This window comes from Armigeres subalbatus, chromosome 2 (assembly GCF_024139115.2).
Source record: "Armigeres subalbatus isolate Guangzhou_Male chromosome 2, GZ_Asu_2, whole genome shotgun sequence".
NCBI lineage: Eukaryota > Metazoa > Arthropoda > Insecta > Diptera > Culicidae > Armigeres > Armigeres subalbatus.
The window spans coordinates 216,293,006-216,409,188 of NC_085140.1; the positions used below are offsets into that span (position 1 = coordinate 216,293,006).

The 116,183-nt window shown below is 40.0% G+C and overlaps 2 protein-coding genes across 8 annotated transcripts; both read left to right on the forward strand.

Moving 5' to 3' along the window:
• The first annotated feature begins 4,188 nt into the window (after positions 1-4,188).
• Positions 4,189-40,531, forward strand: LOC134211647 (JNK-interacting protein 3). Of its 5 annotated transcripts, XR_009979061.1 has the most exons (13): positions 4,189-4,480; positions 7,626-8,559; positions 22,766-22,783; positions 23,063-23,120; positions 23,194-23,467; positions 23,533-24,442; positions 24,501-24,655; positions 24,794-25,353; positions 25,417-25,577; positions 29,800-30,036; positions 30,311-30,507; positions 30,714-30,815; positions 39,343-39,379. XR_009979061.1 is itself a non-coding variant. In XM_062688732.1 (12 exons), the coding sequence occupies exons 1-11, from the start codon at positions 4,406-4,408 to the stop codon at positions 30,806-30,808; spliced, it is 3,477 nt and encodes a 1,158-aa protein (XP_062544716.1). In that variant the 5' UTR covers positions 4,189-4,405; the 3' UTR covers positions 30,809-30,815; positions 39,343-40,531. The 5 variants fall into 5 exon arrangements, 3 of the variants coding, with proteins under 3 accessions (XP_062544716.1, XP_062544715.1, XP_062544717.1); XR_009979062.1 differs by lacking the exon at positions 30,714-30,815 and having other exon boundaries at positions 39,343-40,531; XM_062688732.1 differs by lacking the exon at positions 30,311-30,507 and having other exon boundaries at positions 39,343-40,531.
• A 10,401-nt stretch (positions 40,532-50,932) lies between these two features.
• On the forward strand, positions 50,933-110,858 carry LOC134211648 (dipeptidyl peptidase 4). Of its 3 annotated transcripts, none has more exons than XM_062688735.1 (17): positions 50,936-51,398; positions 71,134-71,351; positions 71,505-71,608; positions 71,695-71,893; positions 71,960-72,034; positions 77,576-77,628; positions 77,904-78,118; positions 78,186-78,480; positions 78,557-78,686; positions 83,519-83,707; positions 83,775-83,899; positions 85,469-85,644; positions 97,062-97,272; positions 97,340-97,525; positions 97,747-97,904; positions 98,170-98,375; positions 110,198-110,858. In XM_062688735.1, the coding sequence occupies exons 2-17, from the start codon at positions 71,244-71,246 to the stop codon at positions 110,333-110,335; spliced, it is 2,568 nt and encodes an 855-aa protein (XP_062544719.1). In that variant the 5' UTR covers positions 50,936-51,398; positions 71,134-71,243; the 3' UTR covers positions 110,336-110,858. The 3 variants fall into 3 exon arrangements, with proteins under 3 accessions (XP_062544721.1, XP_062544719.1, XP_062544720.1); XM_062688736.1 differs by lacking the exon at positions 50,936-51,398 and adding an exon at positions 62,308-62,579; XM_062688737.1 differs by lacking the exons at positions 98,170-98,375; positions 110,198-110,858 and having other exon boundaries at positions 50,933-51,398; positions 97,747-97,912.
• Positions 110,859-116,183: the final 5,325 nt, after the last annotated feature.

The window sequence follows — 116,183 nt, forward strand, 5'->3', positions numbered from 1 at the left end:
CGTTTATATACGTACGTTTATATAAATCCCAATAAGTTCTATGATAATTAAAAGTTCAGATTAGATTGTTAATGGCTTCTTGTGAGATTTCAAACGTCACAGGAAGGTGATAAGAGTCAAAGACAGCATGAGTTACCAATTGGCCACACAGCTGACTTGAATCTGTTAAAACCAAATCAATTATCGAAGGATTTCGAGTGGATGAAAAACATGTTGTGCCATTGGGATATTGAATAGTATAATATCCCGCAGAACAATCTTCAAATAAAAATTTACCATTGGAATTGCTTTGAGCATTATTCCATGAACGGTCTTTGGCGCTGAAGTCACCAATTATGAAAAATTTGGATTTGTTGCGAGTCAGAATTTGAAGATCAGCTCTAAACAAATTCCTTTGCTGCCCATTGCATTGGAAAGGCAAGTAGGCAGCAATAAAAGATAATAATTATTGTCCAAAATTTGTTTCAACAGAAACTCCCAAGGTTTCGAAAACTTTGGTTGCAAACAAAGAATATAATTTATGTTTGATACGTCTATTAATGATAATGGCGACCCACCACAGGCGCAGTCAAGACGATCATTTCGGTAAAGTAAATAATTTTGATCTCTTTCGATTAAAAGACCAGGTTTTAAATATGTTTCAGTTATAATGGCAATGTGCACATTATGAACTGATAGGAAGTTGAATAATTCATCTTCCTTACCCTTTAAAGAGCGGGCATTCCAATTTAAAACTTTCAAAGAATTATTTGGATCCATTAAAACGAAGTCCAATAACAATTCTTTGAGTAAATTTGATACCAACCTGAACAACTTCAGTTTTGGTATTTGCTTTGAACATTGCATCAATCATGTGATGCAATTGTTCATTTAGAAAACCAAAGTCGGAAGCAGACATGCTACCTGAGTCGTTAGAACGAACGTTATTTTCCGTTGAAGAATGGGTATGAATATGGCGATGGCGTTAGCTTACACTACGTTAACAAGCTTAAATTGTATGTTGGGTGGTCATCCGGGAAGACGAGGAGTGTTTCGAGCTACGTGGCACCAGAGGAGCCGTCGAACGCATGTTGCCAGATGGCAGCGCGAGTGGGATAACTCTTCTAAAGGTAGGTGAACCCACCGGCTGATACCTAACCTAACAACAGAGATGCATCTGAACACGAGAACGCGTGTTCGTGTTCAACACGCTCTGAACACAGCACACTGTTCAAGATTTCAAAAACAAATTCATGCGACGGCATGCTACACATTTTTCGTCTAGTAATGGATCACGTGGGCATCTAATGGATAGCAATAAGCATGCTCGTATGTTTTGCATAGTTTCAATACTAAGAAATCTTAGTTTCCATGATGCTTTGCTTGCGTACCATTGAGATTTCTAGATCCCCCTCCCTCCTCTTTTTTTTTATTCCCAAGCAATGGAGGGGGAATCTGCTCAAAAAAACATCCTGGGTTGTCCAGGAAGAGCGGGGTTAGGGACTACCTCCAACAGCAAACGAGGGAGGCAGGACTACATCCCCGACCCGCTAAACCGTTTCCATTGCCGCCAAGCCCATCGTCCCTTCGGTACAACCAGAAAGTAATGCTTCAAAGGGGTGCCAGTGCACAACGCACCCTCGAGGTTAGCTGCGTGTCCTTGCAGCATCGAACATCGTGACTCGCTTTTTTTAGAAGAACACCATGGTATCGTGCCAGCGCATTGCCGGCTTTCCAGATGGCCTTACCACGCCCTATGTCCTCGGAAGGTGGGAAGGGTCGACTTCGCGCCTGCTTCCCTCTGCACGACTGGTATCAAGAATGATGATGCCGCGTGTACCCCAAATTGACCTCTCTGCGATAGGGTCTATTCGCCAACACACAGAGGGACTTTCCGGCGCGGTGCCTACGCCTGCCCCAGCCTTGACGAGGAGCCCTTTCCGTTCTCGGGCTCGGAACCCGCCCGGTTGACCGTCGCCGCGAAAGCGACGATACCATATACCATATTGTTCTTCGCGCGGCCACTTGATCGATAAAAGGATCGAGTTCGACCACAGGGCATGACCACAGGTATGACCCATGAAGCCGACTCCGATCCCTTGGACCACCTCTTATTTGCGCCTGAACTAGCCATCCTTGTGTCCACGCGCCACTTTCTGTGTAGCTCCGAGACGATTTGGACGATAGCCGATAAAACGGCGTTCCAGCCAACTTCATCTTTACACATCCTCCGAACTAGGTTGTCCGGGGTAGTGTCCAGACCACATGTGGCAAACATGTGGTCACGCATTGCGCGAAAACGTGGGCACACGAACAACACGTGTTCCGCCGTTTCCTCTAAACCTGCGCACACCAAACACTCGGGCGAGGCCGAGCAAGCCAGCTGCGTTACCTGATTTAGATCCCCTATCCTCGCCTATCCTCCTATCCTCCCCTATCCTCGCCAGCAAAAGATGTTCCGGACAGCGACGACAGTGACAATCTTTATCTAGTAACTAAAATATCTTTTTTTTTTTCCTGCGTTGACATTTAGCGCCCTATCATTGCCAGCAACAGATGTTTTGCCAGTGACGACAGCGTCAACCTTCCTCTATAGATTATTACCTCTTGTTCAAACAAAAGATATTTTAGTTACCAGATAAACATTGTCGCTGTCGTCGCTGTCCGGAACATCTTTTGCTGGCGAGGATAGGGGATCTAAATGTCAATGAAGGAAAAATATATACGATTTGACAGTTAGGTACCACACATGTTTCGGACAGCAGAATAAAGGGAACCGAAGCGGCAATCTTTATCTTGTAACTAAAATATCTTTTGTCAGAATGCTCCGAGCGGTGGGTGCAGTGGACCTCCATAAACGTCAAATCAGAGACTGACCCGCAGGGAAGCATGACGGCTATGTGAATGAATCGCCTACTTTGAACTTGCTTACAGCGGCATACTAGGAGTTAACTATCTGAAATCAGTATGGCGAAAGGTATCTAAGGTTCGATTGCTCAAAATGAATTATTGGCAGTGGCTGATTTTCTACCCGCCGCTGTCACATCCAGGCGCTATAGTATATGCGCAAAATAGCCAGCAAGAGTTAACCGCCAGAAATTTGTATGGCGAAAGACATCTAACGCGGGTTTTCTCTAAATTAGGGACTTTTCATGAAAAACTATTTGGTACCGGTTATGAAGGATGGTGTTCGCTACTACGCCTACCAAATATTTTTTTCGATTAAAGTGCTTAATTTTGAGAAATCGAACCTTAGATGCCTTTCGCCAATGGCCAATGGCCAATGGTGAATCACCATACTGATTTCAGAAAGTTAACTCCTAGTGTGCCGCTGTAAGCACGCTCAAAGCAGGCGATTCATTGAGCACCTTCATCGAAAAAATATTTGGTAGGCGTATAGTAGCGGACACATTCTTCAGTAACCGGTACCAAATAGTTTTTTTTATAAAAAGTTCCTAATTTTGAAAAAAAAAACGCTTTAGATGTCTTTCGACTTACAAATTTCTGGCGGTTAACTCATGCTGGCTATTTGCGCATATATCGCCTGGATGTGGCAGTGGTGGGTAGAAAATCAGCCACTGCCAAAAAATCATTCGCACATAACCTTTATTAACTAAAACCATCATGTGGAGTGGATTTTGCTATATCGGCTGGTTGTTAACGCACACATAAAATTTGTTTGTAAATTTCTTTAGATTTTTGCCAATAAAAATGTGTGGATTTTTATTAGTGGCGAATAAGCAGAAACTACATATTATAAATTCAGTAGAAAATCGAATTATAGCCGCTATTGAAATTGGATTTTTCTCACAATCCATACGTTAAACCTAATATCGGAAGTAGTGCGCTGTATAGGGCACTGCACGGAAACATCTCTTTCTCTTTCGTTCCTCATAAATTTTGACGTTTACTGGCCTTGTTGTTTTCAAATTTCTTTGCAGCGAGAAAGAGACGAAGCAGTCCGTGCAGTGCCCTATAGCACATCACAAAATGAAAACAGCGCACCACTTCCGAAGTTGGGTTTAACGTATGAATTGTGAAAAAAATCCAACTTTGTTAGCGGCTATAATTCGGATTTGCACTGAATTGATAATAAATATTTGCAACTTGTGCCACTGTGTTTTTCATGGTTTTGGATAACTAGGCCCCTAGCAAAAATATTGCATGATGTCAGCTTAGAAATTTACCTTTTATTTTGATTCGCTTCATTCAGCGTGCATATCAGTGACTTTTTCGTGTGCATGGTTGATGAGTGATTGAAGAAAATCGAAATAATAATATTGTCGACGGATTCCAACAACTGATTAGAATTATGTAAAAAATATGCATTGTTTGTAGTTTGTACGTGTTGTGAAGTGTTGTTTCGATCAAAAAAAGTGAATACATTTCCTGAAGTGCGTAAATTCAAAATTCTAGTCAACTCAACATGGAAGCAGAAGGCGGAGATTCGGAAATTGTTTACGGAACGCACGATGACGCTGCAATGGTGATGTCTGAAAAAGTAAGTTTTCCAAGGCTATTCCTTGTTCTCGGAACATTTGCTTAGTGCAGGTTCTGCAAACGTTATATTTTAATGTTCATACTGCTTGAAGGATGAATGCAAGAGTATTTTGAAAAGTTTTATTTTTTCTCAGGTCTCTTAATTGGAAAATTTTGACAACCTGCTGCCAAAATTTTTCCTGCGAAGATCATTGTTATGATGGTTGTGTGTCGAGTCATATGTTGTATTACTACATCTTTACATGGTGCTACATTTTTGTGTTGCATGACGAGGTTCGTCCTGGCATCTTTTCTCACGTTCCAAAGGACGTGCCAGATGAAAATTACATGACTAGAAACGTGCGGGGTTCTATAAGCCACTGTGGTCTCTGCAGATCATTAATGGAAAAGATTTTTAATAATTTAGCATTGTGGTATGAAGTGTCACTGCATTGTCCCATACCGTTTAGTGGATGAAATTTGATACTGTAGTTGATATCCCAGGTTGATACTATTCGACACGATTTCTTACATTAGCCTTCCCAATATATTCTTATACCTACTATGCTTGTTTTGGTGCGAAAGCTGGTGTCTGATTCATATCGCCCGAAATCCACTTCACTCCTAACAAGACGCTGGCATTGCTCCTAATGTAACAATAACAATAATACTATCATAATAATTATTTAATAACCACAGAATACTTTGAGTTTAGGATACCTCTCATGAGTTTTGCAAATTACATTTTATGATACACGAGATAAAGAATATCACCGCTAGGTGTATTATTGTTTTTTAGGATGTTCATCGGTATGAGCTTGACCAATCCTTCCTTAAATTTATCTACCATGCCAATTGTCGTTTGTTTTCATAGGCATCCTTCAAGATATTGCACGTAGTGGCATAATTACTTTACTTTTACTTTCTGTCCCTTTGTCTGGCTGGTGCTGGATCTTCAAGGCATCGAATCTGTTTGCATAACTAGCTTTAGTCCTGTCTAATGAGCAAGTTGAAGTCACTCGAAGTTATTCCCATCCCACTCGAGTCCACTGGCTAACATTAGCAGGATGGGAAAAACTATTGTATTGCAAATTGGAAGTTAAGAAATATGCGCATCAAGCACGCTGACGTAAAGACTGCATTTTTACATGAATACCGGAAGAATGTTCGGAAGAATAGCAAGAAGTCTACTTACTTAGTCGTATACGCAGATGATCTTGTGATGTGATGCAGAAAAAACTAATACGAAGATTGATTGCGCTATTCAAATTAATTCATGAAAAAAATGTTACTTAGGTCCTTTTGAGTATCGAGATTTCGTTTTGCCGGAGGATCAATAAATTGTGGCCAATTTGATTAATCATATACGGAATTCTCTCACCAAATTTATCTGTTATTCCTGGATTGGCAAGATATTTTCTTCAACACCAGTTGTAGGTGTGTTTTGAAATGAATTGTTGTTTTCAGATATGGAAACACCAATTGTCCGATTGTCCTTTTGATTGCAGATTCATAAATAGAAATCTTGAATCTCTTCGGAGACGAGCCAGCCTTGGGTTAAAAGTTTCCTTAACAGAGATTTAAAAAAAATCTTGGATTTTTTATTGGTGTACTTTTCTTCTCATTTCATTTTTTCATTCATTTATTTAGTTAACATCTAAACAGATAACACTGAATCAACAATTTGACGCCACAATGCACGGTTCGAGGCCGCATCTCTCCATCCTCGGATACGCCCCACGCTCGCCAAGTCGTTCTGCACCTGGTCTGCCCATCTCGCTCGCTGCGCTCCACGCCGTCTCGTACCTGCCGGATCGGAAGCGAACACCATCTTTGCAGGGTTGCTGTCCGGCATTCTTGCAACATGTCCTGCCCATCGTACCCTTCCGGCTTTAGCTACCTTCTGGATACTGGGTTCGCCGTAGAGTTGGGCGAGCTCATGGTTCATTCTTCGCCGCCACACACCGTCTTCTTGCACACCGCCAAAGATGGTCCTAAGCACCCGTCTCTCGAATACTCCGAGTGCTTGCAAGTCCTCCTCGAGCATTGTCCATGTTTCATGTCCGTAGAGGACTACCGGTCTTATTAACGTCTTGTACATGACACATTTGGTGCGGTGGCGAATCTTTTTCGACCGCAGTTTCTTCTGGAGCCCGTAGTAGGCCCGACTTCCACAGATGATGCGCCTTCGTATTTCACGACTAACGTTGTTGTCAGCCGTTAGCAAGGATCCGAGGTAGACGAATTCCTCGACCACCTCGAAGGTATCCCCGTCTATCGTAACACTGCTTCCCAGGCGGGCCCTGTCGCGCTCGGTTCCGCCCACAAGCATGTACTTTGTCTTTGACGCATTCACCACCAGTCCAACTTTTGTTGCTTCACGTTTCAGGCGGGTGTACAGTTCTGCCACCTTTGCAAATGTTCGGCCGACAATGTCCATGTCATCCGCGAAGCAAACAAATTGACTGGATCTGTTGAAAATCGTACCCCGGCTGTTACACCCGGCTCTCCGCATGACACCTTCTAGCGCAATGTTGAACAACAGGCACGAAAGTCCATCACCTTGTCTTAGTCCCCGGCGCGATTCGAACGAACTGGAGTGTTCGCCCGAAATCTTCACACAGTTTTGCACACCATCCACCGTTGCTTTGATCAGTCTGGTAAGCTTCCCAGGGAAGCTGTTCTCGTCCATAATTTTTCTTCTCATACAAATTGAAAAAAAAAAACAACCATGACTTCCTGCATATGAACCTAAGGCGGTAGTCATAAAACCACCAGGTTGTTATTAAACTTAATTGTTGTGCCGGTTCTATGACACTACCCTGAATGTCTTTGCCCTGAACGTTAGTATCCCGAAAGGTTGTTCTACTACTCTAAATGGCCACTACCCTGTCAAAGAATCGTTCTGCTGGGATTCCTATGTACATGCGATAGTTATACGTAGAACGGCAGTAGATATAGTGCGTGCGCATTTTCGAGTCATAAATATAAGTTGAACGGAGGTGAAGAGAATGGCCGTAAGACAATTTACTAACTAACAATTTACTAAACACGTCAGTTCAGAGTTTGGCTGGACAATTAAAGCAAAGCCTTCTAGTACAGTAGAGTACAGTAGTCAAATTAAATACAGTTACTACTTTATGCTAATGTATTACTTTTATTTGTAGGTGCAATCACTAGCCGGTTCAATTTATCAGGAGTTCGAACGCATGATATCGCGTTACGATGAAGACGTCGTAAAATCACTCATGCCGTTGCTGGTTAATGTTCTGGAGTGTTTGGATTCTGCATACCAAAACAACCAGGAGCAAGATGTTGAACTCGAGCTGCTCCGAGAAGATAATGAACAGCTGGTCACGCAATATGAGCGAGAGAAAAATGCTCGGAAACAGGCCGAGCAAAAGCTCCTGGAGACGGAAGATCTGGCCGAACAGGAGAACAAAGAGCTGGCAAGTCGATTGGAATCTTTGGAGAGTATCGTTCGTATGCTGGAGTTGAAGCATAAAAATAGTATGGATCATTCTAGTCGATTGGAGGAACGTGAAGGTGAACTCAAGAAGGAGTATAACAAACTACACGAGCGTTATACAGAGTTGTTCAAAACGCATGTCGACTATATGGAACGTGCGAAGATCATGATGGGAAATTCTAACCATTCCCAAGTAAGTGGTGCATCAGAACGGATGAATCTTCACGCATCGCGGTTGATGCCCATTGCCCGTTCGTCTGGTCCCGTATCCTATGGGTTTACCTCGCTGGAAAACTCCACCTTGCTCGACTCGGATGTCGTGTGCAGCGGAGAGAGTAGCAATGGCTCAGGGCCTCCTTCATTACATAATGAACTAGACCAGGTTGTTACCGCCGAGAAGTCTTCCGAAACGGAGAAAATGCAACAAGTAAATCAGGCAACGTCTCCCGAAAGCGAGGCATCCAAACCGCCGGTTATGACCAACTCGATTGGTGGTAAAACGACCACCAAAAAGGAGCAAAGGTCTGGTAATACTCTCTACCAAGAACTGTCATTCCAGGACGACACAGTTGAGAGTGAGGAAGCAGAGATAACTGGCGGATGGGTGCACCCAGGAGATTATGCTTCGTCAGGTAGGGGGTATTGTTATTTTAATAATGTTACTCGTTTAATATTGCAACTCACATAGCTGGAGATAAAACAATGAGACATCATATAGGGACCACCCAAATATATCCTCTAACAATATTTCAATTGTACAGGCACGTTTTTATTTCCTCGTGTACTGCCATCGATCGCATACATATTTGTTACATTTCAAGACAAAATTTTCAAAACGACTTATCTGCTTTTGTAAACAAAGATTCAATCGACGATTTGACGAATCTGATAGCTCTCCCACGCAAACCAACACCATCAATAGGTAGGTGAAGGTTTCCGCTTCCTGTTGATGGTGTTGGTTTGCGTGGGAGAGCTATCAGATTCGTCAAATCGTCGTTTGAATCTTTGTTTACAAAAGCAGATAAGTCGTTTTGAAAATTTTGTCTTGATTTGCAGTTTTTTGCCTATTTCGAACAACAATGTTGTACCGGAAGGTTATCATTTCCCTTCAAAAACGAGCTTTTTATTATCAGATAAACATTTTGATTCCAAACGATGAAACTCGGTAGGTAATTTCATTAGGGGGATCTCCGGTAAACGGACATTTGAAGAATAATAAATTTTCCGCATTTTTTTAATTTTTTCTTCAATTTTATTTGTTACTACATTTAATTCTCATTTCTACTTGAATACTCATTAATTTGTAAACTTAGTCAAAGACTTTTGGGTCTTCATCTGAGTTGGAATATTTTTAGCCAGGATTTTTTTATGAGCGATTGGTATAAAAGAATGATGCTTTTGTGTGCCAACTATAGTTTTTGCTTTTTTGAAAAGTTCATCAAACTCTTGTTGAGTACCGTCGTCGGGGTGACAATGGGTCAAATTGGGGTGAGAATGGGTCACTGTTTCAACTACTTAGAATGCTTGTAGAATGGATGTATCTGAGGGCAAGAAGACAAAAATAAGAGACCTTTTGAACGATTTTGCTCTACGCCCTCCATGCTCGCGGTGAGAGCGCTGTGCCATTCTCACCCCCAGACCCTTTGCCACCCCTGATGGCGGTATTGCTCATTCGTGATCTAACAGAAATGTAATATAGCGATATTTTTGTTTGATTGAAAACGTGCCCATTCGCTTATTCGTACAACTCCCGAGGAGTCTTGATAGTATTTCCATAATCTTTAGCAAGACTTGCTAGTTTTGCCATCCGTTTCATAGTGCCATCAATAGGGCCTTTTCCGTGCGATGTTTCAAAAAGGTGCCATTCTGCTTCTAAGCCATGTTTTAAATTAAAATTACACAGACTTGCAAAGTTCTTTTTATTTTTATAATGTGCTGCAGATCCTCCAGGCACAAAAGAATGTTTTGTAAAACCGATCGACTGTTTCAAAAAGTCAATTGATTTTGAAATGAATAAGTGAAGAGCTTTTATGTCATGGGTCATTACTTCTGATTAATAAAGCTAACGTTTTCCAATTAACCGTATCTTTAAAAGTAAACTTCGAATGGATGTATTGTTGCCTGGGAATCATTCCAACCTTGAGCAGCATTTTGGATAATGAATGAATAATTTTCAAAGAAATCTGACAGTACAAGTGTATTGCTGTTTGCAAATAATGTCATAAGTTAAAAGTTTATCAATTTTTTCAATAAAACTCGATACAAATTCATCTACTCTAAAGGTTTTTAACGGTTTCTAAATTACACCGTTCAGTGGTTAGCCTTTGCTGAAAAACAACATCTTCTTTTCCACTATTACAATTAAATATCACTTCAGTTTCGTTTCGGCAACATTGCCCGTTTTCAAAGTAACTATTTTTTGTAATTGTTTTAAGTTACTTCGATACAAAAGTCAAATAAAACATAAACCCTTTTCAAATGTTGGTCCACAATTATGTTAGATTATGCTAAATTGCTTCCCAAACAAATTTTTATACGTCCAAAATGTGTCGTTGGTTGATGATAGGCTGCTGAACCTATAATTGGCGCTGAAGGCATAAAACACGCTGATAAATTTTCACTCAATATGGACATGAAAAAGTTTTGTTAGAAAAACTTTTTTCCTTAAATATGTCACAGGAACATTATTCCCAGAAAAGTTAGATAATTAAAATACCTATATGCAGAAAAAATTTGATCGATTTCTGAGATGAGATTTTTTTATAATATCGATTTTAATTTTTAAAACTATTTTTTTTTTCAGTGTAGAAATAGTTTTTTAGTTTTTGAATATTTTTCCAAAAAACTTCTGGGAATTTCACGACAGTCCGCCATACAACACTTTTTTGTAGGTCTTGTCATTTTAGAGTTACATGGATTTATAAAAAATCCATGAAAAAAAATTAGGCCCTCATCAAATGTTACTCTTGACAATTTTTGAAAAACTAAGTATGCAGAGTGGCTTAGAAATACCATATATTTATGCCCACCAAGTTTCATTCGATTCTGAGATGGTGCTGCCAGCCCCATAGAAGGGTTGGCGCGAAATTCGTCACTAACTGGTTTCGGTTCGGTTCAAAAATTAGAACCGTGTGTCGTGTACACGGAGCTCCGGCTCACGTGTAGTTTTGCTACAGCAGTGCACGGAGTTTTGGAAGTTTAGGTTGTAAACAGACCTCAACACCGTTATGTCGCGGTTGTGTGCGCATATTGATATAATGCTGTCATATGAGCAGCTCGAAGTTATTCCCATCCCTCTCATATCCATTTTTTTTTTACAAAAGGCAAGCAATGGGTAATTCATGTTTTAAACATAACCGCGAGTAGACGTAGGACTTGTATACACGAAATGTATTTACATTTGACTTTTGAATTTATGGGGTTTGATTATAAGTATTGATATTGGAAACGACAACTTCCATACGGTGTAGAATTATTAGCAATTTGTTTTTTCAAAACTTCTGGAAATACAACTAATAATTAAATACATAATCAAATTGCTCTGTTTCTAACTATTAAGCCCTTATTTACTCAAGCAAATACAGGGCCTTTTCAGATTTCTTATTGATGATAGTATTTGAAATTTAAACATTCTATTAATAACATTTTAAGATTTGGGCAAAATGTGCTACTTTAAAGGAACTGTGCCGTTTCATTGAACATATATTCATCGTATCATCAAACAAATAAATACAGCACCAATTTCGTTGCTTCTTATTAGTAACATGCGTGCTTACTGCTGAAAAAATCACAAAAATAAGAAACAAGTCATGGAGCAAGCAACCCTACTAAAATAGAGAAGGTTCGGCCAATATGTCAACGAAATATTATTTAATGTTGTGGCTCCAAACTGCCGTAATCTGAAAAAGTGACGTATGTGCCATTTTACAACATACATGTTTTCCATTTTTTCTGTTAAAGAGTACGATGAGTGCTACTCGTTAACACCATTTTTGGAAAATGGCGTATACGTCATTTTGCCAGATTACGGCAGCAAACTCCGAGTCAGTCAAGTTTAATAATATAATTTCTCACAAAATGAAAACTAAAGTATAAAATAATGTTTACCGTGACATGCCCTAATACTGTGGGGTTAAGAGCATGTTCAACTTAAGATGGTACCCGGGTAGAAGAAAATAGCAAATAACAAGTTTTACCATTAATATATGAATAACAGAATAGCAAAATCTGATGCTAGTTTGTTTGATATAAACTACAATAATAGCAAAAGTTGTTCGAGCGAATAGCTAAAAAATAACTCATTTTGCTATTATAAGAGCAAACCAATAGCAAAATATTTATAGAAAGGAAAATATCAAAATCAGTAATTATTGATATGTTGAAAATGCAAATGATAAATGAATAACAAACTTTGTTATGATTGCAACATATGTTCTTCATTTGTTGTTCTGTTCTAGCTGTTTTAGCTTCCATACAATAACATAATAACAAATTTTACTATTATAACAAAATTTGCTGTTAGGATGTTATTTTATGTTATTCATGAACAACATAGGAATAACAAAATCTGATATCACAGCAAAAATTTTTATTATTATGTTATTTGTTTGTTATTCACCTCTACCCGGGTAATAAAAAAATGAATATGCGATAATCGTAATTGATCAACGCGTTGTTTCATTCAATATTTCATATTCTTTATGGAAAAAAAAATAATTTGTACTAATGAATTGACAAAACACGCGAAAATGATAATATTTGTCGACATACACATACGCCTAATACCGTGCTTTTTTTAGGTGTGATTCCAAATACCGCGCAGAAAAGTTCCTAATTCCGTGTGTTGTTTAATAGACTTGTTCAATACAATATACAATACATTTCAAACTAATACTCACTGAGCAACAATTATATAACTTTATTTCCAATTTATCATTATTAAAAATCATATATAATCACTTTTGCTTCTTCTTTTTCTTATTCTTCAGTAATTCGGCCTTTTTGTCTGCGTCTGCTAGTAGTTTTCCTCTTCTCTTGCCGTTCCATTTTTTCCTCATACAGTAGTTTGGTGGTCTTGATGTTCTCGACATTTTCCAAATACATTTCATAAGCATCGCTAGTTGCGACCGAGGGGGGATATTGGTTTAGACATTGTGTTTGGAGTCTGTTTCTTTTCAATTGTAGGGATATAAAAAAAATACTTCAGTGCATCTCTAGAACGTTCGGATGGGCATGTCTAATGGTGCGTTTCGCTTTGGTGAACCCATAGTAAAATGATCAATTCAGCAAATTGTAAAAAATATCATTATATCTAATACCTAAAGATTCCCCGAAGCCACTGAGTGATGGTTCTGCGTCCAGCGATGTCCTCACCTGTACATGTACTGGCATTTCTGTTGGGGTAGAACTATGTTGATCCTTTTTTTTTGCTAGACGTGGAAAAGTGCAGTTTCTTCTGGGCAACCCAACCACTCATTGGAAGAATCACTTCGGTTGAATACATCAATTTGTTTCTGCGTCATGTAAGCCTGGACCTCAGCCAACAAGTTTGCATGGTTACCACTTGCTTGCGGTTCATTCGAAAATTCTTCATTTGCTCGATTCTTATGAGTAGCACCTTCTGTAGTAGATAGTCTATCCAACAGTGCCGAATAGTTAACCGCATTAACATCTTACTTACTTATGGATCCTGTACACCTCCGGTGGTGCAAAGGGCCGACTTGAAAGATCTCCATCCTGAGCGTTGCCCGGCTATCGCTTTAACCTGTTGCCAGGTTAGATTTCGGTCGACTTCTTTTATTTCTTTATTGAGGCTTCGCCGCCATGAGCCTCTGGGTCTGCCTCTGCTGCGATGTCTCGCTGGGTTCCAGTTTAATGCTTGTTTACAGATTTCGTTTCCGCCCCTACATAGAGTGTGGCCGACCCAGTCCCACTTCCGATCCCGAATTTCTGTTGCTATCGGCCTCTGGTGACAACGACGATGGAGCTCGTTGTTTAAGAACCAGTTGTGAGGCCACCAGGTCCGAATTATATACTGCAGGCATCTGCTAATGCCGTTGAGTGTTCTCCACTGATACACACCATGTTTCGCTAGCGATTTCACGTTAGAGTTGAAAATTCGTATTTTGGTGCGTTCACTTATCTGCCTGTTTTTCCAGATATTTCTTAAACTCGAAAAGGCAGCCCTTGCTTTCTTGATCCGTGCGCTTATGTCGATCTTGGTACCGCCGTCTGACGCCATTTGGCTACCAAGATATTGGAAGCTTTCAACATTCTCCATTGGTTGCCCGCCTACTGTGAAACTGGAAGGAGTCACCGTGTTTACATCCAACGATTTGGTTTTGTTGACGTTGATGACTAAACTTGCCGAAGAGGAGCGCTCGCAAGGTCGTTAAGCTTACTCTGCATATCAGAGCGCCGTTGCGCGAGGAGTGCAACGTCGTCCGCCAATTCGAAGTCGTTTAGGTGCTCCATGGTTATAGGCTGCCATAACAGCCCGCGGTTTGGCTCACGGTCAATCGCATCTACCAGAATCTCATCGATTACGATGAGGAACAGTAACGGTGATAGAATACATCCTTGCCTCACACCAGGTACGACCCGGATAGGGTCGGACAGGACCCCATTGTGCAGCACTCTACACGAAAAGGCCTCGTACTGTGCTTCGATGAGGCCGATGATTTTCTCAGGAACACCCTTGCGTCTCAGGGTATCCCACATGGTCTCGTGATTGAGACGGTCGAAAGCTTTTTCGTAGTCAATGAATACCAAGTAAAGGGACTCTTGGAATTCCGTTGACCTGCTCCAGAATTATGCGGAGCGTGACAATATGGTCCACACATGATCTTCGGGCACGGAATCCGGCCTGCTGCCACCGGAGAGTCGCATCGATCTTCTCCTGAATCAGGGCTAGAATAATTTTGCACAGAACTTTGAGAACGGTACACAGCAACATAATGCCTCGCCAGTTATCGCATACAGTCAGGTCACCCTTTTTGGGCACCTTCACTAAGATACCTTGCATCCAGTCGACCGAGAAAGTTGCGGTGTCCCAGATATTACGAAATAAACGATGCAGTAGTTGAGCGGATGTTATGGGGTCAGCTTTGAGCATCTCGGCTGATATGCGGTCGACCCCTGGGGCTTTATTCGATTTCATGCTTTGGATGGCTGTTTGAATCTCTAGCAATGATGGAGCTTCGGTATTGACGCGTGTTATGCGTCGGATCCTAAGCAGATCATGCCGAGGTGGCGATGGCCTGGCTGGCACTGGTCAGTCGGATCGGTCAATAACTGATCATTCGCGTCTTTCACAGGCATCGTTGCATTCATCTTCGCTCCGCTTGTGCGATATCGTAGAGGAGGCGAATGTCCCCGGTTGCAGCGGCTCTCTCTTCTTCGTCGTCCAGAGAGTCTGCCCACGCTCGCTTGTCCCGTCGACATGATCGTTTTACTTCCTTCTTAAGAGCCGCGTATCGTTGACGGGCTAAGACTTTGGCTCCACTGGTTTTCGATCGCTCTATCGCGGCTTTGGCTTCTCGGTGATCCATTGTTTTCTCTGGGTGTGTAGTTCGCCCAGATTGTTCTCGCTGGTGGTGATGAAGGCATTCTTGATGGCGGTCCATTGGTCTTCCACGCTGCCACCTTCCGGAATATCTGCAGCACGCGTCTCCAGTTCTTTAACGAAGAACCGTTTCACCGTAGCATCTTCCAGTCTGCGTGTGTTGAATCGTCGTCCAACTCTTTCCTCCTGCCGACGAATCCACGCAATACGCAGGCGTATTTCGCCGATGAGGAGGTGATGATCAGACGCGATATCGGCACTACGATTATTCCGTACATCAAGAAGGCTCCGTTTCCATTTTCGGCTGATGCAGATGTGGTCGATTTGATTTTCTGTAAAGCCGTCACGGGAGACCCACGTGACCTTGTGAACCGGTCGATGAGGGAAAAGCGATCCCCCGATCAACATGTCGTTATTACCACAAAATTCTGCGAACAGCTCTCCGTTTTCGCTCATTTCTCCGAGACCATGGCGTCCCATAATTGAAGTCGCTCAAACAGATCTTGATATCACCCTTCGGAATTCTATCTACGACGGCATTGAGTTCTCTTTGTCTTGCAGATCGGCAGCATCGGTTGGCGCATAACATTGGATTATAGTAAGGTTTCGGACCCGTGTTCTAAATCTGGCAACGATTATCCTTTCACTTATAGGTTCCCACTTCATAAGCGCAGAGTGTGCCTGAGCGCTTAGTAGGAAGCCAACTCCGCGATGTCGGGGAGCGTATTCACCTCGTGAACCAGAGTATAGCAGAACTTGTCCCGACGGCGTTCTGTGTTCTCCAAAGTTTGGCCAACGGACTTCACTCAGTCCCAGGATCTCGGCATGCCTCATTGGCAAGTTGTGCCAATTTACCCTGGGCTGGGCTAGGGTTAAAACGTTCCATGTTCCTATTCGTGTCCGTTGTTTCGCGCTAAGAGTCGTCGCCGTAAAACTAGTCCGTATTCTTTCATTATCGGATTCTCGAACAAATTGATGTTTCGGGAACAGTAGGTTGTTGGCCCAAGGTTCCCTATCCACCGGGATGGGGCAGCCATCTTAGGTATAGCTTCCGGGGAATAGCATTTCATACTCAGCCGCTGGATGCCAGAACAGACGCTGTTGGAGCCGCACCTCCTTGGTGGACAGACGCTCGATCAGTCGGGTCAAATTTGATTAAAGTCCCACCCAACACCAGGACTAGGCTAGTGCGCTTTGAGCGGCACTCGGTCGTTTTGATAGGACCTGCTTGGGGACACATGCAGCTTTTTATAGAAGTTCAACAGAGCCCACTGTCGAACCCCACCACATCCTAGGCAGACCCCACAGGACGCACCCTCTCACTCTAGCTGATGTCAGAAGGACAACAGTGCCCAGGCTGCACTACCAGCTAAGTACGCAACCCTTAGCTGGCGGTCAATTGTCATCGGAAGCGTGAGTATTGGAACTTGTGAGGACCAGAGCTATGTTAGGCGCCCCTTCCCGGATGTCAACTCACCATTTCGCAGCCTTAACATCCCACGGGTACAAACCAAATCGTTTAAAATCGTTCATCAGAATTGATACCAAGTTATCCATTCTTTTGACTGCTTTGTGGGGCAACGGCGCAATTGCACTGCGTGGTAGCAAGTCTCCTGCATTATCAATTCTCCATTCAACTAGAAGTTGATTCTAGTACTGTTTTAGTGGCCTAAAGAAACTGACGTCCAATGGTTGGGGTATCTGGGCCGTATTAGGCGGTAAACAAATAAGAACCATATTCTTAGCAATCGACTCTGCAGAAACGTGCGAAGAATGGCCGTCTACGAATATGACGACAGGGAATTCAATTTTCTCACGCAAAAGCCACAGACATCCCGCAAATAGAGGAAAAATGTATCACTTGTCATCCATCCGGAATCAGTTTTGCCAGCTGCCCATCCTTTCGGAAGTTTTCTATATATATCGCCAGGCACTCTTTGCTTATAAGGGAACAACATCAGCAACAGCCGGAGCAAGCATACCAGCAGCATTTCCGGAAAAAGAGCTGTATATGATTCCTTATCTGAATTGCCAACACGAGTATGCACTTGTTTTCCATTTGCTTTTGCCAACACTACGTCCCGTGTTGGAATAGTGCGCACAGCAGTTTCATCCATATTGAAAATTTGTTTGGGTTTTTTCATAGCTTCTTGTAGATTTCCCTCTTTAATGTAAGCTGAGATTTCTTCAAACCATAGCGTGATTTGCTCCGGGGAAAAATCAAAAATCCTGCCACCCATTTGGTTCCGGGAATTCCAGTTTTAAAAGGGGTTCTGGATCTTCGCTATTTTTATATATTTAGTGACAAAAGCACGGAGGCGTTGTGTGTTTATAGGAAGTGCAGCTTTAGCCATACCAATCAGCCAATCAACTATGCATTTTTTATCTTCATACTTGAGGATTGGTGGTGCCCCAGGCGAAGACTTTGAATATCGCAATTTTATCCTATCTCTAATGGTGCTTTCCGGGATCCCATACAAATGAGAGGCAAAGCGGATTGATGTACCGTTTCTCACACTGTCCAAGGCTTTGGCCATGTGATCCAAGGAGTACAGTATACATTTTTTTAGGAGTCATTTTACTGAAGAAATTCAACCGCGGTATTATGCACTACTGAGCGGGATGGTGGCCTAATATCGTGGAAATTGTTTTTTGAACTAAAAAACCAAAATTCATATTTTTTTGTAAAAACTTCATTGCCTAATTGAAAAACATATCTGGGGTGACGAATTACATACGAATGTTGCCATGAAACTTTTCAAAATACACAAGTAAAAAGGTTTTTTGCCTTTCTCGTACAACTAAGTTGTACCGAAAGGCTATCATTTCACTCCGAAAACGAACTTTTGATTGAAGCCTCTGAGACCCATAGTATTATATACCAATCGACTCAACTCGATGAGCTGAGCACATGTCTGTCTGTCCGTGTGTATGTATGTGTGTATGTGTGTGCGTATGTGTGTGCAAGCTATGAAAAACATTAGACAACTTTTCGTATAGTAATCCTTAACCGATTTTCTCGCAACAAGTTTCATTCGACAGGGGACAAAGCCTTGTTGATCACTATTGAATTTTATAACGATCGCTCATTGCGTTTGAAAGTTATGAAGAAAATGGTACATCGGACCATATATACTCCATATAAGGTTGGTGTCTCAACTAAATGCGAGAAAGGCACCACCAACGATAGGTGGATTAATCTGTTTTTTTTTTCTTTTTTTTGTTCGGGATGAACCACTGCGTCCATTTAATTGAACTTTTGTAGTATACCCGTGTCATTTGTAATAATAAATCGGGGGTTTAGTGTGGGAACTCAAAATTAAGTACTTTTTTCTTGAAATTAAGTAAAATTCACTTAATATTAAGTAACTTATACTTAATTTAAAATAGAAACTAACCAAAAGTTAGGTAAATTTCACTCAACTTTTGTAAACATGAGATTACTTAACGTTGGGTTCCCACACTTTACTGCCCTTGTTGAGTGGCTTTGCTCTTCAGTCTTCATTTTATGACAACAAAGGGAAGAGGGAGGTAGATGCAAGAGAAAAAAAGTACCTAAAATCAGGTACTTTTTTCTAACCGTGTACAACAAAGTTGTACCGAAAGGCTGTCATTTCACTCCGAAAACGAACTTTTTATAGATGCCTCGGAAACCCATAGTGTTATATACCAATCGACTCAGCTCAACGAGCTGAGCAAATGTCTGTCCGTCCGTGTGTATGTATGTGTGTATGTGTGTGTGTGTATGTGTGTGCACAAAAGCTAAGAAAAACATTAGACAACTTTTCATATAGTAATCTATAACCAAATTTTTCGCATTTAATTGCCAGTGCCTTTTGCGAATGTGCCTTCGACAATGACATTACACGATGAGGCCGCTTCAACTCCTAAGGACATTTGTCGTCTTTTTTCGTTGAAGTTCTCTGACGTTTTCATCGACGAACAGCTGTCCGACGCCGAAGTTACTCTCGCAGCGAATAACGTCCCACTGTTCGGCCAAGCACTGAGCAATATCGACATCGACGCCGAAATGATCTCGACTGCTGCTTCACGACTCAAGCTTTCATTTAACCCCGGCCCCGATGGTGTCCCCTCTGCATTCCTTAAGAAACACATTTCTAGTTTTGCTAACACCTCTGCTTGCGCTGTATAGGCTATCTATCTTCAATGGTCACTTTCCTTCATGCTGGAAGACTGCTAACATGTTTCCTTTTCACAAAAAGGGAAATAGATGAGACGTGGATAACTATAGAGGAATAACGTCTCTGAGCTCCATTTCAAAGCTGTTCGAACTTGTAATCATGGAACCTCTGCTTTCTCACCGCAAACATTATTTGTCCGAAGACCAACATGGGTTTAGGATCGGCCGCTTCACAACTTCTAACTTGTTGTGCCTCACTTCATATATTACAGAATGCATGAATGACAGGGCGCAAACGGACGTAATATATACCGACTTATCCGCCGCCTTCGACAAGCTGAACCACTCTATCGCTATAGCAAAACTCCAAAGGCTTGGAATATGTGGTTCTTTCTTAGAATGGCTCCGTACATACATGACTGGACGCCGGCTGTCGGTCTCCGTCGGCGAATGCACATCTGACGATTTCCCGGCTTCATCGGGAATACCACAAGGAAGCCACCTAGGACCGCTGATTTTCTTATTATACTTCAATGACGTGAACTTCATAATTAAATGTCCAAGGCTTTCATACGCTGACGATTTGAAGATGTTCCTCCGGATCAACTCGATAAACGATTGTCGCTTTTTGCAGAATCAACTACTATTATTTTCTGGCTGGTGTTCCATCAACCGAATGGTGGTCAACCCGATAAAATGCTCTGTGATTACGTTCTCCCGGAAAAAAGAACCAATTAATTTCGATTATAAGCTACTTGACTCCACGATCGAACGGAGGACTCAGGTGAAAGGTTTGGGGGTTAACCATCCCAGTAACATCATCCCATTGTACTCCTCGCTGGTACGTTCTATACTGGAATACGGCTCCGCAGTGTGGAACCCGAACTATAACAACGGTTCCGACAGAATCGAGTCGGTGCAACGCCGATTTTTACGTTTCGCACTACGTAAACTTCCATGGAGGGATCCACAACGTCTTCCAAGCTATGAATCGCGATGTCAGTTGATACATTTGGAACCGCTTCGACACCGTAGGGAGACAACTCGAGCTCTTCTAATTGCTGACATCTTGCAAGGCCGAATTGACTGTAGCTCTATCATGAATCAAATTAGCATCAACGTCCGTCCCAGAGCACTACGAATCGGCGCAATGCTAAGGGAAGATCCATAAAGTACGTCACGCAAAAATCGGTGATTTTCAACCCCCCTCCCCCCTTCGTCACACTTTTTGTATTGAAACTCTCAAATTTTTGTAAGAGTCGTCACGCTGCTCGGAACCCCCCCTCCCAGGAGCGTGACGTACTTTGTGGATGGCCCCTAAGAATGCCTTTCAGCCGAACTAACTACAGCATGAATGGTGCTATCAGCGGGTTGCAGAGAAAATTCAATCGTGTCTCAGCTTTGTTCGACTTTAACATTCCCCGACAGACGCTGCGCCGCCGTTTCTACCAGTTCTTTTTAGCACAGTAGACTACGTAAAGACTGATATGTTTTTGTAAATTGTTTTAAATGTATAACTTTTAGTTTTGTTTTATATTCGCCCAAATTTTTTTTTATCACACCATCATTGGGACAAATTAGTCTGTTGATGTAGCAACAATAAATAAATAAAAAAAAGATGATTGGTGCGTTTTTCCGGTGATATGAAATGATGTTGCATTTTTCAATACTCAAGTACATGAGATTTCTTGAGCACCAGTCCGCAAAAATATACAACATATTTTGCAGTTCGTTGCAGTCTGTCAGGTTTTTTTTTTAACGTAATAGATTTTTGAATTGTCTGCGTAGAAGAGGCGGCAGCCTTGTGACAACAGCATGAAAATATCATTAATAAAGATCGAGAATAGTAGTGGGCCCAGATTGCTGCCTTGAGGTACTCCCGATTTGTTTGCGAAAACTTCTGATTCTGACGTGCCAATTTTTACACGCATCAAACGATTCTGCAAATATGACATATATGAAACGCCGAGTAACATCAGCTTAGCAACCAGAATTTCATGGTCCACCCACAGTATCGAAAGCGGCTTTCAGATCCATATATGCTGCATCAACCTGCCATCCGGAGTCCAAACAACGCAGGCAGCTGGACGTAAATTGAACCAAGTTCGTCGTAACCGACCGCTTCGGATAAAAACTGTGTTGATCGAAATCAATGTAGTTTTTAAAACACGCAAATAAAGCGTCATGCATAATAATTTCGAACGACTTCGAACAGGCAGGCATAGATGTGATTCTGCGGTAATTGAGCATGTTCCGCTTAACTCCCTTTTTGTGCACCGGAAATATATACGAATGTTTCCAGTTGGAAGGAAACTCCATTTGCAGTGCCGAAACCTGGAAAATTCTCGCAAGTGGGCGGCACTGATTTACAGCACAACGCTTCAAAACTGATGATGGAATCCCATCTGGCCCGGTTGTGAAGGAGAGTTTCAGTTTGCGCATTGCGGCTATCACCATATCTTCAGTAATGCGGGGAATTTCAAAATGCAGCACATCACGTGGCGTCCAGTCAATGGCACGTAACACTTGCACCGGCGAGGCAGTGAAATCGCGAAACACTTGCTTGAATTGTCGGGTGAACTCATTTCCAATAAACATAGCCCAGATTCCTTCCGTTTGGGATTAACAAACGACCTAAAGTTTTTTGGGTTCTTACGTAGGTTTGCTTCGGTTCGTCTTACGTGTCGATTATAGAGGAAATGGTTGTACTTGCGGTAACGATTGCTTTTTAATTTTAATAGTAGGCACAAAAACTCATAGTGTTATATACCAATCGTTACCATTGCTGTGGATTAATTAGGTATCTTTTACATGAGAAATAATAATTCCCCAGAAAGCAAATGGACATAGATATACTAAATAACTTCGGATACATATTTTGGTGAGCGTACAGCTTCAATCACGTAGCTGACTTCCCGGTTTTAGTGTCAGTACAATGCTGTTAAAGTTGTCTTTTTTTTCGAACTATAATGTAAAAGAATGGAAATTAACCAAAAATGATGTCTCTTTGTTCTTCAGAGAATGCTTTTCCATTTTCATCACCAATATTCCCATTCAACTAATATATTATTATCTAAATTAATCCATCGCGATTGAAATTACTAACTAAACTAGTTCATTTTTTGATTTTCAGTTAATGACAATTTCTTCGGTAAGTATGGTTTTTCAATTTGTATTTTGAACAATGACAAAACCGGCATGAAACGTTAAATTTGCTATGAGACAATGAAATTCGGTATTTTTTTCTTCACTCATTCTTTGGCAGCTCGGCCAAAGAAAATATCGAGAAGATAAAAATGTATATATTTTTACATCGAATCATTGTTATTGGAATGACTGACTAATTTGCTAAAATCCCCAATAATACATTTCTCAAATCATCTGCCAAGCACAGTTGAAATATCGCCCTAAATATGTGTCTTTATTTTAGGAATGGGAAAAGAAGTTGAAAACCTAATTATGGAAAACAATGAGCTGCTGGCTACCAAGTAAGTAATAACAATTTGCTCAGAAACACTTTTGTTATACAGAGTTAATCGAACGCTAATCATCCTATTTCAGAAATGCATTAAACATCGTCAAAGACGATCTTATAGTGAAGGTCGACGAACTGACTGGTGAAATAGAAATCCTGCGGGAAGAGTTGAACGCAGTGATTTTGGCAAGAAATAAACTGAAATCCAAAGTTACCGAGCTGGAGGAGGAGCTGAAGAAAACGAAAGCCCAGGTTAAACAAACCACGGTCGACCAAGAAGAGGAAGGTGACATTCCAATGGCTCAGAGGAAACGATTCACCAGAGTTGAGATGGCTCGTGTGCTAATGGAGAGGAATCAGGTTAAATGTTTATAATCAGTTTGTTTTGTGTAAGTTGTTAGTCTCTATTGTGTTTTACTTTGCAGTATAAAGAACGATTCATGGAATTACAAGATGCTGTACGCTGGACGGAAATGATGCGTGCCTCTAGGGTTGAAAACCTGGACAAAAAATCAAAGCAGAGCATCTGGAAGTTTTTTAGTAACCTTTTTAGTTCAGGCGATAGACCGCCGCCCGAATCTTCAGGGAGGTTACTTCGATATAGTACAAACCAAAGCCCTAGTATGCAGGGGATTCCCGAAGCCAGACTTTTCAATAGTCCCGCTCATTTTAGCTCTTTGAAATCTTCGAATGTGTTGATTCTTACTAAAGAACCGGAAATGGCCAATTCGGAACGGGCCAACCAAAGGAGGCGGGATCAATATAGGCAAGTAAGGGCCCACGTGCAAAAAGAAGACGGTCGATTGCAGGCATATGGATGGAGCTTACCTTCTACAAAACCTTTAGTTGGTGGAGGTTCTTCTAAAGTAAATAGCGGTGTTCCTGTCCCTGTTCCTGTCTATTGTAGACCACTGGCTGAAGCCAGCCCGCACATGAAAGTTTGGTGTGCCAGTGGCGTAAATCTCCACGGTGGTTACACCAGAGATGGTGGCTGTATGGTTGGTGCAAGCATATTCTATTCTAAGAAATCCGAAACAAAAATCACTGAAATTACTGAGGGAGTATCAGCAGAAATAAACGAACTAGAATCTCTTGAAAAACAACTGGTGTCTATCAATAACGCCTTGAACAGTGAAACAGAGCTGAGCTCATTCGTCTGGATCTGCACCAGCACGCACTCGGCGAGCACAGTTACCGTCATCGATGCCAAAAACCCTGCGGAAGTGCTCGACTCGTTTCCTGTCTGTCAAAACCATTTACTTTGTATATGCACCGTACAGGGTGCAGAGGAGAAGGATTATGCCCTTCTGGAAAATAGTGAAGTTACCAAAGCAGGTTTGTAATATTACCGTGGGTTGATTTTCTAGGACTTTCAATACAAATATGTTTTTAGGAGAAATGTTGGAAAATCCTGGTACTTCTCCGGATGATATTGGAAAGGTTACTTATGTAAGACAAGAGCCACTGGTGGCCCAAAATAAGAGCGAAAATATAGTCGAGAGTGTAGAAGTTCAACCTGTGAATTGTGATCAAAATCACAACAAAAAGGTATGTAATATTGTGTTGAAATATTAGCCGTACGGATTTCCTATACGATTTAAAATAAACACAGGATTACATAAATTGTAAAAATATCAAAATTTCGCATCTGGTAGAACTTACGCTCCTATTCATCCCGATTTTCAGGAATCTCCAATTGAAGATGCACTAGAACCAATAGAAAATTCATGTGAGGTCAATACTGATAAGAATGATAACATAACGGCTGCGAGTGAAGCGGACGCTGATAATAAACCGTCCGACGACGATGATCCGCCAGTGTCATCCGTTGGTCCAACAATGTGGATGGGCGCTCAAAATGGAATGCTGTATGTGCATAGTTCCATTGCCAGGTGGAACGTGTGTTTACATCGAATTAAACTGCCGGATTCTATTCTATCGATAGTGCATGTAGAGTCCCGAGTTGTTGTGGCATTAGCAAACGGGTCGCTCGTGGTGTTCAGGAGACAAATCTGTGGCGAATGGGACGCTAATAATTATCACATATTGACGCTAGGATCACCGAAGCACTCGATTCGATGCCTAACCATAGTCGGAGATAAAGTATGGGCTGCGCATCGAAACAGGATTCACGTTATAGACCCTATCACTTTAACCGTACTACATTCGTTCGAGGCGCACCCCCGGAAAGAAAGTCAAATACGTCAGATGGCAGCCACTGGCCTGGGCGTATGGATATCCATTAGGTATAAAGAGTAATGAAGTAGGCACAAAGATTAATTGATGCTATTATTTCGGTTTTGTTACAGATTGGATTCTACATTACGGCTTTTTTCATCAGAAACATATGGACATATACAGGATATCGATATTGAACCGTATGTTTCCAAAATGCTGGGAACAGGAAAGCTTGGATTTTCCTTTGTTCGAATAACGGCTCTCTTGGTGTCCTGTAATAGACTGTGGATTGGTGAGTATAAATTTTGGCAGCCGTGTGTCAGTGATTGTTAAACATTCCAATTCCAAAAACTGTACCCACCGTTTTCTCCGAGTCCATATGATTAATATGGTTCTATACTATTCCCCAGCGTAACATAACCCAGAATTCTATTACCAAGAATTCCATTCCCCAGAAAATCAATCCACAGAATGTGTACAGTTTTCCAGAAAAAAGAATCATATTGTATATAGGTATATTTAAACATTATTTCATTTTTCTGTTTTCTTCTGAAACATCATCACTTATGGTTAATGTGACCAGCAAGCGTCCTGCAAAATGCGGGACACCTATCTGGATTGCGTAACTGGCTTGAAGATGGATCCTCCAAAACTGCATTTCGCATAGATTTTGGCCCAAAAAAAAATGGAAAGACATTTGTAAGGCTGTATGAATTGTAATAAATTTGTAAAACAAAGTTGGAAAATGCAGCGTCCCGCGAAATGCGGATCGTCTGGTCACATTACCTATGGTTGTATTAATTTTTTTTCAAGCAAGGGGTAACGGAATTAGACCAGACCATCCGCGACATGCTGGTTACCGAGGTGAACAAGGTGTTCACAGCATCACTGGTACTGCAGCTGCTAGTTTTATTCAAAACGCCACCATCGCTGCAGTTTCGACATAATCTGTTGAGCTGCTGTGTTTACCGCATTCTAAATATCCTCGTCCCGGCACATCCTCTAGATGAGTTTGTCCTGGGTCAAATCCATGCCGGTCAAATCCAATCCGAGTCCACCTCACCTACGCATTCCGGGCAATCCGCATATTCTGCGAACCCGAATCTTTACCCGAAAAAATGCGATATCGTTGGTTTCGTTGTTAAGAAGTAGTGTACAGTTGATTTACCAAATGTGTATTTTACTTTCTGAAAATTATCTGCCTCATGGAACAGAGCAATGGGTATAACTATGCGAAATTTTCCGTTTACAGTACAAACAATCTATTTATTCTACAATAGATCAACAGGCTTTTTCTTGTGTTTTGTTATTTTTAAACATCGCATCAGATTAACAGTTTTTCAGATAAATAAAGTTCTTAAGACATAAATTGGCCATTTCGTTCTACACTCAACCCTCTTTTTACGTCACTTATTGGGGGCACTTAAACCGAATGTGACGTAAAAAGAATTTTTCCACTTAATTTATTGATCGTGAGGATACTTTAAAATACATTCACTTGCGTCTCACATGAGGTATTGTAAGATCTCTCCAAATCCAGGAAATGTTATAAGATCTCCAAATTGACCTGGAGTTTGAATCAAATGGTCCACCAAACAACCAAAGCCTTCGTGATGTCCCAAGCCGTGGTATCAACTCAATTATGTCCTACGAGGATTTGTCTTTCACTTGCGTATCAAAACAAAACATATGAGGTGTTGTAAGATCTCCAAATTGTCCTGAAGTATGAATCAAATGGTCTACCGAATCAACCAAGGCTTCCATGATGTCCCCAGTCTCGCTGTCAACCCAATTTTGTCTTCTGAGTATTGGTCTTTTACTAACGTCTCAAATACAGGCATATTCGATATTGTAAGATCTCCAAATTGTCCAGCAAGTGAAAGAAAAATATTTGGAGGACAGAATTGGGTGGTTACCATGGCTGGAAACATCTTGGAAGACTTGGTTGATTCGATGGACCATTTGATTCAAACTCCAGGACGATTTGGAGATCTTAGAACTACTCATATGCCCATATGCCTACATTTGAGACGCGAGTGAAAGACAAATACTCGGAGAATATAATTGGGATGAATCTGCGGCTGAGGAGTCTAGGGAATTCTTGGATGACCAGGAAAGGAACGGCTGCTTAAGGCATATTGAGTTTGGTTTAATAGATCATATAGAGCATGAACCATTTTAAAAAAGAGATAACAGCCCTTTGGTTACGCGGGTAGACCTCAAGACCTATTTTCCAGGAAATTCTTGTATGACATGGAACAGAATTTTGTTTAATATATCAAATAGGGCATAAACCATTTTTTACAATAGATAACAGCTCTTTCGCTACGCTTGTAGACCTTAGGTCCTTGGTTACGCGTGTCGACTCCAGGAAATTCTTGGATGACCTGGAACGGAACAATTGTTGAAGGCAAATGATGAATATACTTTGTTCTTTGAGTTTCTAAGAGTGCCTTCTTATAGGTTTACTTTTGGATGTCAATAATGTTTCAAATTCTTTTTACGTCACGTGCCGTAAAAAGGAGGCTGTAAAACGAAGTGACGTATAAAAAACTGCCGTAAAAAAGAGGGTTGAGTGTATTACAAATTTACAACACTGCGCATCGCCTGATTAAAAACGTTTCTTTTGAAGTTCTAATTCATGTAATGATTTGTGTTCTAAACAGAGAAACATTCATTCGAAAAGTGAACAAAGATTTGCTCATCTCTTCCATCTAACACATTTGGTAAGAAAGTAAGCAAATGGAAAGCCAGACAATAGCCAATTAAACAGTAAACCGGCTGTTGTCTTGTTTTTATATCTGCTAACATTGTAATCTCTTTCTTTTTGCAAAAACAAAAGTCTTACAAGCAATAAACCTCCATCCATGATCTGAAATACTACGAGTCATAAATATCATGAACATTATATCTACATTCTTCAAATTAGTTTCGTTCGACAGTATAAAGCAAAATAGGTCCCACTTGCCCCGTTTGAAGCGGTAAGTGGATTCCACAGGTTAATTTATTTATGTCACAACCAATATTTTTGTAGCTGAATAAATGGCTTACAACACGTCTACACTTCAACAACGGAAGCATATAATGATGTATCCGTGGTTAATGTCCTGAAATACCATGTTTTTGAAGTATGCGTTAATGATTTTGCTGAACTAGCATTTTTTAGGTCCCACTTGCCCCGGGGTACCTTAGATGTTTCTACTGTCGACGATTACAAACATACTTGGAATGTGGCAACCTGCGTTCAACCCTTCTTCAACCAAATAGCGATATCCTGGATTTCAACGCCACACTGATTTTTCAGTGCAGCCACCAAATCTGCGGCGTCTACTGGGTATAGAGTCTTAACATGCACCCCATTATTCAGCACTTTTTCTTTCAACTTTTTATACGCAGCACTATTCTGCGCAGCATCCCGCTTCAGGACGAGAATAATCTCACCCCTCTGCGTTCTGCGGATGCAATTGACATCATCACCCATGCCAGCGAGTTTTTCATCGCTTCTCAAGACCCTCAGCTTTGACAATAATTACCTCGCCTCTGTTCCTTTGACTACGACTCTCTCGCATGCGAGATTTACCTCTTTTGTTCATTTGACTCTTTCGCATACGAGCGTTACCTCTTCTGGCAACCGCTCCTTTCTTTCTCTCAGCGGTTTTCTTTGCGGCTTACTTTTTCGCTCGTTTCGCTTTTTTGGAGTCCACGACCTCCCTCCATAGAAGGTCTTCCTCCATGCAAACTTCAGCACCCTTTTTGGTGGGGACACTTGCCCCAGCCGTTCCTTAGGGTCAGCCGTTTTCCTGACCTTCTGCCGATGTTTGACCCTCTCCTGACGTTTGTTAAACTTCTTGACTTTTCCTATTTCGTGGAACACTTTGTTCCTGAGTGTTACCGAAGGGCTCCAAAAAAATCACTAAGTGTTTCGGTCATATTGACCCACTGTTATGTGCTAAAATTATATGGGGGGGTAATTTATAATTAACTAAATCGCACATTTTTTGAGCTATGTTTGTAGAGAAGAGTAGTGAAGGAGACATAGTGGATAGTTTTGACCGAGTGGCAATTGCGTGATTACTCAGCGAGAAGAAAAGAAGCCATTTTATGAATTGAATAAATTAAAGTTATCATTTAAATTCATTTGGATAACACGGTTTCATTTATTTCATATCGGTACAAAATTGTTAGCAACCCATCATGCCTCTTCGGGCCCTTAGAGGCCGTATGTATGATTTACGATTTAGATATGTTCAAACCGAATGCTCTAAGTCATCCTAATAACTCTGAAGTTTGGACCAATTGCTCAACCAGATCAACAAGGCTCGGTACAAAATCGATAGCAACTCATGATGTTCATACAAGCTCCTAGGGTATGGTATGGGTATGATAAACACAGCCAACATTAACTTCAGTTCAGTATATTGTGCTCGAAAAATAATTCCGAATAGTACAGTAATTTGATAAAATCAATACCGTATCTAAAAACCTTTGTTCAATTCCTTCTTTTATTACTACAGGTACAGGAAATGGTGTTGTGATATCAGTACCACTCAGCGACTCCAGTGGTGCTATGTCGAGTAATATGTTACCAAGGTGCTGCATGGCGAATGCCCAATTGTCTTTTCATGGTCACAGAGATGCGGTGAAGTTCTTCGTAGCAGTTCCAATGAACCCAGAAAATCAGAATCAGTTTCCATGCAAGAAGGACATGTTGGTTCTGTCAGGTGGAGAGGGATACATTGATTTCCGGCTAGGTAAGCATTGTTACTGACACTTTTATGTAGAATGTTTTTATTCGGAGAATTTTGAATATAGGTACCTATTACTAAATAATTCCCAAAGGCAGTAACTAAATTAATAAGAATTTGTATGTTCAAGTGTCCAGTAATATCATTTCAATCCCAAATCTTTACCTTACCATTTGTTCTTGGAATAGATCACGCACCACAAATAATGATTTTTTTAAATTATTAACTATTTAAAAATAAGTGGATGGACTTTATTCAACATTTTTTGGTTTTCTTGCAGATGTGTGGTTCTTGTGCAAACCATCGGTTATATTATGATGACATTGCTTTCAGTATTTGGAAGTTGGCCGATGGATGAACCTCAAAACTAAAGAAAGAAAAACTGAAAAAGAAATTTGAACGTACTCCGTACGTAGCTCCGGATGATGTATGCTGCTTATTGTTATTTCGGACCATTTACGTCATTTATATTTATCGGTAAGGTTCATTTTACATATCGATTACCTAGTCATTGATCGACCATACAAAAACGCAAATCTACTCAAGCTGGATCAATTATTATTATTATTATTATTCGCTTGATTTACGTATATGTTTAAACTTGCAATAAATGTGAGGTTTATGGGACATCAAATCAAGCAAGAAAATTTGAACTTGTGTTCTAATTTCGGTTTTTATTTTAGAAGAAAGTGTGGACGATGCATGCGACATTGCTTCTCACATATTAGTTTGGCGAGTAAACGCTTCCATTGATGATTTGTCAGTAGATCAGAGTTGACGTAAAGGTATGTTTCATCTATTTGTTTAACTTGCTTTTCTAATTTTTCTAATTTCTTTTCCATTATTAATTTTTATCAATTGTATATACAACACTAACCTATTCTCTTTTCAATAATAATTGATTTAAGCGGTTTTCTTTAACAATGATTAATATACCTTTTTTTTCTTGTTTTACATATCAGAAAGATCACATCAAGCATTATCTTCCTAGTAATCATAAAAGTAATAGGCTTTTTTCGGAAGTTAAATATGTTGAACGGAGCAAACGAACAGAGGAATATTCTCAAGAACATGAAAAACATAAAAAAATTAAACAGAATAAAAGAGTACACTTGGAGTTAATTTTTTGAAATCAGTATGACGCAAGGTATCTCAGGTTGATTTTTTAGAAATTAAACACCTTTATCAAAAACTATTTAGTAAGCGTAGTAGCAGACACCTTCCTGCCTAACTGATACCGAATAAATTTTCCTAAAAAGTTTCCACTTTCGAGAAACCGGCATTAGATGTCATTGACCATTAGAGTGGCTCAAAAAACACCTTTTCATTTTTTTTATAAGCCGCCCTCTGATTCGGTTCTATTTGATGCCCTGATGCTCTGGACAAAATTTCAGCCAAATCGGTCAACGTTTGGGCGGTGCTAAACTCGTTGGAAGTTTATATGGAAAAATGTATGCAGAAACATCCAAAAACAGTGATTTGTAGTTGGACGGTACAATTTACGATCAAGAACAATGGTACTCATTCAGTTCTTGTAGAATTAAATACAGAATGTTATGCTGAAAACCGCGAGAAGATTGGAGTTTATTAGGCAAAGATATTAGCATTTTACTGGAGTGTTGTAGGGGTGAATTTATTTCTTTTCAAAGGTAAAAGAAACGAAATTTGCTCAAACCTCACTTCAGAGAAATGGTAATAATTTATCCGGGCAAACTCTAATCTTCTCGCGGTTTTCTTCATAACATTCTGTATTAAATTCTTCAAGATCTGAATGAGTATCATAGTTCTTCATCGTAAGTTTTGCCGTCCAACTGCAATTTACTGTTTTTGGATGTTTCTACATACGTTTTTGCATATAAACTTTCAACGAAAAACGAAAAACGTTGACCGATTTGGCTGAAATTTTGTCCAAACCATCAGGGCTTCAAAAAGAACCGAATAAGAGGGCGGCTCATCAAAAAAATTGAAAAAAGTTTTTCCCATACTAATTTGAGCCACCCTATTGACCATACAAATTTCTGGCTGTAAACTTCATGCTATTGTTTGTTTATGCATTTACATTAGTACCAGGATGCTGGCAGCTAGATGCTAGTTTCCTACCCGCCGTTGTCAGCATCCAGGTACTAACGTATATGCGTAACCAGCAGCATGACCACCACACATCTGTATGGCGAAAGACATATAACGTGGGTTTTCTCGAGAGTAGGGACAATTTTCGAAAATATATTTGGTACCAGTTTTGAAGGAAGTGTCTGCTATTACGCCTACCACATATGTACTATTGTGATAAAGGTGTTTAATTTCGAGAAATTTACCCTCAGATGCTTTTCACCATACTGATTTCAGAAAGAACTCCTGTGCCGCTGTAAGCATGCTTAATGTGGGTATGAATTACCCACATGAAGCATGCTTACAGTTATTAAGGTGACTTTTAATAAAATTACTAGCATCCCCCTTAGGAAGGAAGTTCGTTCGATTTATGTATGTCGTCACCAAAATTGCCCACGCTCGCTTTTAAAAATCCAGTTTTACATAAGCCTAACTTTGAAAGAAGTTATTAGAATTTCCATATCATTGCAAAATAATCCTTTTACGGTCTTACAAATTTCCTTATCCACAAAGCACATTGCTATTACTGAAATTTCAAAACAAATCATGGGATTCCGAATATGTTTCAAAAATTGATTACTGATACTTTTTACCTTTCCTTTACTGCCCATAAATGCATAACAGTCCCATGTTTTCGTGATTTCCTATCTACATGGAACACAATGCATAAGCCTTTATGGGCAGTATTATATGCCTTCAAAGAAAAATATCATTTTGCTGGAAGGATCAAATAGTTTTTTTTTATTCTTTGCCGCTTTAAAAACAACAATGTTGGTGGTTGGTTGAAAAACTTTTGCTCGAATTCGGTCGAATTTAACTTGTACCCAAACATAAAATTGTATCGATAACAATGTAAACAAATCTGCCTAAGCCATATTTATACATTCCTATTCCTTTTATCTAAAATGCACACACTCTGCATATACACCATGATCTATCTATTTTCCAAGCGCCTAGTCTATCTTCTCCATACTATCAATTCCATTGTACTCAATGTAGCATACACAGGGTTTGCAAAAATTACTCTCATTAGATAACGAACAACGATGAAATAGAGGCAAAAATTGTTTCGAATTACTACAAGCCATGGGTGGGAAAAAATACAATAGTCAAAAAAACAAACAGATTTTCAAGTCAAGGTAACACAAATTAATGTAGCTAATTAGCTTGGCCTTTAAAAACCAATCTAATTTACGCCGGAGAACCTCTCGGGACAATTAGAAATCTAACACTGGGGAAACTAGATTAAATATCCGCTGCAAACCGCCTAAAGCTCTTTTCTGACCGTAATTTGTACGATGGTGTCTGGACCTCAATATTAAAGTGTTACGAAGAGCTCTCGGACGGGCGTTCAGGTTGATAAGCTCAAATAGAACCTGCGAATCAGCCTTGCATTGTAGGATATTAGCAATGGTCAATGCTTTGGTGACGTCATTTCTAACTCGCAAAGTGTCTAGGTTGATCAGGCGACAGTGGCTCTCGTAGCTTGGTTACCGGAAAGGGTCATTCCAGCGCAGCCTCCGAAGTGCGAATCGAAGAAAACGACGCTGAACGGATTCCAGTCGTTCCACGCCGTTGTTGTAGTGTGGGCACCAAACGGATGAGCAGTACTCAAGAGTGAGGCGCTCTGAAGAGCAATATAACGATGGGGGCGTGATGTGCGGTTCATTGCCATCTTGACGACCAGTTATTCATTTGTCATGATCGGTGTCTACGCGCTCTAGCTTTGAACGGTTGATCTAACTTATTGCGGCAAGAAGTTATCCTGCGGCTGTATGATTTCCAGTCTCCAGAAGAAAAAAACTGATGTATTGTACCTATATCTTATCATGGCGCATCTTCTGAAGAAATCAAATTGGCAAACTAAGCAACACTTGAATCTCGACTTGAACTTTGCTAAACATTTGAAGAAGGATAACAAGTTTTCGCTGGTGTCACTGTAAATTCTCCGGATAAAATGGATGGTGCGTAATTCTGTTATCACGTGAGTAAGTAAGAAATCCGAACCCTGAGAATGCATACTAAAGTGAGGACAAAAAATCTTATTCAAGCGTATCTGATGTGGTATCAGTGAATGATGCAAAATGCAAACAAGCATACATTAGAAGAACCGAATGAACTCTGCCATCGAAAGAAGCGGTTTCACGAAAAAAAATCCACAGTTAGATATAGGACGCAAATCTCCAAATAATTTTAAAAATTTCAAAATTATGTTTTTTTTTTTAAATTGAAAAGCACGAGGTGAGACTTTTGATTATCTACATCAGTGATGTTTAGCATTTTGGGCGGTGCTTGCAACAAGCTGAATTCGACGGAGATTCGTGTCCCATCGTTTTCTACTGAAAATTAGACAGATCAAACTATGGGCTTAAAAGTTATGGCCGAAATACATGTTTGCCTTTCTCGTAAGTTGTATCGAAATGTCATCATTTCACTCCTAAACGAGATTTTTATAGAAGGCTCTGAGACTCTTAGTGTTATGGGGAAGATCCATCCATTACGTAACGCAAAAAATGGACATTTTCAAACCCCCCCCTCCCTTCCCCATTGTCACATTTTTTTTAATGAAGCATCCACAAATTGTGTATGGACTGTCACACTTTGGGCTATTTCCCTCTCTAAGCGTGACGTAATTTATGGATGCCCCCATATACACTGCATACTCAGCTTTTATTTCTGCAGCTCGGTAAAATCTGCACAGCCGTGTGCCCAGCAAATTAAAAAACTGATATCCCGTCAAAAACAAGGTTTGTTAGCTTGGTTTCGGCAAATAATGTGTGCGAATCTCTGTAAAAGTTGAACTGAGATCCCAGTAAAACAGTGTGTGGAGTTGGTTTTTACGCGGGGGATACATACCGCATACAAAATGCGTGAATCCCAAAAAAGCGTAAAGCGAATTTTTTTCGAAAAATCCGTAAATCACGAAAACCGCGTGAATTCAAAAATGGCGTAGATTGTGACCCCAGTGTACCATTTAATTCAGCTCTGATGAACTGAGCAAATGTCTGCCTTTTTTACAAGGGAGAATGCATTTACAGTCACAGGCACTCATCCCGTATGAGGCTTACTTGGGTGCTCTCTCTGACACACCCTGACGCTGGCTCTCACACATCATATGAGTCCAACTTGGGTGCTCACTCTTTACGCGCCATGTGAGACTAACTTGGATGCTCACCCTGTCACCTGATTCACGTTCTAGCACACCAATTTGACTCTGACACACCGTGTAGGACTTACTTAGGTTCTCAATTCTGACATACCACGCGAGGAGCAAATTTCTATCTTTTTTTTCCTGAGCAATGAAGGGGGAATCTGCTCAACAGACATCCTGGGTTGTCCAGGAAGTGCGGGGTTAGGGACCACCTCCAACGAGGGAGGCAGGACTGCATCCCCGACCCGCTAAACCGTTTCCATTGCCGCCAAGCCCATCGTCCCTTCGGTACAACCAGAAAGTAATGCTTCAAAGGGGGGCCAGTGTATAACGTACCCTCGAGGTTAGCTGCGTGTCTTTGCAGCATCGAACATCGTGACTCGCTTTTTTAGAAGAACACCATGGTATCGTGCCAGCGCATTGCCGGCTTTCCAGGTGGCCTTACCACGCCCTATGTCCTCGGAAGGTGGGCAGGGTCGACTTCGCGCCTGATTCCCTCTGCACGACTAGTATCAAGAATGATGATGCCGCGTGCACCCCAAATTGACCTCTCTGCGATAGGGCCTATTCGCCAGCCCACAGAGGGACTTGCCGACGCGATGCCTACGCCTGCGACAGCCTTGACGAGGACCCCTTACCGTCCTCGGGCTCGGAACCCGCCCGGTTGACCGATGCCGCGAAAGCGACGATACCATGTTGTTCTTCACGCGGCCACTTGTTCGATAAAAGGATCGAGTTCGACCACAGGGCACCGGTATGACCCATGAAGCCTACTCCGAACCCTGTGTAGCTCCGAGACGATTTGGACGATAGCCGATAAAACGGCGTTCCAGCCAACTTCATCTTTACACATCCTCCGGACTAGGTTGTCCGGGGTAGTGTCCAGACCACATGTGGCAAGCATGTGGTCACGCATTGTGCGAAAACGCGGGCACACGAACAACACGTGTTCCGCCGTTTCCTCTAAAACTACGCACACCGGACACTCGGGCGAGGCCGAGTGTCCGAACCGGTGTAGGTACTGTCTGAAGCAACCATGGCCTGTAAGGACCTGGGTCAGGTGGAAAGTGATTTCCCCAAGGCGCCTCTTGACCCTTCGTACCTATCTCCGGTATCAACCTATGTGTCTATCTACCCTTAGTGGAACTGTCCCACGCACGATGCCATTTGACCATTGAGGCCAATCTGGCAGTCCTACGGATGCCTCTCGTGCCGCGTATTTCGAAGCACTCTATGTCTTCACCGATAACGATGTCAATAGGCATCATACCGGTGATGACGCAAAGTGCATCGTGCGACACGGTACGGTAAGCGCTCGCAACTCTTAGGCACATGAGCCTATACGTACTTTCTAACTTCGTTCTGTAGCAGTTAATACGCAGGGCCGTGCCCCAAGCTGGCCCCCATACCTCAGTATGGACAGAGCAACGCTAGCCAGAAGCTTGCGCTTGCTGGCATAAACCGCAGAGCTATTGGACATCATCCGGGACAATGCCACTATAGCTGTGGAGGCACGCTTGCAGGCGTAATTGACGTAGCTACCAAAGGTGAGCTTATCGTCGATCATTACCCCCAAGAGTTTGATGGAGCGTCCGAGGTGACCGTGCAGTTGCCTGCTTTTATCACCGCTTGTTGCTCCGACTTTCGGTTGTTAACAACAACCACCTCAGTCTGGTGGTGAGCCAGTTCTAACTTCCTGGAACTCATCCACTCCTCCACAATTCCGATCGAGTGGGCTGCAGTCAACTCCACCTCTTCGATCGATTCGCCGTAGACCTCCAGCGTTATATCGTCAGCGAAGCCGACGATTACCACGCCCACCGGGAACTTCAACCTCAAGACACCGTCGTACTTGACGTTCCATAACACCGGACCCAGTATGGAACCTTGCGGAACCCCTGAGGTTATGTCAACGCACTTCCGACCCGCCTCCGTGTCGTATACCAGTACTCGATTCTGGAAGTAGCTTCCGAGAATCTTGTACAGGTACTCGGGAATTCCAAGACGCAGGAGCGCATCTGCAATAGCTGCCCAACTGGCACTATTGAAAGCATTCCTCACGTCGAGAGTCACTACTGCACAATAGCGAACTCCCCTCCTCTTACGCTGGATAGCTATCTCCGCGGATTTGGTAACCGACAAGATAGCGTCTACGGTTTTCCCGCCTTTGGCAATAGGACCAAGCTCTGCCTTTTCCATGCTTCAGGGAAGACTCCCTCGTCCAGGCATCTCTGCATGACAGATCTGAACATCTCGGGAGCCTCAGCAATGGCCGCTTTGATGGCCACCCAGCAAACACAAGATCGTATATCATAGCGAATAAGTGTACAAAGTGGAGGCCATATACGTGCATTTTGCACGCAGTCAAATGGAGGAATGCGCCTATATCGCCTCCACCTTGTACACTTATTTGCTAGCATATGCGATTTTGTGTTGGCTGGGCAGGTTCGGAATACCATCCGGTCCTGGCGCCTTACCTACACTAAGGGACTGTGCAATCCCCGCAAGTTCCGCCACCGTTACTCTTCCCTCGTCGGCCACCCTGGCCCGTGGCAGCTCCACAAAGGGAGGCCAGGGACGTGACGTGGGAAGAGCCCCGCGATGATCCTCTCCAGCATCTCTGGAGACCGCTCTGTAGGGGCCATCGCCCCACGTGTCTTGGCCATTACGACCCTATAGGCGTCACCCCATGGATTCGCGTTGGCACTTTGACACAGGCCCTCGAAGCAGGCTTTTTTCCTTGATCTAATCTCAGTCTTCAGAGCGGCTCTAGCAGCCACGAACGCCACCCGTCGTTCAACACACTCCTTTTCTGTGGACTTGCTCCTCTTCTGTATAACTTGTCTAGAGAATCTACAATAAACTTTTTATTTTGCCATTTCCTTACAAAAAGTTAGATAATTTGTTGGTCTGGTGAACCGGATCTTTCAAAAAGTGAGCTTCGAATCATTCACTCACTTCAAAGATCCGGATCATTTGAACGGTTGCGGATCTGAACGCCCATCTCTAGTGTACACACGAAATAAGAAAAATATTAGCCAACTTTTCATATAGTAATCCTTGACCGAAATACGCGCAACAAACTGCTTTCGTCCCCTGTTGAAGCCTAGTAAATTTGATAACCACCGGTCAATTGTTTCATAAGTTATGAAGACAATGGTTAATTTTTCACTTAGTTACGCATATCATCATTGCTAAGTGGATTAATCTGTTTTTTTTTTAATATGGACATTGATTATTTTTGCAATCGATTGCATTCAACCGGTGACAAAACCATTGTTGATTCCAAATCGTATAAGCACAAGCACTTTTTTATATTATACACAGTTATACATTGCATTGGAACTGGTTTTTTTTACTGCTATAACAATATTTACATCATTTAGGTTTTTGCTTATAATGAATTAATAAACCATCTCGCTGAGCTTTTGGCGGTAGTCGCTTCGAATGAGTTTGTTAATCCAATAGTTATTTGCCTTATTTTACTTATAGTCTGTTCGGAATACGAGCTTCATTATTTGATATCATATTAAACGAAAATAAGATGTGTGAACTTTGATTCTAAAATATTGTCGCTATCAACTAATAAGGATTGTAGTCTGAATAAACTTTACGGTGGTGATGAAACTAATAATGATTTATGGTGGACGGCTTTTTCATTCATCTCAATTGTCTTGGAATAATCTCGAGCAACACATTTGTCACAGAAGAGTTTTTGTGACTTATGTACAACAAAATCTAGTGGTATTTCAGTTACTGCAACCAAATCTGTTTGAAATGTGTTACTTGGATAATTATGTACCACGCACTTTGATGGAAATTCATCTTTTTTGGTAGGAACTGAAGAAACGTTAGTAAAGGTGTTCTTGGTTTAGTGACAAATCATCAAAAGTGATTGAAAAAATAAGGTATACCAGGCGTGAAATTGTGTCTTATGTCAAGGGTATTTTTTTTTTTTGTAAAAAGTTAAAAAAAAGCTGTCTATAAGCATACCGTCAATTACAACCTAAATACAAAATATATAAATTTCACATGTTGTTCGGTATTTTCAGGTGACGGTGATATGGAGAACAGTGTCGAAATAGAAGCCGAACAATCTACCGGAAATCAAAACGAAAAAAGCTTTATTATAGTGTGGCAAGTAAACAATGCATAACGTGCTTTATAATACTGATACAGTCGATAAGAGATTGGATCAATGTTTTAAGTTATTACAAAAAAAGTTAAACTGACGGGAGGTTATGCATACAGAACATAAGAAGCGGTAGTGAGGTTTTAGTACTAATTTATTATTTTTATTCTTAAAGTGAAACCGCTGTTCTGAATAACTGTCCCTTTTGAGGGAATGTTTTATGTTATTTTTCTCAAACACAAGTTTTAAAAAAATATATTCCTGGTTTGAATATTAATATAGTGTACCTTCATAATACATTTTTTGATGTTTAAAAGTTAGAAAGTCTTGTTCCTCTTATGTACAACAGAGGTAAACAAAGAAAAAAATACTTGAGGTAAGGAATGGAAAATCTATTTATAATATGTGCTTGTTAACCAAACTATAGTTCGACAGAGGCTTAATATTAGGCGCAATGACTACTCTCAAGTAACCTCCAATATAAATTTTAACTAGAGCAGTCGTCTTTGATAAATTATTATTAATATACTTTTCAGTTCAGCAAGTGTAATCAAGCTGTATTGCTGAATAAAACCTATTTATTTATTTTTCCGTGTTAAACATCATGAAGTGTAAAATTGAGGTACAATAATGAGTTATTTTCGTTGTTCGTTAAAAGCCAGTTAAGTCACATTTGCAAGAGAATGCAGTAGTGGCCAAGGTAGTACAGGAAAAAAATCGAATAATTTAGCATTTGGGCATACCTCTGCATGCACACAAATAAAAAGTCATGTTTGTGTATTTTATTCTCATTATGACGATATTCCATGAAAATACGATTTTGCCATTGTCTTTTCATGCTAGAATAATTGGCAAGAGTGAGAATATCGACACAGAAAACAATAAACTGCTTCATACAAATTTGAATAAAAAAATAACTGTTGTACATATGAATCGTAGATGCTAGTCATATATCGTAAAATAGGAAGGTTCCAATATAATAAATGTAAATATTACGCAAAATTCTGCAACTCGACTTAAAGGTGTTATGAATTACTAAGAACAGCAGTTTTCTAATGATGCCGGATAATTCTGGCAGTAGGATCAAAATAAAGCGTATTCGATACCCATCTGATGCTTTGAATCAAATCTCTTATCCGAAAGTTCTTTCAATGCTTCAAAAAGTTTTCCTCCCCAAAAAACTAATGGTAATCGATAGCACGGCCACACTTGCCTCACAATCTCAGCAAGTCAACACCAACTGTCTGAGCCTCCCAGAGCATAGTTAATTTGTTAATATGCTTAATATCGCATACATTCAGAAAACGATTCCAAATACCGCGAAAGAAATTTTCCAATATCTATCTATATCCAATAAGCTCAAATGAGCACATTTACTATAATATGTAAATAATTGAATCATATATGTACAAATTTCAATTGAATTATTAGGCCTTGGGCGTAGCCAGGATTTCGAGCACTATTTCCTTCTAAGTTCCAAAAACTTTGAAACGAAATCCACAACCAACAGTAAAGGCTGGATCACAATAGCACGTTGCGCTGGGCGTTGAAGTCAGCGTTTTGTACTAGAACGCAACGCTAATAAACGTGACGGATTCATGCCCACAATGCAACGTTCGCGTTGTGCATTTATTTAACAACAATATTATTTTATTATTTAATCAGACTAAGGCCGAAGTGGCCTGTGCGGTATATAAGAGTCTTCTCCATTCGGCTCGGTCCATGGCTACCCTTCGCCAACCACGCAGTCTACGAAGTCATCTTCCACCTGATCGATCCACCTTGCCCGCTGCGCACCTCGCCTTCTTGTGCCCGTCGGATCGTTGTCGAGAACCATTTTCACCGGGTTACTGTCCGACATTCTGGCTACGTGCCCGGCCCATCGCAGTCGTCCGATTTTCGCGGTGTGAACGATGGATGGTTCTCCCAACAGCTGATGCAATTCGTGGTTCATTCGCCTCCTCCACGTACCGTCCGCCATCTGCACCCCACCATAGATGGCACGCAGCACTTTCCTTTCGAAAACTCCAAGTGCGCGTTGGTCCTCCACAAGCATCGTCCAGGTCTCGTGTCCGTAGAGGACTACCGGTCTAATGAGCGTTTTGTAGATTGTCAGTTTGGTACGGCGGCGAACTCTATTCGATCGGAGCGTCTTTATTGTCCAAAGTACGTACGATTTCCAGCCACTATGCGTCTCCGAATTTCTCTGCTGGTATCATTTTCGGCAGTCACCAGTGAGCCCAAGTACACAAATTCTTCTACCACCTCGATTTCGTCACCACCGATGCAAACTCGCGGTGGGTGGCTTACATTGTCTTCTCTTGAACCTCTTCCTATCATGTACTTCGTCTTCGACGTGTTGATGGCTAGTCCGATCCGCTTAGCTTCCCTCTTCAGTCTGATGTAGGCTTCCTCCATCTTCTCAAAGTTACGTGCCATAATATCTATGTCGTCGGCGAAACCAAATAGCTGGACGGACTTATTGAAAATTGTACCACTCGTGTTAATCCCTGCTCTTCGTATTACACCTTCCAAAGCGATGTTGAATAGCAAACACGAAAGACCATCACCTTGCCGTAACCCTCTGCGGGTTTCGAAGGGACTCGAGAATGCCCCTGAAACTCGAACTACGCACATCACCCGATCCATCGTCGCTTTGATCAACCGTGTCAGTTTATCCGGAAAACCGTGTTCGTGCATTAGCTGCCATAGCTGGTCCCGATCGATTGTATCATATGCGGCTTTGAAGTCGATGAATAGATGATGTGTGGGCACGTTGTATTCGCGGCACTTCTGCAGTACTTGGCGAATGGCGAACACCTGGTCCGTGGTGGAGCGTTCGCCCATAAAACCCGCCTGGTACTGCCCCACGAACTCCCTTGCAGTTGGTGCTAGTCGACGGCATAAAATTTGGGAGAGTACTTTGTAGGCGGCGTTCAGCAATGTGATTGCGCGGTAGTTGCTACAATCCAGCTTATCGCCCTTTTTGTAGATGGGACACGACACCTTCCATCCACTCCTGCGGCAAAACTTCAACAACAAACTAACTAACAACAATAATGATATTTGAATTTCTAAACAAATCCGCTCTGAAATAGTATTTATTATTAAATAGCAGAAAAAACAATACACAAGCTTCCTCCAGGAATTCCTTCGACAATTGCTCCAGTCATTCTATCCGAAGTTCTATCAGGAATTCTTTAAGAATGCCTTCAGCAACTTCTTCGGCAATGAATTTCACCATTCATTTCGCCGGCAATTAATCCAAAAATTTCACCATTATTTACTCCAAGAAATCTTCCACGAGCTCCTTTATAAGTTCTGCAGGAAATTCTTCCAATAATTCTTTGTGCTGTTTCTCATATTTTTTTTGAAAAATTGCACCGTGAAGTTCCTAAGAATATTCCGTGGAAATTCCGCAGAACTGCCAGTAAATAGTAAACATTTCGCAAAAAATCTTCGAATTTCTTGTGTAAATTCCATAAATTTTTTCCTGAAAGTTTCAAATAATTTCTTGTGAAAATTTCAAAGAATTTCTCCTGGAATTCCACCGAACATTTATACAGAAATTATACCGAAAATGAAATTTTTGGAGGAATTCCTAGATTAATTCCCAAAGTATTCCGGTGAAAACATCAAGATTTCCACTGGGAGATCCTCCAGGAGTTTCTCCAAAAACTCCTCCGGGAATTCTTCCAGGAGTTCCACCGGCAGTTCCTCCAAGAGTTCCTCCGATAATTATTCCAGTAGTTCTATCGGCAGTTCCTACGGGGGTTCCTCTGAAAATTCTTCCGGGAAATTCTCCAGAATTTCCTCTGGGAATTCATTCAGGCTTTCTTTATGGAATTTATTTAGTTTTTTCAGGAATTTATATAGAAATTCACCCAGAAGCTCCTCCGAGAATTTCTCTGGGAATTCTCTGGGATGTCCTCTGACGATGACGATGGTCCAGCTATATACCCCTACAAAGGTTTCAGCTAGACAATATTTGTCTATAAGATGAATTTTCCACGATTTTTTCCGAGGATTCTTCTGATAGTTTCACTGGCATTTCCTCCGGGGGTTCCTTTGAAAATTCTCCCGGGAGTTTCTTCAGAAATTCCTCCGGAAGTTCCTACGAGAATTCCTCCGAGAGCTCCTTCGGGAATTCCACCAGTAGCTCTGCCAGGAACTCATTCAGGCTTTTTTCAGGAAATCATTTAGGGTTTCTTCAGAAATTCAAATGGAAATTCCTCCTGAAGTTCTTCCGATAGTTTCTGTGGGAGTTCCTCCGGGAGGTCCTCTAGGCATTCTTCTAGGAGTTCCTCCTGAAATTCTTTCGAGAGTTCTTACGGGAGCTCCTCCGGCAGTTCCTTTGGGAACTCCTCCGGAAGATACACCTCAGAAGAGGAATTCCCAGAGAAATTTCCGGAGGAATTCCCATAGAAATTATCAGAAGAATTCTAAGTCGCTAAGTTAACTAAGTCCCGTTTTATTAGGAAATGCTAAGACAATGTAACAATAAAACCGGACTTAGTTAACTCCTTGATAAAGGTATAATATATGTAACAGAAATGTCGGATAAAAACGTAAAACCCGTTTTTGAGCATAAGAAGACTGAAAGCCATAACCTCAAATATTATTATTATCTTTATTTGGGAAGTTTTCAGTCCAAGGCTGGTTCACCTCGAATCCAGGAATTCCCTGTGAAGTTACATCTCAGAAGTTACACCCGGCTCTCCGCATGACACCTTCCAGCGCAATGTTTAACAACAGGCACGAAAGTCCATCACCTTGTCTTAGTCCCCGGCGCGATTCAAACGAACTGGAGTGTTCGCTCGAAATCTTCACACAGTTTTGCACACCATCCACCGTTGCTTTGATCAGTCTGGTAAGCTTCCCAGGGAAGCTGTTCTCGTCCATAATTTTCCATAGCTCTACGCGGTCTATACTGTCGTATGTCGCCTTGAAATCAACGAACAGATGATGCGTTGGGACCTGGTATTCACGGCATTTTTGAAGGATTTGCCGTACAGTAAAGATCTGGTCCGTTGTCGAGCGGCCGTCAACGAAGCCGGCTTGATAACTTCCCACGAACTCATTCACCAATGGTGACAGACGACGGAAGATGATCTGGGATATCACTTTGTAGGCGGCATTAAGGATGGTGATCGCTCGAAAGTTCTCACACTCCAGCTTGTCGCCTTTCTTGTAGAGGGGGCATATAACCCCTTCCTTCCACTCCTCCGGTAGCTGTTCAGTTTCCCAGATTCTGACTATCAATTTGTGCAGGCAAGTGGCTAGCTTTTCCTGGCCCATCTTGATGAGCTCAGCTCCGATACTATCCTTACCAGCTGCTTTATTGGTCTTTAGCTGTTGGATGGCATCCTTAACTTCCCTCAAGGTGGGGGCTGGTTGGCTTCCATCGTCCGCTGAACTGACGTAGTCATCTCCTCCGCTGCCTTGACTTTCACTGCCTGTACTCTCAGCGCCATTCAAATGTTCCTCGTAGTGCTGCTTCCACCTTTCGATCACCACACGTTCGTCCGTCAAGATGCTCCCATCCTTATCCCGGCACATTTCGGCTCGCGGCACGAAGCCTATGCGTGATACGTTGAGCTTCTGGTAGAACTTGCGTGTTTCTTGAGAACGGCGCAGTCGCCCCCCTCCCCTAAATAGTGGTAAGATTGAACGGGGACTGGAATGAATTCCCTTAACATGTGCACTTTACAATCCAATCATATTCAGAAATAGGTGGTTGAAATTCAAAAGATTTGGTTGACATTCAAAAGAGAAGAAAATTTATGACAGAAATTCTCCGATTTCGCTCCATAATTTCACTTGTAAATCTATAAGAAATTCCTTCGGAAATTCTTCAAGGAACTTCTTCAGGCATTTCTCCAGGAGCTCTTCCTTTAATTCCTCCGGGATAAAACCGCCATGAACTTAATAGCGAAATCCTCTAGGACTTCATTCTAGAATTCTTTTCGCAATTATTTCAGAATATCCTTCAAGAATTCCTCTACTCCAGTTCGTTCGAATCGCGCCGGGGACTAAGACAAGGTGATGGACTTCCGTACCTGTTGTTCAACATTGCGCTGGAAGGTGTCATGCGGAGAGCCGGGGTACGATTTTCAACAGATCCAGTCAATTTATTTGTTTCGCTGATGACATGGACATTGTCGGCCGAACATTTACGAAGGTGGCAGAACTGTAAACCTGCCTGAAACGTGAAGCAACAAAAGTTGGACTGGTGGTGAATGCGTCAAAGACAAAGTACATGCTTGTGGGCGAAACCGAGCGCGACAGGGCCTGCCTGGGAAGCAGTGTTACGATAGACGGGGATACCTTCGAGGTGGTCGAGGAATTCGTCTACCTCGGATCCTTGCTAACGGCTGATAACAATGTCAGTCGTGAAATCCGAAGGCGCATCATCTGTGGAAGTCGGGCCTACTACGGGCTCCAGAAGAAACTGCGGTCAAAAAAGATTCGCCACCGCACCAAATGTGTCATGTAATAACGCTAATAAGGTTGTCCTCTACGGACATGAAACATGCACAAGCCCAAAGTTGCTCCATTTTGCATGATTCGTCGAGAAATCATAGAACTATTTTAACACGGATTTTTAAATTTTGAACTGAAAACCTTTTTTACACGGAACGCATTCCCCGTGTAAAAAAAAAAGAATCGGGTGTATTTTTTTACCATCATTAGGACATAAGTAGTCTGTAATGTGACCTTAAATAAATAAATGAACGCTTTTCATTTCATTTTCATTTATTCAGTCTACATCTAAACAGATAACACTGAATCAACAATTTGACGCCACAATACACGGTTCGAGGCCGCATCTCTCCACCCTCGAATACGCCCCACGCTCGCCAAGTCATTTTGCACCTGGTCTGCCCATCTCGCTCGCTGCGCTCCACGCCGTCTCGTACCTGCCGGATCGGAAGCGAACGCCATCTTTGCAGGCGAAAATTCATAAGACGATACAATTATATCATATTTTTACTTACAACATCTTCATATTTACATCGTTTTGGCTTGGTATGTAATAACAAAACTGGAAGTAAATAACTAGCTTCAAGTATACCACAAAATCTCTTCTAATTTCATGCGTATGAAAAATCTAAAAAAATTGCTGTATTTTGTCCTAGAGAACATATCGCTGCGCTGCGTAGTTATTGAGTCACGGGTTGAAGTATATCACATTGAATGAAATTCAAAAGATTATCCGTTTGAAATCTTGATAATATCCCGAAAAAAAATCAGAAAAAAAACTTTAGGAAACGAACATAAAAAAATCTGGAAAGGCAAAAGATTCTAACTGACGTTGAAGGAAATAGCAATCGTCGAAAGATTGGATTTGCAAGAACATTTTCAGGTCATCAGCATACGATAGGCGGGGAACTTCGAGTACAAAATTCACGTTATTGAAATATAGTAGGAAGACTAACGGACCCAAATGACTTCCTTGGGGTATTCCCGATGTAGCCACGAAGGAACCGAACCGAAGGGTACCGCCTACGTTTTGGTAGCAAATCAAGAGATCATCGGTGTCGCGATAGATCGACCGGGTTGAAGATACTAGCGGAGAACTGCTGGAAGTTAGATCCATATCAGGCAGCGAATGTTCATTGTTGCATAGGTACTTCGCTGGAGTAACATGCTGGGAGATTTCCAATTCACATCTAAATTCAGGGCCAGGACGACTTACATGAACGCTGGCAGCAGATGGCGCAACTGAGATAGAGGGACTGGAAGAATCTCCCGAGAAGCTTACTGCGGTGCGTCCTGGACACTCTGCAGATGCGTTTGGTCAGCAAGCGAAGATGGGCGAATAGGAGGGCGTGGGGATATGCGAGATGCATTGTTCACTAGAATACAGTGTAGCTTTAGGTACAGAACCATTTGAATGTTGTTCATATTTGCCGAACACAGGAGTTCGGAAGACCCCATTTCTAGTCCCAAACGCAGGACCAGGACGACTGATGAACGCTGGCGGCAACGGCTCCACTGCGTTGGGGGGATCCGTTCTAGCGGCAAGCGTGCGTCCCAGTGATGATACAGAAGAGGAACCAACGGACTGATGGTCAATGTAGCTTGAGCACGATCATGAGCATGATGGGCGGTCATACGGTTGCTACTCCGTTATTGCCAGGTCAGCTGTAATTACACAGAGAACCAACAGATGAAGTTTGGGACTAACATCATCTTCAATGTGTAAGAATTGGTGACCCAAAAATAAGCAATACCAGCGCCAGCAGTGTCCGAATGCAGGTCAATTGAGGAATAAGTAGGAAATTGTTGACGTGATACTCGCTTTGAGAAATCACTAGGATGTTGGATATATGGGATAGGGAGTGCGAACTAAATTTTCACTTTCTGATTAACTTACTCACCCGCACAATGCAGAACAAAATATCGGTGACCAGCCGATCATTTTGCTTTCCGCATGAAGAAAAACTAAATTTTGACGACCGGCCGATCGCTCTGCTTACTGGAGAAACACGACTGGACAAGAAAAAAATTTACTCAATTTCGGTGACGATTGTTTTGCTTTCCGCATAGAGCAAAACTAAATTTCGGCTGATCGCTCTGCTTATTGGAGAATCATCGCTGTACAAAATACGAGAAAACATGCACTGAACTGATTAACTTTATTACCGGCCGCGCAATGCAGATCTATGTTTCGGCAGATCGCGCGATCGTTCTGCTGTCCGAAACACGAGAAAACACGCACTCTCAACGGATTGATGGTCAATGTAGCACACGATAAGTCCTGATTGTCTATTGTCTCTATGGGGCTGATACTACCGAGAGCGCTGGAATACGGAGATTGTTCAGGCAAAGAAGTGTTACTTTCATGTGTATCTTCTTCTTATTGGCCTTACATCCCCACACTGGCACAGAGCCGCCTCGCAGCTTAGTGTTCACTAAGCACTTCCACAGTTATTAACTGCGAGGTTTATAAGCCAGGTTACCATTTTTGCATTCGTATATCATGAGGCTAGCACGATGATACTTTTATGCCCAGGGAAGTCGAAACAATTTTCATCCCGAAAATTGCCTAGACCGGCACCGAGAATCGAACCCAGCCACCCTCAGCATGGTCTTGCTTTGTAGCCACGCGTCTTACCGCACGGCTAAGGAGGGCCCCCTTTCATGTGTATACTTGCCTGCAAAGGGAGTGCGGAAGACACCTTCACCGAGCTCAAACACAGAACTGGAACGGCTGAAGGTCGCTGGCAGGAATGGCTCGACTGTAATGAGTCGACTAGCGTGCGTCCCGGTAGTGAAGATGATGTAGCTTCGTTGATAAAAGTTAACCTTCTAGATTTATAAGGGTGTCGTAAACTGGGACGAGCCAGCTTCGGGCGAAATCGTGATGGTTGGCGCCCTTTTGCGAGACGCCCCGCTTCAGCTCGAGGATCATCTCGCCCGTCCGGGTATGTCTTATTCGACGTACGTCGGCGCCGAGTTCACCGAGCTTGACGTCACTCATCAATGCCTTCAAGACGTCCGAGTACTTAGCCTCGTCCGTCTTGATGACTAGGGCATCGCCCCTGGAGTGATTGGCGCCTACCCTAGACTTCTTACTACCCTCATTCGCCTGGGCCTTATTTTTGGCCCTTGACGTCTTCGGTTTCCTCTTGTTCTAGACCAAGGTTCAGGAGGCGTCATCCCCCCTCTATTTACCTGGTCTGGTGCGGCTGAGAGCTCTCAGCCTGCCGTAACCCCTTACTACTGTCTTTCCTGGATGGACGGACCTTTCCAGGTCCTTCCTCCCCCGGTTTTGGAACTACCTATCCGGGGTTCAGCTTCCCAGCCCCACTACCCTTGTTCGGGGTAGTAACCCTCCGCGTTTGGGAGCGCCCCCCAGGGAGCTCATCCCCTGGAGACTGTCTCCCCCGTTTTTGTGTCTGCTCCGTTGGAGCAGTCACCCCCGACCTGCCCAGGAATACTTGAGCCTCAGTCTGGGTAGACTTTGGCACCACCGTCTTCGCTGGCACGCCCTCGGTCGATTCGACCTCGCCCGAGTCCGCGAATTCTTGGGCCTCAGTCTGAGTAGACCTCAACTTCACGGAGTTCACTGGTTTACACTTGGCCGTCCCAACTGCCCTATCCAGCTTGGCTTCCATCATCGACTTTCGGAATTTCAGCAAGCTCCTCTTGAGGTCCTTACTGATATTATGCTTCGATGACGCAAAGTCGATGATGGCGTCCGGCTGTTCCGTCGCCACCTCGAAGGCCGAAATCCCTTCGCGTTTGCGGTTCATCGCCCTCACAAGCCATGGGCCGTTCATAACCTCTACCGGCGTAGCCGAAGAGAAGGCTAAGTGACCCACGCTGGCGCTACGCACCGAGCTGCCGACTATTGCCTCTGGCCTCCTAGGCGGAGACCTAAACAACCCACCTCTTGCGAAGGGGTTATCGCCTACACTACTACCATTAATTGAAGAAGAATTGACTTGGTTTTCCATTTTGATCCCACGAGAGCCACGCCAGAGCATGACGCGGTAAGGGACAATTACTGTGTGGGGTGCCCAGGTACCCCACAGGCTCCGTTAAAGCCCTAGCTCATTATTTCACGCCACTGGCCATGCATCCCCTCGGCACGGGTCGCTTAACGCCTTGGGATTAGGGGTTAGGGACGATGGTCCCCTTGGTCGCACCCACTCACTCTAGCTGATGTCAGAAGGACAACAGTGTCCAGGCTGCACTACCAGCTAAGTACAAAACCCTTAGCTGGCGGTCGATTTTCATCGGAAGACCCGTGGAAGCGTGAGATTGGAACTTGTGAGGACCAGAGCTGTGTAGGTCGCTCCTTCCCAGATGTCAACTCACCATTTCGCAGCCCTGTGTGTGTATATGTGTGTCCCATTGTTTGTATTTGAAAATTGGCCAGGTCGGACTATGAGATCAGAAGCTATTGCCAAAATACTATTTTTTATGCCCAAAACACGCTCATTTATATTTTTTAGTTTTTCTTGCACGATAAATGCACTGGTGGCACCGCTAGGTGGATTATTCAGGGTTTTTTTTATTCATTAAGACATTGTAGTCAGATGGCTCCGTACTAAATAAATAAACAAATAAATAATGGAATATTTCTCTGAATGCATTAATGTTCTCATAGAAAAGTATTAAAGTATTGAATTTCCCGTTTTTCAGTGGCCACCCGTTAGTAGGGTTATTCGTCTAGATTTCAATTGGTACACAAATTTCGCATAAGATCAACTATGGCCAAAGTTATAGACCGAAGACGAAAGGCTGCCCACAACCGAACCTCTTTCCGTTCAAGTTAATGGAGAATGTCGAGGAGAAAGTTATATATTTTAACAAGTTTATGGCATTTTCAAATATGCTCTGTTGGAGTTTATGGCTGTGCAGATAAATATGTTCTCCGTGCAAAATGTTGCGGATGACCCGTCAAAATCAACAATATTGCATAGCGTCAACGGATTTCATGCGCATGCCCTCCAATCATGTTTGCTTGAGTATTTTTCACACGTTTGGCTTGTGTGAAAATAGTTATGTTTCAATTTCCGAGACGAGTGACATTCTATTTTCCTGTTTGTTGATTCCGAATACCGATACTCCGATGGTTTTCCCTTTTCATTTGTACGGGTTATTGTTTAGGAAATATTAGTCCTGCTGAACATTAGTCATAGATCTTCCAATGCGATAATTTTCTCGTTATAAATGTCTTCATAATTAATCTAGTCGAAAACTGCAGGTGTTCGCGAGTTCGATATCGCTATAGTGCATACATTAATGCTTGTGAGAAAAAGTAATGTAACACCAAAAATAAATCACATGGGTGAGAGTGTGCTAAAAACAACTTGGAACATGAGGTGACTTGAACCATAAATTATAAAATGAAGCAGAAAAATTGGTGGACTTGAAAAGTGAATGTGCTGAAGAATAATCAAATCCGTCAGTCTTAAATACGTATTGGTGTTGAAGGTGTGCAGCGCTCCCATGAAATCGGTAATTGATAAGTTCAACCCTGTGTTATCCGGGAGATTGTCTCTTTGGTTCACGCATTAAAAGTGAAAAATGCTTGAAATGAAAAAAAGGATATCAGTTTTCTGAAGAAGCTTTCAAGTGAAATATTTGTATCAGTTTTTGTGTTTCCTCGATTCTATAATATTAACTAGTTAGGTGAAAAGTATGAACATTGGCCTGGAATAAGACAGGCCGAAGAAGACCAATGCCACAATTAACATGTTTGAGGTATGGAAAAAATGGTGAGAGTGAGAGAGAAGGAACCGAAGAATCCCGGGGTATCACACTGCTGGGTGATGAAAATCGTTATAATGTGTGAAACATTACATGGAAAACAGCGATACCAGGCTATGAAGTTTTTACGAAGGACGTAGTGTCAAATCCTGCGGCAAGCGGATTGAAATAAATATCAAGAAAATCTTGCTTGCGTGCACGTACCAATAAGAAGTAAATCTTCTTGGTCTTCATCTTATTTTTTCTGGCACTATAAAAAATTGACTATATTGTATAACTGCTGAAGCAAGATAATCTGAATATTAAAGAGAATAATATTTTATACTTGGGAAAAATTGAGCAATGGAAATCATAACCCTTGGCCTAAACTGAGATCAAGGTTACTGATTTATTGAGTCATTACGTTGATGCTAATAGTCTCAGAAAATGTTATTGTTGCTTATGTTTCCTGCGTAAGCTGATGAAAAAATATTTCGTATAATTAGACCTAGTGTCCTATACTGCCGTGAATCGCATATTTGTCCCATATGAATAGGAAACCCAGCAAAGATGGGACAGATATGCGATTCACGGCAGTATAGTGCTCTGCGAAAAAAGTTTTAAAAAACTAATTGCATTTTTGAAGAATGATGGAAATTGATTGAATTTTATTACTATTCACTTCAATTCACGAAATCATAAAATGTAAAAGGAAAGCACTTTAGAGAGATATGTTGAAACAGGTTCCCAAGAATCCAGATTTACGGGAATTAGATAATTGGTAACAAGCAATACTGGTAATATACGAAAAGCATATACGTTCCCGATTCTACAAAGACCAAAAATAGCCACATCAGTCGAAATTTGGCAGATGGGTGGCTCAACGAGCATGAAAATTGAACTAAATTTACAAGACGCTACATATCAAACTAAAATTCTGAACTAGATCTTTGAGGCTTAATAACCTATACAAATAAAAATGTATTTGTTCAGTCATAGTTAATTGCCTATTTTCCGGGCATTGGACCACCCAACTTGGACATTAATTTGAAATGTTCTGAAACTCAGATATGAATATGTACATCACGTGGAAGATTTTGATTTGAAAAATGTTTTGGAGATAACCACTTTCGGGGGTCCCGTAGCGTAGTTGGCTACACGTTCGCCTCATAAGCGAATGGTCATGGGTTCGATTCCCAGCCCCTCCACCAAACCCTTGCCAGTCGCCAGAATCGCAGTCCGTACGGTGGCGTTTTGGGGAACGCGCCTCACCGACACGGCTGCCTAATGACGACTGACAAATCTGTTCTTCTCGGAGGCATTCCTCCAACGTACTTCGATTAATAGCAACCGAACAAAAGCAACGATCACTGGATTCACCACATGGACGAATGAACACAATGGACTCACGATGATATGGACTGGCAACGACAACAATAACGAATTATGGACATCTAAAAATAGATTCTGTGTGGACTCTGTACAGCAGAGTACCACAGTAGATCACGGCACAGTAGCGGTTAAGAACACAGAGTGCCTTCCAAATAAATAAACGAATAAAAAAAAAAAAAAAAATAACCACTTTCCTTCGATGGGACTCGAACCCACGACCCTCAGTACGATAGACTGGTGCTTTTAACTACGGTACGAAGGATCTTCATAATGTACATAATGTACATATTCACATCTGAGTTTCAGAACATTGTAAAAATGTGTGGATGTTTTTTTGTCACGATTCATCTTGTGAAATGACTGATCATTTTTCTTTAATCAATTCGAATGGTATATATTCGTATTGTACATATAGGAATATGTACAAAAGGCTGGTGAATTAGATGGAGGAAGTTATTGAACAGTACATAAAACATCTCGTCTGATTACTTTTAATCTGCTTTATTCGGGGTCAAAAATAAGCACAAAACTACAAAAAGAAAAGCAAAAACAAACCTGCAGCAGAAAGCTACTTTATTAATGTTTTTAGAAAATCAATAATCCAATGTCAACATTAGCCCCACACAACGGTATGGACTTTTCACCACTGGTTGACATGTTTCGTCGAGTTGTTTGAATTAAAAATGGAACATTCTTCAGATACACTGGGAAAGCTCTGTGAAAAAAAAACTCTTTTCTTTATAGTATAGTATTTATAGTAGTTTTCTTTATAGTCTCTAAAAATTCATTTAAAGAATTCATACAATGGGGTCGCTTTTTACGCTGATGGAATTTTTTAATATCTGTGTGAACCTTTACTTTCGGCATTTTTATTTCTTTATTTCTTTGAAGCAGGGAAAAGCCCGTTTGAGTAGAGCACTTTGCACTCTTTCTCAAATGGGCGCAAAACCTCCTCTTCTTTTCATATCATCAGAAAATACAATGTTTCCAAATGATACAATTTTAGCTTAATACTACTATTCTTAACTATTATATAACTACTTCTATTTACAATTCCATCTACAATCTATTTAACCAGTTCATTTTGATGTTACGTGATAAGGCGAGGTGGAGATAATATTAGAAGAAATCTTCTTCGAAGTGCAGAACGAGGAAGAGAAAAGTCAAAAGCAGTAGAACATTGATTAAATATACGACACATGCTTATAAAGGGCTCATTATGTGCGTAATTTGTTCGGGCACCCCTGAAGCAAATAAAGGAGCTTGAACGAAGCTCTCGAGTAGGAATATGAGTGCTTAAATTTGATAACAAGAACGGACAGTCAATTTTAGATTGCAGAAGGTCAGAAATAAATAGTGCTTTTGATACCTGACGACGTATACTTAAGAGCTCTAAACCTATCAGTCCGCATCGTTCTTCGTAACTGGGCAAATTATTTGTGTCGTTCCAGGGAATGCGACGCAGGGCGAAGCGTACGAATTTGCGCTGAATGGACTCAATGCGCGATATAGGGTAAGACGGTATAATGCGCCCCACCTGGCCAAAACGCCCCCCTTTGATTTCTAGAAAACTATAACTAATTAAGGGTCAAAAACAGTTGGTACCTATAAGTATATGTAAACCCATCATACTATGTGAATGTGGAAGTATTTTTGTATTACACAATGAAAATAATAGCAAAATACAAAAAGTTACAGTTTTGATGTAACTTTTCATGTTTGTTTGCTCAACATTCTGGAGCGACTCTGGCATACTGTCCGCAAAATTTGCACTGCAACACTCAGTTGGGCAACAAAATTACTTTTCTCAGTGGTTAATATGATATAAAATTGCTTCCATCTTCAAAAATTTAACGATTTTCGAAAACATGTTTCACTGGCCAAAACGCCCCAGTGTAGGCAGGACATTATGCCCTTACCAACTGGACACAAGCGCAGCGATCCTGCAGCAGTTGCTTCCAAATTGTATGGAAAATATTGAAATGTAATTCACACCTGCTTGAATGGACCTATGTTGGTTTTTTAATGTCAAGCGCATAAAGGATTTGTAAGCTTTTTACTATGGGATAGATAAAATACTAATGAAGAGCAATTAAACGTCTTTGGTTGAGGTGGGGCGTATTGCCCAGGCACTTTTTAAAATTCATTTTTTCACGACTTTTCATATGACTACTCACGGGCAATGCATTTTCGACTTCCTGGACTACCAAATAACACAAAGTTTGCATAAATTGCGTTGAAAAGTAAAAAGTTATCAAGGAGTTGTCTTAGGGGGGGCATATTATACCGTCTTACCCTACTATTTTGGTAATAAGGGGCCCATACAACACACGAATATTCTAACAAAGACCTCACCAATGAGCAATATAATGATTTGAGACAATGAATATTATCGAATTTCTTTGCTATGCGACCTAGTGTTTTTGAAGCCTTGGATGATATGAAAGCGATATGATCCTTGAAAGATAGTTTAGAGTCTAAAAACACACCTAGGTCCTTAACGACAGATTCTCTCTTAAGACTTGTAGAACCAATTTTGTAATTGAAGTCGATTGACGTGCGCTTACGGGAAAATGAAATTATGGAGCATTTATCAGCATTGAGAACCATGCGATTTAAATTGCACCATTCAGTGAAAACTTTAAGCTGAGATTGTAAAACTAATGCATCACGGACGCCGTTGATGACCCAGTATAGTTTAAAGTCGTCAGCAAAGGAGAGCTTAAAAGATTTAAGTTGCATATTTACATCATTGAGATAAACCAGAAATATCAACGGTTCCAAATGACTTTCTTGCGGTACACTACTTTCTCGAACAACTTTGAGATTGCACATAGAGCAGATATCCCACGATAATTGCTAACCTCACGTTTGCTACCTTTTTTTTAAAGACAGGGAAGATATACGATTTTTCCAATGATTCGGGAATATTCCAGCTTGAAGCGATGTGTTGAATAGGCATGACAATGGTACGGATAGACTATTCGAACATTGTTTTAATACGAATGCTGAGATACCATCTGGTCCAGGACTAGTTGAGGTTTTCATGGAACAGCACATATTGGCTATTGTTTGCGCGTCAACAAAAGGATGGTCACCTACTATGGAGGACACGGGGGAATGAAGTTGGCGGCTTTGGAAACATGGCTGACACCAAGTGATTCTTGCGTAAAAACACTCGAAAAATGGCTAAGGAACAAATCGCATATTCCGTATGGAGATGAACATTCGATGCTTCCCTTGAACATGACTGTAGGTAGACCAGACTCGTTCCTCTGTTGATTGACGTAGTTCCAAAGCCTTTTGGATTGTGACGAAGTTTCCGTTGAACTTTGCATTGGTAGGCGAAAAAAAGTTTGTTGTTCAGGCGTTTATAGCGGACATTCATGGAGTTATATAGCAGTTTGCACCGGTGTGTTTTATGCTTAGAATATTTACACAAAGCAGATCGTTTTCCACGCCGTAAGCGCTTGAGATAATTGTTGGTGCACGGTGGATTTAGCGGAGGCTTCCTAGATCGTTTGGTACGAATTGGTCAATAGCATATAACACAATATTGGAAAAGACAGTAACTGATGATTTGAGGTCTTGATTGAATAATTCGAGCCATTTGATATTATAGAGAAAGTTGTTCATCCCAGAATAATCGCCATTTCTATATTCGTAATAAACTGCTTCTACTGGATCATTGAATACACAAGGAGAAATGCTGCGTACTTCGACTAACAGTGGCATATGGTGAATCGATGATCGAACAAGAGGGGAAGGTGCCTCAGTCAATGAGTAATGTGTATATCACCATCAGTACTACCAAAACAAAGGTCAAGCATACGACCGTTATTGTTTTGAATGAAATAATCATCAAAATAAAATTTCCAGAAAGAATTAAAAAATTCCAAATCAAAATGTTCCTTTAAAAAAAAACACAAAATTTCCATAAATAAATGAATATTAGCGAAAAACAATTACAAAATTTTCCAGAATTTTTTTTTTCTATAAAAAAATAAATGCTTTCCACAAAATAACCAATAAAGAGCAATAAAAAATAAGAAAATTTCCAAAAAAAAATAACATATGATTTAATTTCCCAAGAACAATAAATAGAAAAAATGCTTTTTTAATTTTTTTCTTTATGGAAGCTTTCATATTTTTATTGCTCTTTATTGTTTTTTTTGTGGGAAGTTATTAATTTTTTGTAGAAAAAAATATTTCGTGGCAAATTTTGTAATTGTTTATTGCTAATTGAAATGAATCATCTGTTTATTGGATAAAGCCAGAAGATTCACGCTTTGATTGTTGTGCTGCTCAATAGGTGGTCTCCATGCCTCCATTACACTCTATAGTTTCATACTTATTCACTCCCTAGCGAACGGCTTTCAATCTGATGATTTTCAATTATCTTTCGATCATTTTCTCCCTCATACTTTGAGTAGAACTGGTCTCCGAAAGGTCAAAGGGGGGGGGGGGGGGGGATAATAAAAAATAAATATTGAAGGGAAACAAATAAAAAAAACTCCTCGGATTTGATAAAGAATGTTTATAAAATCCTCAAAATTATCCGAGTTTTATTTTGTTGCCCCCTCAAAATATTATTTTTTGGCAAAAAAAAAGAGACAAAATAGTTTTTAAATATTTGTATCGCCCTAATTGCAATTTTTGCCTTTAAAAGTGCTCATTTATTTTTGTTTTGGGAAAAATTCTTAGATGTTTATGGAAATTTAAATTATTTAGGATTTTTTAAAATTATTTATTGCTTATACCCTGATTCCTCTGCTGTTTTTAGGGAGAGTTTTTATTATATTCTTCATTTTCACTCACAACTTTCGTGGGGCTAATTCCATGTTTCAATAAATTGAAAGTCCAGAAACAAGCAAAACCAAACCGTGTTAAAAGCGACCCTAGTGTAGCAGATTTTTTCATTTTTAGCGTACATCTAAACAGATATCAGAATCAATCAACAGAATTTGACGCCAAAATACACGATTCGAGGCCACATCTCTCCTTGCTCGGTTGCGTCCCACGCTCGCCAAATCGATTTGTACTTGGCTTGGCCACCTCGCTCGCTGCGCTCCACGCCTTTTTGTACCTGCCGGGTTGGAAGTGAACACAATCTTTGCAGTGTTCGCCGGCACGTGGCGTGCCATTATACACCGCCAAATATGGCCCTAAGAACGCTTCTTCACCCCACATGTGGCAAGCATGTGGTCACGCATTGCGCGAAAACGTGAGCACACGAACAACACGTGTTCCGCCGTTTCCTCTAAACCTGCGCACACCAAACACTCGGGCGAGGCCGAGCAAGCCAGCTGCGTTACCTGCACTGTGATTTTGCAGCACGCTAAAACGCCGGGCACATCGAACCCCCCATGGGGTGCTTGCTGTTCACAGCTTTGCTGGAACAAATCAAACAATTGAGAGGGTTCGTGCAGCATTGTGCCTTATGTCCCTCCAATCCGCAGCGTCGGCAGAGATTGCTTCTGTCAGGGCCTTTGCAGTCCCATTGTTTGTGCCCCGGTTCCAGGCACTTGAAGCAAATTTCGGGTTGCTCGTATATGCCCACAGGGCATACCGACCATCCCACCTTGACGCTCCCTAACTTGACTACCTTGGAGACGTCCGCTGCAGATAGCCGAACCAATTCTACCTGCGTCCCTGCCGGACCTTTCCGTAGCCGAACGGCTGCGGTGAGCGTCTCCACTTCACACTGTCGCCGCAGTGCCGTGACGAGCTCTTCGACTTCGGTGATCTCGTCCAGGTCTTTAACCCTTAGATTCACCTCCGTAGTGAGTGCCCTCACCTTGACCGTCTCGCCTAGGACCTCCTCCGCCAACTTCTTCTAGGCGGCGCCCTTTTGCGAGATGCCCAGCTTTAGCTCGAGGATCATCTCGCCCATCCGGGTACGTCTTATTCGTCGTACGTCGGCGCCGAGTTCACCGAGCTTGACGTCACTCCTCATCGCCTTCAAAACGTCCGAGTACTTAGCCTCTTTCGTTTTGATGACTAGGGCATCGCCCCTGGAGCGATTGGCGCCTACCCTAGACTTCTTGCTACCCGCATTCGCTTGGGCCTTCTTTTCGGCCCTTGACGTCTTCGGTTTCCTCTTGTTCTTGACCAGGGTCCAGGAGGCGTCATCCCCCTCTATTTCCCTGGTCTGGTGCGGCTGAGAGCTCTCAGCCTGCCGTAACCCATTACCACCGTCTTTCCTGGGTGGACGGACCTTTCCAGGTCCTTCCTCCCCCGGTTTTGGAGGTACCTGGCCGGGGTTCAGCTTCCCAGCCCCACTACCCTTGTTCGGGGTAGTAACCCTCCGCGTTTTGGAGCGGCCCCCAGAGAGCTTGTCGCCTACACTACTACCACCAATTGAAGAATTGACTTGGTTTTCCATTTTGGTCCCACGAGTTGCTCGGGAAAAGAGGTCCACCACGCCAGAGCCCAACATGACGCGGTAAGGGACAATTACTGTGTAGGGTGCCCAGGTACCCCACAGGCTCCGTTAAAGGCCTAGCTTATTATTTCACCCCCCTGGCCATGCATCCCCTCGGCACGGGTCGCTTGACGTCTTGGGATTAGGGGTTAGGGACGATGGTCCCGGTCTAACTCGCAGTGGCCATGGGGAGGGGTCGTCAAGCCCTTGGACAAAGTCCCTGCTGCCCCCTCCTTGGGATAGTGTATCCATTGAACCTGCCACGCAAGATACATACTCATGCAATGGCCGGCAAAGCCATTGGAGTACAAGAGTGGATTTTGTCCCTTTTAAGCAATCATTTCTAATTCCTCCATATTTATTTTTTCCAAATAGAGTAATTTGCCAAATGTTGATCGACTAATTTCTTCGCATATTCTTGAACGCACGTGCGTTTCTTATGGGAGATCAACAATAGGCGACAAAATTAGCCGTTCAATATTTAGCGATTTTCCTTACTGGTTTCTTAGTACCGTAAATACCGGTTCTCATAGATATTTGGTACCGGCACTTTCGGTACCGACAATCAACGGTATTCCCGGTATTTTCGTTACCGGTACTACCGGAACCGTAACCCACTATCTTTTGCCGCCTTGAAATCGTTAAACCTAATATTTCCTAATGATAGTTTAATATTAATCAACATGAGTAAATCCATGCCTAGAATGCACATAATTTCCAATTCAGGAACATCCAGACATAGAAGTATTTTTGTTGTTTGATTGACATTGAAGGGGATATCAAAATATCCTACAATTTACATCGGCTGGCCGCTGGCGTTTGATATGCTGCCACTATCAAGTAAGCCATGAAGCTAAAGTCCCCAAATATCGAAGTTTAAAAAGACCTAGCGTCTCCATCTAAGTTTACAAATGAAGAGTTGATGTTATGAAAGTGGACCGAATTATCAGAGAATTTTTATTATTTTCGGTGATTCGCTTCTGAAAGTCTCCGATTGTAACTTTAGAGGCAGATTCTGTGGGATTTTCAGTGGCAGGGAAAACAAGCTCCTTCAATTTTTCCAAACTTGTTTTTTTATTCATAGTATGGTCAATCCTCATAGTGAAGTTCTGGTAGACCAAATCTGCAGCAAAACACAGTCCGCCTTGAATAGTATCTTGTGTGGTGATGTCCAAACTTTCGACAATTATAGCATATTTTTGCGATCAGGAATTTAAAAAAAATTGGAATATCGTCTAACGATAATTCTCTCGATAATTCTTCTCTTGTATTCATCTGCAATCCTATTTTGATTAGGATAGCATTAGCATTAGCATTGTTACGGTGTAATTCGTAGATTGGACACTAGTGATACTCATGTTTTACTTTTGAGATCCTTATCTAGAATGCTATCAGAAATCAAGAAGGGGAGTGGTCCTTGATTCCAGTCTTAAACAAAAATAACAAAAGCATGAGGATTACTACTCCTGGCCACGCCCATCTTCACCGTAACTAGGGAGAGGAAGGAAGTGCTGATGTAGTACTTACTTAACGAGAGGCCACCGACTTAGCGACACCCTCATAAGTACCACGGAGTTGGATAATGAGGAAGGTAATCGTTGGGTCAGGATTTGCCTGTAGCTGGCAATGTAACCATGGTAGATCTTACCCCGTAACACACCACGCAAAGGTGTCTACCCAGCATTACGGGTCCATCTGCAATCCTATTTTGATTACTCATAAAGCGATTTTGATTTCCTCCTATATTTTGATTTTAAGGTATTGTGATTAGTTCATTTGTAATTGTTTTGATTATTTCTGGGATTTTGTTGGAAATTCAGTTGTAGAATTCTATTGCTGTTATTTGATTGGTTGTTAATATGACTTATAGGGAAGGGAGAATCTAGTTGAGTTAAACTTATTTTTCGCTAAACTTTCATCATACTTAATATTAATATTTATTTGATGATTTAGGTATTGGAAAATATGGGAAACAATAAGATAATGTCAAAAATGTAGTTTAAAAAATTGGTGCTCTGCAGCAATGGTGCACCCAAGATGAATACACAGCTAGGTGTTGCAATGTGCTTAGTTTGTGGAAGAGAAGAAGGCGGGGGTGAAAAATTCATTTTCAGTGCAAAACGAAAACAAACCGGCTGGCTCTCCCATACTAAAATCCAAGATGGCTGAATCGTGAGTTTGCCACATTGGAACACCTAGCGGTGTATTCATCTTGGGTGCATCTATCCGAAGAATATGTGTCATGTGTATATCTTACTCAAGTTGTTTGACATTTAATTACATTTTCGATAGTTTTTTATGTCTATCTTAGACATCTTCTTCTTCTTCTTCTTCTTCAATGGCTCTACATTCCAACTGGAACTTGGCCTGCCTTTCAACAGTATTCTTTTTAGCATTTCCTCAGTTATTAATTGAAAGCTTTTCTATGCCCACCATTGCATGAGTATGTATCTTGTATGGCAAGTATAATGGATACACTATGCCCAGGGTGTCGAGAAAGTTTCCAACCCGAAAACATCCTAGCCCGGACCAAGAATCGAACTCGCCATCTTCGGATTGGCAATCCTACGCCTTTGCTTGCAAGGCTACTGGAGACACCTATCTTAGACATAGGTGATACTAAATTAGTGCAAATCGCTCAAATACCTACAACGACGATGCATTGCAATGCATTGTTTTATTTGTTCATAGTGTGTTCCCTAGTGAGAGCACCATGCGTACAGCTACTGTCCAGTTGCAAAATACCGCAATCTAGCCATATCGATTCGCAACTTTACAGTCATAAATCTCGGCCACTATGTCTTCTGCAGTTTAAATTTCAACGTGTGAAGCATGCAAACAATACTATGTGGAGCACAGTTTTCAATCGCCATTGTACCCGACAAGTCGTTTTCCACGTTTTCCTAGAGTGAAAATTCACCAGAGCCAAGTGGTTGGACAAAATGTCCTTTGCAACGCGCTGCATTCGTGCTCTTGTCATATCTGTCCAAATATAGCACTGCAGGTGCATTAGTTGCATAGAGCAAGTGGCGACTGGCCGACAGTTTTCCTAGGAATGTCTTTGCGCCAACACTCTGGATCCTTGTGTGTGCTTAAACGTCGATCTGCTTAATATTTTTCACTTTGGAAATAATGTGAGTATATTAACGACAGTGTTATTACTTTATCATAATCCTAAAAATTATTGTGAAAATATTATTCAATGTATTTTACTCGTTCATTAAAACATAGTGTACACATTTGTATTATCTTTAATATAGTTTTGAATCAAGAATTGGTTTTTGGAAGATAACGACGATATAGATTATGAATTCTTGGGCATTAATAGTATAGTTATGAAGGGTTTAGTTTTATTTGCCTATAATCAGTTGAAATTTCTAAGACTTGGATTTAAATGACAATTTGGATTTTGTGAAAAGGTTATTTTTGATGTTTAATCAGTGACTAAGAGATTGTACTTATTCGAGAGTTCCTTTATTACAAGAGTATAATATGCAACAGAAATGTTTATTTTCATTTAGTTGGTTTTTTTTTCTATCATTCCACTGCCACTGCTAATTATACAGACCATTAATGCAATTTTCCATTTCGCTCATTTTATTAATAGCAACATGATGCATGCGGAATATTGTGTTTGATTTAAATCATCTTACCAAGAGAAGGCAAGAGGTGAACAATGGTCAGATGTACTTATTTGGATAAGAAAAATCCAAACTAGTTTTCATACGCTTTTATGTTAGATAATGTCAGGAACTTTAACAATATGACATCATGTGACTATGTAGGGTAATTCGACAAATGTTGAACGGCTATTTTTTCGCTTATTGTTGAACGCACGTGCGTTTCTTATGGGTGTTCAACAATGGGCAAGAATTTCAGCCGTTCAACATTTTGCGATTTCTTCTTATGCTTCTCCTATTAGTTGCGATAATAGAATTATTAAACTAAAGAGCGATATTGTAGTTGTCGTCACTGCTGAAACATTTTTTTGCTGTGGGCATTGAGCATAGACTGAAATGTAAATATCAACTCAAAACTTCGACGTTTTGTTTCCGAATGAACCAGCGTATACATTTTGACACAAATAATTTTTGTTTAGCATAAAACTTCTCTAAATATTGTATCTTGGTGATGAGAGCAAACATATTCACTAAAATTATCAATTAATATTCAATAATCTGCGAACAAAGGCGTAGAATTGCCAATCCAGAGATGGCGAGTTCGATTCTCGGTCCGGTTTGGGATAGGAGACATTCTCGACATTCTGGGTTAAACAATTATGCTTACCACACAATATACATATTTATGCAATTGGCTGGCATGCTTTCAATCAATAACTGAGGAAATGCTAATAGAATAGGGTAGGATGGGGTAAGATGGGTCGCGAGTCCCGAACAAAAATATTTAAATTTATTTTTTCAACGTGGATTTATAAAAATAGCTTATAATCTGTATCCCACGTGCATGAAATAACGAAAATTCCACTTTTGATGTCGAAATACGTTTCTGTCAAAGGTACAATAAAGTGATGGTATTAAATGGAATTGTACAAACTCGTCTTATGACAAGAAAAAATGCCGGTTTAAGATGGGTCGAACAGTGAATTCTACAATTATTATTATTTTAATTCGCGATATTAAATTACACACAGATAGATAGGTTTATTGCAAATGATGATATTGAATAAAATAGAATTTTTAGGCTCTTGAAGAAATAATCACCTTACATTCGAAAAATGTCTGCAATTTTTTTTATGAAAACAGACCGTACAAGTATTGCTTTCTTAAAGGCAAAAATCGAGGCAAATATTATATATTTTTAATTAACAAATTAACACCATTATGCTGGAAGATAACCTCAAAATGATTGGATAAGCAATGAAAAATATTTTTTGTATACGAACTATGCCGCTCAGTATGTGTTGATCCATCTTGCTCCATTTGTAGGTTCATGTTAGAATGTCTAATCGTTTAAAATATATAACTTGCCATTTTCTATCAAAATATTTTTTTATCCTCAAATCGAGTGATCATCTGGGAGGGAGCTCTCGATACTACACATCAAATTAAATAAAATACTGTCGTCATGCAACAAGTAAATTTTCAACAAGGAAAAACAATCAACGTAGGCGCCACCTGAAAAGACCGATTTTGTTTTGCGTTTTATTGTTGTTATAGCTAGACCAACATTTGAAAAGGGCGTAACAGCCAAAATTTATTCTTTCTGATTCTTCGTCTACATATAAAGCTTTATATGTGGACGAAGAATCAGAAGGAATAATGTTTAGCTGTTATGCCCTTTTCAAATGTTGGTCTAGATAGGGTCTCGCATAATTCCGAAAATAAAGCAATTTACGATGGTTTTTTTCAGCTGTAACAGGAGATACATCCCTTACGCTTCTTTGCTGTGGAAAATGATCGATAGTTTTTGGAAAATATCCATTTTTCAGGGTTGGCCAAATTAGGCACTACGGTGGCCAAAACCGGTACACTTCCCCTATTGCCTTAGAAAATTTTCTTGCTGACAGTTTTGTTTTCGGCTCACACTGGCAACTAGTTTTCGGCTCGGCTTGACATACACATTTTTTTAATCTGTTTCTCCCTCTCAGGATACCATAAAGTAGAACCAAATTATTATTCTTAAAAAAGGCATAAGGCTGTTACAAATATTTAGTTAAAATTATGTCCTACTGGTCTCCGAAAGGTCAAGGGAGGGGATAATAAAAAATTAATACTCAAATGGAAAAAAATCTATAAAACTCCTCGGATTTGTTAAAGAATGTTTTGAAAATCCTCAAAGTCATCCAAATTTTATGTTGTTGCCCCCTCAAAATATAATTTTTGGGTAAAAAAATCCGAGGGGGGGAGACATTATTGTTTTTAAATATTTGCATCGGCTTAATATCTGCATTAAAATGTAAACGATGCTCAAAAACGGCACTGACCAGTCTTACCCCGTGTCCTTGCCTTGCCCCATCTTACCCTACTAAACTTACTACTTAACCGTCTTAGACGAGTTAAGTACTCTCCATTTAATTCCACTACGTTTTGTTATCTTGAGCAGATACGTACTTCGACCTTAACTGTGAGGTCGTCTTTAGTGTTTTGTACTTGACTCAAGTACAAGTACAAGACACAAGCAAGTACAAGACACTGAAGACGACCTCACAGTTGAGGTCGAAATACGTATCTACGTATGATAACAAAACGTAGTGAAATTAAATGGAGAGTGCTTAACTCGTCTTAGACGGTTGAATACATTCCACTAAAAAGAGCTTAAAATATTTTTTCTTAGTACTTAAACCAAAAGTTGGAAGGTAGACCATGTTCCAGTTGGAACGTAGAGTCATTCACGAAGAGGTAGAAAAAAAATGAATATTAATTGAATTTTTAGGAGATTTTTTGCTCTCATGCCTTTAATATTGAAATTGGAGAAGGCCGATACATATATAAACCATACATTATGTCTCCCCCTCGGATTTTTTGCCCAAAAATTATAATTTAAGGAGGCAACAATCAGGGGTTTTCAAAACATTCATTAACAAATCCGAGGATTTTTCTGATTTTTTTTCATTGTCGGAGACAAGTAGGACGTAATTTTAATAAATAATAGTAAGCAAACATTGTCCTGCATTGTAGGCAAAAATGCGCAAAATTTCCTTACGAATTTTTAGTTTTTCAAATTTAGTTTTTCAGGATTTACTCTACTTGTGATCTTTACGTGTGAAAATATCATATAAACCCGTCGGAAACGATAACGGAGATATTTGCTGAAGGAATGAATAAAATGCATCCAGGTGTTTTCGAATTATGCGGATACGAACACAGACCATTTCATTTTTATATATATACAGTTATTTGTAACGGCCTTGTTTAATGTTGAGCAAAACTGTGAGATGACAAATTTTGTTTCTGAACTGAGCCACAAACAAACGATTTTATGATATGATATATCAATATGAATATTACAGCACTCTGTTTATAATATATATAGTATCATTTTGGATCGCTTTCCAAACAAATAAATCGACTGACTTAATAATCTTCTTGTCTTCTATTCTTCTTCCACATATAAAAATGAGTTTGCATTTCCTTTGAGGCAACATAACTCACGAATGGATGAACCGATTTACAAGATGTTCTCATCAATCGATTCGTCTTGAGGTCAGCTTTGTTTATATGTGTACTTATACAAAAAGTTTGCAAATTTGACGGGGAAAGTTTAAAAATTCTTGAAATACAATTTGGTTGGGGCATTTACAAAATTGATAATAACCTATTATATCCATACAGGCCCTTAGAGGCCATGCGAATGATCTACAATTTAGATATGTCCAAAGCGGATGTCCAATGCGAAGTCCTCCAAATTATTCTCTATTTCAGCCCAATTGGTCTACCAGGTCGACTTTGTTTGGAACAAAATCGATAGTAAGCCATCATGTCCATACTAGCTTTTTAAGGCTATGCGTGTAATTTTTTATTTAGAAATGACCAAATACTATGATCAAACCACTCAAATCATTATGGAGTTCGAACCAATTGTTCTACTAGGCTAACTAGGCTCTGCTGGAAATTTATAGTAACGCATCATGTCCATACAGGCCCTTCGAGGCCATGAGTATGATCATCATTATTCGTTTGATTACCCTCAGCAGATAGATATATTTAAAAGCTGCCGACTAAGTACTAACTTGTAAGGTGAAAGCTTATTTTTATTGTGTGATAACCATATTAAGGGAAAAAACGCCCAAAGTGCTGAGCACCACTGTTCTAGACTTTGAACTTATTGTTCTACTAGATCAACTATACTCTGTAGAGAATTGGCAGCAACTCATCATGACCATATAGACCTTCAGAGGCCATGCGTACAACATCCGATTTGTCTTAATCTAAATCGTAATCAAATGCATCCCGAGTAGCACAAGTCAGACAAAAGTAGCTGCAGCAACTTGATTGTGTCTAAATCTGGTCACATATGAGTTACAGTAACTTATGTGGAATATGTGTGCTGCTAGGGATGGTCTCTAATGCCCTGATGGGTGGGGTTGCTATCAATTTTCTAACACCTGGCTGACCTGGTAGATGAATTGGTCCTTATTTCAGAATGCGGGACTATTGGCTAAATAACGTTTTCCATCATATGTAAAACAGTTTCAGCACATTTTCCAGAGAACAAGTAATAAAATCGTAGTAGCGCGGTTTTATTGTCCAATTTACGTCCATATAAAAGGTGCCAACTGTCGAATCTTTCACTGTGTAGGTGTGGCCGATCATTAAACTGAGATCAGTTACGAAAAATTGATGAGCTTACGATCATTTTGAGTATGTAAACATGTGTGAGGTTTGAGTAAGTTACCATCAGCGTGGGGTTACATATTACCTGAGACATATTACCACCTCAGTGCACTGTGGCGGAAAGCCGTACACAACCGTATTAACATATATATTGAATGAGCTAGTTCCAAATTTCTTGATTGTAGCTTGTAAATAAAATTTTTGGTGTCTTATTGAAGTTCCCGTTATCAGCCATTTGGATCCACACAACATGTAAATTTGGCTGAGAAACGACTGAGGTATTTCTATGTCAAATTCGAGTTAATATGGGCCGAACATCCTAAGAATGAGTTTTTGGGCACTGTTGGGAAGGTTAATCTTAGTATAACCGTTTCAATATGGAAATGTTATCAGGCAAAATATATATTTAAGAAAGTGAGTTTTCAAACAAAAGGTTAAGAACTTTACTTCAAACAATATTCGGCTAAAATTGAATTAAAACTCACATCAGGAGAGTGACCACAAACTTATGACTGGTTCACTATATAGTTGGTACATACCATCCACTTGAGTGAACATTTGGATTTTTAAAAAGAAACAAAACTTTTCCGCCGAAGTTTCATCATTGCCTCTCAAAGATGATTAAAATTGGGTTCCATTCCACTTTTTATTTCGAAATGTTGTGCGCTCAATTTCGACATCAACATATTTTGACAACATAAGTTCAAGAAAAATGTGTATCACATGGTGATTTTTTTAGCAGATAAAAAAATAAAAATTGTTCATTTCACACACCTACGATGTAAGATCTACCCATGTACTGAGCTGTCAATACCCGAAATCGGATGTAAGACGGCAAAAATACAGCCAAAAACTTTTGGCTATATTTTTCTAGGGTGCACCTAAACTTTTAGCTGGGAGTGTTGTTCTCAAAATGTATATTTAATATAAATTCTATATTCATGGGCACCTATATATGCATGGTTCTAGTGGGCTCCGAACCCGACCTCTCCCTCGGAGGCCCCTGGAACCTGCTGTAAGGAAGGCAATGGACATTATTATCCTGAAACTGTTACTGTAATCATCGTCTAACAAAGCCATATAGTTAGATACCCATATTCGCATTGTACCGATCAGTTATCCTTTCATCATATTCTCGGAACCGTTTTTACGGAAATTGCCATAATGGCGTATTCCTTAAGGATTTTGATCTATAGCTAGCATAAAATATGATTATAGTAGACGTCACATAAAATTACATCTTCTGCTTGTCAAAATGTATTTTGAATATATTGAACAGAATATTAGAAAAGTTTCCGCGTCCGATGTACCCAGTTTTATCAAAATCGGATTATCATAATCAAAGTTAAATGATGATTCGAATTCCAACAAAATGTTGCCTATCTGAACATTTTTGTCTAACCCCTGTATAATGTACCCCCTATGGCAGAACTTCAATAACTTATTAATTTTCAACGCAATTTATGCAGTTTTTTGTGCCGTACATGCATTGCTTGTAAGTTGTGATATGAGAATATTACAGAGAAACCTTTTTTGAAAAGTCATTAAAATGGGTTTCAACAAGTGCCTGGTCAAAACGCCTTTCCTTAATGTATACCACTATAAAGACGTTCATATGTATTTTCTCTACCTAATAATAAAAAGGATACAAGCCCCTATGTGCTTGACATGAAAAAACCAGCATAAGTTCATTTTATCAGGTTTGAATTACAATTCGATAGTTTCCATATAATTAGGAAGCAACTGCTGCTGGGTACGCCGTGCTTTTGTCCAGTAGCTAAAGGCATATCATCCTGCCTACCTGCGGGAAATTTGACCAGTAAAACACATTAAAAAAAACGCAATTTTCTTGAACCGTATAGCAGCGTCACTAAAAATTACATCAAATCCTTAGATTTTAGAATTTTGCTTTTATTTTCATTATGTAATACAAGAATATTTCCACATTCGCATAGAATAATGATATTACAAATATTTAAAGGTGCTAACTGATTTTTAGTCTTAGTTAGTTATAGATTTTCTAGGAATCAAACAGGCGCGTTTTTGCCATTATACCATCTTACCCTATATCTTAGACACGTGTTAAACTCTCTTGTAAACTCTTGGTGACTGCGTATAATACATGGGACTGAAGAGGTGACTTATTCGCCTACCCATGATTCATTCAATATGGCGTCCAATGTTTTTGTTTTTATTTCGTTTAATTCATGATAAAAAAAACTTCGAATGTATCTACGTGCTATTTTCCGACATAAAATAGCTATACAAATACAAAAGGCTCGATAAAACTTAACTAATTCCAATTTATTGTTAGGATAAGTTAATTGCCGATAATTAGCACTTACTAACTATTACAAGTCAATCGCCCAAAATGAGCAGCTGAATTAGGGTATATCACCCAGAAAATGACTACCAAAAGTATCAAAAAGGATGTTGGGTAGAAGTGCCATTGTACTGCGGATGACAGGCGTCTCACCCTCCTGGTATAATATATTTCGATGGAGACGCACGGTGTAGCACTGCCACTAAATCTTATATGTATACGTTATGCTTTTAGCGGGTTCGTCACTTTTGTTCTCAAAGGTCATCTAAGCTTACTTCAAATGGTAAAAGAAGGGCAGTTCAAATGTCAAAAATGTGCGATAATCGTAGTTCCCAATTCCCATATCTCTAAAATTATTTTTAAACAGTCCTGCCATTTTAGGAAATTTTGACGTAAGGATAAATCGTATTCATATGGGGCCAGAGATTTAATACAGAAAGAAAAAAAATCTGAATCGTTTGGAGCCCCAATGAAATGTGAACAAGATGGTCTCGATTTATTGCATTCCCACATTGCGTTTGAAATTTATATGGAGGCTGGTAGGGAAAAACCTACATTTTTTGCATTCTTGCTCCTGGCGGTTTCCATTTTCCGTCAATCACGTGACATAATACATTAGTAAATTAGAGATGAGCCAACCTAGGGCTAAAAAACCCTTCAATAAAGGTAATGAATAAAGTTAGTATTCTTAGCTTAAGCTAGAATGCATGTATTAGATAATTGGCAGATAAAATTGGTAATGAATAGAAGAAAAAGACTTCTCGCTCGTGCGGAACGACGTTTTTTTTTAAATTTGCCGAAATTATCTTCCGCTCTCCTTCTTCTATCGAGCGCCACAGTGTTTAACGGAAAAGTTGTTACTACATACTAGATTCTATAACTGTGGAACCTTGGGGAAAAGACATAGATTTTTTAGTTTTCTTTGTGTTAATAATGCATATCTTTGGAACTGCTGAATAATTAATTAATAATTTAATAATATATAAATAATAATTAATAATTAATAATTTATTGAAAAATGACTTATTTCAATTTCCCAGCTAATTGTAGATTATTCCTTTTTTTTTGCAGCTGTTTGGTTGTATAACATTAACACAAAAATCTGAAAATCATAAGGCTTCTAAAACACATAATCGTGGCGGCGTACAATCAAGCTAGTCCTAGTACCTCGGGATCCTGTAATGCACGCAAATGTGCATACAGATCGGGCCGGGGGTGGAGGAGGATCATGGCGGTTACCTCCAGATGAAACCTTGCAGGTGGCGGATCCAAAACAAAAAGAAGAACAGGTAAGGGAAGCCTTAAAATAGCATAAATTGGCACAGCATACGCACGACGCCCACTTGGTTGAATCAGAACTCAGAATAGAGGCAATGCGTCTGGATTATAAATAAACTGCATTAGACTGAGGTTTAAACGCATACATTATGTTCTATTTTTAGGATCTTTTCCCACCTGAAGGCCATAATTGGAGGAGCATAATATTTTCTCTATTAGTAATCGGATTTGTTATATCTGGGATTGTTACAGCTATATATCTTTTAGGGTAAGTATGACTTCAGTAAGACTTTTATATTAAGCATTTTTTGGGATAGAAAAAGTAAAAATTATTGTTTTATTGCACCCTTGCAGCTACGTTGATGAATTACTATACTGGTCTGGCAAGCGTATGAAATTAGACGACTTTCTGCAGAAGGAAATAATACCACAACGGCTTCCTTCTATGTGGATAAATAGCAAAAAATTTGTCTTTCAATCTGACGATGGAGGGCTTGCTGTATTAGACACTGCCACAAACACTGTGTCGACATTGGTGACAAACCATACTATAGTAAGTTATTTTCTTCTCGCAATACATCAAATACATATATCATTCACGATGAATTTTTTTTCCCAGCGCCAAATCAATGTGAAAAGTTACCAATGTTCACACGACCTGCGATATGTACTGTTCAAGCATAATGTGAAACAGGTAAGTGCATACATTTGGACTTTTATCTGTAAAATAGTTGACCCAACAGACGCTGTTCTGCATAGTAGGCAAAAATGCGTGTTGTGAAGTGCCCATGCGAAATTTCCTTACGAATCTTAATTTTAGTTTTTCATGATTTACTATTTATAATCAGCGATTCCACGGGAAAAGAATAAAGTTGAAAAAAAGTTGTCCAATTTTGTTCAAAATCGCTTGGTGTGTTCTTCATGAAAATATTTTGACCCGTATAGGGTCGATATAGGGTTGCCAGAAAAATCGCAATTTTTCGATTTTTTTTATTTAAAAAAATCATAACTTTTGAACCACTTGATCGATTTGCAATGTTTTTTTATGGATGGAAAGCTTATTACTTCTAGTTCTAACTAAATTTTTTGGTTTGGTGTATTGGTGTACTCAAATTTGCTAAAATGGTCAAAATATTCGTTTTTTATGATTTTTGAAATGTTGGACCACAACGACTATATATTTTATATTTTTTTTAATGAAAATTCAAACATTTTTACATAACATATCAAAAATTAGAAATGTTCATCGAGCCACACACATGTAATGGACGTTATTCTCCATCACTTCAAAATAACTGCGGGAATCTTTTCGTTGAAGTTATCAAACTTATTCCTAATAAATTCATGATAACCATGTTTACAAATCTAGTTTTATTTGTGAAGTAATGTACCAATGTACCCATCAAAAGTAGGGGAGGCTTGTCCAATTCTGACCCCATTAAATGTAAGAACTATAAATCAGCCTCAAATTGTTTAAAAGCAGAGACCAACATTGCTAGGGTTTACTCAGCCATGGTTTACGCTATAACTGGAACCACAATGGTCCGTTAGCGTCCTAATTCAGCATGAGTGCTCATAAGGATTGCAGAGGCACTCATGCCGAATTTGAGTGGTAGCGTAAACCACGACTGAGTAAACTTAACTATTTTGAATTATTCCACAAAAGGGTCATTTTGAGTGAACCGAACTGAAACTAGAATATATTCTTTTTAGTTAAAAATCAATTTTGAAGTCCAAAAAACACAATTTTTCCGACCAATGAAATCTACGTTGAAATTATTTGTGTAATGAATGCTTTCTATTGGTATTATTCAAAATTTGACAACCAGCGCTGTCTGCGAGAATCTTGGCTCTGTAATATTGAGGAATTGTAGCTCAAATCTCAAAGCTTTAGACTACAAGCAAGGGTTTTCTCTGATTAATTAAAACTCGGCATTTAATTTGATTACTTTTTTTCATAATTCATCAAAAAATATTACATAGCAAAATTCTTACAATTTAACACACTTTTCTTCATCTGAAATCGAAAACCGTTTCACGATAATGTAATTTTCATTTTGTGGCTTAAAGTAATGAACAATTGTGTCCCAGAGATTTGTTTTACACGAGTACACTGCCGCTAACAGCGGTTAGCGGCAGTATAACGGTTCTTTATTTTCTTTTCCATTGCATTGTCTCCGGTGTGCTCATAAAACCTTTTTCAATCTGTAATTCCTTTGCACGTTGAGCAGTTCGTTGCGAAACACCGAATTCTTGCATAATTTTGTATGCAGTTCAGGATTTGGGAAGGAAAGTTAGAATCCTATATCGATCGTTTCTGTCAGATATTTAATTAAATTTTGCCTTCATTTGTTGAAGAATGTCCTGACCGTCTCCGGGTTTCTGGGCAGCAGCGATACCAATTGATTCACCACTCGTTGATTCCAAAGAAAACAAAGATTCTGAAAACAAGATGGAAAATAACTATTAGTTAGGAACATGTTTCTTTATATAATGTAATACATATTGTATTCGATTATTCTATTTTGTTGCATGATAGGCAACTGCTCTACAAATTGAGCCACTAGGTCGGATTAGGTAAGATTATACGGAACTGATATTTTTTCAATTTTTTGAATAATCGAGTACAACTTGTAAAACGTAGCAAATATTGATGTCTGAATGAACAAAAAGAAGAGATTATTCTACTTACCAATACTAGGAACAGCGTCAATTTCCGATGATCCAGCGGCATTGGGACCGATTATTTCGAAACCACCATTATTGATGTTTGCTGGTGCGGCGAAATTGTCTCTCTAGATGGTCTCTCGAAAAAAATCACTCTAGATGGTTTCACTGATTTCCTTGACTAACATATGCTTTATCTTATAGACCCTTTAAATAGTTCCTTTTGGTATCATTTAGGTAGAGTGAACAAGAAAAAGGAGACAGATGAATCATAATCAAAAAAGAAAACACAATGAATTACCTTCATCAAAAATATTGAAAACATATAATCTATTGTATGGATCGCTGAAAACCAACCTTTTTGTAAAACGACATACTGCTTTGCCGATTTTGGAAAATGAAATCATCAATAACAACACCGGACTATTCCGATTGAACTATTTTCAGCTATTGCGATTCGTAAATTCTTATAATAAACGGGACCAAACAAACACTCTAGAATAACATTTTGATACTTTTGATTTAATTTGAGCTATTTGAAATAATGGAGAATAACGTTCATTCCATGTGTGTATGGGCAGAAAACTTGAAATTTTCAAAAAAATGTAACTCAAAAACGGCTTGATGAACATTTCTATTTTTTTTATACGTTATGTAAAAATGTTTGAACTTTCATAAAAAAATATAAAAATATATAATCGTCGTAAAAATATATAATCGTCGTGGTCCAACATTTCAAAAATCATAAAAAAAACTAATATTTTGACCATTTTAGCAAATTTGAGTACACCAATATACTAAACCAAAAATTTTAGTAAGAACTAGAAGTAACAAGCTTTCTATCCGTATCCAAGCTTGAGGCGAGAAGTATTTTGATCAAAGTACAAATTAGTCGCTTGATGATGGCAGATAGTTTCCGTTGGTATCAAAATCACGAGCGCGCGTCAGAGGAAGACGCAGCAGAAAATTATTCGCGTGGATAGCAGCAGTAGCAGTCAAGTAAAATCTTCAAAATTGTAATTTTAGTAGGTAGTCTGCTACTTGTTTCAGGTTTTATTTCCATCCATGCGAGTACGTTTTTGCAGCTTCTACTTCTGATACGTGCTCGTTATTTCACTATCGACGGCAACATTCTCCTGTTGCCAAGTGATTATAATAAGCACTTTAGACAAAATTCGTCTCGGCTTAACCTTCGCCTCCACAAAATTGTGATCCTGAGAATCGATCTATTTTCAATACCTACCCAATCACATACTGCAACAAAACCAAATAAATATCTTGAGAAAAATTTACTTGGCTACCACTGATGCCATCCATGCGAATAAATATTTGTAGCATCTCCCTCCGACGCGCCTCTCTCTCGTGATTCTGCTACGGACGGCAACTTTCTTGCGTCGCAAAGCGGTTAATTTGCACTTTGACCAAAATTCTTCACACAACAACCTTTCCTTGTATAAAATGGTGGTCCTGAAAAGAACCAATTTATTGGTCCTGCAACAAAACCAGATCCAGAACCATGCAAGAAAATTTAACTGCAGTGCCGCTGACGTCGACTATACTGCCGCTAACCGCAAGTCGAGCACATCTGTATATGGAAGCCCACTCGATAGTTTGTCGCTTAACCGCTACAGATGCAGAAACCACCGCCTTCGATGCTAGGACCAACGCCATCGTTCTGTGCGCTCTCCATTTTCTCTCTCCGTGTCCACCCACCGTGGATCATCGTACAAAAATGACGCACGAGCGCGAATCATGGGCCTTTTTATACCCGGAGAAAATGAAACGGTAGGTCATAAGGCCCGTAACTTACATCATTCTGATGTCCGTGTTGGGAATGCATGAATAGGATTGGTTGGTTCTGATATTTTCACTTGGTAGGACAAGAATTAAAATTTTCAATAGTTTATCGTAATTAATTAAAAGTTTTAATGAAATTGACAAATTGCTGGAGAGTTGCGAATTCGATTGATATATAAATCTCGAAAATTCATCAAAAAATAAAGGCTTTATTGGCGTTCAAATTCTTACATGATTTCATGTCGGTACCAAATTTTAGATTCTGATTTGACACTCAGTACCTTCGGGTAAGACGTTGTCCAACATCAAAAATTAAATTTCAGGAACAGTAGGTTGTTGGCCCAATATTTCCTATCCACCGGTTCTGCCATCTTAGATATAGCTTTCCGAAAATTGGGCCGCACGTCCTTGGTGAACAGCTGATTTTTGGATCAATCTTATTGTTTCCTAATTTCCAGGTATTAACACCCCGGAGTGGAATTTAATTACTATGTTTGAAAACTCGAGGTTACCGACCAATATAATTTTCGAACTAAATCCTTTACATGTTGTGTCTATGCATAACTTACATAACAAATATAATTATTTGTTGATAGCTTCTTCTACGTAGAAATGTCTCCTAAATGTATTTTACCATATGTCCATAGTGACATTAGTCATTATTATCTTCTTTGGACTATTATCTACCATTTTGTCATTAAAACTAGTGTACTTACACTGCTTATTCTATGACTTTTTGACAAATTTTTAAATTTCTTTAATCTGTATACGTGTGGTGAGGCCGGTCAGGAGGTTTGCGCGGGCCCAATAAGCCGCATGTAAAACCAATTATTACGAACGACATAAGCAGCCGATTTAATCCTACTTCAGTTTCAGTATTTTAGTAACTATCGGTTGCAATTGAAGATTGTGATCGGACACCCACACGTACGGTACGTAGACTGCTTTAATGTTGTTGTAACTTAGTCGTAGCGATGTTCATGATCTACCTCATGCAACAGTTGAAAATCATTGCTAGCTGATTCGGTGATGCAACGTTCTGGTATTGAAAGCGCGTGGAGACGCGTTGTACATTGTAGGTTAGTCACACTAGGGTGTTTTGCCTCGCCAAAATGTTGAATGTTTCATCCAAATGTGGAAAATTTCGGGTTTCCTGCCTTCCTATTTATAATTTTGAAACTTTTTTGCATACGTTTGCATAGATTTGTTACCTACGTTTATCTCAACCACGATGGGTGGGTTATTTTGGGGCCTCTTTTCCCAACCTTATATACCCAAAGTATAGGTTATTGCCAAAACGGTTGAAATTAATACTTTAAAACGTGCGATATCGTATTTCATACAAATCAATTCTAAAAACATTCCCATTGATAAACAGAACTGAATCCAAAGGTCTACGAACCTTGATTCTTGGACGTCGTATTATATTTTCTTGTTCTCTATTAATGTAATGTTTTACATAAGGAAAGTTCATCACGATTTAATTACAAATCATTTTAGAAATGATTGTATTTATCTCAGGACTTTAACGATGTTCGCTTCTATAAGTAATCAATCTTAAACTGAACATTTGAACATTAATTTCCAAGGGCAACACTGATGTCCAAAAGGGTTTATTTTATTCAAATAGAACCGAATATAATCATATTAGAGTTGCTGCAATTAATCAGTATGAAATGTGCTTCTAGGATCTCACATACTTGTTGCTTTCTTAGCATACATTTTTTACAATAACGTAAAATATTCAACGATTCAATTATTTCTTTTGCAGGTTTATCGAATATCGTTTACTGCACTATATACAGTATATGACGTCGCTAATGAGTAAGTATGAATTTTGAAATTTTCATTTATACAATTCGATAATTAGCTAATATAATAATAAGTCAAGTACTAACTCGTTTTATGACAAGTGAAGACGTTCCTCTAAAAGCTCTAAATAATTTAATATTTATTATTATGAAATTTTAATATGTGTAGGTAGAATGCAAATTCACATACACATTTGGATTATTTGTGAAGTGTGTGCTATGAAACAATGCATTTCTACTTCAAGTAAAAATAACATTCTAGATTCTAATTTGGTTACCCGTTTTCAGCCATCATATGCCAATAAGACTTAAACGCTCTTCAAAACTGCAGACCGCTCGCTTGCAGTATGTGTCTTGGATTGGTAATACTACCGCAATAGCAATAGTAGCCGCTAACGACATATATATAAGACAATCACCATCGGAAGAGGAAGATCATAGGCTAACATTTACAGGAGAAGAAAATACTATATACAACGGTGTACCTGATTGGTTGTATGAAGGTTGGTCAACTGGAATGAAAATATTCAATTTTGAAATCTAACTAACAAACTTTCCACCATCGTCCAGAGGAAATTTTTACTTCATTCGAAGCGATGTGGTTTTCGCCTGACGGGAGTCACATTATGTATGCAACATTCAACGATTCACGCGTTGGGCAAATGACGTACCCGTGGTTCACAACGACCACAACGTTGTCCGCAGGCAGAGATGATAATAGAACACTTTTTCCTATTTCTAAGCAAATGCGATATCCTACGCCGGGTTCGATCAACCCGGAAGTGACACTATGGGTTGTGGATATAAGAAACCTTAGCAATATAGTAACTTCGGAATTAAGTCGTCCTGCAGCACTAGAGGAGCAGTAAGTATTGGAAATATGAGAGAGAGAGGCTGAGAACGACATTAATTGTATGATTGTGTGATAATTGTTTTTCTAGGGATCACTATTTTTTATCGGCTAGCTGGATGAGTGCTCCCAATATGCGAATATCGACAGTGTGGATAACTCGACCTCAAAATATGTCCTTTGTGGCATCGTGTGAAAGTCCTAGTTGGCAATGCGAAGAGGTAAGATCTTTCAAGCAGTAGTGCGATTCAATGGTATGATGTACCATCCAAGGTACAGTGGGTAATTAAAAAACTTTGATGTAGATACGGCTTTCATATGACTATACCTTATCTACATCAATGGTACCTGGCGGAGTTAAGCTGGGGAACGATGGGGCACGTGACCCACCAAATCAAATATTTTCCCTGAAATTTAATTATTTACGCGTAAACTCCTCTGAAAAAAAAAAAAAGATTTCCCTAGAATTTTTCAGGGTTTTTTCTGAAAAAGTTTTTTTTTATAAATATTGGAATTTCTTTGGAAAATCTGATAGATCTTACCCTAAAAATTTGATTGGAAATTCTTTCGTAAATTTCTTTAGAAATTTGATTGCCAAATCTTTCAGGTTTTGCTTTGGAAATTCGTTCGAGAATTCATTCTGAAATTTCTCCGGGGATTTCTTCGATTATTTCTTATGAAAATCTTTCCACTCCAGAAATAATTTAGAAAAATACGCCAATAATTCCTTTTGAAATTCCTCCACGGATTCCTTCGGAAAATCATTTGAAAAGGCATTTGTACATCTATCCGGATATTTTTTCCGAACCTCCTTTTGTTTTTAGTGGAACCATGCAAAATTTCTTCTGAATTATTCCGAATTATTTCTTCAGGAATTATTCCGAAAATTTTGTTAGAAGATTTTTTCCGGAAATTTATTATAGAATAAAACAGTAAATCCTAAAGAAGTTTTCGGAAGGGTTTCTAACGGAAATGTTAATTGAATTTCCAGATGAAATTTCCGACGGAACTCTTGATGTGATTTCTGAATGGTTTCTAGAAGAATGTCTGAATAAATTTCTGATTTCCAAAAGAATTTCTAAAGGAACATGCGAAAGTCTTAAGGATTTTCCAAACAAATTTCAGGAGGGAATTTTCACAAACATTCTTGGGTTAAATTTTGGAGATATTTATGAGGAATTTTAGAGGAATTCCAAGAATTTCTTTCTAGAGTTTCGGAAAAGATTTCTTAAGGAATTACTCGAAAATTTGTTTGATAAAATCCTGAAATAATTGCTGATTCATTTAAAAAAATGTAGCGGTTCGTAATTAAATTTCAATAGGAAATCCTAAAGCTAATTTCCTAACCTTATTTCCAAAGAAATTCATAAAAGGAATTCTCCTAAAGAACTTTCGTATTACTTTTTGCTATGTAGAAAACGATACTGAAGACCTAAAAACACCGGTGGGAATCGAACCCAAACTTAATGAGGGTAGCATTAAGTTTACCATAGCATACTGGTAGAGTATCCGTTTAGCATACTGGGAGGCGTGAGTTCGATTCCGACCGCTAGGATATTTTTGCATATTTCATAAATGCTCTCCTCCTAAAAAACACATGTTTTTCGGTCTTCAGTATCGTTTTCCACATGGTATTCTTTAAGGAATTTTTGAAGGGTTTTCTGTAGGAATTCACAACCAATTTCCAATGGAATATAGCATAGCATAGCATAGCATATGTGATTGTACAAATCGTGGGTGGCTATACAATGCTCAATTGGGCAATCTACTTATATAGTCGCAAATTGGTACTTGGAATTAGTACCTTTTCCTATACAGTAGCAGTTGTATACCTGCCCACTTCCTTACAATCACGGAAGGAAGGGAAGGAATGTTAGTTCAACATCTACTAGTGAAGATGCAGGGAACCCATACTACCTTCATAGATGTCTCGGGAAGGAAAATTTGTGTTAGTGGGTAAGGTGAATAAAAGGGAGCTCTATTCGACAATATAGAGCGTTTGTCAATAACAGTATATGCTGAAAAAATATTAAAATAAATTCATCAATTTACTTACGAACCGTCCAAAGGAGGACAAAGTAAACTGGATTTTACAAATGTTTCGCATCATATACAAAACACGTTCAACCGAACACTTATTCACCGAACATTAAAACAGAACCAAAAACTCGGATTTTACGAATGTTTTAAATCCTACCTGAAACACGTCCGATCACGCACCAATTGTTTACTCACTCGGCCGCGCGAACTATCTGCTTACTGAGCAGAAACACGACAAAACAGGCACTGACGGCCGCGCAATGCAGAACACAATATTTCGGCAAATCGCGCGATCGTTCTGCAGTCCGAAACAAGAGCCAACACGCACTGAACTCACCAATTTCCAATGGAATATACAAAGGACGTTCCGCGATTTCTAAAAAAGAATTGCGGAAGAAATTCTTGAAAGAATTCGTAAAGGAATTTTCGAAGGAATCTCTAGAAGCATTTCCGTTGAAATTTCTGAAGGAACAAATTTACGAAATTAATTTGAACTTTCCGATCAAATTGATTTCTACTAAAACAATTTCGGTAGGTATTCCTGAAACAATTTCCGTAGGTATTCTTAAGGAATTCCCGAAGAATTTTCCAAGCAATTCTTAAGGAAATTTACAAAGAATTTCTAAAATAATTCGTAAGGGAATTTCCGAACGGTATTTCTAAATTATCTATCTTCAAGAAGTTAGGTCATTCCTCTAAGAATTCTTTCGGAATTTCTACTGAAAATCTGAAAATCCATCCCGGATCGAAACGTTGGCAGTGATTTGAAATTATCAACATTTTCATGTGACTGAAAGCCGAAAATCCTGAATATTACTTCAGAAGCTACTTCGGAAATTTGTTCAGTCATCATTCCGGCGATTTTTCATAAATTTATCAAAAAGTTCGTTGAAAAATCCTTCCCCAGGAACTAATTCGGTTATTCACCCAGAAATTCTTTCAGGTATACCTTAGAAAATTAATTCGTGAATTTCTTCAAAAATGTTATGCAAATAAATCTAGAAATACCATAAAAATCCCGGCTTTACATTGCTCAAAGCATGTCTGCGGAAATTGGTTTAGGAATACCTACGAACTTTTTTTTTTAAATTGCTTCAGCAATTATTTTAGGAATTTCTTTAAGAAATTCTTCCAGGAATTTCTTAAGAAATCCCTTCGGAAACTCTAGGAAGAAATTCTTGGAGAACAGAACAGAACAAAATTGTTTCCATTTTTTTTAATTCCTTCAGACATTCCTCCAGAAATTTAATATCTACATTGAGATCTTCGGATATTCCTATAACTATTTTTTTTTCGGGAATCACTCCTGGAATTCATTCAGAAATTTAGGATTATTCGGAAATTACTTTAGGGGCCCTCCTTAGCCGTGCGGTAAGATGCGCGGCTACAAAGCAAGACCATGCTGAGGGTGGCTGGGTTCGATTCCCGGTGCCGGTCTGAGCAATTTTCGGATTGAAAATTGTCTCGACTTCCCTGGGCATAAAAGTATCATCGTGTTAGCCTCATGATATACGAATGCAAAAATGGTAACCTGGCTTAGAAACCTCGCAGTTTATAACTGTGGAAGGGCTTAATGAACACTAAGCTACGAGGCGGCTCTGTCCCAGTTTGGGGATGTAATGCCAATAAGAAGAAGAATTACTTTAAGAGTTGTTTCATAAATTTCATCTTAAAATTCATTTGAAATTAAAACTCTGTCTATATGTCGGCTTGAGGCGGTAGTGCCAACTGTATAAGGTACAAAACCACCTCTAAGATTAAAAATCGCGTAACCCTTAAATATATATATATATATATATATATATATATATATATATATATATATATATATATATATATATATATATATATATATATATATATAGGTTCTTCCTAACCGAACCAATTGGCTTTTCATCTGACTTATGATATTTTGTTCGTAGAAGGAAAACGGAAATCATTTCATATCAATTCATGCGTACATTTGTTGTACCCTCAGTTATGAGGTGAGGGGTATCTGATAGATTTGTGATCAATTTAATCTGCTAAACGAAAGCTTGCACAGAAAAATGGCTTTTTTTGTTGCGCGATTTGGCAGAACCCCGGCCAAATGTGTTTACAAAATCATCAAAATAGTTTATACTTGAATCGAAGATGATTTAAAACAAGGGTGATTGTTTTGATTGTTAAAATTAAACTTAGGCAAATTTAGATGTTATCGTAGAGACAGAGGCCAAGAGATCCACATAATTTGTTTGATATGTTATTCGGTTCTTGCTCGTCATGCGCCGAGGTGGCCTTATCGCCCTATGTAGTAAATATAAGCATAATAGAACCATCGTTTTTAAAACCTGTTTATAAAATACTTAAATTTTAATAATCAGTGTTTATTGATACTTATGTGAAAAACAAAGCACCATAAAGGTGTGTCAGGGCCAAATCTACAGAATTCGAAGGAATTTCGCTGTTTCACAAAGTTTATCGCTTAAGGTGGCCATCTTGCCCCACTCTCCCTTTATACGAGATGCACCCAATTTTCTCAGATCATGTAATGTTTATTCCGCATTCATATGACAAACTAACAATCTATAAAAGCACACTGTTTTCTTGGTAAGTCGAACGAAAGGTTCAAAACATTTCAAATTTGGATGTGGAGACGCATGGTGTTGCAACTTTGCTTCACTTAGGGCCGTTTTCTTCACCTCCGCTTAACTCATAAGCGGTGCTTACCCATACGTTTAAACCTGGTTTAAGCACTAAGCGGAGGTGAAGAAATTGACCCTTAGTATCAATAATTGAGTGGTCTGAGTCATTATTAATAACACTTTTTTGATATTTCTATTGTAAGTCTTTTTCGACTAATTTAATAAGCGTAGGCCAAAATCGTGTGTTCTTGCCAAATTGATTCTGTGATGAAATTGTAACGCAGCAATTGTATTCGCTCTTGCTTCCAGAAGCAACAATTAAATGTAAATCAATAAATAACAGCAGGGCTTTCTGAGCTAAAATGTACTCACAATGTGTCTTCTTTCAGCATCATTCTGAGCGAGCACCCGAGAACGAATGGCTGGATATTTTACCTCATCCTGTTTTTGCCCCAGATGGGGACAGCTTCCTTACGATGGCTAGCGTGCAAGAAACGGGCACTGAACATTTTACCCACATCAAACATGTTACAATAACACAACAACGAATAGCTGTGATATCGCATGGACGTTATGAGGTATTACTTATAGTTCAAAGACAGTTTTGTGTATTTTTGTTATATTCTACCGTTCATTTGTTCACAGGTTGTACGTATACTAGCATGGGATACCTATAATCATCTAGTCTATTATCTCGGAACACATGGAAAACGTCCAGGACAGCAACATCTATACGTTGTGAAAGATCCAGTCAATGAGGAGCTCAAAAGGTAACTTCATATTTAAGAATAATTATAAAAAAAACTCGTGTTAGTGTTAATTTTACACTGCTATGTAAAGTTTTTAACATGGAGATTGTTTAATGGGTCAGATCCAATCTGCCATTTTAGACAAGCTGATAAAATTGGTTTGATACAATGATGGAGCAACCATGTAGTTCACGAATAATTTCGTCGATCATTCCTAGAAATTTCATGAAAACAGGAGAGAGAGAGAGAAAAGGATAATGTACTCACATTATCCAGCAATTCAACCCGCACTTTTACTCTCCTTTCTTGAAAGCTATATTTGTGTAATTCTTTATGTTAATGTCTAAGTATTTACTTATACTTCTACTCTACTTATGACAGCTTTTATTCGATGGCTGTGTAGATCCTTGTATCCAAAGCTACAGAGCCTTGTTATAGGAAAATTTACAAAATTACAGCAATACTTTAATCTAAAATATATTCAAACTATTGTTCAATTAACACTTTCGTGCCTGATCCCCGCATTCATGAAAAACTAAGCTTAAAAAAATGATGAAGGAAGGACGAAGGAGGAAGAAGAAAAAAATGAAGGAAGGAGGAAGAAAGAAAAAAGGAATAAGAGAGAGGGAAGAAAGTAGAAGGAAGAAAAAGTGAAAAAATAAAAATGAAAAAGAAAGAAGCAGGAAGAAAGATGGAAGTCTGAGGTGAACCGGTCAAGGGCCGAAAACCTCATTAATAAAGACAATAAAAAATAAATAAAAGATGGAAGTAGCAAGAATAAAGAAAGAAGCAAGAATTCGGCCTAAGACCGTTCGGCTTAATGAACATTTGGCCTAATGACCATTCGGCCCAAAGACCGTTCGGCCTAATGACCTTCGGCCTAATGGCCTGACACCGGTTCTCTGCGGGTAGTAGATCTTTTGGTTCAGCTTTGAATTATAAGTCATCATAAGTCAACATAAGTCAATAATTATAAGCAACATGTCAAACCTCATGATTTTGCAAATAAAAACTTATGAGAATGTGTTCTGAAGGTATTTGGCTAATCTGGTCACATTCCGAGACATCATGGAATGTTGATTTCCTGGCAAAATCAGTATTGCAAAATCATGAATGTTGACAGGTCGCAAGTCGTGGTTTCCGGAGGTTACCACAGTACTCCCATCAATATCACCGGAATCATGGTTATTTTCAAAACAATGACCAATGTCTCGAAAACTATACGATTTTTATGAATGCAAGACTGCTGAAAACCAAAATTTTGAAAATTTAGTTTTGTATGAAATTGGGGTCAGGTACATAATTATTAAACTGAAATTATTAACTTTTCCTTCGTTAATATAACTTTTCAAAAAATAAGCCAAATGACTAGATAAATATTCTGTTCACAGATAAGCGGTGATATGTACGGCTAAAAAATAGACCATACTGAACATGGTTGGTCGAACTACGATCGTTCAATCCAAGTAATAAAAATAGGGAATGGGCTGTAATTCTAATAATAGAGATTCTCTATTAGAGAATAATAATTATTGTGCGTAATGTTAGAAGACAAAATCTAACTCTTGTTTTCGTTCTACCTGTAAACAGATCTGAGCCAACGTGTGTCACCTGCGATCTAAGCGAAGTATTGTGGAGCAGCCGATATTATTACAGTAATTGTACACATTTTAACGCTTATGTGAGCCCTCCGCCTCTCGCGGCCTCAAATTCAGGAATTACGCATTACATTTTAGAGTGTGAAGGTCCAGGATTACCATTGGCAGGTATGTTATATTCATCGACCCACGGCGCAATCCCTTTTTAAAGTAGAAAAGTGGTACTAAATATTTGGCCAACGTTAGTATCGAGAGTATAAATTGTTGATGTAACTCAAGATTTATTTTTTAATTTCCATTTACAAGTAACTCATTTAATTAAAACAAATTGTAAAAAGATTCATTATTCCAATCTTGGAAGCAAGAAAAAACTGTAATATAAAAGGACGTGAACACGTGAACTATTGGCCAAATATTAGACGCACTGTTATATGAATAAATTCTCAGTTTGTTCATTTTTTAATTAATCAGTTTGAGTTACGAGTTTCGATAAACAAAGAGTTGAACAAAAAGCATGAACATCGCTATAAACTATTATTTATAATAATTTCTCGTATATAGAATGCATTTTTTTGAAACAACACGGACACAAATCTACATCATAAATCGTATGGATTGGCAATCAAGGTGATAATAATCACATTTGTCGTGAAAAATGTGCACGTCGTCGATGTTGCTTTCTACCCTTATTCTATCACCCGATAATAATGCTCGTTCTATGTGGAAACTGTGAAAACATCAACCAGGTCAATGTGAACTTCTGTCCCGCTAAATAATAGAGATGTATTAGAAGGGTAAGACGATATAATACGCCCCACCTGGTCAAAACGCCCCTGTTTGATTTCTAGAAAACTATAACTAAGGTCAAATGGTACCTTTAAATATTTGTAATGCCATTATACTATGCGAAGTATTCTTATATTACATAATGGAAATAAAAGAAAAAATCTATTAGCTAAAGATTTGATGTAATGTTAAGTGACGCCGACGCTTTACACTAGAGCACTCTTCTTCTTTGGCACTAGAGCACTCAGTTGAGCAACAAAATTGCTTGCCTCAGTGGTAAATATGATATTAAATTGCTTCAAAAATATTGCGGTTTTTTGAAAATATATTTCCCTGGTCAAATCGCCCCCATGTAACCAGGACAATATGCCCTTACCAGCTAAACACAACGTGGCGTACCCAGCAGCAGTTGACTCCAAATTATGTGGAAACTTCAATTTAATTCAAACTAGAGCCTGGATTCGAGAAACTCGGATAGAATATGTAACTCTGTAGCCAATCTTTTTCATTAAAAAACAACATATAACAGGGGAGGAATTGTTTATATACCTATGTAAAAAATTTCACACCGTTATTCAATGTGATCACATTGCATATAGATATGTTCCGTTTTTATCAACACGGTCCGTGAGTTCCAGAATGATAAAATCGGAACTGTGACTAATAAATCGGAATAATTTCCTTTGACAATTTTTTTTAGCTAAAATTTTAGTAAAAATGATACCTACTGCTGGGAAACATGCATGCTTGTTGGGAGGCAAGGGTTAGTGAAAAGAGACCAAAGTTATATTGGAAATAGGAAATGTATATCATCAGTGGTGACTGGTTGAGGTTCCTAGCAAGTAAGGAGTGCATCAAAGGAACGTCCATAAATTATGTCACGCAAAAATCAACTTTTTTTCAATTCTGCCTCACTTCATTGTCCTGCTTTTTTGTAAATATTTAAAAAAAAATACTTATGTGGTCAGAAATCCTCTCCCTACCACTAAAAGGGTGGCGTAATTTATGGACGTTCCCTAAGATAAGCTGGTATCCGTTGATAACATAAATTTTTTTTTACAATATTTGACCTCTTTAACCTTTAACCGACCTTTTAACCGTTTCGAGACGGATGGATTATATATGCTTAGCGTTTTAGATTGGCTGTGAGCTAGGTCCTCAGTTTCTTCAGCAAAAATGTTCATCATGATGTCAACTACCCAGACTATACTCTGAAGACCCAGATATCCAAAACCTTTGGAAGACTTTGCTTCTGGCAGCATACAGATATCTGAAATATTTGGATCCTATACCACATTGTTAATTAATTTTAACACTCAATCAAGTTTGGTCATTCTGATCATTGAGACAGTTATCAATTTTCAGGAATACTAGATACTCAAGGTTCTCAAAAAATGTTTTCGATTTCATCCCACGGTATCTATCAGATCGACCAAGGCTTTTGCAATGTATTCATCATCGGCACATACGCATCATGTAAATCCTTTTTTTTTTCAAATACGTCAAATACGTGATGTTCAAGGTACTACAAAACGTTCCCAAGTTCAACCCAAAGTATCTACCGAACAACCAAGGCCTTTAGCAATGTCCTCAAGATCGAAATGTAGCCAACAATGCAAACTCAAACTTCAGACAAATTTTCTTGAATTCGAGATGTTCAAGGTACTCCAAAACATTCTCGAGTTCAGCTCAAGATATCTACCAGATCAATCAATCAAGGCTTTTGCAATGTTCTTATCTTCGGCATATACTCAATATATCCAATAGGAATAATGTAAACGTTTTCGAGTTCAGTTCAAAGTATCTACTAGATTATTCACTTTTGCAATGTCCTTATCGTCAGTATGTACCAAATCTTATTCAAAAAGGATCGTTCAGGACTTGTTTGATCGATTAGATCACATGTTCTGAACTGTTTTGAGCACAAGGACGTTTTGGAGAAAAGAAAAAGCCTGTTGTTGCATGTAAAAGTAATGAGTGAAATCCTCAATGGACCTGCTAAGATGTTCAACGATGCACGAATATGTCGCTTGGGTCTTGGTTGATCGGGTATATCACATGTTTTGAACTCCAGGACGTTTTGGAGACCCAGACATAGTTTATGTTTACTCAAAACGCGATCAATTTATGTCTTACGATCACATAGATATTTTTTGGACATATATCTTACCCTGTGGAGAACACAAAGCTGCGTGGCGGCAATGTCCCAGTGGGGATGTAACACCAATGAGTAAGAAGAAGATATCTTAGCCTAGAAAATTTTGCTTGTAGGCATATTTCCTGATACATTCGAGGACATATACTTGAAAACAGTTTAGACGGCCTAGAACATTTTCGAATATATCAGAACGCCAGATAACAATGTAATCCTTTGTCCTGAAGTGATAAAGTGCAAACAAACCCGCATCTTGTCACTTCTAATCCAAAGGGGGAGTGGGGGGCTGGTGAAGAGAATCCTCTCTTTTTAGTTACGGCCTTACCGCTAGTGCTTGGAATATTATAAATACAACATTTGACCAAAAAGTAACCCTAGTTGTTTTATTTTAAAAGTTAAATCTCTTAATCTTAATCTGTTGATAAAAACGGAATTCTCGGGTACTTATTCAAAAGAACGCATGTGATTTTGTAAATAAAGATTCAAACGTCGATTTGTACAATCTGATAGTCCTCCCATGCAAACCATCATCACAAACAGGTAGGGGAAGCCTTCGGCTACCTGTTGGTGGTGTTGGTTTGCGTGGGAGCGCCATCAGATTGGAGAAATCGACGTTTGAATTATTATTAACAAAATCACTAACGTCCTTTTGAATAAGTACCCGAGAATTGTTGACGAATGGAGCGTGACAAAATTGGAACGTGATGCGAACCAGTGTGGGTAAAAACTCAAATTCTCATATCTCATCCACGATTCAAATCAGGCAACAAACAACAAATTGGCTGCTTGATCTCTTGCTGCTGTTTTTTTACAGCTTGATTAGCGGCACATTTGTATCCACATTTCTTATATGTAGGCCTCTAATTCAAAATTCTTCTCAGATGCTGTTTTTAATGGATGATCTGGAATGGTATAATTGTTGAAGCCGAATCCAACTTTATTATATGGATCCAAAGAGTATTGACTATTAAAATAAACCGCTTTTTGGTTACGCGTGTAGACCTTAGGACCTATACTTCAGGGAGTTCTTGGGTGACCTGTAATGGAATAGTTATTGAAGGCATATCCAGTGTGATTCATAGGGCATGCTTAGCTTAGCTTTTAGCTTTGACTGACTACACATATCTATGGTTGCTACTCCGTGATTGACCAGAATCAGTGAAATTGCACAAATAATCAACTGAATGATTGACTGGGATTGTTCAAGCATTCTCAGTGTGCAAGTTTCAGTGACTCTAAAATTCAAATGATCAATAACGGCGCCGGCCACGTCCTTGTAGTCAGTTAGGAAGAAGGAAGGAATATTAGTAGGTGGTTTTTGGTATTTGAAGACCGTGTTTACCTCTGCGTCTCCACAAAAACCACAGGAAGGATTATCAGTTAATTGGTAGGCATCGTTGGATCTGGATTCACTCTGATAAGCGATACGACCATGCCATTATTTATACACAGTGATTTTACAGTACAAACTAACTACCGGCCTACCGGGCGCGCAAAGCAGAACACAATATTTCGGCCGATCGCGCCATCGTTCTGCTGTCCGAAACAAGAGAAATCTCGCACTGAACTGATTTTTATTACCGGCCGCGCAAAGCAGAACACAATATTTCGGCCGATCGCGCCATCGTTCTGCTGTCCGAAACAAGAGAAATCTCGCACTGAACTCCAGGGACGCCAGATAAAATTTTTATAAGTCTGTATCAATCTCAGCCAAATGTCTGTATCAGTACTGTTATTTCTCATTTTCAATGAGAGATGTCACGCGATGTTTACATATTTGCCCCTTTCAATATCTATAGAAACGCGAAGGATGAATGGCATGCTACCAAAAGCTCAAAAAATATTTGTTCCGTGACAGGGCATGAAAGTGTGCACTATCTGCTTTATTTTAGTGTTTATTACCACTTTCAACTCAATGAATTCAAGGAATATGATAGTTTTTTTTGACTAGTCACTATTCTTCGCAAATATCTATTAAAATTACTTAGAAATTTTAATTTTAAAATAAGGCACAACATGCTTTCATGACTGTCTTTCATGCGAAATTGATCAAAGAACCCACGATTCTTTCATTTGGTCGCCTGAAATAAAAAAAGGGGCTTTGGTCTTTGTCTTAATATGACGATCACGACCTTTTCCAGTACTGGTCTGTATTTGTCTGTATGGAGGTATGAGGTACAGTGAACGTTCGCCAATTGTTTTTTTTTACTAGTTGGGGCCCTTTTTAGTTGGGGGTTCGCCAATTGGGGCTTCTTCTTCTTATTGGCATTACATCCCTACACTGGGACAGAGCCGCCTCGCAGCTTAGTGTTAATTAAGCACTTCCACAGTTATTAACTGCGAGGTTTCTAAGCCAAGTTACCATTTTTGCATTCGTATATCATGAGGCTAACACGATGATACTTTTATGCCCAGGGAAGTCGAGACAATTTCCAATCCGAAAATTGTCTAGACCGGCACCGAGAATCGAACCCAGCCACCCTCAGCATGGTCTTGCTTTGTAGCCGCGCGTCTTACCGGCTACGGAGGGCCCCCCAATTGGGGCGAAACCCAACTAAAAAGTAGCTAAACGTCAGAATGTGACGTCAAAAACGCGTTGACGTTTTGTTTACATGTTTGGCGGGATCGATATTGTAAACAACATTGACGGCATTCGCTAGTTGGGGTAAGGTCGTGCCCCAATTAGCGAACGATCACTAGAACTAGAAAATTATTCAAAAACCCTGCACTTTTGACAACGTTGAATATCGATGTTTCAATAATCAAAAGTCGGTGTAAGACTTAGGCGTGCTTAGGCTATGAACCATTCCACCGATTCGTTTAACTTTTGGTTAAAATTTGACAGTTCAATGGTTATTTCTTAGTGGATAAAAATAACCCTACTCCGGAGCATGGTTACAATTAACAGTTCGATAGTTAAACTTTGCTCGCGAGAAAAAGTGACGCCAAATCCTTTTTGCTCCAAATAACTATCAATCTGTCAAAACTCAAATGTCTTTGGGATAAAATTTTAACCACGATGGGAAAGTAACCATAAAACTTTCAAATTTTAACTAAATTTAAAGTTAAACAAATCGGTGGAATGGTTCACAGCCTTAGTCGAGTCAAGTACGAGATACTGAAGACGATCTTACTGTTGAGGTTGATATACATATTCTCGAAGTTATTGTAACGTTATAAACAAGTGGAGGAATGAAATATCTCGTCTTATGACAAGTGAATATCTTACACTAAAAGCTCTAAATGTTCTTATCAATATGAATGTTGTTTCATTGACATAAATTGATAATATCCACGCCATTTTCTAACGGAAAATCCGTTGGGAAGTCCAAAAGAGGCACAGCAGGAATAATTCCGTTTGGAAACCTAAAGAACGGAACGGCCGTATTTTGGGTTTACAAACGGAGAACTTTTGGTCTTTCGAGCTTTTTTGAACTTCCGAAGGAAATTCTTTTTGGACTTTCGAACCAATACCTTTTGTGCTTTCGAGCAAAACCTTTTTGGCTTCCGAACGGAATCTTTTTAGGCTTCTAAAGCCCAAATGGCTGCAATTGGAATTTCAATTGGTTTTTAATGGATGATCTGGAATGGTATAATTGTTGAAGCCGAATCCAACTTTATTATATGGATCGAAAGAGTATTGATTATTAAAATAAACCGCTTTTTGGTTACTCGTCTTATGCCAAGTGAATATCTTACACTAGAAGCTCTAAATGTTCTTATCAATATGAATGTTGTTTCATTGACATAAATTGATAATATCCACGCCATTTTCTAACGGAAAATCCGTTGGGAAGTCCAAAAGAGGCACAGCAGGAATAATTCCGTTTGGAAACCTAAAGAACGGAACGGCCGTATTTTGGGTTTACAAACGGAGAACTTTTGGTCTTTCGAGCTTTTTTGAACTTCCGAAGGAAATTCTTTTTGGACTTTCGAACCAATACCTTTTGTGCTTTCGAACAAAACCTTTTTGGCTTCCGAACGGAATCTTTTTAGGCTTCTAAAGCCCAAATGGCTGCAATTGGAATTTCAAAAGTATTTCTTTCCACAATATAAAAGGACTCCGTTTGAAGGCCCTAAATAATTTCGCTCGGAAGCCTAACAAGGTTGCGTTCGAAATTCAAAAGAATTCTGTTTTGGAAGCTCAAAATAATTTCGTTCAGAAATACTTTCCCAAATCTCAAATAATTTAGTTCGGAAACCAAAGGAGACTTGTTTTGAGGTAACAAACGCATGATTTTTGGTTTTCTGAACGAAGCTCTGTTTGGCTTTTGAAGGGAACTCTTTCTGGATTTTCGAATCGATTCCTTTTGCGCTTACAAACAAAATCCTTTGAGTGCTTCAGTCCAGAAGAAAATGATTCCGTTCAGAAGCCCAGAACGCTCCAATCGAATACTAGTATGGTTTTCTTCAAAACCCACCAGAACTTCGTTTGGAAGTCCAGAAGGAGGTAAGAACGCTCTCATAATGATTGTGTTTGAAAACTCAAAAATGATTAGATTGGAAAGCCCAACCGCATTTTGTATGAAAGTTCAAAGTTTTCGAATACAACAAAAATGTCTGTAAAAGTCTGTAACTTCCATCAAAAGTCTGTATAATGTCTGTAATCTGTATGATGTCTGTATGCAAGACCAAATGTCTGTACAGTATCTTCCCGCTTATCCGGACCTCGCTAATCCGACGACTCGTTAGTCCGGATCTCGCCAATTCGGAATTTTCCGGATTAAAAAGTATCAACACCCATTTAAACACATTATGCTGTCAGTTTTCAAATTTGTGCTGTGATTTTGTTTTGGTTCATTTGTATGGATTTGACAGTCGGATTAACGAGAGAAACCTCGATAGTCCGGCCATACATTTGTCGGATCAGCGGGGGTATACTGTATAAATACAGACATGTCTGTATGTCTGGTATCCCTGCTGAACTCTCCAGTGTGATTCATAGGGCATGAACCATTAAAAAAGCTATCTATGGTTTAGTCCTTAAGACATATACTTCAGGGAGTTCTTGGATGACCTGGAATAGAACAATTGTTGAAAATGAAAAAAAAAACAACTTTTTAGTTCTTTTGGTTTCTAAGAGTGGCTTCTCATAGGTTCATTGTTGGATGCCAATAATCTATAACTCGGGAACTAATGTGGAGGTTTTAATAGACAAGAAATGTTTATATGGTACCCCGCTCTAGAAGGGGAAGTTCCCATACAAATAAAACACACATTTCTGCATAGCTAGGAAACTAGTTCAGTATATGAAATTAAATTTGTCATGTGGAGGTTTTACAGACTAGAAATGTTTCTATGATGGTTCGTAACCCCCTCCCGTTCCAGAAGGGAGGGGAGCCCCATACAAACAAAACTAATTTCTACATAACTCGAGAACTAATTAAGCAAATGGAATCCAATATGGCATGATGAATCCAATATGAAAAAAAGAAATTCTGACTTTTGCTCTGCTAAACTAAATTGAATTGGAGGACAAGCTCAAAACTGGATACAAAGTGTGGATACAAAATAAATCTTTGTGGTAACTGAAAAATTTTGGAAGAGACGAAATTCGACAGGTGTGCTAGTATCTAATATTCTTTTCACGTCACGACGGTAAAAAAGGATTACATAAAATGAAGTAACGTATATAGAAGTGGGGCCCTCCTTAGCCGCGCGTCATAGCCCACTTCTATATACGTTACTTCATTTTACGCCCCCACTTCTATATACGTTACTTCATTTTACCCCCAATATTACATATACTCCCTGAAGTATATGTCAAGACCATGCTGAGGGTGGCTGGGTTCGATTCCCGGTGCCGGTCTAGATATACGAATGCAAACATGGTAACTTGGCTATGAACCTCGCTGTTAACAACTGTGGAAGTGCTTAATGAACACTAAGCTGCAAGGCGGCTCTGTCCCAGTGTGGGGATGTAATGCCAATATGAAAAAGAAGAAGAAGATATAGAAGTGCCATAAGAAGAGCTTTGATTAATCGTCACATGTGGTTTACTGTTGTATTTCACAGTCAAGGGGGTACACATTGTTTATAATAGAAAACTTCACATACTGAAGACTCCCAAAAGGACGAAAAACAAATTATATACAACAAGATAAAAAAGACTGGGGAGACTTGATCCCCTTTTCTGATTTCCTATGTATCACAGCCAAAAATAAATAAACATACGCGATTTCCACACAGATTATCTAAGAAATATAGTACTGATGTATGACAGTCCTTAAATTATTGTTGATATTGTTACACAATCGATTTTTTGGAGTGCTGTCAAAAATCGACTTTTAAAATATTCGGGGGAAATTGATCATTCTCCGAGAATTTGCTTTGATAAAATTAGAAAGCTGCCCTCAGATTTTTAAAATATTTTTTCATCAAAATACGCGGAATTTTTGAATTGCTGTGCGTATACATGAACGATTTTGATTCGACAGCACACGCAATTTTGAAATTTGGGGAGACTTGATCCCCTTTCTATGATATCTACGCAATCTAGTTTTTCCTGCCAACCCTTCATCAAATCTGTCGAATCTACAAAAAATAGAAGCCTGAGAAGTAATTTATATTTTTTGAATTTTTTCGTCAATTATTTGTATGGGTGACTAACGGGGGATCAAGTGTCCCCATTTTGTAGATTGCAATAACTTCAAATCCACATATCCAAAAACTTTTATGGAATGTTGACATTTTCATCAGTACAGAAGATTAAGCATATTTCTGGCTTTGTGCTGCGAGCAAAACGAGAGCATTTGGTCATTGTTATGGAAAGTTGTTCAAATTTTGCGTGTCCAATAAAAAAAATCTTTGGGAAGGTCAAAACATACAAGGAAGAAAAAAAGTACCCAACGTTGAGTTTTTTTTAACTTACTTTTGAGTTATTTTTTCTCTTCTCTTTCATCCATTCTTTCTTCTGTTGTCAAAAACAAAAGAGCGAAACAATCCAACGACGCCAGTTCAATACGGGAAGCCAACTTTGAGTTTATTGCCTGAACTCAAAATTGAGTAAATTAAACCTCCAGTTGGGTAAATAAATTTTCCGTTGGGTATTTTTTTTAACATGGGAGTAAAGGCAAACTACTTCGACCCCATTTACTCAATTTTGGCTTCCCGTACGGATGTTCGAGGTTGGGTGAATTAAACTCACTATTGAGTAGTTTATTTCTTCCGTGTACAAACCGCCCTGCAGAATAAAATTTATTTATTTAATATATAAAATAATATAAAATATATTTTATTAATTTAATATGCATTAGCATTAGCATTAGCATTGAGCATTTCGCACAAATTCGTAGGTGGTACAAACCGATACTACAGATATTGATTTGGGACCAGGGCCGGATTTATGGGGACTGGGGGGCGTGGCCACTGGCCCCACAAATCTCATGTACCAAAACCAACCTTTTTTGTACATTTTGGGGCCCCCACAAGCTGTCGGCCCCGGGGCCCCCTTCCGGCTAAATCCGGTCCTGTTTGGGACTAATCACTATCTCTTAGATGGAAGCAATGCAATCTCCAAAACAGGGGGTGATCAAGTCTCCCCGGGGATCAAGTCTCCCCACCTTCCCCTATGTTAAAAAAAATGCAGCTTATTATGTCGAAACTTTTTTCCCTATTGCTTCAAAGGCCATTTGCACAAATAAGGTAACGTTTGAGGGGGAGTGGAGTGGTTTATGAATCGTTACGTAATAAAAAAAGTAAGGCCGATACAAATATTTAAAAACTATTTTGTCCCCCCCCCCCTCGGATTTTTTTTGCTAAAAAATAATATTTTGAGGGGGCAACAATTAATACTATGTTCGTAAAACAATTGGGTTAGAGGGGAGGGTGTTTGTCTCAGTGAGCATAACGTAATTAAAGGGGGTGTCTGGGCACGCGTTACTTATTGATACATGTGTTCAAATTCCCGATTTTTTGCGTTGCGTGATTTGTGCATAAAGCCTAACCTCGTCAATTTGGATTTAACAATTTTGGTCCACTATTCTAAATTCGAGTAATTCACATGGTAGTATCTCGAAAAACAAACACATAGTTTTATGGTTAAGAATTTACTAGGCCTGCATGCCAAGTCCATAAAGATACTAACATCGGTAATACCAATAGTATTTAAAATAATCAGAAAGGTTTTATATAAATGTTTTAACAGTTTGATTGCAGTTGCAAGAGGTTTTAATAGGATAACTGTTCCGGTTCTTCATCTCATAGCTCCCATATTCATCAGAAACAGAAAAATGAAAAGCAGTTTGAATTACTTTTGACGTAGAACTACGTCTGTCTTTTTTGTGATTTCTATCAGCAGTGAGCGCGTATGTTAGAAATAGATTCGATGAAAATGGTTTCTTTCGAGATGAAAAGAATTTGCTACAGCTTGATGAAAATGGGAACAGCTTCCCAAATTTTATAAATAACTAATTTCTTTTCTCATTCAAAATAAATAACATTTGTATCGTAATGTATTCGATTGCTATACATAATCTTCAGCGACCAAAAATACTTAACACTACCCCAGTCCCTGCTTAAATTGCATTCGTTTGTTCAGTTCAGTCTTGTTTTTATTCGTTGCTTTTGTTGAAGATCCATGTCCAAAATCGTATAACAACAGCTGCAATATGAGTATTTGATCGTAATTCGTCTTTCCATTCAGTTGTTCATACTGCACTGAATCACCGGCTTGTTCGAGTTCTGTACGACACAAGACCTGCTTACACCAGAAAACTACAAGAACTTGCGCTTCCAACTCAACGGTCCTTTGAGATTCCCTTGCCGCATGGAACACGTGCGGCTGTGCAACTATTGCTTCCGCCCAGCTGGAGAGAAGAGCTTCGCGATGCGGCTTTCCCTGTGCTAGTTGAAGTGTAAGTACTATAAATAGTTCAAAAATTTTCTTCTGGGTGGAGATTTACGGATGTTCTTAAATTTCAGTAACGGTAGACCGGGATCCTCGTCAGTTTCTGAGCAGTTTAAAATTGATTGGGGCACCTATATGTCAAGTCACAATGATGTAGTTTACATCCGACTCGATGTGCGTGGAGCACGAGGACAAGGAAAAACGGCTATGTATCGCCACATTGGAGGTGTTGAAGTGCAAGATCAAATATCCGCTCTGAGGTATGTTTAGTATTAACACTGATGAACCTACGTGTCACTGGTCCTCTTCAATTGTCCAAAACTTTTAAACGAGCATTCGCTTTTTCGGGCGATCGCTTTTGTCAAAAGATTTAAGACACAAACCCACTACAATTTAATACGTTGTTTTAAAATTGTATGTCTGTTTAGTTTCTTAGTGTAGAAAGGGTTTAACTAAACTTTTCAAACCTTATGTTTTTCAGATACCTGTTGGAGACCCTCAATTTTTTAGACGAAAGCCGAGTTGGTGTATGGGGTTGGGGATACGGCGGGTATGTAACAGCAATGATATTAGGATCCCAACAAAATGTCTTCAAGTGTGGTATATCAGTGTCTCCAATCACAGACTGGTTGTATTACAGTAAGTAATGGACTATCAAATCATAGTAACGGTTCACGAATGTTTATCATTATTTATTATCATTTGAATCGTAATGGATTGATTGATATTAAAAAAAAAACTATTTATTATTTATCAAACTGGAAAAATATCAGCATTGTTATGGTATACTTCGTAAATTGAACACTATTGATCTTTTAAAATTCATATTTAGAATGTTATCAGAAACCAAAACAAAAACATGAGGATCACAGCATATTTATCACCTCCAATCTTTTCGCATTAGATTCGGTGTTTACGGAGCGTATATTGGGTGTACCAGCTGAAAACTATAAAGCATATGTGGAAGCAGATGCAACACAACGAGGAAAACAAATCCCTTCCAATTCTTACCTACTTATGCATGGCTTAGCAGACGTTTCGGCACCCTTTCAGCATGGAATACAGCTGGCAAGAGCACTGACTGAATCGGGGACCATTTTCCGATATCAAGTAAGTACCGAAGGTAAAATATAGATACTTTTAGTGATAGCCTCTCGTAAGCATAAGCGTTTCATGTTTTTCCTAAAGGTAAGGTCATTTTATGCTTATTTCTGGAAGAAAATCAGAATTAGCAAAAATCGACATGGGTCTCTTATGCGAATCGCGGCAATCTAGGGCCCATTCAAAAATTCCATAACACTTTAGGGGATGGAGGGGTCCGCAAACGAGAACAGACTTATGGCTCCTCACACTAAGAAAATCCAGAGGTGGCGACGGCACTAAGCAGCCTGCTGAAAAACAATAAAGCTCTGGTGGTTGATCATATTCCATGGGAACTACTAAAACATGCTGGTAAGGCACCTCAAGATACTCCACCAAATGTTGTGCCATCTTCTAATATTGATTCATGGGATGGTGAAGTTGGACTTTATCCTGAAGACACTGAAGATATTTGAAGGCTTGGGAAGATTTCACTTTTTTTCGATCATGCAAATGAATATGACATGTTTTAATCCATATACCACATTGTATGATAATTCTAAAAACTCAATCAAGTTTATTAATTCTAAACGTTAAGCCAGTGATCAATTTCCAGGAATATGTGATGTTCAAAATTCTCCAAAATATTCTCAAGTTTAGCCCACGGTGGCACGGTATCTACCTGATTGTTCAGGATTTTTTAACTTTGTTATAGTGATTTTTAAGTGAGTTAAGTGGGTTCATCACTTAGATTGTTCAGGAGCTGTGCAATGTCCTCGTCATCGGTATATATTAATCCCGGTTCTATGAGCAAATGTAAACCCGATTTCCTTAAATACGAGATGTTCGAGGTTCTCCAAAATATTTTCGAGTTCAGCTCATGATATCCACCAGATCAACCAAGACTTTTGCTAAGTCCTCATCATCGGTATATACTCAATCCAGTTCAATAAGCATATGACCCTAATTTCCATAAAAATGAGATTTCCAAGGTCCTTCAGAATGATCTTGAGTTCAATGTATCTATCAGATGCACAATGACTAAATGGATCTAATGTCTAATTTGGGAATATCGGGCTCATTCAGCAGTCGCTAAGTTGAGAAGGCCAACGATGGCCCTACGTAGCTTAGTTGGTTAAAAGCACCAGTATAGCGTACTGAGTGTCGTGGGTTCAAGTCCCATCGAAGGAAAGTGGTTATCTCCAATACACAAACTCCTCCAGACAACAAACTCAAGTATGGATATATCGAGATGTGGAACAGAAGTTCCTTGAAAAATTGTCCAAAAGGATAATCAGAGTAATAGAGAAAATATTTCTGAGTGAAGAACCTAAAATTTTAAAAATTTACATAAATGAAAGAAGAAAAAACTGGAGAATATATAATAGCATAGAACATCGACTAATGGAGTTAGCTTGTAAAAGTAATGAGTGAAAACATTCCAGCTCAATGATTTTTTTGCGCTATTTAGCAATGCACGGATACATCAATCAGCACTTGGTTGGTCGAGTAGATTGCAAGTCCTGAACCCCAGGACGTTTTGGAGAACCAGGAAAGCCTACAGTAGCTTGTGAAGGTGATGAGTGAATTTATACCAATTCAATGGACCTGCTGGGATGTTTAGCGGCACATGGCACACGCCCCGCTAAGGGCGCCAGGCCTTAAGGGGGCGCCGAAATCCAGAACTATGGGGAAATGGTGAAATGATGTATTTTTACGGGGTTGGATACCACTTGAATTGGAACTTGAATTGAACAGGAAATAAAATTGAAAAGAAGATTGGAACAAGTTTCTGGGAAACTAGATGAGGACTTCAATACGGCGAAACACATTGAAGACTGCAAAATTGCATGGTAGTTTTAAGTAGGTGGTAGTTTTAAGTAGTTAGTAGTAACACTTTGTCGGAACTAGTTTTTTTATATGCGTAGGTTCATTAAATCTTTCAGAAATTTTATTGTTTTTTTTTATCTATTGCGTTTATTGGAATGGCTCATGCGTGTATAACACTTAACGGAGCCGAGACTGATATTTACAATCGATATCATCTTGTTATCAACAGTTAATAAGGGGAAAGGGGCATAGACCAAGATACTCGTGGCGACTTTAGGTTTGATTGCGTAATTTCAGGATGGACTAGGTTGGCATTTAGGTTTGAGGTATTACAGCTGCTAATCCGGGTATTTGACGTCATTAACGGCATGTCGTAGCATCGTGCTCGAGTTGTGGTTCGTCAGGGAGCATCTTCCGGATGGCCATAGCTTCGTATTACACAGAACAATAAGACAAAAACAAAACAAAAACGAGACAGAAAAAAAATAGGGGAATTAGACTTTTATGTCAGACGAGCAAAGAAAGGCATAGATGGCCTGCATATAAACCACATCGCGATCCCCCAAGACACCTCTTACTTCCCTGTAGGGTTGTTTACCTCGGGCCACAAGGGTATCCAAGTTCAGAAAATTGTTAAATCAATTTGTTCGAGTATCCGATAATGAAAGAATGTGGGGTATTTTGCGGCGGCGACTCTTAGCGCGAAACAACGAACACGAATAGAAACACGGAACGTTTCAACCCTAGCCCAGCAGGGTAAATTAGCACATTTTGCCAATGAGGCACGCCGTATGAAGCTTGAGATCCCGGAGGTTAGTAAAGTCCGTTGGGTGGACTTTGGAGAACGCAGAATGCTGTCGTGACAAATTCTGCTATACTGTGGTTTACGAGCTGAACACACTCCCCGGCATCGCGGAATTGGCTTCCTACTAAGCGCTCAGGCACACTCTGCGCTTATGAAGTGGGAATCTATAAGTGAAAGGATAATCGTTGCCAGATTTGGAACACGGGTCCGAAACCTTACTATTATCCAATGTTATGCGCCAACCGATGCTGCCGATCTGCAAGACAAAGAGAACTTCTACAGTCATCTCAATGTCGTCGCAGATAGAATTCCGAATGGTCTCGCAGAAATGAGCGAAAACGAAGAGCTGTTCGTAGAATTTTGTGGTAATAACGACATGGTGATAGGGAGAACGCTCTTCCCTCATCGACCGGTTCACAAGGTCACGTGGGCCTCCCGTGACGGCTTTACAGAAAATCAAATTGACCACATCTACATCAGCCGAAAATGGAGCCTTCTTGATGTACGGAATAAACGTAGTGCCGATATCGCGTCTGATCATCACTTCCTCATCGACTAAATACGCCTGCGCATTGCGCGGATTCGTCGGCAGGAGGAAAAATTGGACGACGATTCAACACACGCCAACTGGAAGATGCTACGGTGAGACGGTTCTTTGTTGAAGAACTGGAGACGCGTGCTGCAGATATTCCGGAAGGGGGCAGCGTGGAAGACCAATGGACCGCCATCAAGAATGCCTTCATCGCCACCAGCGAGAACAATCTGGGCGAACTGCGCACCAAGAGAAAACAATGGATCACCGATGAGACCTGGAGGAAGATAGAGGAGCGAAGAGAAGCCAAAGCCACGATAGAGCGATCAAAAACCAGAGGAGCCAAAGTCTTAGCCCGTCAACGATACGAGCCTTGAGAAGGAAGTAAAACGCTCATGTCGACGGGACAAGCAAGCGTGGGCAGACTCTGTGGCCGACGAAGGAGAGAGAGCCGCCGCAACCGGGGACATTCGCCTTCTCTACGATATCTCACGACGCTTAAGCGGGACGAAGATTAATGCAACGATGTCTGTGAAAGACGCGAATGATCAGTTATTGACCGACCCAACTGACCAGCTGAAACGCTGGTTCGAGCACTTCGAAGAACTTTTTCAAGTGCCAGCCAGGCCATCACCACCTCGGCATGATCTGCCTAGGATCCGACGTATAACACGCGTCAATACCGAAGCTCCATCACTGCTAGAGATTCAAACAGCCATCCAAAGCATGAAATCGAATAAAGCCCCAGGGGTCGATCGCATATCAGCCGAGATGCTTGAAGCTGACCCCATGACATCCGCTCAACTACTGCATCGTTTATTTCGTAATATCTGGGACACCGCAACTTTCCCGGTCGACTGGATGCAAGGTATTTTAGTGAAGGTGCCCAAAAGAGGTAACCGGACTGTATGCGATAACTGCCCAGGCATTATGTTGCTGAGTACCGTTCTCAAAGTTCTATGCAAAATTATGCTAGCCCGGATTCAGGAGAAGATCGATGCGACTCTCCGGCGGCAGCAGGCCGGATTCCTTACCGGAAGATCCTGTGTGGACCATATTGTTACGCTCCATATCATTATGGAGCAGGTCAACGAATTCCAAGAGTCTCTTTACTTGGTATTCATTGACTACGAAAAAGCTTTCGACTGTCTCTATCACGAGAATATGTGGGGCACCCTGAGACGCACGGGGGTTCCTGAGAAAATCATCGGCCTCATCGAAGCACAGTACGAGGCCTTTTCGTGTGCTGCACAATGGGGTCTTGTCCGACCCTATCCGGGTCGTAGCTGGTGTGAGGCAAGGATGTATTCTATCACCGTTACTGTTCCTCATCGTAATCGACGAGATTCTGGTAGATGCGATTGACCGTGAACCAAGCCGCGGGCTGTAATGGTAGCCTATAACCATGGAGCACCTAAACGACTTCGAATTGGCTGATGACGTTGCACTCCTCGCGCAACGGCGCTCCGATATGCAGAGTAAGCTCAACGACTTTGCCGAGCGCTCCTCTTCGGCAGGTTTAGTCATCAACGTCAACAAAACCAAATCGTTGGATGTAAACACGGTGACTCCTTCCAGTTTCACAGTAGCCGGGCAACCAGCGGAGAATGTTGAAAGCTTCCAATATCTGGCGGCCAAATAGCGTCAGACGGCGGTACCAAGATCGACATAGGCGAGTTGGAGAAATATCTGGAAAAACAGGCAGATAAGTGAACGCACCAAGCTGGAGGTGGCACTCCCAACGGAAGAGCAGCTAGGCGCAGCGTCTCTTGAAGAAGGCAGAAAAGATATTCGATCCGCCATTGGAAGCACCGCAACCGCTGCACTAGGCACGGTGTCCCCTGATCAGAGAAACGACTGGTATGACGGCGAATGTGAGCAGTTAGTTAAGGAGAAGAATACAGCATGGGCGAGATTTCTGCAATACCGCACAAGGGCGAACGAGGCACGAGGAAAAAGTGCCAGCAGGAAGATGGAGACCGTGAAGAGACGGAGCAACTGTACCGCGCTAATAACGCACGAAATTTCTATGAGAAGTTAAACCGTTCACGTAAGGCCACGTGCCACAGTCCGATATGTGTAAGGACAGGTGAGGCACTGGCTAGAGCGCTGCACTGGGTAATTACCAAGGTTTGGGAGGATGAGGTTCTAGCGCAAGAGTGGATGGAAGGTGTCGCGTGTCCCATCTACAATAAGGGCGATAAGCTGGATTGTAGCAACTACCGCACAATCACATTGCTGAACGCCGCCTACAAGGTACTCTCCCAAATTTTATGCCGCCGACTAACACCAATCGCCGTACGTCAGGTATTGCAGAAATGCCGCGAATACAACGTGCCCACACATCATTTATTTAACGACTTTAAGGTGATTATACAATCAAGCCATGTGATGAATTTCGAATTCACCACACGGTTTTCTACTCCTATTATCAAAAGTTCAAATCTAGCATAATAATTTTTGTATAATGCTGAAATTAAAGTCGATTGTTTAGCATTAGTTAGCAAACGATCTACGGATGTTTCATCGCCATGGGCGTTGTGGTTCTTTCAATTCGTGCTCTTGAAAAATCACTAGAAAAAGCACGTGGCTTCCAAGATGGCCGATTTGTGGCTTTGTTGTATAACCACCTTAAAGCCGCATATGATACAATCGATCGGGACCAGCTATGGCAGCTAATACGAAAACGGATTTTCGAATAAACTGATACGGTTGATCAAGGCAACAAAGGATCGAATGGATGTGCCTAATTCGATTTTCAGCCACCCACCACGAGTTGGTGACGAAATCGAGGTGGTTGAAGAATTCGTATCTTTGGGCTCACTGGGCTGGGGGCACCGGTTCTGATGATGCATTTCACTTTGCCTCACCCAGCTGTGCGAAAAAATATGGTCCCCAACATAAAATGAGTGAGAACAAAGCGTTTTATCCAACCCCTTCGGTGGGGGCCGCATATCCGAATCAGTTTTCCCCAACTTGTATACAAGTGCGATAGTTTTGTTTTCATGGCTTGTTATGATTTGAAGAGATTTTTGCCTCTCTTTTATCGTCGTTCGTTATCTATTGAGAGCGATTTCTGCGAACCCTCGAAACCGCGATGTTCTCCATCCTGGATAAACAGAGCTAGTCTGCCTACGGGTGGTATAGTGAATACAGAAGAAAATTTCTTGATGCTCGCTAGACATATACCCTTCTTCAGCCATCAATCAAGGTTCGGTCGTCGCAAAATGTTACGTCGATATACGACTCGCCTCTTGACCCTCTGGAAGTCCACGCTTGTCCATGCGTTGTCGCAACTCATTGTATCATTTGGTTGTTTACTGTTGCATTGTTTTGCGTTTTTCCCCTGCTGTTAATTCCAATTTAGTAATACCGGTCTGTAAGTGGCGTGTTTTGGCTTTATCGCTAACGATTACGTGGTGCATACTACTGCAGTGAAGAATCACGCGTAGTGAATTCGGAAATTGAGAAAATTCATCAACAATCGACGGGCGAGAAAAGTGTTTTGCTTTTGCAATTTTGCATATACTGCGATCACGGTACAAGTGATCCGAAGTCGACTCGATTGTGCGAATTGGGTACTCTCGATCACAGTAGTTTCTGTATGTACGGTTGTCTGGAGTGCGAAAGTTCAAGCGCAACATACGACAAGGTCCGCATCCTCGAACACAATGTCTCTAGTATGCAGTTCCTGTGCAAATGAGATCGGTGACATTCAAGTTGAGTGCCAAGGCTTCTGTAAAGCCATTTTTCATCCCCGTTGTTGTGGTATTGCTGCTGATGCGTTTGAGGAAGTTATGAAAAACAAGCAAATTTTCTGGATGTGCTATTCGTGTACTAAACTGATGGATGACTTACGCTTCCGAAATACGACACGGGCGGCTTATGAGGTCGGACAAGTGCATGCGCTGAATTCTCATAGCGATATTATGCAAAACCTGAAGTTGGAGATTATGGATGAACTGAAAACCGAGATTAAGACGAACTTTGCCAAGCTGATAAACTCTAGCTCATTCACTCCGAAGTCTTTTAAGCCCACCGACATCCATCCTAGGTTTACCAAGGGCAGGAGACTGTTTAGAACGATCGATAACGCTGAACCTACTCCGAAGCCCTCGCTACAAGTTGGAACTGGAAGCACTCCGTCTCCGTCAATGGGGATAGCTACTGTTCCGCCTAATCAACCGAAGTTTTGGCTGTATTTATCCCGTATCGCGAGAGATGTATCCACAGACCAAGTTCGCGCTCTCGCCATGAAACGCCTTGCGTCAGATGACATTCAAGTAATTCGACTGGTTGCTAAAGGAAGGGATATAAATACTTTGTCGTTTGTCTCGTTCAAAGTCGGTATGAACCTGGACCTGAAGTCCAAGGCTCTATCGACTTCTACGTGGCCGAGAGGAGTAGTTTATCGGGAGTTCACCGACAACAGATCCGGAGCAAATTTTTGGCGACCAGGACCTGCTGCAGTATGCGACGATCCATTGAGCACATCAATGGACGAAGTTATATTGATGGAATAAGTGATATGATAGATGGCTTCAGCTCTGCTCCGGGACGCACACTTGCCTCTACCCTCAAGGAAGTTCCTATTCCTCTCATCGTATTGGCGCGCCCTTCCCACCAGCGGCCAGCAGTCGTCTCGCCCCTACATTTGATATGGGAGACGGGATCTTCCAATTTCCTTCTACAGGCAAGTATAGTTCATTACCGAGCGTTTCGCACCCTGATTTTTACAACGTTTCCAGCGATTCTCCAGCTAAATCTCAGCCTTTGCATTCAGTCAACAAGATACTACAAAACGATGTACGCGTTCCTGGACGCACGAGTTCCATAAGCACAGAGGAAGCCCCTAATCCACTCAACACAGTCGTGCCCTTTCTGCCTACGATCATCAGCCGTCCTGGTCCTGTGTTTGGGATTGGAAACAGAGCTTCCGCACTCCTCTTTCTGGCAAGTATCAACCATCAATGAACGATTTTCTGTCTGAAAGTTCTCCGGTTTTTAGTGAAACCATGGATGATTCCACTCTCCTGTCCGAACTGCCGTTTAACTACACATCTAGGATCCAAATAATCAACCGTTCACCGGGATGCACGCCTGCTAGCTTAATGGAAGTCCTCAATCCGCTCATTGTAGTCGAGCCATTCCAGCCAGCGCTCCGCAGTCGTCCCGGTCCTGTAATTGAGTCTGGCATGGAGGGCTTCCAAACCGTTATTGCAGCCAAGTACAATATCGTCCCGAACAATTCTCTTCCGGTAACATATGTTACTTCCAGTATCCAGCCAGTAGACGCTGATTCCAACCCCGAGCAGCCTGCCATATCATCCAACGTTTCTAACAATTGCCTGCCGGTTAGAGGATCCATTTCGTCTGGTGAATTACCTGCTCATGCCTTGCGCATCTACTACCAGAATGTGCGCGGCCTCCGTACTAAGGTGGACTCTTTCTTTCTGGCTGCTAGTGAATGTGACTACGACGTAATTGTTTTGACGGAAACTTGGCTGAACGAATACATCCTCGGCATACAGCTATTCGGTCCTAAGTTTGCTGTTTACCGTACAGATCGTAATTCAGCTAACAGTACTAAGTCTCGCGGAGGAGGAGTCTTGATAGCAGTCTCAACACGCTGGAATAGCTACGTTGACTCTACATTGACAAGCATTGCATTGGAGCAGTTATGGATTAGAATTTCTACGGCCGATCGATTGGTTAGCATAGGAGTATTATATCTACCTCCAGACCGGCGTAGCGACATAAATTGTATTCGGGATCACATGAACTCTTTTAGCTCTATTAGTTCCAACCTGGACTTCAATGACTTCGTCTTGCAACTAGGAGACTATAATCAACCGAACTTGGAATGGGTTGCATCGGAAGACGGGTTTATGCATGTGAACCCTCAATCTGTTTTTCCACCAGTAGCTCCGCATTGGTCGATGGTTTTCGTTCAATTGCTTGACTCAGCTTAATGGAGTGGCTAACAGGAATGGTCGGTTTCTGGATCTCGTCCTCGCCAACGATGCAGCTAAATCTACTTGCACCGTTTCCGAAGCCATCGAACCTCTCATCTACCTGGATGCTGACCATCCCGCTCTGGACATAGTCGTCAACCTTCCGGGCCTGTTTACGTTTGACGATGCTTCTGACGTGCACCAAATGTACGACTACCGCCGAGCTGATTATGATAGTATTTGTGATGCTATCTCATGTATTGACTGGTCACCCATCGAGATTGACGTCTGTGTAGATGATGCTGTTAATTATTTCACTCGCCAAATTCATCGTATAATTGCGGAGCACGTGCCCCTGTGTCGCCCGAAGCCTAAACCTCCCTGATCGAACAGTCGTCTGCGTCAGCTAAAGCGAAGTAGGGCAAAAGCATTGCGACAGTACTGCAAGAATCGCACGCTGATTACGAAGCAGGAGTTCAACCGTTCCAGTACTGCATATCGTGTATACAATCGATTCCTTTATCGTCGTTACGTGCTTCGAACACAATCATCACTCCGTAGAAACCCCAAACGTTTTTGGTCGTTTGTTAACTCCAAACGAAATGAAGTTGGTCTGCCTTCGTGCTTGCATCTGGGTGAAGAAATCGCCAGTTCTGAGCTGGAAAAATGTAATTTATTCGTTCGACATTTCCTAAGTACATTCAATGCCACCAGGGCCACCGCCGATCAAATAGCTGTTGCAAATCAATTCACGCCTAGAAATGTTTTAGATTTACATGCGTTTATAATCGATGAGCAGACCGTTCTGTCAGCCATCAGAAAATTGAAAAGCTCGTACACTGCCGGCCCGGATGGTATTCCGTCTTCTGTGCTCAAGAATTGTTCGAACTCGCTGGCTACCCACTTAGCTAGGATTTTCACACTGTCGCTCCAGGAGGGAAGTTTCCTGATGAATGGAAGATGTCGCACATGTTTCCCGTTTACAAAAAGGCGACAAAAGGAATGTACAAAATTACCGAGGCATCACATCCTTATGTTCTTGCTCCAAAGTATTCGAGATAATCATGAATGACGTTTTATTCAGTGCCAGTAAAGCGTACATCTCTACTGCACAGCACGGCTTCTATCCAAAGCGATCTGTAGAAACGAATTTAATAGAGTTTGTTTCGCTGTGTGTTCGCACCATGGACTCCGGTGGTCAAGTTGATGCAGTTTATACGGATTTGAAAGCAGCGTTCGACCGCGTCGACCATGGAATATTGCTTGCAAAGTTAGAACAACTTGGAGTTAGTCGCCATCTAGTGTGCTGGTTCAAATCATATCTGTCGAACCGATTGCTTTCTGTGAAAATCGGTTCTTCACAGTCTGAATACTTCTCCAATACTTCTGGTGTACCACCAGGCAGTCATCTGGGGCCTCTCTTGTTCACGCTGTTTATCAACGAACTCTCCCGACTTCTACCTCCTGGTTGTCGTTTGTTTTATGCGGATGATGTTAAAATGTTTAAGATTATCAACAGCATCGAGGATTGTGAAGAACTGCAATCGCATGTGGATAGAATGGCGAACTGGTGCTCTGCTAATCTTCTGACGATCAGTATTCAAAAATGTAATGCTATTTTCTTTTATCGGAAACACAAGCCGATAGTTTTTGACTATTGTATCTCTGAAACTACCCTTGAAAGAGTGAATAGGATTAAGGATTTAGGAGTCACACTGGATCAAGACATGACATTCAAGCCGCACTATAACGACATAATCGCAAAAGCTAATCGGTAACTCGGATTCATTTTCAAACTATCTGAAGACTTCCGGGACTTTCATTGTTTAAAATATCTGTACTGCTCTTTAGTTCGTTCTATCCTTGAATTTTGTGCTTTAGTTTAGATAGCGTCTGGATCTCAAGGCTAGAAATCCTGCAGCGTAGATGCATGCGTTATGCACTTCGGCACCTTCCATGGAGGGATCCCGTTCATCTTCCCGCATATGAGGATCGATGTAGACTACTTGGTATTGACACTCTTCAAATGAGAAGGAATAGATCGCAGGTTGCCTTCGTGGCCAAAATCGTGACTGGTGAAATTGACTCTCCGGAACTTCTCCGGAGGTTAAATCTTTATGCTCCGGAACGAACAATGCGTCAACGAGATTTCCTGCACCTTTCTCCGCGTAATCGAATGTATGGCATGAATGAACCTTTCTGTGCTGCTGCGGCTGCTTTTAACAACATTTATAGGCTATTTGATTTTAACTTACCATTGACCACTTTTTTAAGAAGATTGTAATCGTTTAATGTATATTTGTTTAAATTTACTATATTCATTAAGACTACCAAATGTCAGATGAATCAATACAATAAACATAAACATAAACATAAACTCTGCAACCTGGCTTACCACCAACTCCTCCTCAGTAAGAAGGCGATTTTTACTACTTCATTAGTGGATTTCGGATTTACCACGCCAATACTGTGGGCCAAGCAGAATAAGATGCCCTCGTGTTGGAAATAATGTCTATAATTTTAATTGCGAATACCATTGTTTCGAAGCTAATTTTGTTGCGTGTTGCGTATCGCATTCAAACAAAGAGGTTGGACGATTCATTTTGATAGTAGAGGATGTGTAATACGATCAAGCAATCAGTTTAAAATTAGTTTCGAAAATCGTGTATCGTCCAGAACAACTCAATAAACAAAATTCATCTGTTAAACTTTTGTTTTCATTCGATTCCAGAGCTACGCCGACGAAGGCCACGATCTGAACGGTGTGCTTGAGCACGTCTACCGCACCATGGAAGACTACTTAAAAGGTTGTTTATCGCTGGATTCCGATGATGAGAAACCCAAAGAGGTGCACGTACCGAACGAGTAATCGAGCAACGTAATCAATCATCGTTTTTAGCATGTGCTGTGTAATATCAAAATTTTTACTCCGGTTTTATTTAGTGCGCGACATTCATAGTAAATCTACTACTACATATCACAATGTGAAAACATCGACAAAAGCGAAAAGACAGCGCAATTATGAATGCAATGATGTTGAATTAAAACAAAAGAATGTTCTTCCTTTTTTTCATCGAAACGAAAATGAGAAAAAAAATATTAATAGCATAACGCATATACGTGACGTGTTTACAGTTTTCAAAAAGGTGTACATAAAATTCAATGTGATGATAAAACCATTTTCGCAAAACTAGTGTAGTAGATTTTTGATATGCTCTTGCCTTAAAATGTACATAAACTGGAAGATAAAATCAAACTCGTGTACATAGACGCTATGACGGGCTTGTTTATCGTTGTTTATAATTTTGTTTTGAATACTGTATAATTAATACTCAATTGTTGTAAAATAAACTCACCAGTGATGCTCATTGTTGTATATAACAGTTTTTAAATAGTTGTTCATTTATTTACCGCCGAACTTCTTGAATGTTCAGACAAAATCGTCGGATCGACTGTTCTTCACAAACGGTACCGCGCTCGAAACCTTTTTTAAACATTTGAGCAAAGTAAAGAAACTACATATAAGTAAAGGATTCGTCTTGCCAAAAGGGATTTTTTAACAATAAAAGACAAGGAATTCCTTCAAGAGGAACTTACTAATTTGAATGGTCAGAACGGAATGAATTTTGATTTTATTCTATGCTTTTTCAACGGTTTACATTTATGGAATTCCAAACCAATTGGTTCCTTTTCCGACGCTATCAAAGAAGGATCCAACAACGCCTAAAAATTCACCTGAAATCAGCGGATTGCCTTCATCCATGTATCTGAATGACGAAACTGCTGACACGCAACAGGACATTTGCAACCTTTTTTCAACTAAATTTTCCAGTGTGTTCGAAGATGAGCTACTGTCCGCCGACTCCATCACCTCCGCAGCCGAGAACGTCCGCTTGGCTAACCAACAGCTGGTTAGCATTGACGTGAGTGCCGAACTTATTACTAAAGCCGCATCTCAACTCAAGGGTTCATATAACCCCGGTCCTGATGGGGTGCCATCCTGTTTTATTAAAAGAAGTATCGAATGGCTACTGGCTCCAGTTCAAAAGATTTTCCAGCTTTCAATCTCCAGCGGAGTATTCCCTTCCTGTTGGAAAATAGCCGAAATGTTTCCTGTGTATAAAAACAGTAACAAGCGCGATGTTAATAACTACAGGGGAATTACATCGTTATGCGCCGTATCGAAGCAATTTGAACTTGTTATCATTGATTACGTCAGTGCACACTTGGGCTTATTCTACGAGTGGAGTGACGTGAGATTGCTCAAATGACGTGAGAATATAGCCCCATTTGAATAACATGGTCACCTCACGTGAGAATTGTTAAAATCGACTCATCTCACGTCACTCGACTCGTAGAATAAGCCCAACTGCAAGCAACACATCAACACAGACCAGCATGGCTTTGTAACTGGGCGCTCCACAACTACGAATTTACTGTGTCTAACCTCTTACATCACGGAAAGTATGAACACTCGGGCCCAAACGGATGTGATCTACACAGACCTTTCTGCTGCGTTCGATAGGCTGAATCATGACATCGCGATCGCAAAACTGGACCGATTAGGTATCGGTGGGTACAGTGGCGTAGCCACGGGGGTGGTTTTGGGCATAAAAACCCCCCAGAGACAAAATTTTTAGAAGAAATTTTTCAAATCAAATCAATGCTTTCGCTGATTGGTGCACTACGAACCGAATGGTTGTTGATCCGACAAAATGATTTATTTATTTATTCTTTTAATTTTCAACTGACCTTATTAGTCTTATTGAAATAAAAACTTATCAACTAAAACATACATATATATATACAACATGAATACAAATGAAAACAAATACAATTGCTAAAATTACCAATAGAAAGCTCATCATAAAACCACAAACAAACATTTAGCATTACCTTCAATTAAAAATTTGGTCGCCATACAGTGCAGCGATTCTCAAATTCTCTGAACCTAACTTTTTTCGGCCAAGTGGAAGTTTTCAATGCCAATGATTTAAATTTTCGGTCTAACACAATCTTAAAAGAAATATAATCTAAATCATGAACTTTCTGTTTCGATACCAGCCTTTTTACCCTAACTTTATTTCTATCAGCAATGCTCAAACATTCACAAGCTAATCTTCCTATTTCTTCTTCTGTCGTATTGCAGTCAACATTCGTCATGAAAAGTGAGAATGTATTATCAAAAACAGGTTGAGCATTATTTTCATTCATAGATACGGTATTCATGGCAGTGTCTTCTTTAGTTCCATCTAATAGAACATCACTTTTTACGAGCGGAGATACACTGCCGTGTCAAGCATATCTGTCCCATGTCAAAAAATATGCAACTGAGAAAAATGCGATTGAAGTTGGAAACATATTTTTTAGTTTGTAGCTAAATTGCCCCATGAAATTTTGATTAATAAACGATGAAAATAGTGTATTTCTAATGACTTAGTATGTTTCAAAAGATAAACACTGTTTTTTAGTGGAATTTATTCAGTGGGACATTTATGCTGCGAAATTGAAGACAAAATTGATAATTCCAAGCATATTTGTCCCAGTGCTAAAGTATCATCAGATTACTTTGCGCTTAGCAAAAGTTTAGTTGGCTCTGGATAACAACCTGTTTCAAATTAGATGCATTAAATCTTTTCAAAGCGTATTGTAGTAAAGGGCCTTACACTAATAACGTAAGCTTTTGGGGGAGGGGGCTTACGCTCCATAGAAAAAAAAATGTATTAAAAAGCTGACATGGGGACGAGTGTGTCTGAAAACCCCAGAGATATTATATCTTACATAAGTATAAGGACAGTGAGAATTGGTTCCTATACATAATTTAATCCTGAAATAAGTTCTGGTCAGTGGCGTAGCCATGGGGGTGGTTTTGGACATGACCCCCCCCCCTCAGAGACAAAATTTTTAGAAGAATTTTTTTTTTCGAAGAAAAAAAGTTCGGAAAACTCCCCCCCCCCCATTTTCTGGCAACGCCACTGGTTCAGGTGAATTATGTTTCAGCGCAGATGGATTTTTGGAAGAAGCACTCAATACCGAAAACTCAATACCGCAATACTGCGAAGGTGTTTGATGATTCCTATAAAATTTATTTCAGATTAGCATCTGATGTGTCGAGTGGAAACTGCCACCTGTGTGTGGTGCGTGTGTGAACATTTGTAAACACATGTTAAGGACCATTTATTCGTAATAAGTTGTACTCGACGGGAAATTCGGCCCCATTGTTTGCTATTGAAAATCGATTAGTCACTTTCGAAGCTATTGGAAAATTTTGTATATATGTAAATTAATTGGGCCTACCTTATAGCCATGCGATTAGAAGCACGACTACAAAGCGATGATGCTTAGGTGGCTTGGTTGGACTCACGGTCAAAGGAATTTTCGGGTGCAATTAGGCATAAAAGTATTATCGTGTTAGCCTCATCATATACGAATGCAAAAATGGTAATGCCAACAAGAAAAGAAGAAAAAGTCTAAATGAATACAAAGAATGCGAATAAAAATGAGAGACTATTCTCACTCAAATTTTAATATAAATCATCTTAATATGCTTCAATTATTACTTTTCAATTTTCATAATGCACAAGAAAGGCATCAACGATGTTAGGTGGATTAACCTTTTTACCCATTGAAACTATACCACAACCCATATTCTTTCTCTGAATGATTTGATAATGAAAATTGGCCTCTTCGAAGTAATTTAATACATGTTATATGAAATTTGTTTCAATGGGACAGTTATGCTTGGAAATTCTACAATGGGACAAAATGACCCGATATTTTTTCGCCAAGTTTTCGAACAAACTATATGTATTTATTTGTTCACAATAAAATATACATTAATTTAGAACGTTTGGTGTATAATACTCAAAAATGATAAAAATCGACATGGGACAGATATGCTTGGGACGGCAGTAACAGGTGTTGAATGTTGCTGATCGTTCGGCATCGGCTGTAGCTCTGTGCCGTGGGTAACCATTTGATCAAGTGTAGCGATAATATCATTGACTCTAATTTTCAATTCTTCTATTTCGGATTCACACTTCAATAGATGGGTGCAGTTAGCGTCGGTTTCCTCGATTCCCTTATACGGACAATCCTCAGCAGCTTCGTCAACATCACGAGATGTGCAGAAGTCCATCAAGCATTCGTCACACATCCACAGAATGTTTTTAGAAAAAAAAAAAAAAGCGCGTACAATTTCATCGGAAAGCCCTACATACGCAGCATGATAACGTTTTGCGCATCTTCCTTCGCAAATAGTGTAACGTTCATTCGTGCGGTCGATGGAACTCGAGCATTTATTGCACTGCATGGCTCGGCTTCAATTTCGATCACTCAGGACAGGAGATTTCAGAATGGTGGCTTGTGATATTGCGATCAACAAGCTTCTGGATCAAAATTAAAGGATGCACTTTCACGCTGATTCGCACTAACAGAATTGAAGAAATTAAAACAGCAGAGTTTGGTTGAAGTTCCGAGTATGAAAACTATTTTTCGGCGATGGAAACAACAGCTTTTTGATTGAATTAAGCGGAGAAATACAATCAACAACCGAAACGAGCGGCACTCAGTATGCAAATGTTCCGTTATCACATTTTCACGCAAAAAAGAGCCGATTATATTCAATTACCATTTGCTAGGAACTACAGTCGAACGGGTGAATCACGTGAAGGATTTGGGTGTGGTTTTAAACTCAAAACTGACATTTTCACACCACCTTTCATACGTTGTCGACAAAGCGTCTAGAAACCTGGGCTTTGTCATGAAAACAGCGAACATTTCTACGAACGTCTATTGTATGAAATCGCTGTACTGTTCTTTAGTGCGCTTTACATTAGAGTATTGTTCGTCAGTATGGAGTATTGAATCTATTCAACGGCGTTTCCTGCGGTTTGCGCTTCGAAGACTGAAATGGAGGGACCCGCTGCATCTTCCTAGTTACGAGGATCGCTGTCGCTTGATTGCCTTAGAGCCACTGCGTATCCGCCGGGATGTGGGCAGAGCCCTATGTGTAGCTGATGTACTTCAAGGAAGAATAGATTGCGAAAGAATTTTACAACAAGACAACATGAACGGAACAGTTCGATGTTGAGGCTCCCCCTTCGTCGCACTAACTACGGTGCAGAAACTGCAATCTACGGCCTCCAGAGAACGTTTATTAGAGTTTCTTCCATGTTCGACTTCAACTTGACGCGAAATGTTCTTCGTCGTAGATTTTCAGAATTTTTTCGTTAATTGTATTTGATAAGGCTGCATTCTATTTGTTTTAATTTTTTATCTTGACCATTGACTATGTGCGTTTATGTCATTACTATTAATTAATATTTAAATACATCATTAGGGCCAATTGTACTCTGTTGATGAAATCACACAATAAACAAAAAAAAAACAAATAAATTGAAAGCTTTTCTATGCCATCCATTGCATGATTATGTATCTTGTGTGGCCAGTGCAATAGATACACTATACCTAGGGTGTCGATAATGTTTCCCACCCGAAAACATCCTAGACAGGAACGAGAATCAAACTCGCCATCTCCGGATTGATAATCCTAGGTCTTTGCTCGCAAGGGTAACTGGAGGCTGAAAATTTAGAAGTGTTCTCCTTGAAATTTCCGAAAAAAACATCTCTTGGAAATGAAGAAGAATTTCTCGTGAAGATTCAGAAGAACTCGGCGAAGAAATTCATTAGAATCTATATACACCATATACACACAT

Coding starts and splice junctions, on each gene's coding strand:
- LOC134211647 (XM_062688731.1), top strand. CDS start 4,406: ATGGAAGCAGAAGGCGGAGATTCGGAAATTGTTTACGGAACGCACGAT. Junction 23,468..23,532: donor TGCTAATGGAGAGGAATCAG/GTTAAATGTTTA, acceptor TTTACTTTGCAG/TATAAAGAACGATTCATGGA. Junction 25,578..29,799: donor CTGTAATAGACTGTGGATTG/GTGAGTATAAAT, acceptor TTATTACTACAG/GTACAGGAAATGGTGTTGTG.
- LOC134211648 (XM_062688735.1), top strand. CDS start 71,244: ATGCACGCAAATGTGCATACAGATCGGGCCGGGGGTGGAGGAGGATCA. Junction 77,629..77,903: donor GTATATGACGTCGCTAATGA/GTAAGTATGAAT, acceptor ACCCGTTTTCAG/CCATCATATGCCAATAAGAC. Junction 78,687..83,518: donor CTAGTTGGCAATGCGAAGAG/GTAAGATCTTTC, acceptor GTCTTCTTTCAG/CATCATTCTGAGCGAGCACC.